This window comes from Cupressus sempervirens, chromosome 3, assembly GCF_028749045.1.
Source record: "Cupressus sempervirens isolate cs-2001-9-10 chromosome 3, ASM2874904v1, whole genome shotgun sequence".
Classification (NCBI taxonomy): domain Eukaryota; kingdom Viridiplantae; phylum Streptophyta; class Pinopsida; order Cupressales; family Cupressaceae; genus Cupressus; species Cupressus sempervirens.
The window spans coordinates 194452-338630 of NC_143120.1; the positions used below are offsets into that span (position 1 = coordinate 194452).

General features: G+C 36.3%; 1 protein-coding gene across 1 annotated transcript; it reads right to left on the minus strand.

Moving 5' to 3' along the window:
• Positions 1-44744: 44744 nt before the first annotated feature.
• On the minus strand, positions 44745-104978 carry EMB3119 (Ribose 5-phosphate isomerase, type A protein). Its single transcript, XM_089817962.1, has 2 exons — positions 104307-104978; positions 44745-45391 (listed from the first exon to the last, which is right to left on the minus strand). The coding sequence occupies exons 1-2, from the start codon at positions 104883-104885 to the stop codon at positions 45110-45112; spliced, it is 861 nt and encodes a 286-aa protein (XP_089674088.1). The 5' UTR covers positions 104886-104978; the 3' UTR covers positions 44745-45109.
• Positions 104979-144179: the final 39201 nt, after the last annotated feature.

A 144179-nucleotide genomic window follows, 5' to 3' on the forward strand; every position in this document is an offset into this window, starting at 1 on the left:
CTTTGTCCTTGCCTCACCCATCCTACCTAGCTAAAATCACCCTCCTATTGCGAGTAATCAAGTGAGCCCAACATGCTTTCAAACATACACTTACTTGGCCTTTTGAATAAACTAGATAGTTGCACTATCTCCTTCATCATGCTTTAAGATAGAATTTTAATAATTATTAGTTAATACAATGTTATTAAAAAAATAATAAAGTTATATTAAAACTAATACTAAACTATAAAACAAGAAAATAATATTTAGTATGATATTTTAAATAATTAAAAAAATAATAAAATTTCAATGAGTAAAGAAATTAATAAAATTAAATACAAGAGACAATATTGTAGAAAGTATGTTAACTTTCTAAATATAATTTAATAATAAATTAAATAAACACAATAAGTAAATAAATAATATAACATAGAATAATATAAATTAACCAAATCTAATAAAAAGTCAAGAGATGTTTAACAAATAGACATGACTCCTTAAAATTAAAATATAAAAGAGAGGAGACTTTATTTTAGAGAGGAGGAAAAAAAGGAAGGGAAGAGGTAAGGTGTTCAAAAAGGGAAAATGGAAGAGGAAAGTAATATGAAGAAAATAAGGAAGTGACTTTCTAAAATGGTATCAATGATATTGAAAGGATGCATACCTTTTGAAAGGGCCATATTTATGAATAGTTGTGACGCTTCAAAAATATTGTGATTATAAAGTATTGAGACTTTTCCAAATGATTTTAGTTATGAAGGGTTGTGACTTTTCAGAAGGATTATAACTATGAAGTGTTGTGACTTTTCAAAGGGTTTGTATTATGAAAGGGTGCAACTCTTGAAAAAGAAGAAGGTAAGAAAGATATATGTATGAATTATATTTGTTTAATTATGTTTATGAATTTATTTATGAACCATACTTGTGGATAATATTGTGTTAGCTCATGGAGTTAACACCATGGATATTAATGAAACTCAAAGCATGGAGCATGTGAGATATTTAAGATCTCCTTTGTCTACCATGGCCAAGAATTAATGTTACTCGTAGCCTGGAGCATGCGAGATATTTAAGATCTCTATTGTCTGCCATGGCCAAGAATCAATTTTACTCGTAGCATGGAGCATGCAATATATTTAAGATCTCCATTGTCCACCATGGCCGACTTTTGATATCGTAGCATGGAGAATGTAAGATATTTAAGATCTCCATAGTTTTCCATGGCTGATAATAGACCTACCAAAATATTATGAAGTTGTCAACATATGCATATGTGAGTAACCTTGGATAGAGGATGCCCATCCAAGAAGAATCTTAAGGAGTGCACTCTTGGGAAGATGACAAGGTAGCTATGAGCTAGGAACCCTGACTTGTAGACATCCTTAAGATTGGGGTTAAAGTAGAGGGTAGAGTAATATAGTTATTTTTATCATTATTGTGATTTTAACATTTATTTTGTAGGCATTACTTGTCCCTAACTAACCCTATTAGTGGGAACATTATAGTCCCATATCACACATTAAACGCTTGCTCCTTATTTTTATAATTTCCTTCCACGTTTCACTTTCATTTCACTAGTATCATTTTCACTATTCTATTTTGTGTTTTGGTTTTGATTCCATTTCATTTCATTTCATTATATTTCATTTATGCATTTCATTTCATCATATTTCATTATTATCTATTATATTATTTTATTTTACATATCACTCCATTAGATTACATTTGATTTTATCATCACATTTCATTTCATTGATACTTTTCACTTCATTACATTACATTTGATTTTATCATCATATTTCATTTCATTGATACTTTTCATTTCATCACATTTCATTTTAGACATTTCCTTTACATACATTTCATTACATCCCATTTCATTTAAGATGTTTCATTTACATACAGTTCATTATATTTCATTACATTACAATTCATTTCCTCACATTTTGTCTCATTTCATTACATTCTATTTCATTTATACATTTCATTTCCTCACATTTCATCTCATTTCATTACATTCTATTTCTTTTATGCATTTTATTAACATTTCGTTCGCACATCTCATTAGTAAATTTCATTCATACATGTCATTTATCTACTTCATTTCTACATTCATTATCCACATATCATGTCACTCCATTAAGCATCTATACACTACATTCATCATCCACATCACATCGACATCTACAAATATCATATAAATTAAATCATAACATCAAATGCATCCATCTATAACATCAGATATATAAAGTCCATGATATCACAAGTGCACAAGTCCAAGCATCAAAAGGATCGAAGTCACATATCAAAAGATAGAGTCATCAACATCATCATCAAAAGGTCATCATCATACATGACATAAATGATAAGCCACTAAAATGCAATACAAAATGCTACACAAATCAACCTTGGGTCTCACCACCTGCACCATCCATATGTGTCCAATATGGAGGTCCCTACTTGATAGGGGTACTCCTCTCACCTCGAGGAACTTTCTCTATTGCATCTATCACCAGTGTCATAGGAATAACGGTAGCCATTTGACTCATGATAGCCCCATTTTTTCTCAACTGTGGTGGCACTAGAGGCCTCAGTGCCATGGAAACTATAAAATCCTATACTATACTTGTCAACTCACTCATCCATGCTTCCATGGAACTCATCTGAGCTTCTATTTCTAATGAGCCAACTGGTCTCTCTAGCGGTAGCTGCCTATGTGGTAGTAGATGTTATTGCCCCTATGGTTGTAAACCCTATGCACCTAGGATCGGGACCTATATCCAAGGCCTTTGTCACTTTATAAACTATACATCATCTTGTAATCTGGCCCTGGTCTTCTCTAACCTACTCTAGCCCATATCATCTGCTCATTGGCTAGATCCCACACCACATCTTATACCCCCTCTCATCATCACCTCACCTTGACCATAGACTTCTCTAGGTGTCTTAGCTCCAACATCTCTTGACCTCTGCAATGGGCCCTGTACAATGATCCTTTACTATGGAAACATTGTTGCCTTTCCTTGGTCTCCACATGTCCCCCATCACCTCTGGCTTTGGCTCTGACTTGACACCTATCCCTACCTCTCCCCCGATCACCCTCATCCCCTCTACTTGATTCCTCCTTAATGTCAAGTATCAACTCTACCAGATCTATGTATCTCAAGAATGGATGCTATCTGAACCATTGTGCATAATCCCCCTCCATCCCCACACCCACCTCTACATCCCTCAAATCCCATGTCAACGGTGTCTCAATCATCTATAGAAATTCCTCATGACATGCCTCATACTTTAATGTTAGTCCCCATACTGGCCTCTCTAACTACACTTGGGCATAGTGTGTTGATCCCTGTGGCATGCCCTGCCAACAACCAAACTGTCTTGCTACTCTTCTGAAGAAAAATATCTCTATCATGGAGGGAACCTGACCAAGAAAAAATTTTGGACAAAGTATACCATCTCATCATCATCCTTGATCCATGCCTCAGTAAACTTATATGGCCTCCATATGACCTCATCGAGGTCATCCAACATCTGTTGCCAATACTCTATCTTGCCCAGATGGGGTTGAACGGTCACACCTGAATAGGTATATATATGGTATCTCCTAAAGCCACTATCCTACACATATTATTTGAGTAATAGGAAGATGCTCCTAGGTCCATATCTACAACAAAACCACCTTGATTAGCAATGAAGCTGCATCTGAACACCTGATACAAATCATGATAGAGGTAGGCTAATATGCAACTCCCCCATGAAAATATTATGGCCTATCAATCATATCATGGATGATACAATCCCATCCCATAGGAAATCCACATCCTCACCTATCTAGCAACAAAAATCCACCTATCAATCCAACCTATTGTTAGTTGCTCTAAATGGGCCACTCTATAGTCTTCTTTTGATAGGATATCACGAAGGGTGACTCAAAGATGGGATCTTGACTTCTAAGGAAGAATGGTCTCATTTTTGTAGAGTGGCCCACTAAGGCATTTGAACACTTTTCGTATAGGCCCATAAGGTAGGGTTTAGCTATAAATGCCAATCTCTACCAGTATCATTGACGATTTTTGTTGAGAATGTTGATGATGTTCTTGTTTGTGGCCTCTGCTTGGCCATTGCCTTAGGGATAATAGATTGACGATGAATGATGTATAATGTGAAGCTTCTCACATAACTCGACAACTATTTGATTTTTAAAATACAAGGCCTTATCCATTAGGATGGAATGAGGTATGCCAAACTGACAAATAATATGGTTCAGTATGAATGAAGAGATTTTTTTTTCGATAGAGTCTGTGAGTGGTGTTTCTTTAACCCACTTGGCCAAATATTGAGTTGCAATGATGATTCATTTATGTCTGTCAAAGGAAGCTGGATATATTGCACCAATCAAATCAAAATCCCACCTATAGAAAGGCCATGGTGTGGCCAATAGGTTGAGTTCTTGTGCTAGTGCATGAATAAGATTGCCATGGATTTGAGACTTTTTACAAGTTTTTTTTAGAGTAATAATTAATTTACTAATTATTTATTCTATTTACTTAAGCTTACATAGGTAAATGCATTTCTTTTATTAGTTGTAGCCTAGGAGTTTGTTATAAGTTGTTGACAATACGGAAGTTTGTTCTCTCCTAATTCATACTTATCCTCTCACCTTGTTCGAGGACTTTCCACCTCATGTGGATGTATGCTTAGTTGTCACACATATCTCCTAGCGTCCTCTAGCTTGTTCTAGGAGATTCCTTGAGCTCTTTATATTTGAGCTCCCTCACTATATTTCATAACGCATTCTTATTGTAAATACATATTTTCTTTTGTTTGCATATTTTATCTCTCATGTCCATTTAGGGTTTTTCCCTTGCTCCACGCTCTTCTCCCCTTGGCTTCCCTTTGATAGGTTATTTGCATGCAGGTGATCTTGGGCATCTTCGGAGTTGGATTTCATCAACTCCAACAGTTTTTACATAGTCAAGAATCTTTTTCCATGGTTGGCTAGAAATAGCTCATTCTAAGAATTTTCTTCACTAATGTGAATCCATTGGAATGTGACCCACAAACACCCACATAAACATCTTGCAAGGAAACCCTAAACTCATCCTTTTCAAAACATCCAAATACAGTACCATCAAGACCTTTCCTATATAATGTATCAGCCACCAAAGTGTAATGTGAGGTCTATGGGATGAAGTTACATTTTAGGTTTTGTGAGAGGTTAGAAGGGATAGTTGTGTCATGGAGATAGGTGGTAATTGAGTCATGCCAAAGGGAGTCTGGGGTGTTTAAATGGAAAATAATGTGGGATTCAGGTTGAGTAAACATGAGTTGAACTACCTCTTCCACTAAGAACTCATATCACTCATGTTAATTTTGTAGCTAAAGCAAGGAGGCCAGAGTGGACATGGCATCCACTTCCCTATTCTTGTCTCCAGGAATTTGTTCAAAAGTAATACGAATGAAGGATACCTTAAGTGTATTAACCATATGCTTGTAAGGTAATAATTTCTCATCTTTGGTTTGAAACATGTCTGTAACTTGATTAATGACCAATTGAGAATCCCTATAGACTTCAAATGTTGTTAGCTTCCATTATAACGCCAGTTTGAGACCCAAAACTAAAGCTTCATATTCTACCATATTGTTTGTGCATGGGAAGAGAATTTCATAAGACTTGGGGATGGTGACACCCAAAGGCATGATGAACAATATGTCAGCACCTAAACCATGGTGTGTGTAGGAACCATCAAAGTAAAACTTCCCTGTGACCGATTCTGTCTAGAGAATGTGTGTGTCTGGAAAATCTACTAGGATAGGGTTTGAGCTTTCTATGGTTGCATCTACCAATTAATCAGCAATGGCTTGTCCTTTTATAGCTTTCCTATCAATGTACTCAATTTTGAACTCACTCAGGATCATTACCCATTTGGCCAATCTACCCGTTAATGTTGTCTTGCTGAGAAGATATTTGAGAGAGTCAATTTTTGATATGAGCTTAACTTTGTTTCTCAGAAGATAGTAACATAGCTTTTGTGAAGCAAAAACTACTATTAAGAAAGCTTTTTCAATAAAAGTGTAATTTAGCTCATAATTGACCAGTTTGTGACTAATGTAATAAATAGCTCTTTCTTTGCCTTGATCATTTTCTTGCACCAAAAGGGCTCTTATAGATTTTTCTCTCAAAGAGATATAGAGAAACAAAGGTTTGTGCACCATCAGAGGTACCAACATAGGCAGATTCATCAAGTAGTTCTTAAGAAGCTCAAAGGCCATATGAAATTGACCATCCCATTTGAAAATTGTATACTTGTGAAGGAGATTAGTGAAAGGCACACACTTTTCTACTAGCTAGGATATGAAGTGATGAACTAACTAAAGTCTCCCCTAGAGGGAGCATAGTTGGCTCAAGTTCCTAGGAGGTTGCATGCTAATAATGGCTTGTACCCTTTTGGGATCAACCTCGATTCCTTTGGCTGAGACAATGTACCCTAGGAGCTTTCCAAATTTCATGCCAAAAAAACATTTCTTAGGTTTTAGCCTAACTTTGGAGGCTTCTAAGTGGGTGAATATCTTATCTAAGATACGAAGGTGATCCTCTCAAGTATGAGATTTGGCAAGAAGGTCATCTACATAATCTTCCATAAAAGTGTGCATCATGTCATGGAAAATGGTGGTCATGACCAGCTGATAGGTAGCTCGTGCATTCTTGAGCCTAAAGGGCATGACATTCCAATAGAATGTGCCCCATGCACAAGTAAAGGTTGTATTTTCTTGGTCCTCTAGTGCTATTTTGATTTGGATATATCTTGAAAAACCATCCACAAGGGATAACATGAAATGTCCCAATGTTAAGTCCACAATTATGCCAATATTTGGAAGGGGTAAATCATCTTTTTGACACGCCTTATTGGCATCACAAAAGTCAATATAGATCCATATGTTTCCATGTTTCTTTGAAATAGGTATATTATTCATATCCATGATGCATAGGCCAATGGCCTAATGAAGTTGGTAATAAGCAATTTCTCCAATTCTATTTTGACCAATAAAGCTATGTGAGGATGCATTTTCCTAAGGTTTTGTTTAACGGGCTTGGCATCTAGAGAAATGTTGAGATGGCGAAGGACTAGATTAGGATCTAACCCTAGCATGTTAGTGTAGGACCATGCCAAATTTATTTTCCTTTCTTTGAAGAAGTGAATGAATTCACTTCTTTCTTCTGTAGTTAAGGACTATGCCAAATGAATTATCCTAGGTTCTTGCTTTTTTCCAATGTTAAATTTCTTTGTAGGTTCAATTAGAATAGATGACCTTTCTTCTAAATATCTAGGTAAGGTCTCAATCATCTCATCCGTGGGTGCCATAGTTGGGTTTTCACTATTGGATACATCATTTCTATTTGTTTCAATATTTTTCTCAAGACCAACCACTATGTGGTTCAGGTCATTAGTTTTTTGATGTGTTTGGCCCTTTCTTGTATGACTAAGATGACTAATATTAGACTCATCCATATATATTTCTTTTGTTCTTTGCAAACGAGATGATTCAACCATGTTAAGGTAAACAAAAATATGTTGATCAATGTCAAAATTTGGGATGTTTTGAGGTTCGGTTATGTCCCAACTGATTAGCTCGAGATGGACTAAGGATAGTGACTTGTATTATGGATGGAATTTAGCAAGGTTCAAAGACATGACCTCGTTTGATGACTCTATTAGGATTTAATCATAGATAGAAATAACAATTACATGTAAATATAAACAATATCATAAAACAATAGATCACACAAAAGAGAACATAAGACACCAAGATTTAATTTGGTTCACCCAAACCTTGGGTTGCATCCACCAAACAAGTCCACTATTATTACAATCCAATGATTACAACTTGATTACAATTTTTAATCCCTTACAGCTCAATATCGTAGCAAGAATCAATTTTTGCATCACACCTTATGACAAACCCCAAACCCTAAGCTCTTTTATATAAGTATTTTTACTGCTTTAGGATTATAGTTAATAATTGCATGCCGGCCCAAAATCTCAATAAAATAGGGCCAAAAAAATTATGAAGAATGTATAGTACTTCCCTAATTAGTCACCACAAATTAAAAGACTCATACGATGTATTAGTTAGATCTATAACATGTGCTTCTTCTAAAGTGTCTAGGAAAGTAGAGCTTACAAGTTGCTCATAATACTCATCTTCAACATGTATTGGAAAAAAGTATGGAAATAAGGTTTGAAACTAGAACCCACCATTAGGTTCATCATCCTCATGTGAGGCAATGCCAAGTATCTATTCAGTGATATCCTATAAACCATTTTGATGTGTATTGACTCTTTGTGGTGAAGTAGGGCCTGAATGAGAAGTGGATTCTTGTGTTGCAGAATAGTTGGGTGTTGGAATGTGAACAAAATCACATTATTTATCATGAATAGATTCTTCAGATAATGAGTCAAATTTCTACTTGGTGGAATCATCATCATCTTCATTATTAGGGGTGTATGTGGATGGTTCTCTTGTATGATGTAAATTAGGGAAGGATAGATTCACATTCTTAGTATAAGCTTCTTTTGGGTTATTGACATTTTTTTCTTTGGGTACCCACACCAAGGTCAAGGAGGAGGAATTTCCATGTTTGGAATGAGATCTAAAAATGGACTTTTCATTTTATTGTTCTAGATACCCTACCCCTATTTTTGATTTGTTGTATATGAACTGTATTGCTAGGGGTTCAACAATACCTGTTCCTTTCCCTAAGGGACTGTCACTTGTGTAACCCATCTTCTTTATTGGATCAAAACCTTTGCCAAAGAGGTGAGGGGAGATGTCAATATTTTGTATCTGCTCACTTGCTTCTTTTATGGAATTGGAAGATACACCACTTTCTTTGACAAAATAGTCATGATAAGGTCTAACAGTTGAAGATGGTTTTCCATGAGATCTTGGTGATAGTGGGGGATCAAACAATGAAACTGAATACTTGCCCATGCCTAACTTACACTTATGATTAAACTCTTTCATCAAGAAATCCATTTTCTCGTAATGTGACTATTTAGATTCTTTTGATGAGGATGGTGAAGGAGTGGAAGAACTAGAACAACCTACTTTCTCTTTGCCCTTAGTCGATGTGGATAAGCAGTTGTTGTCTTGGCCTATGGATGTTGAGGTGTCTACTGATGTAGATAACTAATGACACTTGTTGGAGCATTGATCTCTTCCCTATTGTGATGGACGAGGGAGTTACAATACTATGCATAGTTTTGATCCCCAAGTATGGTCACCTCTTGGCCCATATAAGGAAATTTTAGACATTCATGGTAGGTGGAGGGGACAGCTTGCATGTCATGAATCCAAGGTCTGCCTAACAAGATGTTGTATGTCAACTTCAAATCCAGGACTTAACAGATGATTTCTTTTACTACCAGGCCAACCCTTATTGGTAGAATGACCATGCCTTTAGAGGACCTCCTTGTCATCATAAGCTCTAATCATGATTTTCTTTTTGGGATCAACAAAATCCTCTGTGTACCCTAGGCCTCTTACCAAACTCAAAGTGTAAATATTTAGGCCTACTCCATCATCGACCAAAGCTCTTTTGACTCTATTTTAGTGAATGAAGACCTCAATGTGTAATGGAGAGTTTTGTAGATGTATGAAAGACATGTCATCTTGGGCTGAGAAGGATACACAATGGGGGGCGACAAGGTTACTTACCATATTTTGAAATCTATTAACATCAAGGTTATTCAGCACTAAAGCTTTGGTAAGGATCTCTTTATGTTCCAGTGATATTTACAGCAATTTTAAAGATGGAAATGTGGGTGGGAGTCTTCAGTAACTATTTGACTAAATTGTATTTGGGTATAGTGGAACTTGTGGTTGCATGATCTAAACTAGTTATTGGCCCTGGTAGAATGACTTTGGAGGCTTGACCTTGGGTAATAGCATTTAACTACTACTTCTTGTTATTTTTCTATAATCATGATGACATTCATTGCATTGTCGAACCCCAAGATCATATTTATCGTGTTATCATAATTATGGGCATAATTGGTGTTATTGTTGGAAGATTTGTTTTGGTTAGCTTTGGAGGATTTTCCCTTCTCATGGCTCATGAAATGGTTTTTGAAGGGCATGTGGTCATATTGTTACAAAGATTGTTTACTTTGATAGTTCCATTATTAATCAATATTTGTATGGCCCCTTTAAGAGCGTAAAAATTGTTCATCAAATGCCCCCTATTTCAATGGTAGGTGCAAAAGTGTTTGTCACTCCACCACTTAGGTTTAACCTGTGGTTTATAGGGTTTGGCTTTTGGTAGTACAATAAGTTCATCCACCAAGAGTGTTTGCAATGTGCTTTCATAAGTCACCCTAATGGGTGTGTATTCTTTGGGTATGTCGGAAGCTTGGTATCCCCTTGGGGGAGGAGCTTGATTGTAGGCTACTTGCTGATTGGAAGTTGAAGGAGTACCTATGTTTCATCGGTAGATAGATGAACATTGTCTTGTTCGGTTAGGTTTTGTCGAGTATTGACATTGGTATTATCGATGGTTGGATATTGTTGGTTTGGATGGGAATGAAGTTGTGGTTTAACATGGTTTGCTTTGACCACCCCATCATTGACTATGTTTTTGTTGTTATTTTCCACCACAATTTGTGTTTATCAGTTAACCAATCATATGAGTTATGTGTCTATGAGGGGTTATTCAAGAAACCTTTGCCATCTTTTGATAGCTTAATGATGTCATTATTTATTAGGGTGTCTTCTATTTTAGCGGCATTTTCTAAATAGTCTTGAAGTATTCAGGCCCTTGAAGTTGGAGGCAATAGTTCATAGGTTTCGAGAGGTTGTTGATGAATATATTTGTTTTCTTCTTGTCTAGGATGTCTTGGTGGTATTTAGTGAAAGTGTGTCTCTACCTTTGCAAGAAAACTTTAAAGGACTCTCTGGGGAGTTGCTTTGTGTTGCACAAATCTATCATAGTGACTTCTCTTTCAATATTATACAAATATTGTGCAATAAAAACTTAGGCAAGTTGATCAAATGACTTAATGTTGGAGGGTGGCTTGGAGAACCACTCCATGGCTTGTCCTCCTAAGCTTCTAGGAAACAACTGAATCAGGTAAGTCATGTCATGGACAAATTCTATACTCAAAGTATAGAATTGTCTGAGGTGATATTTGAGGATCAGATGTGACAAAATACTTATCATATTTTGGTAGTTGCACATTCTGTGGAAAGGGAGTGAAGAGAACACTTTTTTTGAAAAAGAGGGAACATAACTTCTCAAGGCTAAATTCAGCGGGTTGGATCTTCCCTCTTTTCATTCTTTCCATTTCTAATTGTAAATCTTGGAGTTTTTGTGTGACAATTTCCCAGGGTGATTCTTCTTCATCCCGCTTACGATTTTTTATGTCAAAGTCGAGTAGTAATTTCACACCTTGTTGTGCCAATGATAGTAGGTACCATTCTTAATGGCATTCAAGTATTTTCTCCATTATATCGACAAGCTCATGATTTTTTCAAAAATTCTCGATCTTATTTTCAAGACCCTTTTTCATCCCATACGTTAGACAAACCCATTTTGTTAAAGGGCTCTAGGTTCTATTTAGGCAAGGGTGATTCATTGGTAGTGGTATTTAATGAATAGTCAATGGGTGTAATAGGCTCAACGATGCTTTTAGATTTGATCCTCATTTTTCTATCCTAGCACTTACTCGTATGGGTGATCTTTTAGGCTCTTTTTGTTTCACTACTATATTGGTTTTAAATAGTGGCATGAGATGTGGATGAGACTCCCTTAACTCTTCTATATTTTAGCGGTAGGAGGATTGCTTCTAGACCAAATTTTGTTGGAATAGAAAGCTATGTTTCAGAAAAATAAGTGTTTGGTAATGTAGATAATGTTAAACTCAATTTTGCAAAGTCAGGTAGGGGATGGATGTGTGTGTCTATTCATTTCTGACTTGATCTACGAAGTTGAAGTAATGATAACTATTGGATAAGAGATCTAATATCGGGTTGGAACATGGCTTGCTTTAAAGGTGACGGTCAATTGTAGAAATCCTTAGTTTTGCAAAATTTTGACAAAGAAAAAGGGCATCCAAATCTATTGTTTGTTTATGAATATTGCAGGTGCAGATAGCCTTTTTTTTAATATTTTCCTCAAATGCATTGTAGAAATCTTTAAATGTGTTATTTTAGTGCTTGTATGTGCTAGTTTATGGGGTTCCATGCACTATTCTGCAAGATGTATATGTTGTTCAATTGTTCAAATGTGTTGCTTTTTCAGTAAAATGTGCTATTACAGGAGGCAAATACATCATAGATTAGGTCAAATGCATTGTTTCAAGTACTAGATGCGTTATTTCAACATATACAATAGTATTTGTATTGGTTTTTGTATCAGTTTGTAGTTGTATTTTCTCAAAAGGACTATGATCTGAAGTTTATTAATGTGTATTATAGAAAACACATTCAAACACAACTATCATAGAAATGATAATGAAATAAACCTACACACACCTAGAAAATGAAAAAAAATCGCTTCCTTACAAGGCTAGCTGAAGGTGGTGACTAAAGGGTTTTAGTGTTTGAATTTACCTCTTTGGTGATATAGAGCTTCCCACCAACGCTAAGGAGATTTAGTGCAATCTCTTGTGAGACTACTAGAGGAAGGCTATATTTTGAACATGATTGGCTTGCATTCGATTAGGAATGCAAGATGGAAGGCAATCCCTCTCACCGGCTCTACTAAAGAAAATCTCGAGAGGTAGCCTTTCTACAACTAAATAATCTACCTAGTAAAAAGAAGGAAAACTAGACAACGGAAGTAGGTTTGGGAGTTTGATCACTCTAAAAGAGTGAGAGCATATCCCTACTACTTTGATCTCCCAAACACAATAAACAAAGATTGTTCAATTACGAGCCTTTACCTATGGAAGACAAGAGGCTCTGAATTAATTCTATGTGTTTTTTCATTCCCAACTTGATTTCTACCAACCCTTATAGAAGGTTTGGCATTCTGATCAACTTAGTGAGTTGAGAACATAGGCCTACTTCTCAATGGATTAGCGAAATCAAACTTTCTACTTAAACTAGATTATGAATTTAGAAATGCCGCAATCTAATTGAAAAAGGTTTAGGCTTACCTAATTTGACGCTAGCAAAGGCTAGGTGCATTTTTTAGTGTCTACATTCCCTTCTCACAATTTTTTGTGACCTATGAGTTCCTGTTAACCCACAAGAGATTTGTAAACAACCAACAATTGGATTTGCAAGTTAGATATGATGATTTACAAATCTGACCAGATGTACTGTAGAAAATGGCATATGCATTATAGAAATGTGTAAATGCACTATAATAATAGTCAAATGTGTTATTTAAACATGCAAATGCATTGTAAAACAAAGCAGATGCATTATATAACACTTCAAATGCATTACAAAACACTTTAAATACATTAAAATACTTTGTGAAAGCATTAAAATAGTATTCAAAAGCTTTGAAACATCAAAGGGGTCTCAAATCCAGTGTTTGTGAGCTCAGGATTGTCTTCAAAAGTTCTTTTTTGTTGTTATGGGTCTTCCTGAACATTGTAAAACCTACAATAAGTCATATCTACACAAGAAACCAAAGAAATATACAAATATGAAAGAAAAATAGAAGATTAGAAAGAAAATTTAAAGAACAGAGAGGTTTTAAGACAAAGCCCCATGGTGGGCGCCAATTTGTACATGGTGGACTCGTTTATTCATGAAATCTTAGTGCATAATACAATTAAAGTAGCAATGAACTATTCTAAACCCAAGAAATCATTGTTAAACAAAGACTCCACAAGCATTCTGTGTTTCCCTAACTACATGTCATGCCCTGAAAGTAACCAGGTGAAACACTGAAATGAACAAGATGGAACACGACTAATTTTTTTTTGTTTGATTTAGTTTACTTCTTATTATTCTCGATTAATTTAGTAAGCCTAAATAGCCTCCATTAGACATATGTATGTTACAACTAGATTACCAATTAGTTAGACATTCTTCCTACATCCACTCAGGGTCACAAGAAATGATTTAGTTCAATAGGATATGTCGGATACTGATTTCTACTATTTTTGCTTATAGATGCATTCTTCTTCTTTTTTAAATAGGCTTTAGAGTTTGTGTTAGATCCTTTGGACTCAGTTTTTCCTTTGGGTTGTAATCGCATAAGTGGTTCATGTGCCACTACCTCGTACCTCCTTCTCATCTAACATGGCATGTTCCTAACATTAGTCATACTCACCTTTAACATGGTTCTCCTAACCTATACGTAGTTATTAACGTAATATGTCAATAAATATCCAATTTCGATACTTTATATGCTCTCATAGCTACCACCAATTCATCTATGTCCATTCACAAATTATTATTTATTGCCCTCGTTAATACTTTCAACTCACGAATGACTTATTACTAACTCGTTCCCATTTGTATCACTTATTTCCTAACCATACTATGTTAGCACACTACCAATACATGTTGAAGAACACTTGCTAACTAGCAATTTATGTGGATTATTAACTAATGAAAATTTGTTTGAACATTATCCCTTTAGCCACATACCTTATATCTTATAATGACTTTCTTAATTTATCCTATAGTCATACTACCCTATGACATTATTGAACTCTTATTATATTCTAATTCTACTAGTATTAGAATGGCCCTTTTTAATTATCCCATTAATACTAGAAGTTCCAATGCCTAGAGTCTAGCTATCCTTAGATCCTAACACTAGACTTGACCACATCAAAATTAGAACATGGACTCTACATGAGATTACAAATTCTAAGTCCACTATAATAATACCTTCCTTAATTTATGAGACTAAAAGTTTGCCACCCTTTACTACCCATTAGTTTCTATTTAATGCAAAGTCTTTCTTCTTTTTCCCACTAGAAGCTCACGTACCTTTTTCTCTTCTCCCAAAGTGGGGTGACATGAGTCACATCCCCCTAAAACATCAAGTCAAGTGGCAGCTTGTCTTTTTGGGAATTCGACCACGTCATTAACTTTTCTTTTTTACATGTTAAGATATTCCTTGTCCTTCCTTAACGTGAGGTGGTGGGTGGGGAATATCCTTAAAAACTTCTTCCACTTTTTACAAACATTAGGCGCCCATTTAAGTTGGGCACCGGCTACGGTGCAACATATTTGCACCGGCCGGATGCCTTGTCTATCGTGTCTGACATGTACATCGTTTCAACTTTCTGACATGTACAGTGTCAGATCTTTTACATCATTTTTATTATTATGATGTTTATATTATTTTGTTTTTGTAAATTGTAAACGTTTAAGTGAAGCAATCGAATCCAGAAGCAACATCATCATTAACGTTTAAGTGATTAGAATATATATATATATATATTATTTTAGATAAGTAAAAAGATTTTAGATATATATTTTTAATGCAAATTTTAAATGTTAAAAATATAGAAATAAGATTTAAAAACATTTATTTTAAATAAGTAAATTATCTATAACAAAATTTGAATTTGATTTTTTTATTTTTTTATATTTTAAATTTATTTTTAATTAATAGATAAGAGGTCGAAGCCACAAATTTTGAATATGTTAATATTCACGATTTTCACTTTTTTAATATTCATGTTATTTAATATGACTTTCACCTTTTTTATTAGCCATATTATTTAATATCATTTTCACCTTTTTTATTGCTCATGTTATTTAACATGACTTTCACCTTTTTTAATATTCGTATTATTTTTTAATACTCATGTTATTTTACATGGCTTAAATGAAATAGAATTAGAGGAGTGATCATTCTAAAAGAATTAGTGTTAAATGAATTAGAATTAGAGGAATGATCTTGTTAAAGGAATTAAAGGAGTGAACTGAATTGGAGGAGTGAGAGTCCTCATCTTAAATGAATTAGAAATCATGTTTGTGAGACACATTATACGTTAAAATTGTTTCAAAGTTATAGTGTTAGGTTATAGCGTTAGAAATATTAAAACTCTATTAAGTTCAACCACCCCTTTATTTACCAAAAAGGGTTAGCAGACATGTAGAGATAAAGATATGCAAGGCCTAAAAGATTGTCAAACGTAAACTTCACCACTTGTAAGTTTATTAAATTATGTTTATAATTTATTTTTTTGTTATGATGTTTGTATTGTTGTAAATTCTTAACGTTTAATATAATATTAAATTATTATTTTTTCAAAGAAGATTTTAGATATATTTTTAAAATATAATGATAGAATAAATTTTTTTGGAGAAGTAATTTTCATTTAGTGAAATTTAAGTATTATAATTAGAATGGAAGATACAGAAATTCAATTTAAATTATTGTTAATATATTATAAAACATAATGAAATAATTTTATATAATATTAAATTAATTAATTATAAATTTAATAAAATATATTTTAAAGTAGTATATAATATGAAAATAGTTATTTTATTTTAGATATTAAAATAGATTATTATTTTGATTTTTTTATTGTTGTAAGTTTTAAATTTTTGAAATATAGTAATTAAATAAATATAATTAAAATAGTTATAAGAAAAAAATATTATATTAATTAGAATGTGGATAGATTAAACTCAATGATAAGGTGGCTTTTAATTTTAAAATTTTAAAAACCAAGTAAAATATATCAATTAGTGAACGAAATATTAGAATAAATTTTTTAATATTATTGATATTTCAATCTCATAAAATGAAATTTTAGTAGCACACACTGTAATTTATCATGAAAATAAGATATAAGTAAAGAAATCCGAAATCTAAAGTGGAACATTCATGAAATAACTATAACATAATATAGTTAAATAAATGTGAAAAAAGTAAAAACTTTATGCTTGTGTTCGACGTGCAATAAATGCATATAGACAATAGGTCTAGAGTTTAAGAATAATAATTATAGTGATTGATACGCCCAACATACAATTAAAAAATTCATTTAATAAAATTCTAAATAAATTCATTTATAATGTTTTTAAAATAAAATTGAATAATAACATAACAAATTAACGTAGCTAATGGTCATGATCTAATATCTTAACATTATCATTATCTTCAAAATTAAAGATGATGATGCACAATTATAGTATAAAGATTTAAAAAATAATAATAATAAAAGAGTCACAAGTACATAAACATAGAATATATAATAAAATAAAATTAATTAATTAAATTTTATAAAATAAATGAAAGATTTTTAGAAATCTTAAATATATTAAAATATACTTATTGGTAAAGTATTTTTTATTTAATAATATATTAAAAATTATTAAATTTTATAATATATTGATAATAATGTGATTATAAATATAAGAAATTATTAGATTTTTTTTTGTCTCCCATTCTAATTAATATATTTAAATTTTGTGGTTTCGATCTTTTACCCATTAATTAAAAATAATAATAATAATAATAATAATAATAATAATTTTTAAAAAAATCAACTTTTGTTATAGATAAATTACTTATTTAAAATAAATATTTTTTTTATCTTATTTCTATATTTTTTAAATTTAAAATTTACATTAAAAATATATATCTAAAATCTTTTTACTTATCTAAAATTATATATATATATATATATATATATATATATATATATATTCTAATCACTTAAACGTTTACAATTTACAAAAACAAAATAATATAAACATCATAATAATAAAAATGATGTAAAAGATCTGACACTGTACATGTCAGAAAGTTGAAACGATGTACATGTCAGACACGATAGACAAGGCATCCGGCCGGTGCAAATATGTTGCACCGTAGCCGGTGCCTTTAAGTTGTTGACATAGTTGCTGCATCAAAGTCAAGGACAGCATCATTTCCCCTTTAAAAGAGTAGGTGTCATTTGACTTGCAGTTTGTTCTTTTTTTTTGGGTTTTGTTTTGTTTATTATTTTATTAGTAAATGTCTCTTCTAATTGCTAGGTCGACCCTTGCTTGGAACACTCCATCTTTAATATTTTTTTGACTTTTTAAGCTTGGAATGATAATGGCTCATAGCTTAGGTGTTTTCTTAGATTATTTTATTATGTGATGTTTTGCTTGTTACATAGGTATACGATTATTTTATTTAGAAGATACTTTAGTATATGTTCTGAATATTATATGGCTCTGTATTAGCAACTATTATTTCTACCTCTTCCATATAAAATCCAGAGAATGAATGACCACCTACAGCAAGTTCTTTTTGTACTCTTATGCATTCTATATCATTCACTAAATTCTCTTCTATTGTAATCTAGGATGCTCATGTGAAATTATTGCAAGGATAACTAGTAGATAATTATAAACTAAGTATAAGTTTAAAATTGTGATTCGTTTAGCATTCAAACATCAAACTTAATCCAATAGAGAACATTTCATGACAAGACTTTATATGAATTTATCTGGATCATCCCTATTTATGAATTGTGAAATTTAGAAACCACTCTCTCAAGGATCAACATTATCTTCTCATACAGATCTAGATTTAAATGTATAGTCACAATTGGTACACATTGGAACTAAAATGATAATAACAATCAACCAGGATAATCCTTCCCATGAATATTATCTCTTCTTATGATATCAATTTTGTTTGGAAAATCCTTCTATATACCACTCCAAACATTAAGTAATCTAAACTCTAGTAAGATGCTCCTATCCAGGGTAATAAAACAGCTAAACTATCACATTAGATTTCCCTTCCATGATATTCCATAAAGGTCATGAAATCTTCATATCAAAATATACACAATAGATATGCTTCTTACTACACATGGACTCTCACATCCTTTCCAAATGACAGTTAATTAAGGCCTTACAATACATGTAAACTCATTAACAGAATGGAGTTTGCTCATAATCTCTCAAAATAATCCAATAGAGTCCTATAAATAAAAGGTGAAAATAACGAACCATGGAGGCTCACCTCCCAACCTAGGCCTCAAAGAGGCCACCCATCGAGCTCGGGGAAGCAAGGTATAAATAGTTTCATGCTTCACATTCGCATGCCATGCATATGCACAATAAATTGACAAGATTACACAATATACTCTCAACACAACCCATCCCAAGGCTTTGCACAAAGATTCAACAAATGAAGCAAGAATCGGGTGAAGGCGGGCTCTCATCATGAGGAGAATTGCATAGATACACATCTTTTCAATATCAAAATGCCCTTTTGGGGCAATTCTTTTCAATATCAAATGCCCTTTCGGGGCAATGAACATCTTGCCTTATATATACCTCCTTATACCTCCCAAGATGCAAGTGAGCAAGATAATTTGCATTCCATAAACCATATACAACTGTCTCCACACAAGGGAGAATTCCTCAACTCCATGTGTGAGCCCAACTAACCCCTTCACCCCAAGCATCTCTTCCCTCCCAAGGGTGAGTGATGCCTCACACCCAATTCACAAGACATATAACATGAAACAACAAATTCAAGAGAGACTCACACAACACTACCCACATGCAACATACAACAAGATCCATTCACAAATACACCACAAGACGCCACAATCCCATCATGAAGTAAAAACACCATTACTAACCTACATGCAAAATGAAGAGACTTCATGGATCATGATACCAACCTTCCTCCAAGCAAGGCAATGGAAAAATTGTTGTAGAGCTCCCTCCTTCTTCCAACCCTATTAGTCTCTAAAGGTAGAGAGTTGCCAAGTGAGGTTCAATTTAGCCATGCCTCTATTTATAACCCTCTTATTTTCGGATTCAATGAAGAATGTCATTTTCATGAGGTCTCCTAGGTCCACTAGACACCATAGAGGTCTTTAATAACCCCCTAACCTATAGTACTAACATGGGTAAGGTTAATTTTAATCACAATTTACCTTAAAGTTACTTTATGACCCTTCTAAAGCTAGGTAATTCAAATTTCAAATTTTCTTTCCAAAGGTGATAACCTTGTCCTTTTCTAACTTAGGCAATAAACAAATTTCTCAATTGAAGCATATAACACGGAGCAAGGTGGCCACATGATCCATTGATGAATAGCATGTCATTCACATAACAAGCACAAGTGTCAAGTGACACACACATACATCACATGTTCACAAAATAAGCACATCACAATGAGGTTTACGAATCTTACAAAGATTCACCTTGGCAGAGTCATTAAACATGTGTCTATACCTTGTTTCCTCGTTAAGTTTCCATGGTTCAACTTTCCTACACACTCAACTTAAACATCAGTAACCCAATAAAATAATATAGGATACATACAAACACGTACAACATTGATCCAATACCTCATACTTCTGATTAACATATACAATTAATTATCATCTAATCATTTATGTTCTAAGTACTATCAGTAAAACATTGCAATATCATATTCCATTTAACTTTCATCTAAGTGCATATTCAAAACATTGCATTATCACTCTCATAAAATATTTAAAACATTGAAATATCGAATATGTGTATCAACAGTAATCCTTCTTACTATAAATCATTTTCAATCAGAGTATCATCACAACTCTTCCTCACATAACAATGAAACTCTAAAGTCATCTTTAGTGAATCGTAAAAACAATATAAAATGGATCTTAACATATATGTCCTAAGTGAAAATCACTAATGTGCAGACCGGTTAACTAGTAACTTTAGGTCGAGTTAAACATAGTAATGTTCCTAGCAATATCCCTTTATCACATTATGAGGGGTTTGTGTGATTTTCCAGGTTTAACTCCACAGACTGTCAAAATGTTTCAATCATTATGTCATAATAATTTAGAACCAATTTCAAACATATCCATATATTTGTTTATCATCATAACCTATGCTCATAGTTGTTCTTAGTAGGTTGAATGTTATTTTATCCTTCCTAACAGCCTAGTAGATCATCCGTAGTGTCTCAGGGTCAGGTTCCTGTCTTGAACATTTCAAATCTCATTTCCGTGCAGTCTTATCTTATTGACCTAATGTTATTGGATAGAGTATCAAAATCTACATTAGCCTTATAGGATCCCTTAAATCATTATTAGTAAAACAAAATGTCAATCATAACTCAATTATCTCCCAACCATATTCATTTCATCAAGATCTAGACTAGGGTGTTAGTGTGGGCCTTACACTACAACCACTAAGTTTTCTCTCAAACCAACATCTCAAGGACAGTCCTAGAATGGGAGTATGCTATGAATGCAAATCTATCAAAGTATATGCTAGATCTATATGAAAATGTAGACTATGTGAAGATAATAACACTAGAATGCTAGAAACATGTGCATATGTAAGCCTAAATGATATTAAATGACATGAAATGAATGCTAAAATAATATCCAAATGACATGAATTCACTATAATAACAATGCTAAAAGAGGTGATAACTCTAAATGTGCCTATAGTGCAGATGCCTAATTTTGCTCTTCAATTTCCCTCCTATTTATAAGATTTCAGAAGGGGGTTGGGGTAAGGATTGGAATTTTACTTTTGACTGGAGAGTAATGGTGAAACTATAAATATCTCATAAGGCATCAAGAGGAAGAGCCAACAGACTTAGTTTGTGAGGATAAAAGAGGATTTTTCAATTCTTTTAAATGTTAAAAAGGAGGATTTTCAGTTTTGAGAGGATAAGTGGATTTTATTGATTTATTAAATGTTCTATTTATTTTCAACTCTTGTCTTTTTCTTTTTCCTTTTTTTCTTTCATTTTATGATTTCATGAATTGTTTTTCCTCTTTTTTAAGTGATTTAAGTCATTTTTTATTTGATAGGTGATTTGATTGATTAATGACTTGATTTTACCATTGATTTGAAAGTCTATTGTTTTCCTTCATTATCTGATTTTGTCCTTGATTTGTGTTGTTTGATCAAAATTTATGTTGTTTTAGGTCTTTTCCAATTTTTAGGTGTCTACAAAGATTTTTTGAGATGCCCTAGGTGTTGGCATGTTCATTTGTGAAGTGGGTTATAGAGAAAAGCCAGTTTTAGAGCAAATTGTGATATTAGCCCTTATTAGGCCTAAACTAGGGCTCGCTAGTTGATGGGTAAGAAGGACAAATATAGATCCCATATTTTGAGGTGTTTTAGGGCTTAATTACTTATGAAATATTCCCAAATTTATTTGGTGGGTCCTTTTTAAGGTTTGTGTGTTTTAAGGGCAAGGCAATGAAATTGGGCTATAAGGAAGAGCCACAATTAGGGCTCCCAATGCAAGTTTGTTGTTTGAGGTTGGTAGAGTGCCCAAAATATTTTGTCTAGTCTTGAAATGTTCAAAAGAGATGGAAAGAAGTGTAAAGGAGTGTAGGAATTCTTGAAATCCTAGAGGGTGCAAGGGAGTAAGTTGTAAAGTGAAGTTTGGATGCCTTTTGGAGGCTTGTTGTGTACCTAGAAGGTAGAGGTAAGTTTGGAAGGTGAATGAGAGGGGATAGAAATAGCATTCACCACATCTCTAGCTAGTGGTAGGTCCTAAAGGACTTGGAGAAGTATTGGTAGGGCTTAGGAGAAGCTCAATGAAGGAATTGTGAGAGTATTTGGTATTTACACCCACTACTTGCATCATAAGTGGTATTAGAGCTCAGTTTGGAGCTTGAAGATTAGATTTCACACTTGATTAGTGTTCTACATCAAAGAAGGACAAGATGGTGACAAATGCAAAGTTGAAAAAGTAGTTACAAGAACAAAAGGATGAAAATAGACTTTTAAGGGAGAGACTTGAATAGTTGGAAAACAAGGTTGGGGTAGTAGAGAAGACTATAGAGGAGATTAAGGAAGATATCAATAAAGGGGAAGGAGAGATTGAAGAGAAAGAGGAACAATATGTGAATGATGAGTATGAAAAAATACCTACAAATTAGGCAACCTTCATAAAAGCCCTAGAATGCTTTGGTAGCAAATCAATTGGCACTCCTATTTTGGGGGGAATATGGATCCTGATGCCATAATGAATTGGACAAAAGCTCTTGGGAGTCACTTTGAATGCCATGGGATAATAGAGGGAAAGAAGGTGAAGTTAGCATGTATCAAGAATGAAGGGAGCAACCCTCACATGGTGGAACTTCATTCAAGAAGAAAGAGCAAGGGAAGGAAAGAACAAGATTACCTCATGGAAGGTAATGTCAAACATGATTAGAGACATTTACGTTCCTAAGGACTATGAAGTCCAACTACACATGAGAAGACAAAACTTGAGACAAAAGGAGCTAAATGTGAGCTCATATACTGAAGAATTATGTAGGTTGTGTATAAGGTCAAGTATGATAGAAACTAAGAGTGTGAAGGTGGTGTTGGCTCCTAATTTAACAAATTTGAAAATAACCAAGAAACCAGACCAATACATCTAAGGCTAGCAAATTCCTATGATGGATGCACTTGACTACTAATCTTGGGCCAACTATAAGGATATTTAACTCTCATTCTTCTTCAGGATCCATAAGACCTAGGTGGCTAGACCTTAGATTCTTTATATGGTACTAGTGTAAGGCATACAATTGAATCTAGATAATAGATAAAACCCCTTAATCTTCTATGTTTATGCAAGCATTCATGGACATGAAATAGCTAATAACAGAGCACATGAACTTGATAAACCAAGTGAAGGAAAACTCTTTCAATTCTTTAAACATAAAGGGAAAATATATTCAATTAATGATTGAATCATCAGCATAACCCAGGTATGCAGCAGCAAAAATATGTAACCTCTATGTTGACTAGTCCCTTATCCATTGGGAATCAACTAAACCTTAACACACACATGGACACCTAAAGTATACTTGTATATCCAGACATCTGATCTATCTATATGGCTTGCAAATAGAATCAATCTTCATAAAAACTCTCATACTTATGGTATTATACTCTTGGTGAAACCTGCAACCTTGTCGAGGTAAATAAGCATTTACTTGGCTCTTCGTTCCAATAGCAAATTTATCTAGACATTTAATCTTAAGGGATTGTAATTGAGTTTAAGCTCTTTGTTCTTAAACACAAAAAATTGCAAATAACAAAGGAAGGAGATGAGAATCAGAATGAAACTAAGAAAAATGAAGCCCTTGTATTAATTTCATTGAAACTAACACATCATCTGGATATCAAAATATAGAAAACAACACCAAGGAATGATTATGTAGTATAAAATACTTCAAAAGAAATAAATTGTTGTTGTTCATAACAAAGGAATACTGAGAATGGTATCACAACAATCAGGAAATTCTCCAACTCAGGAACCCATAGAGTGGTCACATAGTAATGAAAAATGCCAAGAACTAGGAAACCCCTAGAATGAGCAAAGAAGAAGAATTTATAGAGGAGAAGAAATTTATGAAATTGCCCTCTAAAACTGACATGTGTCCCACTAAAATATCTTTGTCCTGATGTTGTTGAAACTGAACTTCCTCCATCCACCTACAATTAAAACCATAAATGATGTAAAAAATATCTAAAATATCCCTCAAAATAATCAGCAAAATATCCTCTAAAGAAATATCAGATATACATCATAGAATGTGTTGGAGCTTCAAATTTGATTTTGGCTTATAATTTTTGCTTTTTCCATGAAATTCAACTGTAATGTTGGCAGAAACTTCATTTACAACCTTTTACCTTTAAAAACAATCAAATCATCGCTCATAACTGATGAAATCAAATTTTATGCAAATCTGACTATATATGATCCTATTTCCCTCTGAAAACATCAAATATGCACTTTATCACTGAGGATGCCCCGAAATCACAAAACCTCCTATAGCTGCTTCCAGCTAATACCCATGCAAAAACCAACTACAAAAATGGAAAATTCATCTCTTCCTAGTTCTGTTGGTATATTATAATTAACATTTTGGACAAAAATCATGCCCCTAAGATCAATTCAAAATTCTAGCCCTTGAGCCATCAACAATCATTAAAAATGAAAAATTTAAAATCTTACATAGCTGAACTATACAAAATCTTAAGTTATTTAAAACTTTCATCACTTGAAAATCATGCATTGAATATCCTTGAATTTTAATTTTTTATCTCTTTTCCATTTCTCCTTGCCACTGCATGACACTTGTCAAAATCTAGTTGGCCAATTGCTAGTGCAGAACCCACATCTTTCATGCATTTAAAATATTTAAATTTGAAATTTATGCATCATGAAATTGTAATATCATAGGCTTTATATTTCTTACTCTCAATCCCACGATATAGTCGTAACATCTCCACATGAATTTGTGACCCTTCCAATCCTACGATTCCCACTTATTTTGAGACATGGTAGCACATCAAAAATTATCTAGCGACCATATTACCTTGGAACAATATCAAAGAACCCAATTTGACCACTCATGATCTCCCAAAAAAGGTAAATTTTGTGACATCAGGACACCCTTAACTTCTCCCTCGATCTCTTGACATCCTCCATCTCTTCGGTTTGAGTCAAAAATTTGTTGACCTCGTCATCTAGCTGGCCGCGACGAGCCCCTCCAAGAAATGAGCTCAATGTCATATAAGACATGTGTCCATGAAGACACTTAACACTAGTGTCTCTTGGCTTCTAAACAGCCAAAGAAACTCTCGTGTCCCCCATGTGGGATTAAAAGGAAATGGCTCCCTCTCTGCCATATTGTGGCCTTGTTCCTCTATTGCTGAAAATTGCTACAAACCCACTAATGTCGTGAGCTTCTTCTTTTAAATGATGCCCTGTTGCATGCCATCATGGACCATAATTTGGAGGGAAAAATTGCAATGTTTGGAAAATAGTCATTCTAGCAAAGTTGACTACCCCCTATGCCATGAAGCTCCACATTTAACGTAATTTCCCCACTGTGGGTTGTCCTGCCTATGACCATTGTGGAGCTTCTTATTTTCCTCTTATTCCCTTGCAAATGGATTGTGACACCCCCTCCCCCCCCAACCCCCACCTACTATGAATGTTTCCTCTTCAATTGTGCCATGGACACCTTTGGCTGTAGCTTTCTGATTGAACATGGACCTTCTTGCTTTGGGCGTCATTTGCTATGAGATGTTCTACCCTTTCTCCCAATTGTGAGAGCTTCAGCTTCATTCATGTGCTGGACATGGATGGCCTCATTCAAATGTTGCAGTCATGGTCCTATTGCCTTCCACATTTTCTCCTACCGCCAAGGATGCTTTGGAACTCTTCACTTTGCATAGGATGCAACTCAAAACATGGGTGCTCTGTAATCAAAACAATGTCTCCCTCATTTTCTACGTGGGTTAAAATGATGAAACAATCCACTTCAACACAGAAAACTCATGACCATGCTGATGGAAAGAGATTCATAATAAAATGGAAAAAATTGATTGTATTATAATTTTCTTAAGTACGAATGGCAAACAAACAATCCATTCCTAGATTTTAACAATCTCCGCTTCCCCCCAAAATCCAATTGGCCTAGAGCATCAATAGTATTGATCTTTGTATCCTTGTATATTATTTATGCATAATCATTGGATGATGATTTAATAAAAATGATCGTAGTATGTTGTTGATCAGATGGAATCAGTTGGGCCCAAAGCGAGTCCGGCTAAAAAAAAATCATTTTTGAACAACTGACATGCAGACTAATCCATTGATCTTCTTGAACTGATTGAAATCAAATTTGACCACTAATTGATCATTAACAAGTCATTTACCCTATTCTTTGCAAACTGTGATTTGCTAATAGGAAGGCCTAAAAATCAACTTTAAAAAAACTGAACCAAACAAGTAACTGGGCACTGAAAGCTGATATTTTGATACTTTGTATTGCATTCTTGCACCCTACCAGATCTCATCGCATGATGACCACTCAATCAAAAGATATTGATGTTCAAAGTTGCCTAGTCGAAACTGCCTATAGATAAACTTATCCAAAAACTAGAAAGTGCTTGTGGTTTGAGCTTTGAAAACTAAGAAAACAAATACTTAAGGGCTTGAAAACTGGGGGAATTGTTCATTGCCATGAGGAGAATGTAATTTTGCGATTTAGGCTCATGATAAATAATGGGACACATTTGGAAAGCGTTCAAAGTAGGTTACTTAGAATTGCAAGACTGGAAAAATCAGTAGATAAGTGTTTTTTTGCAAATGAAATGGCCTTGGGAAAGTGTGCAGATAGATTCCTCAAGGTTTACAAACTGGCATATTGGAAGTATTTTCATAATAGAATGTAGTGGTACAAACCATTTGATCTCATCTATTATGAAATCAAAGTTATAACATCACAAATAGGGGTACTGACCAATCTGCATTTTATGACACCAGTAAAAAGTTATAAATTGCAATCAGAATCGCATTTGAAAACTAATCAAATGAATTCGTCATAAAATCAAATCTAAAACATAGAAATTGTGTGACCTCTAGAATGCAATGCAAAAGGAATTTCTTAGTATGGTCAACTGGGTCAAAGTTATAATCGATCAAACAGGGCCTCTCAGATTTCTAAGAAATATGCATTAGCATGACAGAGACAAGTAACCAACTTTGAGGGATTCAAAACCTAGTAAAAACATATCAAAACAACTCAAAAATTGAAATATAGGTTCACTGATATGCATACTAAACAATCCCAAAGCGGTGAGTCATGAAACATTACCGCGTACAAGATATTCAAATGCAAACTGAGCCTCCTATCGTTGTTTAACACCTGGACAAAAAATGCAGAATGAACACTGCTCAAAATGGAACTTTACAAAATGACTCAAAATATCAGTTAATCATCATAGCACACATAGACATGTTGAATGCAAGGTGTTAGAAACATAAAACACCTCTTAGGCTTTAAAACAATAGTTGGGTACACAAGCAAGAAAATGTGCATATAGGGCTCAAAGTGACTCCAAATTTGGAATGGTACTCAAAATGGGGAATGCAAATTTGAGTTCCATCCAAGTGGCTAGATATCTAACTGGCCTAAGATACAGTATTCAAGAAGATGTAAGCATTATGTGCCCCAATACAGTGGAAAAATGTTTTCAATTGGTTGTTAAGATTGAGGAGAAGATAAAGAGAAAACAAGAGAATTCAATTAGGGGCATAGGGGGAAGAAGTAATCAGCAAAGAGGCAAGGGAAACTTCACTAGAAATCAAGACAAGAGACAAGAAGATCATTGGCATAATGAACAGAGGAATGACAGAGGTAACAAGGGTGAAGGTTCTCACAGGGGTGGCCAAGGATTTAGAGGTCAGAGGAGACCATTTGGGATAGGCAGAGGATATGAAGGTGGACATGGAAGAGGAAATGGAGTCCTAAAGTGTTATTCTTGTGGACAACCATGTCATGCAATGGCTCAATGCCCACTCAAAACCACAAATGCCCCTAACAATGCTTGAGATACAAGGAACCAATTGCTCATGAATGATGAGGCTTGTAGTGGTAATAGTGTAACACAAGTTGGGAGTGTAGCACCAATATTTGATGGGGAGAACATGATGTTAAGAATGACTATGTTGAAGATTCCCTTGAAGTTAGAACCACTACAAAGGAAGTCTATATTCAAGACTCAAGGTAAGGCCTATGGTAAACTATGCAAAATCATAGTTGATTTTGGATCCACAAAGAATGTTGTATCTTTAGAAATGGTTGAGAAATGTGAACTCAAAAGATTACCTCATGTAGCCCCTCACAAGATCTCATGGTTGAATAAGAGCCAAAGTTTTACAATAGAAGAGCAAGCATGGGAAGATTTTTAACTAGGTGAATACAAAGAGAGTCCTATGTGAAATCATTCCTACGGATGCTTCCCATTTAATCCTAGGGAGGCCATGGAAATATGATGTGAAATCCCAACACAATGGGGAGAAGAAGACTTATTTGATAGAGAAGGGTGGCAGACAGTTTATAATGGATCCACTACCTAATCACATGGTGAAAGATAATGATGACAGTGTAGTTAGGCTAATTAGGGGTAAAGAATTCATGTAGATGACCAAGAAGGAAGATTTTTAGGGGTATGCCTTAATAGTAAAGCCAAAGAATGAGGTTAAGGACAAAGAGCCACTATCTACAGAGGTTGAAGACTTGTTACGACAATACCCCTCACTGGCTACAGAGGAACAACCAAAGGAATTACCATGGTCAAAAGCATATGCCATCAAATTGATTTGGTACTTGGTGCAACATTGCCAACCAAACCCACCTACAAACTCACACCCTAGCAAAATGAAGAAGTAGGCAATATTGGAGTTATTAAACAAAGGATTGGTGAGAAAGAGTTTGAGCCCATGTGAAATTTTTTTAGTTCTAGCACCTAAGAAAGATGGTAAATGGAGGCTATGTGTTGATTCAAGAGCAATCAATAAGATTACAATTAGGTATAGGTTCCCCATGCCTAGAATTGAAGATCTAATGAATTATCTAAGAGATTCATGTGTATATTCCAAGATTAATTTAAGATTGGGATATCACCAAATTAGAATCAGGCAGGGAGATGAATGGAAAATGACTTTCAAGATGAAGGACTATATGAGTGGCTAGTAATGTCATTTGGCTTGAGTAATGCTTCTAGCACCTTTATGAGATTGATGAATGAGGTATTAGTGCAATTCATTGGCAAATTTGTGATAGTCTATTTGGATGACATTTTGATCTTTAGCAGGAACAAAGAAGAGCACTTGAAGCATCTTGGAATGGTGATGAGGAAATTGCATGAAAAAAAGTTACACATCAACTTAGAAAAGTATGATTTTTTTTAATCTAAACTAATTTATCTTGGTTTTTTGATTTCAAAAGGTTGCCTAAAATGGATCCTAGTAAAGTACAAGCTATTTTGAATTGGCCTAGTCTTAAGGCATTGGGTGATGTAGGAGTTTCCATGGCTTAGCAACATTTTATAGGAAATTCATTAAGGGGTTCAGTGGGATAGTAGATCCCATACTTGACACCATCAAAGGAGGGGTAAAATGCAAATTCAAGTGGACTAAAATAGCATAAAGGAGTTTTCAATTTTTGAAGAGGAAGGTTGTAGAACTGCCCAACCTAATGTTACCTAGTTTTGATAAGGTATTCATTGTGGAGTGTGATGCTAGTAAAAATGTTATAGGGTAGTCCTAAGTTAGGAAAATCATCCCATTGCATTCTTTTCAGAGAAATTGAATGGGGCAAAGCAAAAATACTCAACTTATGATTTTGAACTATACTCCATGGTACAAACCTTGAAGAATGGAAGCATTATCGCATGCCAAAAGAATTTATAGTCTATACTGACAAGGATGCCCTCAGCTTCCTAAATAGACAAGACAAGCTCAATCACAGACATGTCAAATGGGTGGAACGAATGCAAGCCTTTAATTTTTCTATAAAGTACAAGAAGGGGACTACCAATAAGGTGACAGATGCTTTGAACGGAAGGGTTCTTGCAATCCAAAAATTCAAGTTGCAGAGTGTGGAATTAGATCATATCAAAGACCTTTATAAGGAAGACTCTGATTTTAGGGAGGCTTATAAGACTTGTTTGGATTATGCTAACACTTTCCACGGTGAGTTGTCTATTTATGTGTTGCAACATGCCTTATTGTTCAAAGGTAGCAGAGTATGCATCCCTAAGTCATCAATGAGGGAAAATATCATTAGAGAGAAGCACAATGGTGCACTTGGAGGTCATTTTGGGGCAAACAAGACACTAGAACAAGTGGCTAGATTCTTCTATTAGCTTGGAATGCAGAATGAGGTAAGGAGGTATGTTGAAAGTTTTTTAATTTATCAAAGGGCCAAAGGGACATTGTCAAATGCAAGGTTATATCAACCCTTACCCATACCTACAAAACCTTGGGACAGTTAAAGCATGGATTTTTTTCTTAGGTTACCTAAAACTACCAAGGGAGTAGACATGGTGTTTGTAGTAGTGAACAGGTTCACAAAGATGGCTCACTTCATCCCCTACAAAAGCAATCATGATGCCTCTCAAATTGAAAACCTTTTTGTCAAAGAAATAGTAAGAATTCATGGGCTACCAATGATTATAGTGACTAATAGAGACACAAAATTTGTTGGAAACTTCTAGAGAACATTGGCACACATCTAGCCTATTCATCAGCCTATCACCATCAGACAGGTGGAAAAACTGAGGTAGTGAATAGATCTTTGGGAAATTTACTTAGGTGTTTAACAAGGCAACATGGTTTGGTTTGGGATCAAGTGATCAATCAGGTAGAATATGAAATGTCCCTTTTCTGATTTTTTTTGGATATTTCCAACCTCTAATCAGATTTTCAAGATCAAACAACTAATATCACAAAGATCCACCAAATTTCTCAAGAAACCCTAAATCGGGTATGCCAGAAATTGTGCCAAAAGCTTCACAGCTTCACCTATTATTAATAAATCTGAAAGTGGAAATTTTTACAGAAATTTCAGCAGCATAACAGCCTACAAAATGACATTTCCAGATCCATATATCCTTTACACAACAGTTCTCAAATGTAGGACAAAAACTATGCTCATCGGGCTCCCGAAATTAACACAAAAATGCCCGGGAACACCACAAAAACACTAATAATCTATCTCAAAAGTTTAATCACGTCCCAATACATATATTCAGCTCTATTTTAACACCTTAAAGTCTGAAATACAGCAACAACCCAAACTGATATGAAATACTCAACTGGAAACACCAAACTCATACAAAAAACACACCCGAAAACCCACAAATTTGCACTGTTCAGCACAAAGGCAAACTCTGTATGAGCATGCACATGGAATGGCTTCAAACTCTCGTCCTTAGCCTTCTTGGAAACCTGCAAACTCCCGTTCTTGGGTCTCCCTGGAAACTTGCAAACTCCCGTTCTTGGGTCTCCTTCTCCACAGGTTTGGCAGCCTCTGAAGAATAACAAAAAATGAGCAAAAATCAAGTTCTAGAAATCAGCCCAAAATGCCTCCAAACCCCTTAAAAGAGGGCATAACTGTAACTCATGTCCAAGAGAGGTTAATGAAACATATTTTAATAATAATTTTCATTTATTAGTCCAACGGTTTCCAAAGATTAACCCCCTTTTTTCGAAACTTCACTTTCTTGGGCCTGCCTGCCTTAGCAAAGATTATTAATTTTTAATTATTTGAAAAGGGGACATGACAAGTCCTGCCCTCCCAAACATTGCTTGTCCTCAAGCAATGGCTGAATAATAAACCAATCAATCCACCTGGATCCCAAATGTAGTCATGAACTATACTACTACCAATTAACACAGGCTCCTGCAATATCCTCTACAATATGACCAAGAGGAATCCATAATCAAACTGACAATTATAGCTCAACCAAACTCCAAAATCACCACTACCATAGTCAAAAACCCATGAGACACAAACTCTTAGAACATCAAAACCCAAGTAAAGTGGACAAATCAAACTACCAACACAGTAAATACCATCAACGCATCCCATTGGCCTATACGGAATGTACAATCCAACTGTGCAACAATGGTGAACGCTCTCGAATGAAACTGTACCAAGTATGGATAATCCACACACTGTACAACTCCTGCAGTCAACACAACTCTTCAAATCACTGGCCACTATCTCATAACCATAACTCCCATGCACTGCTGATGGTGAAAAGAAATTACAAGATAAAGAGTAAGAAATGGAATCCAAACCAAATTTGCCTGCCATCAACTCCTCAAAACAAGGATCAAATGCTAACTGATGTACATACCCTGCAATATAATGTTGATTAAAAAAACCAACCTCAGTCAACAGCTCACCATGAACAAGTGATACAACCCACTGTGACTGATCACTAGCTAAGTTAGGAGATGTCATAGCCAAAGGAGTAGAATCAATAACAACACCCACTGAAGCATCACTCCCAAACTCCTGCTCTAAGTCACATATTATCAAGTTGTCAACTGCAGAACCTATCACCATGTCATGCCCATCACAACTCTCATCTTGAGGCATCAAATTGTCCCATAACTGATGATAAGCACTAGGAACCAAAGTACATCTCTGTATCATTATCTCATCAACATGGTCATCAAAGGTAAATTGATGAGCGTACCTCACAATGTAATGCCAATAGAATGCGCCAATCTCAGTTAGTGGCTCAAACTATAATCTAGATGAAACTAACTGCAATTGATCATTAACGATGTTGGAACTGACTACTACCTTCGAAGATATCACCAAGGGAGTAGTATTACTAGCAGGAACCATGCCAACTGTCGACTCACCAACATCACACATGATCTTTGATACATCTCTAGTCTCTATGCCATCAATACTAGAGACCACCACCATGTCAGGCATACAACAATCTGCTACAACACCCAACTCAACTGAACCTAACTCTAGTGGGAATGAACCTGATATGCCAATGTTAGTATCAAGAATGGATGCATCCCCATCTCCACTATCTCTGACAATCTCAGCCATGGACATCCTCGGATCACCAAACACCACAGCTTGTGACTATATAGAATCAGGTACAGATTGTAGTTGCTCTAACTCCATGGTCACCTTAGCCAAATGAAATTGTGACTCCTTGAAAGCCAACTGTGTACTCTCAAGAATCTCAGAAGTCACCTCAAGCTGCTCAGTAAGCTCACTCACCTCATCTTCCTTGGCCAACAATGCATCATATGCTGTACTGCCCCACTTCATAAGATAATCTCTATCGGCTACCAACTGCATATAATCCTGTCTCAGAATCTGGATAGCCTCCCATAAAGAGTGGAACTCTGTCAAGGAAAGATAACTGCCTCCCTGCTCATCACTAGTAGGAGAACCCCATCCATAAACTGCTAACAACTGACGAGCAGCATCGAAATGCTGGCAAGTGATAGCAATGTCTCGGTCACTAACTCTCAACTGATTAGACACATGATGGCAGTGGCTTGACTGTCTCCTACAAACCTCCTCTAATGCACTGTCTAAAGGAGTATCCTCAAAGTTACTAGTCTCTAGAGTATTACCATCCATATCCTGTGAATCAAATCTAAAACTCATATCAACATACAGAGTATCAAAAACATTAGCATTGTTGTCCAACTCCTCTATACCCAAGGAAACTAAGTCTTCAAACTGGATGTCATCAATGCCAATATGATCCTAGGACTCATCTATACACACTACCAAATATGAAATATCATCAACACATTCCAGCAAGTATGGTCGACTGGATATATGAACAAAACCCAACATCGGTGTATAAAAACTAATACCAACATCAGACAAGATACTGGCACAAGAAAAGACAACACCGTGTAATCTGCTAATCAAATCCATGATAGAACCCAAACAAACACTGCTACCAAAAAGTGTTAAAGATCTCCAGTCAACTGAATCCCAAATGCCAATATAACAATCTCGAGTCAATATCCGTAAACTAGAATCAACTGGTAACTCAAGCAAACTCCTCACCTGAGTAATATGACCAATATCAACTAACTCCACATACCTGTCATGATGAGATAATGAAGTCACAATACTATCTTTGTTCTCCTTTAGCTGGTTGGACAAATCATGTCAAGTACTACCAGCCTCAATCTCATGTGATGAAGCATCTAACTGTGCCTGGTACTCTTTCTCAGCAAAGTCATGAATGCTTAATGTCTGCTCATCTCTACCAAGTATCTCACCATCCTGCACAACAACATCCTCATAATCATCATCTGAACCCACTACATTGTAGTCACTGCCTGTTGTAGCTATACCATCCTGAATACCTGTGGCATCACCCTTTGACGGCCTGTAAACAATTGTCTCAATTTGAGTATCAAGTTGACCATTACTATCAATCTGTGTAATATCCTTTCCCACCACCTCCTGTGGCAGAGTAGAATCTGAGACCTCTACCTGGCTATCAGTTAGTTTCTCAAACTCCTCATGCAAGTTCTTGGGAATTGTGTCATCTGTCCTGTGAGAAAATTTGCCAAATAGAAATCCAGTCAACTTATCCACCTTAGCTGGGTCGGACAACATGTCATTCATTATACGGTGGTGCTCAACCAACTGTTCAGACATGTCATGGCTTATTTTCATAAGTTTATCTCGAATGTCTAAATAACCATCCTTTCTACTGTTTTGACTCTGGATATCAATTGTCCAAGATCGTGTCCTCTGAGACTCTGTACTATACCTGTCCATTCTGGATAAAGTAGAGTGTAACCCCAATAGGATATAACTTCTTCAAACACCAAGAACTAACATGCAAATGATTAGAAGTAGCATGAAACCATAGATTTTGACATGCAACTGATTAGAAGCAACATGCAACCACCAAATTCACCAAGAACTAACATGCAAATGATTAGAAGTAGCATGCAACCATAAATTTTGACATGTAGCTGATTAGAAGCAACATGCAATCATAAATTATGACATGCAAGATCTGGGTAGTTGTCAAAACTGACATGCAAGATCTGGGCAGTTGTCAAAACTGACATGCAAGATCTGGGTAGTTGTCAAAACTGACATGCAAACTTCTACAACCACCAAATTCACCAAGAACTAATATGAAAATGATTAGAAGTAGCATGCAACCATAAATTTTGACATGCAGCTGATTAGAAGCAACATGCAACCATAAATTATGACATGCAAGATTTGGGTAGTTGTCAAAACTGAAATGCAAGATTTGGGTAGTTGTCAAAACTGACATGGAAACTTCTACAAATCCTCAGGCTGGCAAGATCATGGCTCTGATACCACTGAAATGTCCCTTTTCTGATTTTTTTTTTGATATTTCCAACCTCTAATCAGATTTTCAAGATCAAACAACTAATATCACAAAGATCCACCAAATTTCTCAAGAATCCCCAAATCGGGTATGCCAGAAATTGTGCCAAAAGCTTCACAGCTTCACCTATTATTAATAAATCTGAAAGTGGAAATTTTTACAAAAATTTCAGCAGCATAACAGCCTACAAAATGACATTTCCAAATCCATATATCCTTTACACAACAGTTCTCAAATGTAGGACAAAAACTATGCTCATCGGGCTCCCGAAATTAACACAAAAATGCTCGGAAACACCACAAAAACACTAATAATCTATCTCAGAAGTTTAATCACGTCCCAATACATATATTCAGCTCTATTTTAACACCTTAAAGTCTGAAATACAGCAGCAACCCAAACTGATATGAAATACTCAACTGGAAACACCAAACTCATACAAAAAACACACCCGAAAACCCACAAATTTGCATTGTTCAGCACAAAGAAAAACTTTGTATGAGCATGCACATGTAATGGCTTCAAACTCCCGTCCTTAGCCTTCTTGTAAACCTGCAAACTCCCATTCTTGGGTCTCCCTGGAAACCTGCAAACTCCCGTTCTTGGGTCTCCTTCTCCACAAGTTTGGCAGCCTCTGAAGAATAACAAAGAATGAGCAAAAATCAAGTTCTGAAAATCAGCCCAAAATGCCTCCAAACCCCTTAAAAGAGGGCATAATTGTAACTCATGTCCAAGAGAGGTTAATGAAACATATTTTAATAATAATTTTCATTTATTAGTCCAACGGTTTCCAAAGATTAACCCCCTTTTTCTGAAACTTCACTTTCTTGGGCCTGCCTGCCTTAGCAAAGATTATTAATTTTTAATTATTTGAAAAGGGGACATGACAGAATATGCCTACAATGACTCAGTTAACAGATCCATAGGTTCAACGTATGTTCGCATCCTTGTGGAGATGGATGCCTCCAAGGGGCTCCTAGCAATGTTGATGTTGGCTTCTCCAAATGGTTCTTGGATTCAAGTTCTTGATTGTGAGGGTATTCCTTTCAAATGTAGGAAATGTCATAAGACCGGCCATCTCGCTCTGTGATGCTCCTTTGAGAAGTTTAGATCGAAGAAATCGCCTTCTTGGAGGTTGGGGGTTTCGGATGATCAGTATACAGTTTAGAAAGTATCCACAAATGTGGATGGGTTAGATAGCTCTTCTCATATTGATTTCACTTTGGTTGAGGATTTTGTTGTTGTTTCCGATGATTCGAAGGTTGCCCCTACAACGGATTTGAATCAGAATGTTTTTTTCGACCCATTGTCTGCAATTGTTTCTGTTGATTCAATTGTTGTCCCTTTGGTTGCTTTGGGTCAGAATGTTGATGTTGTCCCTTTTTTTGCTACTGACTCTGTCCAAAACATTGTTGTTGGTTCTCCTGTTGCAGGGGTTTTGTGGGTTAGTGGGGATGGGCAGAAGGTTGCTAGGAAGGTGGAGGATGGTTGGACATCACTTAGAGGGGAAAAAAAAGAAAAATCCTTCAAACCTTCATTTGATATGTCTTTATGTTCTCAAAAGACTGGACCAAAATGTAAATCTTGATGGTTTGTAGCTTCTTGGGTTATGTGCCCTCTTGTTGGGAACTTTGGTGTGTCCCTGTTGTTTGTCAAGTGGTTTTCCATAGTTGTTTTAAGATCCTCATTGTTATATCTTTCTTGTCATTTGTAAAAGGTTTCGAGTCCTTTCAAAACCTATTTTTACTTGATTAAAACAAATCCATAGGGAGAACACCTTTTGAGGTAATCTATGGGTTTCACCCAAGGGGACCCATGGAACTAAGGGATTTACATGAAATGAAGGCAAGAAGTGTCATAGGGGAGACACTTGTAGAGTTAATGAAGACAATGCATGACCAAGTGAAGGATTATCTAGAGAAGTTAGTGGCAAAATATAAGGACAGAGCATATCAAAAGAAGGAGATTCATTTCAAGTTTGGGGACCTAGTCATGGCATTCCTCAACAAAGATAGGTTACCTGAAGGACCAAGTAGTAAACTCCAAATGAAGAGAATTGGTCCATGCAAAATTTTGCACAAATATGGCAACAATGCATATGAGCTTGAATTACTACAAGGGATAGGTATCTCGCCTATCTTCAATGTGGCAAACCTTACATTATTCAAAGGGGACAGTAGCAGCATGAGTCAAGATAGTGAGAACAAGGCAAATTTTGAGATAGAATGGGTGAAGGACTTACCATCCAACAAACCACTGCAATTGGAGTGCATACTAGACACCAAAATAGTCAAGAAGACAAGAAACAAAACCTACAAGGAGTACCTAGTGAAATGGAAAGGCCTACCAGAGGAAAAAGCAATATGGATGACAGAGGAAGACATTGTGAAACATGGCACCACTCTCTAGCACCTGGCAACTCAAGGGACTTGAGTTCTTCAACTACGGGAGTATGGTGCAAGGGCCCAATGTCCTAACCAGTCAAGTCAAACAACAATTTTGATGTGTTAGTATGGTAATAAGTGTCTAAGATTGATATAAATCAATATGTTAGGTTTCAAGCATTTTAGTGTTCATTTAAGCAATTTTGATCATGTTTGTAATACGACCTATGTTCAAGGTCTGGGTTAGTCAACATTGGGATTTGACCAAAAATATGCATTTTCATGTTTGTAATGAGTATATTGTTATTTAGTATGCATTTGAATCCATTTGAGGGTATTTAGAGGTTAGAGGCATTAAAAATGAAAATGTTGTCAAAAATGTTGTCAAGCAACAATTTTTGCTACTAAGCAATTTTGCAACTTTTTGAGAATTTTTGTAAGGCCAACAATCATGGTTATTGAATGATCGATCAAACATGTAAGAAGCTGAAAGGTCCAATGATATGACCTATATCTTGATGTATTCCAACCAAGAAAAGAGTTGTTGAGTTGAGGAGTTGAAGTAATAAAGTAATTTCAAGTTTTTGGTGGGAAATTTTGTGCAGGACAAGTATAGTTTTGACATCTAATTGTATTTGGTAACAATTTGTACATTTTTCAGTGTAGATAGTTTCCTTTTGGCTTATACGAGATGTGCTAAATCATTTGGTCATTGTAAATAAATTTGCATAAAATTTTGGATTTATTTTTGTTCACTAGTTACCCTAACATGTAACTAGGGTTTGAAGCAAAATGGACTCTCCCTCCTAAACCTCACAGTGGAAAATCCTGAAACTTGGTATGCATAAGGGGTCTAGGATGGAGTTCAAGCTATTAAAGTTTATTTTCTTACTACCCACCAACTTGGAGTCCTTTTGAGGTCATTAGGGTAAGCATCTTCATGTGCTTAGCGAATAGACAGTCAAAGAAAGTGTTGTAGAGATCAGTAGGAGAGGTATGGATGCTTGAGACCGTTGGAGTTCGAGATGTTTTAGGTGCAAGGTAGTGAAATAGGGCTACAAGGAAGAGCCCCAATTAGGTCTCCCAATGCAAGTTTGTTGTTTGAGGTTGGTAGAGTCCCCAAAATCTTTTGTTTGGTCTTGAAATCTTGGAAAGAGATGGAAAGTAGTGTAAAGGAGTGTAGGAATGCTTGAGATCTTGGAGGGTGCAAGGGAGTAAGGTGTAAAGTGAAGTTTGGATGCCTTTTGGAGGCTTGTTGTGTACCTAGAAGGTAGAGGTGAGAGGGGATAGAAACATTATTCACCACATTTCTAGCTAGTGGTAGATCCTGAGGGACTTGGAGAAGTATTGGTAAGGCTTAGGAGAAGCTCAAGGAAGGAATTGTGAGAGTATTTGGTATTTACACCCACTACTTGCATCAATCTTCCTGCAAACTTCCCAAAGTACCAACCTATCATCTACAAAACAAGGCAACATAGGAGGAAAATCTTGAAAACTTCCAATGCAAATGTAAGTAAACCAAGGATATTGTATGAAGAGGCTTACATAAGTGCTGATGAGACTAGTTGCTTTAGGAGAAATTTGAAGTCCTACATCTCCTTGCAACTCTTTGGCTATGAGCATAGAAAAGGCATCATTCACCGTGTGAAAGTGTGCATTGCTTTTTTTCACTTGCAACTGGGGATAGTAATTATAGATTTGTGTAGCTACATTGTATTCCTCATATGGATTGAGGCCAAGCCATGATTTCATACTAGAAATTGCATACATAACATATGAAGACATGTAGAATCCCTGATTCATATTGAATTCAGGCAACTGACAATGAAGGGCATCACTAATCACTTCTCCCCAGTCAACGAATTGTTTTCCAGTGGTGATGGTACTGATGTACAAAAACATCCAATCTTGAAAGTCTTTAGTTGTCTCATTTCTCACTATTCTACTAAGAATAATGATCATATCAGAAATGTCCTCATTAAAAAGGTTTCTACGCAATGCTCTTGGTAACTGCGACTGTCCTCTTCTAGGTTGATCCAGCCAACTCTTTGCAATAACATTCAAACATGCCTTCCTATTTCAATAAAAATACCCTTGAGCACCTTCTTTAGATATTTGTGTGAATTCTTTTCTTACTAGCAACCTAAATGTGATGGAGATAGAAACCGAATCCAACCTCGCCACAACATTACCTCCTAAAGTCTTAATGTCTCTAGAATTTTGATCATATGCCTTGATAGATTCCAAAACTCATTTGGTACACTGAACTACGAGCGGATGTCCTCTTACATTAGCTAACCCACTGTCCAATGTTCATTGTGGCAAAGGTGATCTATCCTCTTTGCTCATTGCCTACCAAAAATTTGCAATGTTAATGTGTCCCATTTTGGTATCTGATATCTCAGAAAGTGTGCTTGTCAATATTACTAGGGTTCCTTGCCTTGGAATTTGTACCTCATAATATTGTTTATAACTCCTTGTCCTAGTGAGATGTCGAATGCGACTTCAATGTTCCCTATGCTTCAAATTCTTTAATCTATCCCCTTTAGATAATCATAAAACACTATCAAAGTCCCTATTGTTTGTAGAAGCCCCCGTATTTACTTGAGACATTCTATCAATAGTTTGAGTGTCGATGAATTATTGGTGCCATCAAACTTTTACTTGAATGGATATATTAGGATGACATGTAGCATAGGAAGGCGAAAGTTGACAAAGGACTTCACAAAAAACCATTTTAACACCTGCAGTTGTGTCTATCTTGCCAAGTGCACACATATTCTGCGAATATTGAGATCACATCTTGATATGGAATTTCATCAAATAGTTAATGGATCTTGCCATTATATTATGTTCACGTCAAATGGGCATTTGATCATACATATTAGGCCCATTCGTATATGCATATACATAAGCATTTTGTCAAATAGATGTCATGTTAGCATCTTGTGTCTGATTCCATACATTACTTACATCTAAATTAAGTCTCCCTTATCGTCTGCATTGGATGGTAGCATCAGAATGACTTTCAGCATGCTCTGTACCTTCAAACTCTGTCTGGTGGCTCACATAGCTCTGTTGATACTACACGATGTATGCTCCTTGATCAACGATTTCATGCTAAGAATGGTGACAGAGGATGTAATTTGGAATATGAGGCAACATATTAGGTGACAACTTCTACAAATCTGGATGTCGCGGGTTGCAAGAATGAAGGCCCTTGTTCAAACAGTGCACACACCTTGTCTATGCATGTTTTATGTGTCTGTTTGGAATCTTTGAGATTGGTGAGTCAAAACTCATAACCGCGAGTTGGGGTGGTCGAGCACTCAGTCAACACATTATGGACTCCTGCTTTGGCCCGCGGCTCATTCCTTTGAATGCTTCCAGCAACACTTTATATGAAACGATATTTCTCAAGGTATTCAGTCAAACGGTTTACGTGCCTTGTCTATGTTTTCACGTTGAGCATTTGTGGTGTTCATCTTTACACCTGCCACCTGAATTGCTTGAAATCATTATGTCAAACAGTCGCGTGCCTTGCCTGTCATCTTTAAATGCGGTTACCCTCCACGGATCAAGGATTATATGTGCAACTTGCGATTAATACAACTCGCTCTTTGATACGAACTGCTCATCTTGGAGTACTATCAAATAGCTTAGATGCTTGTTAATGATTCCAAATTTCAAATTGAAACCCACGGACATTTTGTCAATTAGTTTACTTGTATTATGCTTTACCAACGCTTCCTAGCTTCGATTTGGTTGAATGATTGTCCTCGTGTCCTCCATACTTATACCCATGAGATGGCCAGCGCTTTCAAGCGTTCGGTCAAACAATTGGAACATTGTCTATGCTTCCCAGTTTTGCATGTGTCCAGTGTGGTATTTTTGCATATGTCCATTGTGGTATTTTATCAAACATGTCATAAACATTCTGAACACCGTCTCAACAAACATGTTTTCTGCATGCCGCACCACTACTGCATTTTATGACATCTCATGAGAAGTTTCCTTAGCGGCAAGAATGTTTGATTCAAGATGACAATCTGCAACTATGAACACAACTTTCACATTTGGCATACAGATTTGGGATTCAGGTTTAGATTAGGGAAGAAACTTTTAGATGAAGTTCAGATCCAAACTCAAACCTCTTAACTTTAATCTTTGAAAAGGTTTTAGTACGTGGAAAGAGAGTGGTTTTAGTACGTAGTGAGAGAGGAGTTTGAGTTCGTAGTGAAAGCACTTCCTTGTACATAATGAGAGAATGGGAGCATTAGTACATGAGAAGTCGGAATTTTAAGTACCTAGTTCACATCTCAAATTTGCTCTCACTTAAAAATTACCTTGGTTTTAACCCCTTGAGTAACTATCATGGTAACAATAATAAGGGTACTTGTTGATGGTCCACCCTTATGAACCCATTCTTCCCCATTAAACAAACTTCTTAACAAAGTTGATCATTCAGAAATTTGCTAGTGTCATTGAATAAGTTTCATCAAATGAATCTGATCAAGTCCTTGTCATTGTCTTTTATATTTGCCTTCAATGGCTAATTATATAAGAATTAAATAATTGTTTTGATACTCTGTTCATCACTTCTTATTCTTTTTTTCTTTGGGGGATATCCGAGCGGTTTAGTTGCTGTAAGGTTTAAGACTTATGCTTGAGAAAAATAAGTGTAGGTGGGCCTCTTTCAAGTATAATATGGTAAAATATGTTAGATAATAAACTTACTGAACATCCAACTTTCTAAAATATAATTCATAATTTGACAATCAAAAGATATTAATTTACATTTACATTTCAATTTTAAGTAATTAAATGAATTGAAATTGCTTAGCAAAACTTTGGAAACAATTCTACTAAAGATATTCTATAGGTCATCCAAACAATGAATATAATTCTTTAATTTTATTTATCTTAATCAATTAATCATTAAATATAAATGTTAGATTATTTTTTATTAACTCATAACGTTTTAGCTTAATCTATTAAAAAATGTTTTTTTTTATTGTGCAAAATTTCTTAAGGCTAAATTTTTTTTAAAGATCTAAAAACTTTGAATTTTATAATTCCATACATAATTTGATTAAGAAAGTTCATGCTTTTGTTTTTCTTTGTTCTACACTAGTTTTTTTCTTTATTCTACACTTGTTTGCATCTTGACAATCCACACAATATTGGACAATCAAAGTAACCACTTCAAATACTTTGAAAACAAGTTTTTACTTTTCTCTTCCCATCACAATTCTTGCATTCCAAAAACATGTTTGTGTTTGGATTGTGAATGTTCTCAACAAGTGCATGTATTTTATTATAATTTGTATAATAGCAATCAATATATAAGTTAAATATTTTATTATCGTCAATGCCAGTTTTCATGTTCATGTATTGTTTTGATTTTTACATTTACTATTTTATAAACTTTGCAAAACTCAACTTTTAAATTACAAATGATACATTTAAATTTTTTTTAAATATATTTGAAATTTAAAATCTATTCATTATTCGTTACATTATAATTTTTAAAAACACATAAGTTTACAATCAAATCAAATTATCTTATAATATAATCATATTATTTTCCTTCGTTTATTAAGTTAATGTATACTTTTTTTCTATATTAGTGTGTCTAAAAATCTAAAAATTTCATTAGAATAACTAATCCTTAAATACTAACAGAATGAAAATCAATTATTCTATTCTTTTTCATTTCCTTAGTTCAGTTTTTTTAAACAAAATCTTCCATTTTGTGAAGAAAATTCTGATTATCTACTTACGGAAGGCAGCGACTCCAGCTCAACAGAGCTCTTATTCTATATGTTGTGTGGTTGTATCTGGCGTTAACAGGTCAATCTTACGATGCAATGGCTAACATGGCTGTTTTTACTGGCTCACTTTTCCCTTTTCCCCTTACAAGTTGAACTTCAAATGGTTTGTTCGAGCTTGTCCCTTCATGTTTAACATTCTACAGAACTCTCCTCAGCCGAAGTCGAATTATATCAAGGGACAAGCTTCTGAAGTTCAACTTGAGGGGGGAAAGAGGATCCAATACAAAGAGCCAGGCATCTAAACCTCCAAATGAAGTTAATTATGCAATATTCAAGTTCAAATCAAGCAGTTTCAACATAATTACTGGAATTAAAATCTGAAGAGAATTTATATTGCTGAGCTTGGTGGAAATAGTGTTGTTAATGTGGAGGAAGAGAGTCACCATCTAGAGAATATGATTGATTATGCAGGGGAGAAGATCCGATGTTGCTTCTGGTCCTTTTGTGGATTGTATCATGAACAACTGTCTCAACTTTTTGTTTTGCTCTTAAAGCCTCTTATGAGCTATTCCTTCTACTCTATTATTTAAGCTCATTGTAATCTTTTTTTTAAAAGTGATGCTTAAGAGCTTAAATGTTTGCATAGGCAGAACTTTTGTGCAAATATCATCTGTGATTTGATTCTGCTTCAAGACTGTTGGCAGAACTTTCCTTAGTGGTATCTCTTCTGGTTTGTTAGGTTAGGATTCACTTAGCTCTCTCCTACTCTTGTTTAGTCTGTTCTGTCGGCTCTTTTATCTATGTTCAGGCTGATCTGTTTTGCCCATTTCATTGTGTTACTTGGAGCTTAATGTAGCTATTTGTAATATTATTCTTTTGTCCAATTAAAAATATATAGGTCTTCAGAAAAAGACAATAAATCAACCTTAAACAATAGATCCAAGCATTGACTCAAAATGTAAATACCTTTACACTCCAGAAATCAGATTCATAGTTGTTGTGGAGCATTATTTCTTCAGATATGGTTATATTGAGGATTGATACACTCAAACAAACAAGTTTCATTTAGAATCCACTTTAAAAAATCTACATTGGTAGTGATGTAAACTCGGTGCCCAATTCAATCTAGGCTCCATGAAAACACCAAACCTGGCAACAAAGGAAATTACATCATAGAAGCTTTTTAAGAAGACAACTTAAATCTCGATAATCTGCCATCAACCAGCATTGCATCTGTTATTGTGATTGACAATAGAGATGCATCAATTGCCTGTGAAGTTAGAAGCTGGTAAAATACCTTCTGTTTCTCTGTCACTTTGATTTGACTGAGACACCATCAGATCCAGCAATTATGACAGCTGTAGCCATGTCGAGAAAAAGACCGTGCTCCACAACACCCTCAAATCCTAAAATTGCACGGCTGGCAGCTCTGGCATCCTTAATTGGGTTCTCAAAATACAAATCTACAATATAATTTGAATTATCTGTCACATAAGGCTTTTCACCATCCATACGCAACTTAGCCTGGCAACCCTCTGCATCAAAAAGTTCCTGGAGCCGCTGAGCATTGTACTTCCAGCAGAAGGGCACCACCTGTACAATCACATTGTGTATTAGGCACTTGATATAGATTAATAACTAAATTGAGTTTTGTGAAAAAAATCTTCAAACATGAAGAAAAAACATACATTAGAGGGAAAAAAAATCCTCTGGTTTCCTATCAGACTAGGCTGTTTAAAGTAAAGTCAGTCTGATGGCTTGCACACGAGGTGGTATTCCTCTATTTAAAATAGCTCACCCAGCTATTGTAAGACAGCAATTATTATGCAAACTGACATTACACAGTTAACCACAATTAGGATAGAAATAGAATGAGTGTTTCAGTTAGATTTGAACATCCAAATCCTGTATAAACTATTAATGTTGTACAATCAGTGTGAAGTAAAATTGTAATGACCCATTTCACTAAGCCAATGCATGAGACCCGTGTGCTTCTCAATGAGCAAAGGATGATTGCTAGAGAAGTATATATTGGTGAGGATTGGTTTTATTCTTTTGTCCCTTGTATTCTTAGGAGTTTTGGAGTACTTCCTATTACTTAGGGGCATTTAAGTGTAACCCGGGTGCGCACACCCAGGTCAAAAACCTGAAGCACCCAGTGTGGGTGCGTCATGCACCCGAGTACCCCCGCTGGCCGAAAATGCGCCACCACACCTCGGCCACACTGGTCGAGCGAACGGGTGGTTCGCGGGTGCTCAGGTGCGGGGGTGCTCCCAAGGTGCTTGCGGGGTGCTCCTAGGGTGCTCGTGGGGTGCGGCCGGCTGAATGGCCCAAAAAGTTTTAAAAATAAGAACTTTTTCTTTTCTTTTTTTATTTGTTTTTATGCATACTTAAAGAGCACTTGGGATGATTTCATTCTCATTATTGACATTTTGTCATTTTGTTGATTGTACTCACTTTGATATGGCTACGATACATTATTTCATTTCACTGTTTCATGCTACTCGGCTCATTGTCATCGTGAGCATCTTTATGATATATCATATATTATATTTATATTTGAACAATGAATTTTGAATCTTGCCTCTTGAACTAAGTTAATTTGTTAAATGGTCATTGGTAATGGTTATGAAGTTTCAACTTTCAAGTTTGAACTTATGGTTTGTGAAAAGCATTTCAATTTTTTCTATTCAACTATATTTGGTATGTTATATAATATATTGAAGTATCATTTCATAATTAGCATTTTCAGTCATATATATATATATATAACACACACACACACACACACAATGCAACCACCCCCCCCTGCACCCCCACCATCCCCAAATTGAGGCCCTTTTTTTTCCTGCACCCGAAACTCAACCCAACATCCCCCCGCACCACCGCACCCCCGCGCCGGGGTAACACTGGCATTTACTAAGTCCTAGAGGGTATTTTAATGAGTGTTGAACCATTAGTCTCCTTGTGTGGAGTTCATCCTGAGGAGAACTGATTCCTCAACATTTTTCATGCCCTATTCGTGCCCTTGGGAAAACTTACTCATATTTCTAGGGATTTCTTAAGGACTAGATCGACAAAACTATGTCATGCACCCTGTCATTGGATACAGTTGTCAGTTGTTTATAATGCTTTATATCAAGTCTTTCTGGCAAGTACTTCTCAAGCACGGTTGATATTCTTATAAGAAGTCAAAGTTATTACACTGATGCCATGCTATGGGGGACTTTTATTAAGTGACTTATGTCATATCAAATTAAAAAGTTTTTTATATTACACATTAAGGATGCACGCTAGGTTTTTTGAAACTAGCCAATGAGTAAATAAAAGCCAACCAACATTGACAGGATTATTCTATGCTTATTCCACATTTTTGAGACGAGATAGTTACATCAGACAGAACTCATCTACTGATCTCATCCAGACACCAGAGGATAAAACCCATTTGGATTCTTGTTAGCAATCTCATCCAGAGTTGTGTCAAGCTGAAAAATTCTCTTCTTTTGGTACACTAGTTTTTGGGGCATCTAGAGCAGAAGTACTCAGTACCATCAGTTCAAATTTCAGAAATATCTTCCACCAGATGGCTGAGCTCTAATTGGTTTCATATTACTATATTGATACAAATCAAACAGGCTTATTATTGGTTCCATATTACTATATTGATGTAATCCAACAGGTTTTTTTATTACTATTTGTCCATTGACATACTCCAACAGATATTATCAATAAAGTACAGCTCTAGGGTTTGTTATGTAACACTGTAATGCAATGTTCCTTTCTTTCTGGTATCATTCTGATTCTAAAATTAAAAAATAATTGGCATTACAGAAATTGGGTTACTGATTCCTCAACATTGATGGCACTTCTAGAGCATGCTTTTTTAGAGATTTCTCAAGTAATCTAATTGTTCCAGCCATGAGGAAACTGAAGGGAGCAAATTGCCAAATAAAGAAGCAGAGGTGCATTGACTTTTTCTTGGGCTTCACAGGGCAATCAATATGGTTTAATCTTACTTTAAAAGGGAACTCAATAGTGACATTTAGCACCATCAGAAACCACGGCTTTGTAAACTGGAAGGTAAATAATAATTTTTGGGTTAGTGTGGCCTCTTCTGAAAAAGTTTAAATTCCTTCATTGCTTGTAATTATTTCAAAGATGTGAGTGAGGGAAGCAGATTTTCCTGTCAATTATACCATAGATCATGAAGAGATATTACTATTAGTCAATTCTAAAGCCTCAAGAAGGGTAATATAAGAATCTAAAATCAAAATCTCTGAGCTGGTGTGAAGGCATATATTTCAGTGTGATCATTTTATGGCCGTCTTGGTCAGGAAGTGGGGTGAAGAAAATATCATGTTGTAGTTTTTTTTCAAGACATGGTTTTCTTATTGGAATAGATAATTTTAGGATAAAATTTAAATCTGATTTTCCGCAACCCCTTTAGCCTAAGCGTCATGCCCCCACCACGAAAGATCTATCCATACCTTAGGAAAAATCATGAACTCTTGAGGCAAGACAGTTTTTCCAGAAGAGCAATCAGACAACATTATTGATAGACAGTGGTTTGGTTGATAGTGAACACTAGACAGTAACGGGATTGATGATAAACAGCCATTAGAATACAAACAATGCAACAATCTTAATTTAAGAAGGCTACTAAGTGTTTAGTTAAGAGGTGCAATTATCAGAAAATCAAACATGATCACTAGCAATTGACAAGGGACATCAATGAGGAGACTCGACCCCTAATGAAAGGATGACCATTCCCCCAAAGGTGCGCATCTTGACGAGAATGATGAGATATAAAGCCAGTATGGGAAAAGAGCCATTAAAGAACAGCAAGAGAGATTCTGATAGATACAGCAATCAATAGAAGAAGCTGGTTGAGATTTATTATATCAAACAATTAATAGCATTAACAGCTACAATATTGGTAAACGTTTGGCCTGTGCACTTAAAGTTCATAATTATGATAATTCCCTTAAATATATGCTGAATAATTAAAATGTGTTTGGCTTATACATTAGAAGTTCGTAATTATGATTGAATCTCACGTGTGTGTCTGGATTTGTGTGTGTGTCAAATGTAAAATACAAATTTGTGGAAATAAAGCAATCATATAGGGAAGGTGAGGAGGCCTAAAGAAGAGGAGCAAATGTAAGAACGATATCTACATGGCTGCTCTTGGGGTTAGATAGGTAGATTACAAGGCTCCCTATTGTGATCTCCTCTCCCAACTCTACTATAATTGACTATTGACTTAAAGGGAGGATGCATCAATAGGAAAAGAAGATACAAGCACCCCACTTAGTAGACCACACCAAGCGAATGTCCAGTGTGTCTGCCACTGGGGCCAAGAGGGTGAATGTCTGCTCTTAGGTTTAGTGCAGGGATGGTTTCTGATGGACCTATCATGCTTCCTTCTCCAAGCCCTAATGTGTTTGAATGCTAGGCAATAATATAAATATAGTTTATTTGTAATGTCCCCTTTCTGTAATGAGAATTCAATCATGTAACATTTTGTTATTAATAATTTAAATTCACATTTCTGAATGCGGATTTAATAACAATAAAATTAAAATATAGAAATAAATGAATAAATAAAGCTATAATATAATTTTATTTAGGAATGCTGAGAATACAAACAGCAATTGTTTGGTAAGGATCAATGATAAGCATAACCTATACATGATGACTTCTTGAGGACTGCAATATGGTCTGGATTGACTCCTTACATGGAAGGAAAACAGTGCCTCAGTTTATAAAGTTGACTAAGACTTGAAAAGATATCTTCATTAAGTACTTATCCCTGCCAAATATGGGATACAGATACTGTATCGGATACAAATATGGCCATTTTCTTTAATGCCCACAATATGGATACGGCTGGATACAACATCAATAAAAAACACATACATGTATATTTAACACAATTTTCTAAGTTATTAGAGGAGATTTTCGTTACTTCAAAAGCAATATAGACACATAAATGCCACATAGGTAATTATAAAATAATTTAACACTTCACAATATGCAAAAATAGTAGTCACATTTGAAAACAGCCCCAAAAAAAGGGTCAGTAAAATAGAAACACATTTCATCTGGATTTCACATTTGGTGTAGGTTTTCTTTATACCAATTCTCTTTTTTATAAATTCAGTAATGAAGTAAAATTTTGGAAGATTAACATCAATTTTTAAAAAACCATCAAATCAAATAGTATATGGCATAGTTGGAAAACTTGCCAAAGCCAAAAACTCGCCAAGGTCGGAAAAACAAATTCCGGGAAAACTCGGCCAGTTTTCAGCAAAAACTCGCAACTTAAAAAATTGCTTTAATTTAATTAGAAATGCATTTTTTTGCAAAATTTAAATGAGAAGATACATCCAATGATTTAATAAATGAGAACACAAACCAAACAAGCTTAGTCTAGATATATTTAAATACAAAGTGGGTACAAAATCGCATTCTCCTAAGGAATAGTGATGGCTGGAAGCAAAATAGTAAGTAATTTATGTAAAACTCAAAGTAAACACATCATTCAACTACATCTTCCTCTTCTCACTTCTAATAAAAACTAAGGGAGAGGCAGAACTAGACGGTCAAATCTTAGAAGTTTGCACTGACCATAATTGCATTCTTGCTCGGTATCTCAGTTTGTGGCTTGTCCTCAATCCAAGATATAGCTCTGCCTTAAGCTTCTCCTGGCACTAAAAGTGACTACTCATTCAACTCAATGTCATCCAGTGTGAAACCAAATCCACACCTTCCTCCATAGCCTACCTCTTCAAATCATTGATGTCATCCTCTTCAAAAACTCCGCTCCAAACCCATTGCAAATGTGCTTCACTTCAAATCAATCGAAATCAGTTTTCGAGTGTTTGGAAGACTTTTCCCCTCTCAGCAAAATAAAAGTGAAGAAATGAGAAATGAAACTGATTTGGGCCATTTTTTGCCTTTAACTTCTGTTATAAAACTACGACCACATTTTTAACAAAAACTCAGCAAGTAATCGACAAGTTGTTGCCAAAAACTTGCAGAGTTTTTGGCAACAGTAAAAGTCATAAAAACTCGCTAGGCTAGAAAACTCGGCCAGTTTTTGCAACACGAAGAGTACTCTGACAATAGTCTATCTATGGTATATGGCACCATTGAAAAATCAAGTTTTTTTTAGCAACACATGGGTACAATATTTGACATGTATCCAGGCTGTAGTGGATAGATTTCCAAATTGGATATAGAGAGAGAGAGATGTAGCTTATATGACTTATGCTCTAACATAGCTACACAACATGAATGGGGAAGACACATTCAGCATCCACAATGGAATATGTGGTGATAAAGCAATCAATGAAAGCTTTGATAAAGAAGCAAGGAAGACGGCAGAAGTAATATTGATTACAAATATAAAGCAGCAGTTAGCACTTTAATCAAACATATCCAATCGATAACAATTAGATATGAAAGCACAAGCAGTGACATTAAAAGAGTACATATCTTGACCAAGACATACTAATTATTCAAATAGAAGAATGACAGAAATTGAAATTAGTCAAACAGCGACTAAAATTAATTAGGTCAGAGATATCATGCCTTCTAAGAAGAACCAATGCAAGTATTGAAAGTTTAATTCTACAAAACAATGACTAAAGATTATAAAGGTTAGTGGTGTGAAGAGATACATGTTCTACAATGCTCTTGAAAGCTATCATCTAATTTTATAAAACCAAATCAATGTTGCAAGATCACAGTTGAGGTTATCGATATGAGAATAAAACCAAATGTACGGCAAATAGTATTACCACAGCGCTTACATAATGTCGTGCATGATGAAATAAGATGCATGCCAAAGATATCAGCTTCAAGAAGGATTAAGAACAGTGAGCATTCTGAGAAGAAAGTTAAACAATATTATGACCATTATACACTGTTTTGAAGGTTGCATAAGGTCAAGAGTTACTATTATGATGTTGATGACTTGGCAAAAGTAAAGGGAGTGAGTCATCATGGTAATCGATTTTGGGGAGTCATCAATAAGGGCCAGCTATCATCACCAACTATGAAACAACAATAATCATTGTCTTACAAATATCGGTGTTAGTGTTAGCTGCAAGAGATGTTAACTAACGGATTAACATGTTATCAATTATCTTCTTCAAGTGGTGCAAAACATAAGACACATCTCATGTGAGACAACTCCTATCATGAACAAAGATATAAAAGGTCATTCACATTGATCCTTCAAGAAGCATGGGGACAATCATAGTATTTAACATATTCATTACTGATTACAAAAAAAAGATAAGAAGGGAGAATTGGATTAATTATATCAGGCATTCGTGAAAGGAAAAGAATATGTTATATTTGAGGAATGGATTAAAAATATATTAGAGACACTTCCGAGACATTGCTGGCAAGCATGTATACTGATTTACAGAATTCAAGGTCTGATAAGGATAAGGGATTCTATAATCTAATAGGTATTATATACATATACTGCCTTAGAAGGGTGGGTTGGTTTGTGTAGGGAGAGGCAGAGTAATTCCATCCCAAATTAGGTGACTCCAAAATGGTGGTAGTAACGAACATTCACAAAACCCTTGGGCCTACTTGCGGAGGTAGGTAGCTTCAAACACCCTATGATAGTAAATCCCCATCCTCCATTAGGGTTAGGAAAGAAGTAAGAGGTCTAAATAAAACAATCATGGACTGTATCACAAACAAATTGATCTTACCTGTCTTATCTCTGAAGTTGACTCTAGTCTGATGTTTACATCTCAAATTTGAAATTTCTTGCATTCTCTTTTCATCTTGATGATGGATCACAGAGTGTGATCCAAAACGTTCATGCTAAAAATTACTACGGAGTCATATCCACAAACTATTATTGGTATTTATAATTTAAGGCATAATATTACATATTAATGTAAAATGATGCATGTTATCAAGCAGTCCCTAATAGCAGTCAATGCATTATTTATTAATTACTAATAATTAAATGGGCCAATGTAACCCTAATGATTGGAATGTACATTATATATCATTGTTTCTGGTTGCAGGATTTAAGTCAAGGTTTTACCTTGTTTAAAAAAAATGTTTTATAAGGGAAAGATAAATACACCTCTAACTATATCTCATCACTTATAGCATTTATGATTTTGGGGCAAATTATTGGGTAAATCCAGACAAGAACTACACTAAGATATGCTCAGTATATGGAGTTAGTATGAACTGCTATTGAAATTTAAGCTTTCTTCTTTTTTAATGTTTAATAGAAAAGAAGAGGGCCTTACGTCCCTCATTTACATATTAAAAGAGCAAGATTACTGCCAAGCAATTCAAAATTCAAACATCGAATTTCTAAACAATCATTGTGTTCTACTATACTGGGCAACCATAATTTACAGTCAGATTTGAACCAATTATTTGCTATTCAAACTTATGTACTTACCTCTGAATTTCAAATTACTTAGGTGTACTGGTATAAGTATTTTATTATACATCACTTATATCAATCATTAGATAGAAGAGAATAATAATGTGGTTAACCTCACAAATTTGTAATTGAGGAAAAGCTTCAGGAGCCTCTTTACAGTTACCCAGACAAATGAGCACCTAATTGCAACCATGTACAAGAAACATAAGGAAACCTATCCAGATACACATCAATGCTATAATAGGACTCTTTATACATTCCCAATATCCATGCTAATCTGAAACAATGTTCATTATTTTGGGATTCATAACGACCAAATAACCATGACAATTGCCATCAGGAATAAAGTTTCCTTCCACAGTAAACTACAGTAATAGGAATGATACGAAAACTCTTTGTTAAAATATCTCTCTTCTCCCTTTCCTTTTGAGCTTATTTACTTGTGTTATGAATTCAACTACTAGTTTGCAGTGGTATTTTGGTGTGAATTCATACTTGCAAAAACAAAAATGGCTGGCGTATGAAACATCGGGCTATTATAACAGTTCACCCTCTAAGCAATCTATTACACAACCTTCACATTTGCAACCTGGTTTCATGTCAAGTAAAGAAGCTTCAAACTCGATAACATTGTCAATAAACTATCTAAACTAAATTGCAAATTGCAAATAACAAAAAGGTTTCCTTGAAATGCACCATTTCAGTTTAAATTTTAAATACGGCTGGAGGGTCAATTTGATGCACTAAAGAATATCAATGACTTAAAACATGCAGGACCCCTAGAAACAAATGAAGTCAATAACTGCCATCAATGCAAAGGAAAGAAAAAGCTTAACAATGGCTGCTGAAATGTAATGTCCCCTATTTAGACATTACATAATTTACCCTAAAATTTCCAACTAGGGTTTGGATTGTTCTTGGAAACTGAAATTTAACTTAGCCTCTTGATAAATAAACATATAATCAAATTGAAAATCAGATAGTAAATGTGAAATTCATTTGAGGCTCTATTTGATGACTCATCCACATTGTGAAGCCCATGGAGATCATACAAGCAGTCTTGACTCTTGAGTCTATCCATTAATTTACCGGCATGATAGTACATTGGATATTCGGCCTCCTAAGGGGAACAGAAGCACATCCGCCATATTGGCCTCAATTGGGCACTTAAGTATATCTGCCATAATGGCCTCCTAAGGGGTGTGAAAATATTTTTGTCATTGGGCCTCCTATTGAACTTGAATGGATCACTTGGCTATATATATATATATATATATAGCCACACAAGGAATAATGGAATGATGGATTGGATGGTCTCTAAGAAATCACTTTGTCTACACTATTATGCACATGCAGAATAATAACAAGTGTGATACGAATATGTAACAGCAGCAATATAGTATTTCTTAATAATGACTCAGCCAAGACATACTGGATTTTATCTTGGACCACACTTCTTAGAAAGATATCTAGGCTACCAAATCTGAATTTGAAGGCTCTTTTGAATGCTTATCATTGTAATTCTTTCCTGCCTCCCATTTCAAATTGTTGGTCTAACTAAATATTCCAAATTGCCCCTTTAAGCTTACTTAGGATAATGCAGTGCATAGTAGTTTTCATATGAGACACCTAGTGTCTGCACATAGATTTGTACATGGCATAGGACAAATTCCACTTTAGGTGATGATAGTTGTTATCACATTCCACTTTATATGCTGCAGGTTTATTAATGGCAGTGGTGCAAAGGCCCCTGATGAGCCCTCGAGCCAAGCATTCGAGAAGGAAAAGGAAGGCCCCTATCCATAGATTCACCTTTAATGTACATATCACATTATCATCCTCTACATGTTGCACAATCTTCATTGCATAATGGCGGATGATACACCTTTTGGTGGACATGTGATTGCCCCTTGTATGGGTGATAACATATCTACTCCTTATCATTGTCTCTTATTGCCTTGCCTATATAAACAGGCCTATTATGTACATTTTCATGATGCTCATTATCAATAATATCATTCTTGCACCTTAATGTAGTTGTCTTGCCATTCTCTTGTGGAAGTTATCTTGGCCTTTCATTTGGAGCTCTCAAAGTGTGAAGACTCTTTCTAAAGAATAGAAATTATAGCTTTGATTCAATTGTGGGTGTAGAATAAGGTTATTTGGCCATCACCATTGTGTAGTCTATTTGGAGATAGTTTTGATGCAATTTGGGGTTTGGTATTTTGTATCTTTCTATTACAGGTCAATATTTGAGCTTCTTGATGAAAATCACAAGTTGGCATTATATTAAGTTACTCCAAAAATCCCTAAATCAACTTTTGTTTCTTCCAAATCAGAGACAAGAGGCCAAATCTAGAACCATTTGAATTTTCAACATGCAGCAGTGGCAAATCAAACAAAAACAATTGGAGGTGATTTCCAAACAGCAATATTCGGTCATCCAGACTCCTTTTTCAAGCATTGTTTTTTGTTTTGGGGTAGAATTTCGTGCTCTACACAATGGTTCAAGTGGTTTCTCATCTTCATACCTGAATATTTCTGAAAATTGCAATTGGAAATCCTATTTTCCACAACTTCCAAGGTCTTGTTTGGGCTCATACAAACACCTTTTCTGATGCAGTTTGTTTTGAAAGTGCATAATTTGTTTTTGTATTTTACAAAGGTGCTATCAGACTAAAGCAACAGTGATCAGAAATAGTCCTTCCAGCATTTGGTTTAGTTTTGCAATTGTAACGCATTGACCTTAGTTTGATCTTTTGCATATTAATCTAAATATGTTATAGCCTAATTTTTGGATGTAAGCATTTGTGATCTCAATTTAATTTGAGAAGTGTATCATTTTTTAGACATGTTGGAGAAAGGGAACTATAAGCAATGGAGTGAGCTCAATCCCTCTTATCTTAGTATCATCTATTGGGAAATTCTTACAATCGATTGCCCTATTTATATAATGAAGTCCTTTGTGATGGGTATTATGTTATTTGGAAAATGTTTCAAGCTACACCATATTTGAGAACGTTGATGACTTTTGCAGAGTCAATTTGCCACTTTGAGGATCCTCTTGCTTGTTGGAATTATATTCGAGAGCTATATGAAGATCATGATTCTTCACTATCTCTTGATGCTCCTCTTTCCAATGTGCCTCTTCATTCATCAAAGAAAATAATCCATGGTTGTGATCCTTTGGAGGAGATTGCAAATGCTCCAAAGGTACCTAGTTTTTCAGTTGAGATCACACAATCATCCCTTGTTGGTGATTCCAATGAGTCATTACAAGAGGCATCTACTTGTCTTCCAGGTATTTTACCTAGGGATGACAGCTTAACAAACATTACAGGTTAGTTTGTGGAATCTCACATTTCAGATTTGGGGGACATTTGAGGGGATTCTCTTCTCTTTAATGATAACTTCATCACAATTGGAGATACTTCACATTCTTTGAACATTGATATGCATGAATATCCTCCCTTCACCTGAAATGTCACATTGCTTGGTTCATGTTGATCATGGTTATGTGATGGATTCTTTGAGCTTGGAGACTCCCATTCAGTTTTTAGATGCATCATTCATATTTGATGATAGTTATGGCAATGATTTTGTCACTTCATCTTTGTCTTTGGAGCTTGTTCAAAATTAATTTTCATTGGCTCCTTGCTTGTCACTTTTTATTATGAATGAGCATGTTCCTGAATGCTTCGTGGCATTTTCATCATCCAAGGACATGGCAACACATGGATAGAATTCAAAGACAAAATCATTGTACTACATTTAAATTTCACTTCCTAATTCCTATCCAAAATCGGAAGCAATCTTGCATTTGTACTTGATCTATCTTCTTCCCAAGGGGAGAAATGCTTTTTGTAGGCATTAGACTATGTTTTGTCTTCAAACACTCACAATATTGCAAGATGTTATCCATTATGGAGGGGGTGGTGGACTAGTTGTCTCCTTATTTCCTTCCCATCAAGGATTATTGCTGGTATATACATGATGTATGTAGTACTTGGGGGGTCTAGAGTTTGTCATCCATCCATGCATCTTGTTGTTTCATCTCTCTTTTTGGAAAGTGAGGTTTTCTTCCTTTCTCCACTTTGTGAGAGATTGCATTTCTTGCATTACACTTGCATATTGTACATAGGTACCTAACATGGCCTAGTAGTCAGGACTCATCTTGCATTCTAAGTATAAGTGTATTCCTTGAAATTGTGCTAAAGGGGGTGTTGGTGTAATTAAATATTCTTGATTACACTTTACTTAAGCTTACTTAGGACAATGCATTGTGTATTAGTTTACATAAGGCACCTAGGAGTTTGCACTTATATTAGTGCATGGTGTAGGAGAAATTCCACTTTAGGTAGCGATAGGTGTTATCACATTCTAATTTATGTGTGAGATCCACCTTTAGTGCACATATCATATTATCATCCTCTACATGTTGCGCATCTTCATTTCATAATAGGGGATGTGTTACATCCCAATTTTTGACCTAATTTAAAATATAGACATTGAGGTTCACATGAAGTTAGTTGACAGTCTAATTCGTTATAATCTTGCAAAATGGTAAGATGGTTAGTCGTTATAATTTCAAGTGAAGATAACATGCTAGGTGATTATTTATCACGAATTCATGGAATTGCAAAGGCAGCTAGCCGTTATAATTATTTATAACTTGTTACGATAATATGATTTAACTGCGGAGAATTTCCTTGCAGGAAACATGTCGAAGGGTTGGAAGCATTGTCAGAAAAGAATTAGGCACAAGAGCATCACCATCACTGGGTAGATGGGTTGAGGACCTAACGACTTGAAACAGGATACATCTGTGAGACCCGCATGAACTATTTAAATAGATAATTTGAGAAGCATAAACTAAGAGTTAAATATAAAACATACCTCAAGGATTTTTAATGATCTTTAACCTTATTATTATAATAAATATTTATATATGTATATATAAATATAAAAATGAAATGGCACCATTATATTATACTAACTTAATATAATGATGTCACCCCATTGATATACTTACATGAACATATGCAAGTATATATTATAATAATAATGTTCCAGATATAATAACGTTCGAATTATTATAATATTCGAACTATAATCTTCCATTTTAATATTCCTTGCTTTTAATCGATTTAACACTTGGCGTTTTTAATTGCCAAGATATTCTTTATGTTTCAGAAGCCAAAGAGTCTCCTTAGACCTTTTTATATCCTGAGCCGGGTGGAGAAAAGGAAAGAACTCTCATACCCGATTTACATTTTCATGGCAACCGATTGCCTTCCTCTCAATTCCGACCCTCTCTCCCTTTTATTTCCAACTCTCTTGCTTGAGTCGATAACCTGCAACTTCAATTGGAAAATCACTGCTGCCATAGCAATCCAAGTTTTATTCTATTATCTTGTTTTTAGAATACGTGATTCATATAAACTTTGGTTATTGGTGCCTAAAGAACGATTATGTGAGGCTGAATCATAGCGGCCGGCTAGGCACATACTACCTTGTTCCTTTTAATGGGAGGAAAGAGGAGAAGGCGGATATCATATTCAAACACCCGATTTCATATTTTTTCTTGTGCTAATTCTCTACTGTTATCATTCCACATTTTCTTTCCCACAAATTCGTACCTTTCAGACTTTTCGTTGGAGATTCGTGAGTACTTTTGGTGGAAACCGAGTTAGATATTGCAAGTAAAGTGTGACAAAATAGCTGGGTGCTAACAAGACAATACCTTCAACTTGTTCAGGTTATGTGAAATAGCCGAACACAATTATTTTCAATTTGAAATCCCTTTTTTCTTAAAAACATCAAATTTCATAGTAGCAAGTTTCAGCATTTATCATGATGATATCTTGTTTGATTTTTACATATTGAACTTTTTTTAATTTAGCCTTGTTCATGGCAAGTGATAGCCAAGTAACCATAGTATGGTTTCATAAATCATTATGCCAAGGGATATTAGAATTACACAATCATTTCTGCAATCATTAAAGAATATAATCTCTCAAATCACAGGTTGTAAAAGCTGGAACTACATAATCAATCACGTTCCAAGCATAGCTGTATACTTATTAACATTTCTTACTGGTTTCCGATTTCCATGACAGCTAACCTGTAGTTATAATTATCGGGTAGAATCCTCTTAAGAAAGAGTTATTGAAGATGCAATAAAATCATGATTTAAATATACAATTTGGAAAAATGAATCAATGATATTTCTGCTAGTTCTAAAGAATATCTTTTTCAAATCACAGATTGTGATAAGCTGGAAAATATATATATTTTATAATTTAGTTGAGGATCAACAAACAGAGCCGATTGCTCAGAGATCCGAGCACCTAGGATTCACCGGCTATATAGCCATGGAAAGGGTGAAGAGGTGAGATGGAGTCTGCAATGACTTAGAAAATAAAAGTCGGATATGATACATTAAATCTAGAATAATATCATTTAATAGCTCATGCATGATCCTGTTAATAGTATCCTCCTACTGTCAAGTCAAATGGTGTGATTAAATACCAGTATGCTCAGTAGGTGACATATATTCCAAGTCCAATTCCAGGTAGGGAGGGCCTTTCTCGTTAGAGATTGTGTAGGAAATAAGTTAAGGTCCGAGGTTGGGTGGTAAAGCCACTAACAATGTTTCACCTCTCCCAAAGCTATCGGAAGTAGAACAGACAAAGATAAGTTATACATTCAATCGTTTGTCGGAAAACAGGTATTATCACTTTTTATGATGTATATGCAAGAAGGTAATATTAACTAAGTAATTTCATCGTTACAATTATTTTACACTTAGATGCGAGAGATAGATTTATGGATTGTCTTTCATTTATATGAATAATAAATACGTACATATCATCTAAGCTTATGTTATTGTCACAATTAAGGAATCGGAAGGAAAAGAATGATACAGTGGTATCTGAAGCCCTAATTGATTCCGTGGTATCCGAAGCCCTAATTGATACAATGGTATCTGATGCCCTAAATGATCCAGTGGTACTCGAAGTCCTAATTGGTTCAATGATATCTGATGCTCTAAATGATCCAATGGTAATTGAAGCCCTAAGTGATACAGTGGTATCTAAAACCCTAAATGATCCAATGATAATCGATGCCCTAATTGATACAGTGATTTGTGATGCCCTAATTTTATATAGTGGTAATTAATAGTATTTGTCATTTAATTTTGATATAGCGGTATTGAATAATAGTCGTTATATGTTTTTGTTATAGTGGTATTTGTTGTCTAATCCGAGTGGTTGCAAAAGCATCCTACAATGATTTCTTGACTCAAATTCCATGGTATGTGGATTTTACTTTTTATAGTAAATTCATTGATGGTGTTTTAAGTTTTTAGTTAAGAAATTTTGTTTAACTGATTCTAACTGTCAATCTCTTTCATATGAACGAAACTGATTTAACTGTCTTCCTATGAAAATGAAGTAATCACTATATTTCATTGAGTATGTTAGTTGTTAATTAAGACCCGGGAAAACTGGTCGTTGCAGGATGATCCACCTTTTGGTGGACATGTGATTCCACCTTCTTTGGTTGATAACTTATCTAATCCTTATCGTTGTTTATGATTGTCCTGCCTAAATAAGCAGACCTATTATGTACATTTTCATGATGTCCATTACTGATAATATCATTCATGCATCTTAATGCAATTGTCTTGCATTCTCTTGTGGAAGATATCTTGGTCTTTTGTTTGATCCTGGGAGTGTTACAAAATCGCCTAAAACCCTAACACAAATGAATTCATTTATGTACATTATTAGTGAAAGGGACACCATTTTTAGTAGAATTGAGTAGCCAATTTTCATGGTTTCCTTTCAGAATCATATAATATTTCCCTAAATTGATCTCCCTTGGATCTTCCTCAAATGAAACTTCTCCCTTCTATATCTTCCAATGTGAGGGAGAAATTACAGCCCTTCATCATGTCTACACCCTGGCAAGAGTCATGATCTTTCACAATTATAACCCTTTAAAAGAGTTGCAACCCTTCATCATTCCTAGCCTTTAAGAGATTCACAATCTTTCATTACTAAAACCCCTTTGAAAGAGTCACTACCCTTTATTATTTCTACCTTTTGAAAAAGTCACCACCCTTCATAATTATTGCCTTTTGAAGGACTCACTTGAATTCTTCTCTAATAATTCTTTCTTGATCAGCACCTTCCCTTTCCTCCTCTTTCTCCTTCACTTTTCATATGAAGTTTTCTTATCTCTTTTATATCTCATGTTTAACTGAGTCACAACTTTTCATCTCATGCCTTTCCATCATTCATTAATCTCAACTATATTAGTTATTTATGTGTTTTCTAATAATTATAGTTTAAATTTTCTTTTTATTCTTTTTATATTACAATTTTAATATTGTTTATTAAAACCCATTTCAAAAAAAGAGACATTATTATTCATCTTTCCCAAAATTGTGTCCTAAAAAAATGTCAATTATATCCAAGTCTTTCGATTTGAGGGTCCCTAAACTAATCCTTAAAATCTCTTTGTGATATTTAGCTTAAGTTGTGCAACTCTAATATTATCTCATATATCTTCGTCTTCAATTCAATTGTGAGATATCTCAACCAATGATCGAAAATTTGCAAGACTTGTAATGCTAAGAGAAGTTTACTCTCACCCTTCGTTTCTCATCACTTAAAAATTTAAAATATTAAATTGACCCAACATAATGCACAATATCATAGATATTTATATGCTTTCAAAAAGAACTTAACATCTATCAAGATGAAGATTAGAAGCATGACAACCTCAAATGCAATAAACTCATATAATTTTGGTTCGTTCAAGTTATTCTCATACTCTACATCCACCAAAAACAGAACCAAACACAAAGCATACATATAAAACATGAAGCATACCCATAAATATATGCACACATCAAGCATACACGATAAAACATGTATTTATGTCCTTCCTATTGGCTAGAATGCATTTACACATTCGTTGTTATCCTACAAGATGGCAAGATCAAATATTCAATACCATTAGTAATGCCCCCTATTGCAACATTACTTGATTTACCCTAAAATTCCCAATCGTAATTTGAACTGTTCTTGGAAATTAAAATTTTACTTAAGTTCTTGAAAAATAAACATACAGTCAAGTAACATATTATAATAATCCAAAAGTATATGTGAGGTTCCTTAGAGGCTTTATTAAATAACTCGTCCACATTATGAAACTCAAGAGATATCATACAAGGCACCTTGAGCCTATCCATTGGTATTCAATTCCCTACACAAGATATAAAGTACATCTGGCATTCAGTTCCCTATAAAGCATGGAAATACATCCACAATATTGGCCTCAATTGGGGTAAAAGTATATTTGCCATATCCACATCCTTGTTGATGCGAGTTTGTATCACTTACATAACATATTAGCAATTGGATATTCAATACAGAGTATCAAACATACAATTCCTCTCTTGAAAAGTTATTGCTCATGGGACATGAGTATAACTCCAATGTTCCTTACACTGTTGGATACTCCCTCAGTTTTATCGATGTGATTTGCTGGTAATCACGTAGGCGGCCTTACGCTATTCATTCAAGGATGACTTGGACTTTGGTGGAATGAAGGTGATGGTGGCTTGGTTTGTAAAATGTGCGAGTGGCAGATAATGTTGATGGTAGTGATGATGGAGGGTGTGTCTGCCGATGATGATGTTGATGGGAAAGTGATGGTCGTGGAAGGTGATTGGATGTATTCTAATACTCGACCTACTCTAACTTCTTTCTCTCTAAACTTCAACTACCCACCTATTCACTGTTCTGCTCCTACTCCTATGAATGGAAGGTTAGCAAATGGACAGGGATCGAACCTAATGAGAGCTGACCAGTGGCCTCACTTCCATAGGTGCAATGATTCGAAGGAATAATAAACTAGTTTACCACACAAAGCTTCCCAACCAACTGCTAGGATGCTAGTGGCCTAGTATTGATCTCTATCAAACATCTACCAATGCTACCATACAACTATCCATCTACTTCACTCCCATTTAGCAACTTGAAATGAAACTAACTTTAACAACTTCAAAGGAAATCTAACTAAGTGGGAGTAGAAAACATGCAATAATACCCAATGTTCTTAATCAACATACAAATCGCAACAATGAAAAAGAGAGCAATTTTGGTATTATCTTCGCAACAATTTCTCCAACCCTTTACAAATGAGAGCAAATGGCCTTATATAGGGGCCAGAAGTACAACAGACGGTGGAGATCAAAACAAGATCAACAATCCAAATTGGATCCTCAAAACCCTAATTAGGGTTGCCACCCCATCGGCCAATGAGAAGCTGCCACCTCATCAATGGACCAATGAAAAAAGTGCAAAAAGTGGCAACTAATGAGAAGGAACCAAAATGGTGGCCAATCAAAAATAGACACTTGTCCTATTCTAGAAGAAAGGGAAATTGCCACTTGGGCTTACATCAAATGATCTTCTAATATAAATATTCCCTTTTCTTTCATTTTCTTAGCTAAGGCAATGAACTTAGGTAGCCTTTCATTAAATTCTCCCATAGAAGGACAGGGTGTGTGCTTTGCCCTGAGTTCCGCTGACTTCGCCACGCCACTTGTTGCTTGTAGTATCTTTTCGTGGTCCTTCTCATATTCCTTTGCAAATCCAATAAAAGCGTTGGGAGAGGAAAGGGTGCCCAAATGCTTCTTCTTGATAGCAACCTTTCCCAACTCATCCAACCTCGATCCAAAATCTGTTTCATTGACATCCTCTTCTCTGATATCCTCAAAATCAAGTGCCACTCCAACATCACTCATCATGGTTGAAATAGAAGTGTCGACGCTTGGACTGTGTCGTGCAATCTTATTATGTATCTCTTCAAGTGTTCTAAATCTGGTAGTCAATGCAACAAACCAAGATTCAACTATACTCAGTCCTCTCTCATCAACCAACCTGGCCCTTTGCAAATGTGCCTCTGGTAGCCCAATGAACGCCTGTAACCTAGGAATAGCCAAATCTTTGATGGGAAGGAAACCTTTCCACTCCTCTTTGAATAACTTGAACTTGTCTCTAACAGCCACTAATGACTGGAATGTCGAGATGAAGGAAGGCAAGAAATTTCGCCCATCTTGGATTGCATAATGGATCCAATCCCTAACTTCATGTAGTTGAGCTGATATCTCTCCTAAATTGCTCCCTCTGTCTTGAGGAAGGGCTGCCTGGTGCAGTTGTTGGATGGGCTGGCTATCTCTCCAATATTTGTTCTCAGCCTCCAACTTTACTATCCTTTCATTTGCCTTCCTTAACCTTTCTCTAATTGATGCTATACCTTGTTGAACCTCCTCACACTCCATATCATCTGTATTCCTTCCCAAGTTATGTTCTACTATCTCGTATTCTTGGGCCGCAATCTCATTCACTACCTTGTTGACTATTGGAATAGCAATCGAAACCTTTCGGTGATCATCATTGTCGCTACTGATTACCCTTGCCACCGTTCTTGCCATTTGTTTTTGGTTCTCGCTATCACCCTTTTCCATTAACCCTTGGATGTCCTCAGTTGTATGGGTTGTTACCACCTCGCCTCTTGGCATAAGCATTTGTCTTAACCATAGTGGTCCAGTGCATCTCCCCAAATTTGGATTTGGTTCAACTAATAAAGCATCACCAACAGCCTCGGGTTCCTGACTTATTGCCTCGATGTCAATTGGTCCATCTTCTTCTCTGCTATTTTCTTCCAAATCATTTCCTTGTTGGTTCTCCGAGAGAAGGGAGTATTCGGTGCTTTCACTATAGCCACTCGATTCCGAATCGGAGCTCACCTCCACCGCGGCCCCTTTATCATTTGAATTGACCTCTTGGCCTCTAGCCTCAATTATACTCTCTCTTGATGGCGCTGCATGCTATCTCTTGGCTAGAGGCTCTAGATGTTCTTTGCCCTTCTCTATCTCCAAAATCTTCTTCTTTCCATTTCTAATCATTTCTTGTTGCCGGCTATTTCTTTCATTCCCTGTGTCCCACTGATTCTGCTTGTCTTTCTTTTGGCTTCATCATCTCATAGGTAAGGGGAATCCTTTGCCTTTGTAGCTTTATTAGTCCTTCATTATACCACGATTCGGTATGTAAATCCACTACCCTTGTAACTGCTTCCAAGGAAGGATCCTGATGGTCATCCCAATCCATTGGATTCAATTTTGTTCCTTCTACTGTATCATAGTCTTTTCTCAACACATTTCCATCATCCTCCAGTTGATTCGGAATATCAAAGCCTCTCCATCTAATAGCCCTCGTCATGTTCACCGTCAGCCTTGAGAAAGCTAGCTTTCTCAAATGAAAGTCATCTTTGGCGTTGGCCCAAAAGTCTTCTATGGTGGGAACATGCCCAAATTCGTTTCCATGAGATGCCTTGATAAGACCATTAAGGTCAAACCCTTGCCTTGCTCTGTACCATCCTAGATGATACCATTCCAATTCCTTTTATGCGGCTTCAAAGGAGGCCCGATTTGGGCAACTATCATTGCCAATTATGATTGAGAATGAAATGCCTGTTTTTTCTTCGTCTCTCAATATTGTATCATAGTGCTCAAGTTGTCTAGCCAATTCAAACAAAACTACCTTGTCGGGTGGGTACCTTGGAAGCCTCTTGAGACAAACTGTACTTCCTGCCACTCTAATGTATGTAAACTGTGGAAATTGGATGAACCAACTCCCAAACTTCTTAATTCTTGCTTCTGCTTCCGATGAAAGTCTCTTAGCAGGTGTCCCTTGTAATACCCTTACTGTCTTCATGGCGAAGGCATCGCAAAATATCTTGTAATCCTTATTATTGTGCAAATGGAGCTGCGGATATCATTCATGTACCAAATATTGCCCCGGTCCGCTACCAACTTCTCCTAAGGCCTTAAGTCCCGGACTCTTGTACAATCTAGCAATTAGGTAGAACAGATAGGAGCTCATGTAGAATTGCCTTTGGTTTTGCACGGTTCTGAGTTGCAATTCTAAATTCTAGCTTATGATCTTGGCCCAATTGAACCTTCTTTTCCCTTTCTCAATCTCATCAATGAAGAAGTACATCCAATTTTCAAATCTCATCCCTTGAGCTAGGCCCATGATCCGACTGAGCAGAACAACGAGATCACCATATTCTGGTTTGAAGTCTGCCACTGTAAGCCTCGATGATTTGTTAACTCCTTTTCTTCCCTCGCGTATCCAATTCTGCTTTAGATGCGTGTAATAGGCCCCTTGGTTATCTTGAAATGACTTAGTTGCTTGATCCATCATTACAATTGTCATGCCCTTATACTGGAGAATGTTAAATGTTTTTTCAATTGTTTGTTTGCCAATGCTGGCCAACACTCTCTTCCTGATGCAGGAGCATCCAGAGGTATAAGGGCAATCCTGTGTCACCCAAAAAAATATACTTAGACTTAGTTTCTGTTTCATGTGTTTTCATTTTTGGATACCCATTTGGGTCAAATAAAGGTTTCAACTCTCACAGTTCCACTATCAGTGTTTGTGTAAATCCCGAAAAAATAGGAGCATGTAATTGAGCCATCATTTTGGTGAACTAGGAGGTGTAAATTGGCTAGATGAATGTAATTGTAATTTAGAGCATTCCAGAAAAATAATCAGGTCAAAAGGCCCCACGGTTTGAAAGTTATTGCAGATTTTCGAGTTTTGGAGACCTCCTAAGAATGCTTCAAAGTCAGGTTAGGGGCATTAAATGACCTCGAAAAGGGCCGAAAAATGGGGGACGAGCGAAGCTGGTCCATAAGGCTATAGAGCGCTTCGAGAGCTTTCCGAAAATGTAAACGGTTCGTCAATCGGAGCTACGGTTCAAAAGTTATGCCTCCCGGAAGTTCGGTTTCCGTTTCTGGATTCTTCTAGATTTGCATCAACTTCTAATGCAGCTTCTGGAACCTTCTATTTGGTCGGTGGATGCCTACTAGCACTTTCTAGAAGTTACTCCTAGTCCTTAACCCTCTGGGGTCTATTTAAGGAGATTTCTGGCATTGTAAAAAGCAGTTCGGAGTGGAGTTTGAGAGGAGGTACTGAAAGGAGAAATTATCTCCAGATTTATGCTATTGTAAGCCCTTAGGGCATGTTTTGAAGTTTATTTTCTCTGTACTGTTTCTACTAGCTTATTTTCTCAGTTAATATAATTTCCCCTTTTCTGTTGTGTCCATTCTGTGCTTGGGTTGTGTCCCCATCAAGTGGTATCAGAGCAGGTTTTCCTGAATGTGTAAATGGAGCGCCGACTGTGAGGCAGTTTGCACCAGGACTGTGTGGTTGTGGGTTTCAGTTAAGAAGATGCCTCCACGAAGAGAGCGTGGTGGAAGGGCCAGAGCTATTTATCCTGAGGAGGTTAGAGCCCTCCAAAGGCAGGTACAAGCATTGCAGGAGGAGCTCCGTAGAGGAACAACTGTGGCCGCAGGTGATGAAAGTGAGGATGACAACGAAGAAGACGAAATTGGACCAGAAGGGGAATTTGACGGGGAAGTTCTAAATCATGCAGAGGAAAGGCTTTTTAGGGCCATTACTAAGTTTGGGAAAAGACCTACAATTGAAGTGGGTGTATTTTCAAGAAATCTGAAACCAGATGAGTTGATCGATTGGATCAATGAACTGGAAGAATACTTCGAGTATGACGATATCAGGGACCTAGATAGGGTTAAGTTTGCAAAGGCCAAACTGAAAGGCCATGCTAAAATCTGGTGGCAAGAGGTCCAATTGGAAAGAAACAGAAGAGGAAAGGAGAAGATCACAAGGTGGGATCGCATGGTGGACAAATTGAAGAAGCAGTTCATTCCTGTGGACTACAAGCTTGATTTGTTTAAGAAGATGCATGGGTTAAAGCAAGCAGGAAGATCAATCCAAGAATATACAGAGGAGTTTTACCGACTCTTGATTAGAGCAAGGCATGCAGAAGCAAATAAGGAGAAGGTTGCTCGTTATATCAGCGGGTTGCGACCTAGCATCCAGGAGGAATTAACTCTAGTAAAAATGACCAGCGTTGAAGAGGCATACTAGTTTGCCCTACGAGTTGAAGAGAAGCTGAATAAAAGGTTTGAAGGAAGACAAAAAGAGCGCGGCCAAGGAGGAAGGGGAAGCGGTAGGTCATCTGGAGGCCGCAATGAAATCCAAAAGAAAAATGAAGATGTGGGTACTAGTAGGAACCAGAGGAACGAGGGTTTCAACTGCTCCTGTGATCAAGACTTTGGAAATCAGAGAGGAAGAGGTAGAGGACGTGGACAAGGAAGAGGAGGCTTCCGTGGTACCTATTTCCATTGCAATGAAGAAGGTCATCGTGCCTTTGAATGCCCTCAACAACAAGGAAGGACAGATAGGAGAGCTGAGGGCCAAGCTAGGGTTGCTCATGTGGATGAGGATGCACAATCATCACATTCAGAGGATGCAGAAAGAGGAGAGACCTTGGTGAATGAAAGGGTCCTACTAAGTGGTGAGATTGAACCAAGACAAAGGAGGAGTTTGTTCCGTACCAGATGCAAGTGTGAGGATAAATGTTGTGACGTGATCATCGATGGTGGTAGCACTGATAACTTGGTATCAGAAGAGATGGTCTCTAAGCTGAAGCTCAAGAGGGAGAAACATCCCCAGCCCTATCGGATTGCTTGGGTAAAAGATGATCATAAGGTCCTGGTAAGTGAACAATGTTTAGTAAAATTCAAAATTGGGAGTTACCATGATGAAGTTCTCTGTGATGTTATTCCAATGAATGTTTGCCATCTATTGTTGGGTAGACCATGGCAGTTTGATAGGCATGCAATACATGATGGTCATGCAAACACATACTCTCTAACAAATGATGGAGTTCGCCACAAATTGAAGCCCATGAAAAAGGAAGGCGAAAAGGTATGTAGCAGTGCTAGGATTTGTCTTGTTGATGGAAGGAAGTTTTTAGATGGTATGAAACATCAACGTATGTGCTATGCTTTGATTCCTAGGAAAGATAAAGAAGGTAGTAGTGAAATACCACTTGAAGTTTCAAATTTATTAGGTGAGTTTGGAGATATTATCTCTGATAATGTTCCAGATGGATTGCCACCAGTAAGGCAAATCAGTCATTAGATAGATTTAATCCCAGGAGCTAGTTTGCCTAACAAGGCTGCTCACAGGATGACTCCTACTAAAACAGAGGAGCTAAACAGACAGGTTCAGGAGCTGTTGAGGAAGCGCTTGATTCGGGAGAGCCTAAGTCCATGTGCAGTACCTGCAATACTCACACCAAAGAAGGATGGAGAGTGGAGGATGTGTACAGATTCTCGAGCTATAAATAGGATAACCATCAAGTACCGGTTTCCTTTGCCAAGGATGGATGATCTTATGGACTGCTTGAGTGGAGCTCAATACTTCACAAAGATAGATCTGAAGAGTGGTTATCACCAGATACGGATTCGAGAAGGAGATGAGTGGAAAACAGCCTTCAAGACCAAGGAGGGTCTTTATGAGTGGTTAGTCATGCCCTTTGGATTGACAAACGCCCCAAGCACCTTCATGCGGCTCATGAATGAGGTACTTAAGAAGTTCTTGGAAAAATTTGTTATTGTTTATTTGGATGATATTTTAATTTTCAGCAAGACTTTGGAAGAACATTTATTGCATATTCGTAGTGTCCTTGAAAGGCTAAGGGAAGAGAAACTGTTAATTAATCTGAAGAAGTGTATCTTTGCAAAATGGGAGTTAGTCTATTTGGGGTTTGTTATATCAGCTGAAGGTCTCAAAATGGATCCAGAGAAGGTAAAAGCCATCTTGAATGGCCTACTCCAAGGTCTGCTACTAAGGTAAGATCATTTCATGGTCTGGTTAGTTTTTACAAAAAGTTTGTTAAGAATTTCAGTGGCATATGAGCACCCCTAATTGATACAATAAGAGGGGATAGAAAAGAGTTCAAGTGGACTGCAACAGCTGCGAGAAGTTTTGAATTGCTGAAGAAGAAGGTGACAGAACAGCCTGTGTTGGCACTTCCAGATTTTAGAAAAGTGTTCCAGGTGGATTGTGATGCTAGTGGCAGCGCTATTGGGGCTGTATTAAGCCAAGAAGGTAAGCATATTGCATATTTTAGTGAAAAATTGAATGATGCAAAGAAGAAGTATTTTGTTTATGATCAAGAGTTCTATGCAATAGTTCAAGCCTTAAAGAAATGGAGGCATTATTTATTGCCAAAGGAATTTTTTTCGTATACTGATCATCAGGCATTACAGTACCTAAATAGCCAAGGTAAATTGAATCAGAGGCATATGAAGTGGGTAGAGTTCTTGCAGAGCTATACATTTGTGTTGAAGCATAGAAGTGGAAAATCTAACAGGGTTGCAGATGCACTAAGTAGGAGACAGTTGTTGCTTACAGTAATGCAGGTTGAAGTAGTTGGGTTTGATGAACTCAAAAATTTGTACCCTAAGGATCTTGATTTTGCTGAAGCATGGAAAGCTTGTAAAGAGCCTGTTACTATAGATAGAACCAAGTGGTTAGACTATTTGATTCAGGATGGCACGTTGTTCAAGGGTAGTCAATTGTGCATTCCAAGGAGTTCCATGAGGGAAAATCTGATTAAGGAGAAACACAGTGGAGGGATGGCAGGACATTTTGGTCGAAATAAGACCATTGCCATTCTGAGAGAACATTATTTTTGGCCTCAAATGTCACAAGATGTGAAAAGGTTTGTACAGAGTTGTCAAGTTTGTCAAGTTGCTAAGGGATTTAGCCACAATACTGGACTATATCAACCATTGCCTGTTCCATCAAAGCCATGGGAGGACATAAGTATGGATTTTGTTCTTGGATTGCCGAGGACACAAAGGGGTAATGACTCAGTATTTGTCGTGGTTGATAGGTTCTCCAAAATGGCACATTTCATTCCATGCCACAAAACTCATGATGTTGTCCATATTGCAGACCTGTTCTTCAGAGAGGTGGTGAGACTACATGGTCTCCCAAGGAGTATAGTTTCTGACAGAGATACTAAATTTGTGGGGTATTTCTGGAGGACATTGTGGAAGAAGTTGAGAACAGACCTAAAATTCAGTTCCACGCATCACCCGCAGACTAATGGCCAAACAGAAGTGGTAAACAGAAGTTTGGGCAATTTGCTGAGATGTTTAGTTGGGGATAAGCCCAAGGGATGGGATTTGGTTCTACCACAGGCAGAGTTTGCTTATAATAACTCTGTAAATAGGAGTACTGGAAAATCACCATTCCAAGTTGTATATGGGAGTAGCCCAAGGACTGCACCAAAGCTGAGGAAGATAGAACAAGGGGAGAGGACAAGTGCTGAAGTTGAGGAATTTGCTGAACATATCAAGCGTCTACATGAGGAGGTTCAAGCACACATTACCAAGATGAATCAAGAGTATAAAGCTAGGGCTGATCAAAGGAGAAGACATAAGGAATTCCAAGTAGGAGATTTAGTCATGGTGCACTTATGAAAAGAAAGATTTCCAGCCGGTACTTACAACAAGCTAAAAATGAAGAAATTTGGCCCCTGCAAAATTCTGAAAAAACATGACTCAAGAAATGCATATGAGGTGGAGCTGCCAGATGGTATTCACATTTCTCCTATTTTCAACATTGCAGACTTAACAGAGTATCATGATGATGGTGCAGATGACGAGCCAATGTTAGAGCCATGTCCAATTCCTACTTCTAAGAAGGAGGAGATAGAAGACATTCTAGATCATCGTGTGGGTAGGAGTACCAGAAATAGGCAGTATGAAGAGTATTTGGTGAAGTGGAAAGGACGGCCGATCGAGGACTCAACTTGGATTTCAGCACTGAAGGTTTCCCATTTGGGATTTCCTCTATCATTCATAAAGTGACAGGGTCACTTTTCAATCTACCCTGGGTGTCTGATGCAGGAGCATCCAGAGGTATAAGGTCAATCCTATGTCACCCAAAAAAATATACTTAGACTTAGTTTCTGTTTCATGTGTTTTCATTTTTGGATACCCATTTGGGTCAAATAAAGGTTCCAACTCTCACAGTTCCACTATCAGTGTTCATGTAAATCCCGAAAAAAATAGGAGCATGTAATTGAGCCATCATTTTGGTGAACTAGGAGGTGTAAATTGGCTAGATGAATGTAATTGTAATTTAGAGCATTCCACTAAAAGAATCAGGTCAAAAGGCCCCACGGTTTGAAAGTTATTGCAGATTTTCGAGTTTTGGAGACCTCCTAAGAATGCTTCAAAGTCAGGTTAGGGACATTAAATGACCTTGAAAAGGGCCAAAAAATGGGGGACGAGCGAAGCTGGTCCATAGGGCTATAGAGCGCTTCGAGAGCTTTCCGAAAATGTAAACGGTTCGTCAATCGGAGCTACGGTTCAAAAGTTATGCCTCCCGGAAGTTCGGTTACCATTTCTGGATTCTTCTAGATTTGCGTCGACTTCTAACGCAGCTTCTAAAACCTTCTATTTGGTCGGTGGATGCCTACTAGCACTTTCTAGAATGTACTCCTAGTCCTTAACCCTCCGAGGTCTATTTAAGGAGATTTCTGGCATTGTAAAAGGCAGTTCGGAGTGGAGTTTGAGAGGAGGTACTGAAAGGAGAAATTATCTCCAGATTTATGCTATTGTAAGCCCTTAGGGCATGTTTTGAAGTTGATTTTTTCTGTACTGTTTGTACTAGCTTATTTTCTCAGTTAATATAATTTCCCCTTTTCTGTTGTGTCCATTCTGTGCTTGGGTTGTGTCCCCATCACTTCCCTTCATCAAAAATGATGGAATTACTGTTTAGATCAAATCTGGATGCACATTCCATAATCAATTCTGGGCAGAGCAATGTGGGAGGAAAGGCCGTTGCGTGTACAATTCCACTCTTGTAAATCCTTTTTGCCAAGGGGGATTGTCCTTCCTTCAGTCTGTCCCTCATCTGTATCATGTCCACTGTACAGATATTGGTGTCAGTTATTCTCTTCATTTTCGAGAAGAATGAAGTTTTGGGCATCATATCCTCTTTGTCTTTCTTAGTGTTCGCCTGCTTGGAATTCTTACTTGCACTATCATCCTCCATGCTTGTCGCCCTATTACGAGATGGTAGAGTGGTGGACCAAAAGGCAAAAAGAACCAAGCGGAGCAATCCTTAGACTAGAACGAAAGATGGATGTCAGCTTAAGCACTCCTTGCAACTCTAGATGATGAAAATTCACCTTAACCAATAAACTTACAACGACTTTTTGAAACCTAGGATATGACTTTCAAGTAGTTTAAATCCCTTTGCAAATAGAAATTTACACTCCTAAAACTATCCAACACTTGCCTTCTATGCAAAAATCAAACTTTCATATGTATCTCTTATCCCAACAAAATTGCCAAAATCTGGTATAAAAATGTAGTCCTAAGTAGGAAAAAATCAGACCTTCACCATGAATTGCTCAAAAATCAGAATCAGATCTGTCTCAATAAAATGCCAAGAATGGAAGATTTTGCCTTTGTCTCAAATCTGCCCATGCATGAAGTCTGAAATCTGCCCAAAATGCTACCTAGGGCACAAATCGCAACCCACAAATGGAGGAGAAAACCACCAAAATATGCAAAAATCTGCCCACAAGAAAAATCGCCAAGGTTTGAAAATGGAGAAATGCAAGCAAAAATTGCCCAAGCATGCAAAAAACTGCCTTCCACTAAATTCGCTCAAGTCTGGAAAAAATCTGCTCCTCCACAAAATTTGCCCACATGGAGAGGAAGAAATGATTTGTGAAAATGAGATGGGGAGGAGACTCCCTTTATAGCCAATTTTCTTTCTCCATAAAGCTGGCCTACATGGTCTAGGAGAAAACAAGAAACAAAAATTAAATTCAAGTTAAGGCCCACAATTAAATACTTAGCTCAAAAAAAATTAATTTTGCCAAAAGAAAATTGCACTTTTAAATTTACCAATTAGCTCCAATTGCAAAACGAAATTAAATGGCCTTGAGGGTGTTAAATATTTCCATTTAATGAGGGTTTAGTAATTAATACGTCATTAAATTTGGAGTTTGGCTAACCAAAAGCCATTTTTTCAATATTAAATTACTAAATTCATTAAAAACTTAAAAGTTTTCAAGGCAATTAATCCAATTAAAGCCCCAATTTTTTGCAATTTTCTACCAAATCGATTTTGCCAAGCTGAAAAATTAAAAAATTAAAATTGCATTTAGAACCAAAAATCGATTTTTTGCACTTTTCCTCAACAAAATTTTAAAAAAATTCACCAAAGAAAAATTTGAGATTTTCCAAAAACTTAAGTCTAATTAAAATTTCTCTTTTGAGAATTATCCAAATTTACAGAGTTAAAACCAAATTTTCAAAAGAAAATGTCTTAAGTACAAAATTCACAACTTTATCCTACCAAGTTGAAATTAACTTAGAAAATTATTTGGCCTAAGGATAAAATTGATAGCTCTGGAAAATCAAGTTAAGAAAACCGGGTGAAAATAAGCTAAGCCTCCCCATATCTGTCCTGAAAGTGCCAAGGCGTGACATTTTCAAAACTCAACAATTTTGGGCAATCCAAAAATTCGCCGAGGTGATTAAAAAAAAGGGGCTCCCCAAGATTTGGAGCGATGTGTGAAAACCTCACAACATCTGGCGACTCCAAAGGTGAAATGTTCTTGAACGTTTCAAGAATAAAACAACTTAGAACAAAAAATCTCAGGATGGTTTATCCGAAACCTACTTAAGGACAAGCACTCAACGAGGTAAAGAACTCTCAAGTTGAACATAAGCTCTTTGACCATAAGTTACTCACGTGTGTGCAAATGATTTATTCCCCGCTCGACAAGAACTCGATAATCTCTTAGATCCTTTGAACTTAGCTATTATAATATCCTTACTTCAAAAGCAACTTGGATAGAGCCCCGCTGCCAGTCAGGCGTCTATAGCCCCGACGGAGTTATCGCTGCGGCACCACAATCATGGTTCTACCTTTAGTGATTATCTTTATAGCACCAGTAGAGATGATTACACACCCTTGAACCAAATTTCAATTTTATTTTCACTTTGATACTGCTTTTTCTCTTTTCTCATGATATTTTCTCTTTTCTTTCTTTTCTTTTCAATCTTTTGTTTGGTTTGCAGGCGATGAAGCTTGCGGAGGGTTTGGAAGACCACAGTGGCACTGAAGCAGGTGTATGATTTTTACTAAGTCAATTTCTCTTTGAGACATTAAGAACTCAGAGCAATTAAGTGTGAGTAGAATGTTGTAACCATGTCAAAGATGGCTCAAGAACCTCTATCAAGTTAAACCCAAGTTTAGTATAAGTCCTACCATAGACCAACGACTAAGCACATCCTTTAACCTCTGAACCTTGTTAAATGTATTCAAGAAATGAAGAGGCATACTCTGTTTTGTCACCAAAAATGTAAAATCGACACACCTTGCCCACGAGTGACAACATGGACCCCCTTTTTGCGCTTGCAAAGGCCCAAAACCAAAACACTCTCTAACTAAGGAAGCTAAAAGATTTCAAGTCAAATGACCTGATGCAAATCAAACTCAAGCTCCCTCACAACATCTAAACTAAACAACTGAAGAAAACTACTCTAAACAACTGAAAGGGAAACTACTCTAAACCATTGGGCCAAATGGTCCAAGACAAACTCTAATCTAAAGAACTGAAAGCAAACTAAACTACTAACTGAAAGAAAACCTATTCTAACTATGTACAAAAGGGCTCCGGGTGGAGTCCTAGGCTTGGAAATAATGCTTGAGGAATTGTCCATTGACGGGCCATGGGACATCCTCGCCAGTGAGTGTCTTTAGTCTAAACGCATTATCTCTGATGATCTCGGATATCTAGAAGGGACCCTTCCATAGTTTGTCAAATTTGTCATGTTGTCCCTTCCTTTCATGGGCTTTGTCCCAATATAAGACCAAGTCTGAAATCCTAAAGGCCTTATTTTGTGCTCTCCTATCAAACCAACGTTTCACTACCCCTTGATGTTTTGCAAATTTATCTAGGGCTTCATCTCTTTTCTCATCCAATTGCATCAGTTGAGTCAACCTAGCTTGGATTCGGTCTTCATTCTCATCATAGTGCTCCTGTATGAACCTCAAAGTTGGAATTTTCAATTGGATCGGGAATACAAGATCTTGTCCATAAACCAAATGATAAGGTGTGTTTCTTATGGACTCTTTCACTCTAGTTCTATCCGCCCACAAGGCGTATCTCAATTGCGTGTGCCAATCAATTGGGTTCCTATCTAAGAGTTTTCCAATCACGGTCAAGAGGTTCTTATTTGTAGATTCTGCTAGGCCATTACCTTGGGGATAATATCCTAATGAAAATTTTAAAATAACCCCATGGTCAAATGCCCAAGTATGAAATTTCAAAGAAGTAAAAGCATAACCATTATCACATACAAAAGCAGAAGGACAACCAAACCTGGCGGTGATCATTTCCTCTAAGAACTTAATGACGATCTCAGCAGTACAATTCTTGAAAGCTTGGGCTTTTGACCACCAAGTACAGTAGTCAGTTGCAGTTAGAATATACCTGTGTTGTGCTGAGGAAGGTGGATTGATGGGACCAATGAAGTCAAGTCCCCACATTGCGAAAGGTCTCACCTCGATGATTGGCCGCAAAGGCATCGCTGGGTTTCTCTATCTCTTAGCGGCAGTTTGGCAAACATGACAAGTCTTCACATGCTCGTGAGTGTCTTTGAACAAAGTTGGCCAATAGTTTTCGGCTCTTAGTATCCAATGTGTTGTGGCCAAATCTAATCCATGTCTTGTTCCCCATTTGTCATGAAAATGTTCTAAAATGTTCCTTGCTTCTTCCTTTCCAACGCATCTCAAATATATTCCCTCATGATCCTCTTGTACAACACTACTCCTTGTAGCATGTATTTTCTGCTCTTAAATCTCAGTGCCCGTTTCTGCATTGGGTTCAAATGTGAAGGACATCGGTGATTTAAAAGATAGTTGATTATGTCTTGGTACCATTTATTGGGATGTACCTCCTCCAACTCATAAACTTGTTGTACAAGTCCAGGTCCTTCTGATGCCATGGTTTAAGCTAATTGTTGTCCTCTGACTAGTTTCATTGGTTGGATCTCTGTCATATTCCTAAATAATGGCGACCCACTTGCCTCTTCTTTCTCCAACTTCACTTTGCATTAACAAAAACTTTACTGCTATGTCTGGCACAATTGCGTGTACTTTGCTTCTCAAGATGTAATGCTTGAATTTCTTTACCGCTTTTACCAAGGCATAGGCTTGTTTCTCCACATTTGGGTAGTTCAATTCGGCCTCCCTGAAAGGTGCACTCATGAATGCAATCGGATGCTCTTCACCTTCCTTATTCTTTTGTGTTAGAATGGTCACACATGTGTGATCAGAGGCAAAAGAATATATGTTGAATGGCCTCTCGTAATCCGGGCTTACCAGGACTGGTGCATTGATAATAGCATGTTTTATTTCTCAAATGCCCTTTTCGCTGCTGGAGTCCAATCTGCTTTTGCATCCTTCTTCAACATGTCATTCATCGGTTTCACAATCTCAGCAAACGCAGATATGAACTTCCTTACGAAGTTGATCTTTCCAAAGAAAGATTTGAGCTCTCTCTTGCTACCTGGTACACCAAGTTTGGAAATTGCTTCCACCCTCTCTGGATCTATCATTATACCCTTTTCTGAAATAACATGTCCCAGAAGCTTCCCTTCGGTAACTCCAAACATACATTTCTTTGGATTCAAAGAGATCCCAAACCTTTTACATCTTGTGAAAACTTTCCTTAAGTCCATTATGTGATCGTCTCTGTTCTTTGAAAATACCGTTATGTCATCCATGTAAATGATAATGCATTTATCTTTTAAGTCCTTGAAGGCATAGTCCATAGCTCTTTGAAATGTTGCGCCGACATTAATCAAGCCAAAAGGCATCCTTCTATATGCGAATGTTCCCCATTTCGTGGTGAACGCCGTTTTCAATCTATCTTCTTCTTCAACTATCACTTGATTGTATCCAGAGTATCCATCCATAAATGACATCATTTTAGCTCCGTTTACAATTTGCAAAACCTCATCTAATGATGGCAATGGGTAATTGTCCTTTTCTGATGCTCTATTCAAGTTTCTGAAATCCACACAACCTTATTTCTCCGTTCTTCTTTCTGACTAGGACAAGATTGGCAACCAACGTTGAATGTCTCACCGGGAAGATGATTCGTGCATCGAGCAGCTTTTTCACTTCTTGATATATCAATGGTTCTAACAAAGGGTTGACCGGCCTTTGTCGCTGCCTGAATGGCTTACTCCCTTCCTTTAGTGGAATCGTGTGTGTAATGATGGTGGGGTCATATGTCTTCAAATCCTCATATCCCCAAGCAATCACATCAAGGAATTCCCTCATCAAATTCAATATATCTGCTTTCTCCTTAGGTTTACAAACTTTTCCAATGTGGACAATCTTGGGACAATCCTCTGTTCCCAAATTAACCTTTTCACACTCATCACCTCCTGTAGGTTGATACTGCGTTTTGTGGAATTGGTCCATGTCAAATATTCTTTCTAGCTCAATCATTCCTTTTGGAATAGTGTTGGTCTTTAGGCTCATAATTCCTTCGGTGTCAATCTCCACTTCTTCATCCACTTCGCCATCTATGATCTATGCTGTGAAGATATCTGAATTAGTCAAGAATTTAAGAATATGCCTATCATCTTCGAAAACTTGGAAATTCTTGACGTTGTCTGGTACTAATGGAACCGATGCCAATTCCACTCTAAACTTCTTCAAGCCATCCAATTTTATTGGTGCTAGAGAGCTTGCAATCTGCGCGAGGGCATTTGCCACCTGATTGTATGCTCTATAACTGAACTTGATGCTGAAGGCATCAAAGCTTTCTATCAGATCCCAGACTCGGTTCCTATAATTCTTCAACCTCTTGTCATGGCAAGCGAATTTTTGCTTTATCTATTCAATTATTAGATATGAGTCCCCTAGTACATGAAGTATTTTGGCACCTTTCTTAATAGCACACAACAAGCCTAGAATCAATGCTTCATGTTCTACCATGTTGTTGGTACATGGGAATTGCAATCTGTGTGCCTCCAAATAGGTTGCCCCTGTTGGGCTGACTAGCTCGAACCCGGCTTCGGCTCCCTGCTTGGTTTTGGAGCCATCGAACCTTAGAGTCCATACTCCGTTTCTTTCTAAATACTTTTCCTCTTGTAAATTCTTCAACCTATCTTATTCATCATTCTCTCATTTCTTCATCTGGCGGTGTAACTTGGTTCTTCGTTTCTCCCATCACGCTACTTTCAACTTCCTCAACTTGTTGAATATCAACTTTCTGTTTGCCATGTTGACTCTCATGTTTTAGGGCCCCTGGGATCCTCTTTTCCACTTGTTCTAATGCCACTGTACACAAAGAACAAGATAATTCCGAGTGGAATACATTGTGAATTCTGCACCAGTTGGGTAATAAGTCTCTTACTGGCGTTTGGTCACCCAACTCCATCCCTTGTTGCACAGTTCTAGTCACGAAATTCTTGAAGTTTTCAAACATGCCTTCGCCCTCATCGGACAAAGCATCTGGATCTAACTCAATCAAGATCTCGGTGGAATCCTTTCCTTCGCTCATGATGTTCATAGTCAATACTTCTACTTTCTTTGGTCTATAGGTGCTCATATTTGTCTCCACGAACAATATTTCATTTGGTTCATCCTTTTTTGTGATCGTCAATCTCAACCTCGGGGTACTGTCAATTCTAATTTGATTGGCTAGTCCCCTCCATTGGAGCCACATGTGAGAAAAGTTCGTTGTCATATATCCATTTAATCTTCTAGCCCAATCTCTACCTAGGATCAATCCATAAGTATCGGCCACATCTACCACGGAAATGTCTACCATGTGTTACATTCTTGGATCAGATGCCAACTGCATATGTATGTTATGTAGCTCACCCACTACTGGTACTTTTGTTTTATCCAATTGAGTAACTCTTCTGTTGGAGCCTAAAGGCGTAACTCCTAATCTTTTGCAAATGTTCAAAGGCATAACGTTACTTGATGCCCCTGAATCTATTAAGCAATTGTGAAGCAATTTCTCGAACATCCTTACTGATAGCAAAAATGGGGCTGGCTCATCTTTTCCTTGGTAATACACTACGGGTGTCTTATGTACTTGTTTTGGCTTCACTCCAAAATCTGTTGGCTAAGCAGCCTATTCTTTCTTCACTTTTTCTTTATTGTTTATTGAGTCTTGATGCCTTTGAGTTTGTTGTTCTATAGGTGTTGATCCTTGAGCCACGTAAATTGGTTGAGGTCCCGGCTGTCTGTTGAATTCATTGATGTCAACATATGCAATTTCCTGTGTAGAACTTCCTATTTCTCTAGATGGAATGTCTTGAGACGAATCTGTCATATTTTCCCCTGGAGCGTCCTGGATTACATGCACCAGATTAGGAGGAGACCTCCCTTGAATCTGAGTTGTTGCACCTTGAGTGCGGAATCCTTGTGATTTATTATCTTTCAAACTATCAAGGAACGTGTCTCTAATCTCTGCTACCTTCAATAATTCGAACAAAGGGAGACTGATTTTAACCTTCTTCATCTCCTCTATCACGCTTTGTCCTAATCTCTTCAACTCTTGATTGTTCACGACATTGTTTCCAATCCTTCCTTTACTTGTTTCTTGTGTTGACTAGAAATTTTGCATTCTTTGAGTACCTTGATTGTTTTGTTGTGTGTTTTGTTGAAAGCTCGGTTGTCCATTCCCACTTCCAAGGTTGCCTTGTCTATATTCAGGTGCATCCCTCGAAGGATTCGGTATATTATTCGCATCTGGGTGTGGAGGCGTATTGAAATTGTTTGGGGGTATGGAAGATGTGAAGGGTCCGTCATTTCTCTTGTTGTTCCTCTGATAAAACCTAGCATTGCTAATCGGTTGTTGAAATGTTTGGTTCCCTCCTGTTCCTTGAACTAAAACAGTATCTTCCAAAGGTGGGAAAGAAAAATCCAACCCATTGTCATACCCTTTCTAATCTACTACCTCATCAACTGGTCCATTTGCTGACTCAGGAGGAAATCTCCCTTGGGGTTCTTCATAAGCCTCAAATTCTGGTGGGAATGAAAACTCCTCGAAAGTCAGACATTGATCATATCCCAGGGAAGGGACAGTCTCATACCCTGTTGAGCTGATATCTCTCCTAAATTGCTCCCTCTGTCTTGAGGAAGGGCTGCCTGGTGCAGCTGTTGGATGGGCTGGCTATCTCTCCAATATTTGTTCTCAGCCTCCAACTTTAATATCCTTTCATTTGCCTTCCTTAACCTTTCTCTAATTGATGCTATACCTTGTTGAACCTCCTCACACTCCATATCATCTGTATTCCTTCCCAAGTTATGTTCTACTATCTCGTATTCTTGGGCCACAATCTCATTCACTAGCTTGTTGACTGTTGGAATAGCAATCGAAACCTTACGGTGATCATCATTGTCGCTCCTGATTACCCTTGCCACCGTTCTTGCCATTTGTTTTTGGTTCTCGCTATCACCCTTTTCCATTAACCCTTGGATGTCCTCAACTGTATGGGTTGTTACCACCTCGCCTCTTGGCATAAGCATTTGTCTTAACCATAGTGGTGCAATGCATCTCCCCAAATCTGGATTTGGTTCGACTAACAAAGCATCACCAACGGCCTCGGGTTCCTGACTTATTGCCTCGATGTTGATTGGTCCATCTTCTTCTTTGCTATTTTCTTCCATATCATTTCCTTGCTGGTTCTCCGAGAGAAGGGAGTATTCGGTGCTTTCACAATAGCCACTCAATTCCGAATCGGAGCTCACCTCCACCGCGGCCCCTTTATCATTTGAATTGACCTCTTGGCCTCTAGCCTCAATTATACTCTCTCTTGATGGCGCTGCATGCTGTCTCTTGGCTGGAGGCTCTGGATGTTCTTTGCCCTTCTCTACCTCCAAAATCTTCTTCTTGCCATTTCTAATCATTTCCTGTTGCCGGCTATTTCTTTCATTCCCTGTGTCCCACTAATTCTGCTTGTCTTTCTTTTGGCTTCATCATCTCATAAATACATCTACCGCCTCAGTTGGGTATGGAAGTATATCTGCCATAGTGGCCTCTTATGGCACTGGAAGTACGTCTTCCATATCGGCCTCAATTGGGCACAAAAGCATACTTACCTTAACAACCTTCTAAGGGACATCAGCCTCTTATTTAACTTGAAAGTACCACCCGGCTACTTGTTCTCCTTATATGTGCACCTCTCCCCTTCATAAAAGAATAGTAGATTAGCCGAAACCTCTAAGAAATCACTTCATCTACTCTATCGTGTATATAAAAAATTATAACAAGTGCAACAATGTACATATGACAGCAACAATATAACATTCCTTAATAATGACTCAGCCAAGACATGATGCATTATATCACAAACAGCACTATTTAGAGAAAATAGAGCCAATTTTGTACAAAGAATGATTAAGTGTGACAAAACCAAGTACCCTTGTCAATGAAGAAGGACTGATGAATCACCCACTGCAATATGATGAAGATCAAATACAAGACACCAGTTGAGAATACACTAGATACTCATCAATGGCAGATTGGTACATTCTAAGTCTTGACTGGGGTCATGTGCCAAGTCTCACAAGATACTTCCTAGACTACAAAGCATGGAAGGATTACATCAAGTATGTCAACGATGACAAAGTACAAAGAAGGAAGGCACTTTATATTAGTGCATGTACAACATAACTCACACGAGAATACAACATGATACAATAATGATGCAAAGCTAGAAAGTAATAATGATACCCAATAAAGGATATGCTATAAATGATCATTGATGTGCCGAGAAAACATAGGAGTAATTGACCTCCCTTGGTTGTCAATTAGGAGACGGGTCACTACAATAGTTATTAGATGGACAGAATTTTGTTACCAAATTGCATATTTATTTGTAATTTGTTTTTAATAATTTAGAAACACTTCATTACAAAAAACTTTATTAAAATAATTTTAATTTTTTTTAAAACTCTTTTTCCTTTCTTAGACTTTCCACTTCAGTGATTAAAATTGCCACAATTAGGCTATAGTAGCCTTACATCATTATGGAAAAGACCAAACTAAGGCCTATGCAATACAATTGTAAAAATAAGCCAATTATGGAAGTAAAAAATTTTATCAGTCACTATAAACTGATAGTATCACTATAAAATACAGAAGAAATTATGCACTTCCAAATAGAATGCACTTTAAAAGGTGTCTGTATGAATCAGCACCAAGACTCAAGCACTGAAATCAAGAAACTCCTGGACAATTGTGTAGAGCAGGAAATATTACTCCAAAACAAAATAAATTGTTCAAAAAGGGAGTTTGGATGACTGAAATATCGTTGTTTGAAAATCATTTGTATAATTGACACTTGAATCATTGTCGCAGCATCAAACTTTAAATGACTAAAGTTTTGGTCTCTGATGTCTGACTCAGATGAAACAAAAGTTGATCTTGGGTTTTCTTGACTAGCAAGCTCCAATTTTGCCTTAAAATAGAAAGGCACAAAGACAACCCCCCAAATTATGCACTCAAATCTCTCAAAAGGCTATCCAACTGCATTCTATGGGCTTTGATACCATTAAGATTTTGCTATGAAGATAGCCATTCAAGATCTAGAGGAAATCGAAAGAACAATGACAAAAGAGAAATAATATAAAACAGAAAAATTGTATTCTCACCAAGAATTTAACAGAAACAAAACAGTGGATTCAATAAATATTTCATGGGAGACCACTTGCTTATATAGACAAGGTGAGTACGACGGAGAGAATGAGACAATGACAATTTCCATTGTCTCATTACATGATAATCAAAAGATAACTTATCAACCACATAAGGTGAAACCACCTCCACGGGAGGTGAATCATCCTCCAATGTGTAACAAAGTATATCCAACATGTGCAACAAAGGTGGAAGGTGATAAAGTGATAAGAACACATAAAGGTGGATCATGCACTAAAGGTGGAAAAGACTATCCACTATAAGTGGATATGAATAAACAATAGCATAATAAGTTCACATAAATATAAATTGCTCAACTACTCCTATGTAATTCCCTAAATAAGTTAACGTAAAGTGTAATTAGGACTTAGATGACAATTAACGAAGATAAAATATCTTAATTACACCAACACTCTAGCTAAATAATCTAAAATTATGAATAAAGCATTGTGCAAGAAATAATGCTTGCTGATTCCCAAAGAAAAGTGTATAGTTCTGTAAAGGATGATTGTAAAGATTTCCTATCAAAGCTAGGGCATAGAAAGTGAATTATTCTGCTTGATTTTGTTGCTTGGTTTTAAATAGCTCATCCACTTATCATAGGCAAGTACATAACAAACAATTGTGAGAGGATGCAGTTAGAACAAAAACAATAGGTACAGAATCAGGATTTTAGAAAGATCCACAAATCTAATCCTGTATTATTATTGTACAATCAATGTAAGTACAAATGGGTTATAACTTACAAGCAATGATGATCATTGAATTCAACAATGCAGATACAAGAATGGGCTTCTGAGGTCTTTGAACATATTCTCTGCTTCCAAGACAACAACCTATGAGTTCATTTCAGAGGGTACACTTTGCACTACTACCACTGCACATACAATAAAGGAAAGTTATGCCAGTCCAAGCAACAACTCAATTCGTTGTACGAGACATTCTATGGAAGGGCACAAGCAATTTACTTCTTTCAGTACAAATTATATATGGTTCAAATTTTGTACCCAAGATTTTTGTGATCAAGCTAAGGAGTGAGCTATACATTGCTAGTTCAACTACTCTGTAAACCACACTCAAAATCTTCATTTCCTGATTGCGCTTGTGAAATTTAGAAGATATTTGCAAAGATTGGGAAGCATAAATGCCCTCCTACCTGATTAATGGTGGATCACTATCCCTCACCCTCAAATGGCCTTAGGTGACTCATATCTGAATGGTTGTGCTATGGCTCATCCCTAAATGTCCTTAAATGTACCATCACTTGAATGTCAACCTAAAGTAGGCCAAACCAACAAGAACTAAAGAGATACTCACACTATGATTTCCCACAAAATAGGGGGAACCTAATGAATTGATAATAACAACATAAAGAGAAGCGGGAAAGAAAACATGAACAAAACTAAGAAAGTACATAGGCCAACACATTCTAATAGGTAGAGGGCAACGTGCCTTGAAAGATGGAACCTTCTCTCACCTCCAGAAGAAAAGGTAGCTTACTACCAAGCTACCTTCACCAGCTTCAATTTGTCCACCTCAACAACAAATTTGGAGGTAACCATCTTTTCACAAAGAAGGGAATCATTGAGAAGCCCTTGACCAAGTCCAATTTCAGGTCAACCTCACTAATAGTGTCAATGACTACGGTGCTTTCTGGGTGGTCCTCTAGAACAAACAATGAAATTCTTGGTCCTCTAGAACAAACAATGAAATTCTTGGTCCTCTAGAAAAAACAATGAAATTCCTGCTCACATCACCCACTCCACCAACCAATTCAACGTGGAAATATTGACTATGTCCTTGAGTACACCAAAGATTCCATTAACATGCCTATTTTAGCCACCAAGAAGGGACCAATGGAATCTATGGCAAGGGCCAACATGAAACCACTTTCCATGTATTCCATGCCCTTGTCGACTACCAACTTAAAGCTTTGAGTTGTTGGAAAAGACACCAAAGAAATTCAGATTACAATTAATACTAGGACAAAAGCCTCAATTCGGAGCAGCCAGGTAGGATGCCACCCTACCTAAGCATAGCTAGTTGGATTGTTATCTAAGGCAACATTGTGGAAAACCAATGTCTATCATTCTACAAGAGAATTGTTCCAATGCAATACCCTGAACCTAAAGATCCATCAAAGGCAACACATGGACTTACACAGTGTTGGTAAACAGATTTGTCAGTGCAAGTGCTCCCTTACAAATGGCCTTGCATGGACAATGACAAATAAAGATACCAGGAAATGAATGTCTTTCATCATATCAATTGCATGGATTAGAAAGATAATATGATCACACCATTACAATAAAGATTACCATCTTAACATACAAGAACTAAGCAATAAAAACTAATGAACACACCTAAGACATACGATTAAATGCATTCAAATTATTTCTTTAAAGATTACAACTTCAAAGACAATTATGTACTTAGTGCAAACTCTAAAGAAAACTCTCCATAGCTTTCCCCTTTACAAAAGTTTCTCTTATGTTCACATTGCCAAGTCTCGTACTTATAAGCTTGCCAAAAATAACTACCTAGCTCCCCTTCCAAGTTAGTAATCAACGAAGTTAGAGTGTGGTAGTTATGTTTTTATATCCAACTCTGACTTTTACAAAGTAAAAGTCAAAATCTTTAACTTCTACAATAACTAGAGCCCACGAGATCTAACTTTAGCTACAATAAGTGACTAGAGACACTTTAACAAAGGATGATTAGAAACTTGTCACTTTCAACTTGACGCCATTTCACCATCTTGCTAGTCATCAACCTGATACACATATCCTTTGATTGTATTGAATAAATATTCTCAATGCCCATAATGTAAGTTGTGTCTATCATCATTGCCACCTTGTGTATCCTTCAATAATAATTTCTAACTTCTCACCTAGACAAGAGAATAAGCCACATTTAATTGTAAATGTCATTTTACTTTCCCTGATAAGGAGCCCATGTGACTTGAATTCCAGCTTTGTGCACCTTTTATAATCATATCATATTATTCCTAGAAGAATCACATCTTGAGGTATTTTGATAAATCTAGTGCCTTTTAATGCTTCAAGGGTTGCTATGAGTTTTAATGGAAATCGCTTCTGCCTATATTCTTTGATCATGTATGCCTTCTCCCTACACTTCATTCATTGTGATAATATCTGCATGCATGCCAACTCAAAACAGTCTATTATTTGGTCCATGATGGATGTCCATAACTCGTACCAAGGTGATTCTTTTGTGCAACTAATAAGCATGTTGGAAAAGGTGGTAAACTCGCTTTAGATCTATCGATTGTGCCTGCTTGAACTCTATAAAGTTCTTTTGCCAAATTCATTTTAGAGAGAGCATGTTTAATTATATAGGTGCATTATTCAAGATTCTAAATTTTCTTGACTCTACCATTGAATGCATATTGGCATGAATTAATTTCTTCGCCTTCGATGATTTTGGGGCACTATATAAGTTTCCAAATTTGCCAATACCATCAACCCACATCTTGATCGACTTCTTGAGAAACTTGCAAAACTTGATGAAAAACTTGCCTTCATTTATCACTACTTTTGAGAACTTTGGCAACCTATGATCATAACTGATTGTGCTGTGTCATAAGAAATGGATCGTTTAGAGGATAATGTTACCCACTCTTTTTATTATGATAACATCCACCATAATGAACATCTGTTATTAGCTAACTATGTAATACATATGTGGTTGAGGCATATGCAACCTTTCTTCACTAATCAAAACTTCAACTGTCTTACATTATTAAAATTGTTAATGTTTGGGAGCTTCTGTCAGATAACTTTATGGTTATTCATATAAATTATATATGAGATATAATATTATGTGAGATATAAGCTTATTATTTTATATATATATATTAAAGTTTTTATTATTAATTATCTATTTATTGAATAGACATGTCTATTCATTCACCCATGCTCAATATAAATGAGAGGATGTTGCATATGGAAAACATATCCTTATTACAGGCAATGCTTAGTACATTTGCAGCAACAATCCGAGAAACTTAACATGTTATCAGAGCCACGGTTGGAAATGCATACTGTTAAACATGGATACTATGTCCAAAACATTTAGGTTCAATACAAATGTATATAAAGCCAGACCCAAGCATAGTGAATGCCCTGTGGCGAGTGATGATCGCCGAGGTGTAGACTATTGCCATAGACATGGTGGAAATCGTGAGCAATTTGTCAGTGCTCAGTGACGAATTCATTGCACATAGGCTAGGCCTCATCCCGCTTACCTCGAAGCGCGCAATTGGTATGAAGTTTGCTCGTGACTACGACCAGTGCAATGGCGACGAGCATTATGTGCACTGCTCTGTTGAATTCAACCTCCATGTTAAATGTGACGGCAACCAGACCCTCGATGAAACCAGGACCACCGATGAAATGCAGGGAGAATCTGAAGTTTTAAACAGACGTGTGTGACTATTTCGAATATGTCAAAGAGAATGCTGCCTGATGGAAATCTCTAGCAAGCATGCCCAAACGATGTTGTGGACTATTTGACAAAATGCCTGGCTAAGTCACGCAACGTGAGATTTGTGAGAAACGCAAGTAGCTTTGCAGAAGGACTTCAATGTATAGAGGGTGGAAATTAAAAATCTCATGGTACCTGATGACTATGTAGAATGTTAAAAGTGTGCACCAAATGTATGACAAAGTTTCCAAACCCGATTAAGCCAGCGAAGTCATCAATGGTTGCGAAATAAATGTTAGAATTCTCCAATTTGTTCCCGTCCATCAATTTGTGCCATACTCAAGCAATATGCCCAAATCATATAATGCAGTCCCCCGCCCATTTGGTGCTTTTAGAGCATTTTTGACAACATAAAGATGTTTTAAATCTTGAGCCCACGTTGCTAGCGCACAACTCATAATACAAAGAGGAAATGCCTACTCATACAGAGAAGATAGATGTTACAAGGTTGAGAGTTGAGTAAGTAATAAATATTAAGAAAGTAATCATTAAAAGGGTGACATCGAGGTAAGTATTTATCCCTTTATTTCTTATGTGAAAATTGATTACTAAATATGGATGGGTTATTGATTAAATGAATAATAACTTCATAATCTTAGTTATTTATTTAAATGAAATAATATGTTAAAATATAGATAAAAGTATATATATAGAAGGTTGAATAAATGCATATATATTCAAAATATATTTTGTCTATGTTTCATTCAAATGATTTTATTATGAAAGATTATTTATTGAGTATAATAGTAGTCTCCTTCTTATGAGCTATATACCTTGATCTTTTCCTCTGAGAATGTTCTTGCAGGAAAAAGAGGGAGATTAAGATTCAGAGGGAGAAGACTGAGGAGCTATTTGATTAACCTTCAGTGAACCCGATCTTATTGATTAAGAGGGAGTAGACCATGCCGAGATGGTTTCTCTAATGATTAATAAGTTGTCACAGTCAAGAGGACTGTGACCATGTGACATTTATATGGGCCTATCCCCTGTGTACATCATGAGGAAGTAACGACTTCCAAATGATGTCACTTGTATTTGGGAGAAGTTGTTGTAAGGTGACGATCTTACAATCAACTTGTATTATGAGCTCTAATAAATTGAGTAAATGGTTAATGTCTTGTATCTCAACATTCTAGGAGGCCATTACTCTTAGAGTACTTAGTGAATATCTTGATATTCTAGGAGGCCAATACTCTTGATATCAAATGTGATATCTAAACGTTTTGAGTAAGTGATGAATATCATTGATATTCTAGGAGGCCAATACTCTTGATATCAAATGTGATATCTAAATGTTTTAAGTGGTGAATATCATTAATATTCTGGAAGGCCAATACTCTTGATATCAAATGTGGTATCTAAATGATTTTGGAGTACTTGGTGAATATCAGATGTCGATATTCTGGGAGACCAATTCTCTTGATATCAAATGTGATATCTAAACCTTGTTTTTGAGTACTTGATGAATATCGGATCTCGATATTCTGGGAGATCAAGACTCTTGATATCAAATGTGATATCTTACCGTAAGTTTGATTAATTGATGAATATCATATGTTGATATTCTAGAGATCAATACTCTTAATATCATATGCAATATTAATGGTGGAAAACTTCTGATATATTACCAATGGTGTAATATTTGTCTTGTGTTTATCCTCCCTTGCTACGAGGGAGTGTTAATGTTTGATAGCTTCTGTGGGATAACTTTATGGTTATTCGTATAAAATTATATATGAGATATAATATTATGTGAGATATAAGCTTATTACTATTATTATTATTATTATTATTATATAATATAATATAATAAAAAATTTATTATTAATTATCTATTTATTGAATAGACATGTCTATTCATTCACCCATGCTTAATAGAGGATGTTGCATATGGAAAACATATACCTTATTACAGGCAATGCTTAGTACATTTGCAGCAACGATCTGAGAAACTTTGCCAAAATAATATGTATTACACTCACAAATGGAGAACAACCAGACCATATGATCTTAACTACCAATGACATTTTTTTGTAACTGAAATATATATCCTCGTCAACCCATCTATGAGCATTCATATTTGACTGTTACATCCCAATTTTCGACCCGATTTAAAATGTTCATATAGCCGTTGAGGTTCACATGAAGTCAATTGACAGTTAAACTTGTTATAATCCTACGAAATGGTAAGATGGTTAGTCGTTATAATTTCATATGAAGATAACATGCTAGTTGATTATTTATCATGAATTCATGGAATTGAAAAGGCAGTTAGCCGTTATGATTATTTATGATTAATAACTTGTTAGGTAGTATGATTTAACTGTGGAGAATTTCCTTGTATGGAGCATGTCAAAGGGGTGGAAGCATTGTCAAAAAAGAATTGGGCACGGAGCATCACCATCACTGAGCAAATGGGTATGAATTGTGAATCACTATGATTGAGGACTTAGCGATTGCATAACAGGATACACACATTAAACACACATGAGCTATTAAATAAACATTAAAAACATTAATGGTTTAACTTAATTAAAGTACATACCTTTAAATGTTTTATGACTGACATTTCCATCATTTTAGTGTAACACATTTATGTACGTGCACATAGATATAGAACTAAAGGTGACACCATGGTATTATTTCTATACAAGATTCTCTCTATTACGTACATTTAAATATATGTACAAAAAGATAAAATAATATTCCAAATAAAGTATGTATTTAGAGATACATAATAAAAGCTATGACATTGGATAAAATATATAGTATGATGCCATCTTATAAATACATCTACGTGCAAGTAGATAAATATATTATAAATTATCCTTGATTTATAACCTTTAAGATCTTTTCCATATTTATTCAATTCTTTTCTAGAAACCAAAATATACACTTGGCATATTATATCAACATTTAAGAAGGCAAATCATTTCCTTAAAAGTTAAGGCTTCTTGGAAGCCTGGGAGATTATCGAATGCCTTTACATATATTTGGAAGCCAAGAGAAGGTGGAGAAAAATATATTGTCTTCCTACGATTTAGCTCCACATTTTTTTACCCACATTGTTACTTCTTGTTCTACCCTTGTTGAAGGTTAGAAATCAGATATATTCTGAATATTGCATGTGGATTGCGTCCATGAGGGAACCAGCTGTTAAACATCAAGCCAAGGCTCACGTCCAAGGAACCGACTATTTGAAAACAAGCCAAGGCTCACGTTTTCCATCCTTAGACCAGGTTATGTGGTCAGACTTTCATAATCAGATTGCTGTATGTTTTTCTTAAACTATTTTCGTATTTTTAGCAGGAAGGAATGTGTCATGAAAATTCCGTACATTCTTCTGAATTGATGTCGAATGGATATTTGATAGTCCACTCCCTCTATGTTGTTGAGTCAAGACCAAATGTGCATGATATGTCCATGCATCTTTGTTTTACTGAAGTATATCAGAATTGAACTATATTTCTTGCAAGCCATTAAGATCATTTCTCAAGTCATAAAGATTGTGATATGACATGCTGAAAAATGTAATACTCTTACACCAATTGAGGTTCAGCAAAAAGAGTAGGTTTACTCTGAGACTTAAACACATAGGACTCACCCGGTTGTATGGACAAGGAAGAGGTGAACAGGTGAGAGAGAGAAATCTGCAATAACATGAAACAGAACAGATGTGACATAACAATATATATTATTTTTAAAAAGAATCATTTAAAAGCACATGCATGTCCAATTCATTCTCTGTTGTCAAGTCAAGTGGTGTAATTAAGTATCAGAATGCTCAGTGGCTGACAAGGTGTTCCATGTCTATTCCAGGTAGGGAGGGTCTTTCTAGTTAAAGAAAGTGTGGAGATAAGTTTAAGGTCCATGGTTGGGAGGTTAAACCCCTATCAATGTTTCCCCTCTCCATGAGATGTCAGGACGTGTATCAGATAAAGATAAGTTGAGCATTCAAACATTTATTGGTAAAAGGTATTTTTACTTTTACGATATTTATACAAGTAGAAGATATGATGGATTAATTTATATTGTTGAATTTGGTTATTTCCTTTAATGAAAGCAACCTTTCTCATCAATGTAATTGGAAACCATTTAGATCAGTTGACCTTCCAACTGAATATGGAATATATATCTATAGGATTGTTATTTCAGTCTTTCATTTATAAGAATAATGATTAGCATATCTTCTAATCTTATGTTGATGCCACAGTTAGCAATATGAAGAAAAGAAATGAAAGAGAGGTATCTGACGCCCCAAATGATACAGTGGTATCTGATGCCCCAACTGATACAGTGGTATCTGAAGCCCTAATTGACACATTGGTATGTGATGCCCTAAATGATCCAATGATAATAAATGCCCTAATTGATACAGTGGTATGTGATGCCCTAAATGATCCAATGGTAATCGATGCCCTAATTGATATAGTGGTATTTGATGGTAATCGTCATTTGATTTGATAGTGGTATTGAATGGTAATCGTCATTTGATCCTAAGTGGTATTTGTGGACTAACCTGGGTGTTTGCAAAAGCGTCCCTAGATTGATTTCAGTTTCGAATTCCATGTTATGTAGATTTTAATTTTCATAGTAAATTCATTGATGGTGTTTTCAATTGTTAGTTATGAGATTTCCGTTTAACTGATTGTCACCGTAAATCTCATACACATGAACGTAACTGATATAATTGTCATCCTATGAAAAGGAAGTAATAATTGTATTCCTTTGATATGTTAGTTGTTAGTTAGGACTCGGGAAAAGTTTTTGTTACATTGACGATGCCTTCACAATTGACTCAGACAACAAATTTTCTTTCTTCGAGCATTCATGGAGGTGCATACACTATTTATAAGCTATTATATATACCTACATATATACCCATGCAATTCCAATTATGAATTGTTTCATTTAGCATCACTAGTAACCATCCATAATGTTGCAATAGTGGTGGATATGTAGTTTCAAAACAATGGATAATGGCACATCATTGAGGCATTGTGATAAACAATTCGGGTTATTTGTTCATGATACCACCCTCTGAATGCAATTTTGTATCCAAACTTTGATGCATTTATTGGCCTAGCATAAAGCTCCCATATATGTGTTCACTTGCTAGTTTCATTTGCTTCAAAGTGTTCAAACTTTTTCCCACAAACTGCTCTTCTACATATGACGCCATAGTAAAATGATGAGATGACACCACTCGCAATTTTCCATCATATTGATCATGTATCACTACTTTAGTTCTTTGAAAGACTCTGTTGAATGATCTATTTTCTCTTCATTTTCTTCCACATTTCTGCATATAGGTTAATCCAAACAATTGAGAGCATTAACTGTAATATCTGAAAAATATAACATTACAATTATTTTTAAATTGCATGAGACATTATCATCTTAGGGCACTCTATCACACACTTCAACTGTTTTATATATGCTGCACATTATCTTACATTGTTTGAGCTTTCATATTTAGCATGATAAGGAGGATGGCTGCAAAAGGTTTCTGAATTGGCTTTATAGTTATTGTGTGGTATTTGTTTGAAAGTTCTCAAAGTCTTTTAGCAAACTCATTTCTTTGAATCCTGCAATCATCACATTCCATCAGTAGACATCTCTTTGGAACGTTCTTTCAAATTGTCTAGCGGTTTATGTACTTGCTCGAACCTCCAAAAATACATCTCCAGCTATAATACCTGAGAAATCTCTTCTCTATCAGACCTTAAAGCATACCAGCTATAATTTATTCCATCTTTCCATGTTTTGCAACCATGGAGAATGTTGGCAAAGCTTTCTAGATTTGAATTTATAAATGTCCCTGCTATGATTGCATGGCGCACAAGCTAAGACAAGTCTGGCAGCTCACTACATCAGAAATGGCTCCAACATCTTACTTCCTATGTCCGCTGGCTTCCTTAGAGTGCATGCAGTCATAACATAAACTAAGAATTATATTTAAAAGATGTTTAGAGGATAATAAAGCCATTTTGAATAAGTATTTTTTCTCCGCAATCAGTCATGTGATACAGTGCTCTGAAAAACCACCCGCAGGCTTGTTTCTATTGAGAGGAGAATTTGTAACTTAGAGTACTATGTGTGTTGTCTCTAGTTTGACATTATGTCAAACAACTCATAAACCAATATACTGCTAGAATAGGTGGAGGCCTGCGTAGACATTCATGGTGATGTTGTGGCATACTATCGCACAAATCCCATACATGTCAAACTCCAATTTAAAGCCAAACTCGTTGCATCATTTACCAAAGAGAAGCGTGCATATGAAGAGTAGAGAGAGCCTTTGTATACAAAGTTTCTCAGCCAAAGCAACAAGTATCACAAAAGCCGAAGCTGGGATTCTACTCTTTGTTTGCAATTCCCATCTGTCTTAGATAGATAGCAGCCCCCTTACCTGTCTGTGATATCAAACAGAGTGCATGTGAATTTTAAAACCATCAAACTCCAATAGTTTGGAAAGCATGTTGGCATCTGATTTGGCATCAAAATTCCATTGAGCTCCACACATATTCTTTATCAGTTAGAAAATAATGTTGCTGGGATAAATTCAAAGGTGCTTGTGCACTGTTGTCACGTCTCCTTTTATAGACCAATGAGTTTTATTGCATCGTTAGCTCGTTTTGCCTTGGTCCCATGGGCAAACCAGGTTTCTATAAGATTACAGTAGTTTTTGGCCTAGGGAGCTTCATTTGCGGGCTAATCGGGGCTGTTTTAGTGGAGTTTCAGGACACTTACTATTTAAGTAAGTCAGCAGGCTCAGCATTCTTGGCATTTCAGAGCTGGACTAGGAGCGCGTTGTCAAGATCTTTCTAACAAGCTATCACACATGCATATCCAAGTCCATCTAATCAGAGATTTTAATGCCCAAAGATTTCATAGACTTATTAATAAAGTGTTTTATAACTTATGTTCATATTATTAATGTCACTTTATTATGCATGAGCAATTTAATTTCCTTATAGGGAAAATAGTATTATTTATAACAGGAAATTAAGGCACAGAAGGGGGAATGTGAAAGGTCACCAGGTTGAGCTTAAAAGGAAGAAGAACATGTTTCAGCATACTTAGTTTTATGATTTGGATTTCATTTTCTCTCTTGGGGAGTTATTTTCGAAAGTTTCAACTTTCAGCAGGTGAGAGGATGGAAACCCTCAAGCTTGGAGGGTGGGCAAAAACCTGTTGTCAATTAGAGACATCGTTACAGATGTTTCACATTGTATTCGAGGTTCATCTTTTCAGTTATCTAATCTCGTTGTAGGCACTATATATAAGATTGGATTTCTTGGTTATTTTGCTGAAAAACTTCATGAAACATTATTTTTTGAAAGTATATTTCTGCTGGAGATTTATTGCAATAATATTTTGAGACTTCTTTTTCTCTAGTTTGGGATTTTTCTGGTGAAATCTGAAAATCATTGCATGAATTTATTTATTTAAAATTTCTGAGATTCTGTTAAGGGTTTTGGGGCAAATATCCGGTTAGGGATATTACAGTGGTATCAGAGTACTGAATCTGCCATCTTGTTGGATAGATTGAGTATTTTACATTTGTGAACAAATTGGTAAAGACTATTACCATACATATTATTGTTTCAGGAGATCACTATTTTTTTATGTAATGGCAGTACTGTGAAGCTGGGTGTTTAATAGATGGTGCAAGGTTATATTGCAGGCCTTAGTATTAGGCAATAATAATTAAACGAATGAAAGCAAGCACTCATATTTGAATAATCAACCAATATTTTAAAAGCCCCGTCCAGGTTTATATAGATTGTGTTGACATGGTATTGGGCTGAGATTGTTGTCCAGCATTTAAGGTCACAGGAAGAGTTTTGTCAAAATTAATATCGAATTCCTTGGTTGATGTTTGAGCTTCAAATATTAAACTGAGCTTAACACCCGAAAGATATATTTCGGTTGATATTTTTATAGACTATAGTGCCAAGTGGAATGTCTAAGCAAGAACTATTACGGGCCCTTTCCTGTTTAAATTTATAATATATGTTTGTTAGCAAAGCATTCAATATATTATAGAGTCTTGAGTTATATGAAAAAAATAAGTGTACATTATATCGGCTTGGTGATATTTATATTAAGAATATCAGTTTTCCACAATCCATTAGAGTAATAATAATGTTTCCTGGTATCAATTGTGTAAAATAATTTTACATTGCTTGAGCCCGATAATAAAATATTAAGGGGTGATTTTTAAAATGTTTCAAGCATATGGAGAAAGTTGATTATCTGGTGGATTATTTAATCACCAAAATACTTTCAATATTGTGATATTGCTATCAGGATTTAATCACCAAAATACTTTCAATATTGTGGTTTCTCTACTTGATAATAGCAGCCAAAAGAGAAAAAAATCGTGATAAGCCATAGTTGGGCAGATGAAAATATTTGATGCATATTCGAAGTCCCTCGTGCCTGTGTATCTTCCTCCCTCCCTACAGCATGAGTCTTCTCTGTATGCTGTCATCAGTTTCCACACAAAGTTCAACAAATTTTAATTGTGCCTACATCTTTACTGGCTGTATATTGCACTCTGTAATGAGCACATGGTATTCCTGCTGCTGTCTGAGAGTCTGGTGCTGGAGTTGTAGCCATTTGTAGAAGAATGGCCAGAGCTGAGGATTTTCCACTTTAGTGCTCAGGAAGGGGCACACCTGCATTAGTCAGGCAGTCAGTATTCGACTGGAAGCCTCCAAATATCTCCTTAATCTCTGCCCAGAACCATTGAGAGTTGTCGGTGGCCAGCAAAGTCTATATGATCCTTATCATAAATCAAAGGAAGATCATTCCTTGGTCTCCACTATTATTCAACAGTGTGTTTGAACTGATGGTGTCAAGACATAAAGAAGCTATTGGGGATTCCCTATACAGCTACGCCAAATGGGAAATTTCTTGATTAGTATATAAAATTGGTATTGGGATGCCTATCATGAGTGCCTGTACAGAGTACATTACTACTGTGAAACACATCTAATATTATGTGGAACTGTTGAAATATTAAAACCACTGCATCTTTTTTCTTCTGGGTTGGATTGTGTAAATTTTTTTTTTAACATAAATGTTTCGGATCATACTACGTGATCCATCATCAGAATGCATGAGTCAAGGAAAAGTAAAATGCAGATTGCAGACCAAGGATTGAATAAAAAGAAAGGCGGGAGGAGGGGATAGGACTGCAAACCAAGGCTGAGAAAACCTCCAGTTTATGAAAATCCAAAAAGTCAAGAAATTTAAATCTCAAAAAGTTGAAAGCTGAAAATAAATTAAGTCAAACAAATTGAAAAAGAAATGAAGAGAACAAAATGAGAAGAAATATTAAAAAGTGGGGAACAAAAGAAAGATTCGAGAAAAACAACAAAGAAAAATAAGGAGAAATAAAAATTAATATATATATGCATATTAAAACCACTGCTGAAGTCTTCTTGGGCTACCCAGATTGTGCAAACATAGAATCCACAGGAGCATAGTTCTCTGAACTCAAAATCTCAACTTTTATATTGAACTTATCTCCGCCAACATATACAAACTTAAAGTCACTGGTCTCAAGTAAAATTGTGTGAAATTCAAATTACGGTTGCCAAAGCTTATATTCAAGCAGCGGGTTTACTTGTGTGCCAGTGTTTGATCTAATATCTATGCAGTCTAAATATTTATGTCATCTTGATGCTTGACAGCACAATGTCTGGTGATAAAGCAATGAGGTGAATTAAAAGTTTGAGATGAAAATTTTGATTCAGACTCTATACGGGATATTGAGACTTGTAAGCCAGAAGTCCATTCCAACACAGATTGTAAAGTGCAGGTGAAATCTAAATTGTCATCAGCAGTTGGAATTTTGGAAGTTCAAACAGTTTCATGTTGAAACATTCATTTCAAAACCTTTGTTAGTCAAGTCCCAAATTCTGGGGGGAAAATCCAGTTAGACTTCATCTGGGGTACCAATTGACAAAATTCTTGAGAAGGAAAGGTCGGTAAAAACTACAGAACGGGAAACAGAACCTTTCAGATAGCATGCAAAGGGTTAAACTAAACTCCAGCAGGGGCCTGATAGCAAACTTTGGTCCTTAATACATACATGTGAATTCTAATTCAGCTTTTCTTACAAATCTGCAATATTTGTGTTGCTTCCATATTTGGAGATTACTATTGTACGCATTGATCGCTATTACAAATAAAGTGTACATTCTTGTTTGCAAATTGATGACAAAATTTGGTGAGATAATAGACAGAATAGAGCAGTATAAGTGCAACACTTCGGACTATGGAAAAAATGCCTAATCTGGATAAAAATATGAAAAAGCTTTGCTCAAATGCAGAAACAGTTAGCTCATAACTGGCAGCAGAATAAAAGAAAAGAAGTAATCAGCATAGTGGACGAATATAACACACTCCCTCTACAGGTTCAGAGAGATTTACCCTTCATTGATTACATGGACTTTCATCCAAGCATTCTAAACAAGAATAATATAGCAAAGAAACAATACCATGAGATAGATCATGAAATTCTGGCACAGGGAATGAAGAGTTTCTAGTAGTCACAAATCAGCTTACAAGTGGTCTTGAAAAAGAAGAGCAACGAACTACTACTGATTTGCAGCCTTCTCATGATCACAGGAAAGATGTTAATAATGGCACAGGTCTATTGATTGGTAATATGGAAGTAGAGGTTTCTTGTGGGGTTTCCTACACTAGTGCTCTTGATGGTCATGTTGATAATGCATTGGAGAAGATTGTCCAATCAGCCAATGGTGAGAACTCAACATCGTTTGCAAGTGTTAATGTTGATTTTGTTTCAGACTTAAGGGTCTCTGCAATGGTATGGATTCTTCTTGTGGTGAATTTATTTTTGAACACAGTACTGCCCTTAATTCCTTTTCACAATTGAGTGTGATAGATGAAATTGATGATGTGGATATGTATGATAGAAACATTTTCTCCCACCTCATGTGCATTTGACTTATTTCATACACCTACTAGTTCACCTTATTTGAGAGTCAAATGAAGGTAACTGAAAATAAAATTGTTGCAGCTCTGTCACATTTTGATAACATCTATGATATATGAGATAGTTGAAAAGCAGTTTTGAAAGGAACAATTAGAGAGAAGACAAAACGGAATCAAAGGGGAGTTCTCACATTTGCATGTGATTGAGGAAGGGAAGAACACAACAAAATCAGATTATCTACATCTTTCAGATCGTGATCATCTTCTCAATCTCACAAAGATCTATTCTAAGGCATTAAGGAAGAAGGAAGAAGTAGACATCCTTTCTTGTGAGCTCATGAATACTAAGGACATCCTAGAGGCTGCCTTAGCTGCATTTCATGGGGTAGAAAATCAGGTTGTCGAGCTTAATCAGGAATATATGTATGATGAAACATTTTCTCCCACCTCATGTGCATTTGACTTATTTCATACACCTACTAGTTCACCTTATTTGAGAATCAAATGAAGGTAACTGAAAATAAAATTGTTGCACCTCTGTCACATTTTGATAACATATATGATATATGAGATAGTTGAAAAGCAGTTTTGGAAGGAACAATTAGAGAGAAGACAAAACGGAATCAAAGGGGAGTTCTCACATTTGCATGTGATTGAGGAAGGGAAGAAAACAATAAATCAGATTATCTACATCTTTCAGATAGTGATCATCTTCTCAATCTCACAAAGATCTATTCTAAGGCATTAAGGAAGAAGGAAGAAGTAGACATCCTTTCTTGTGAGCTCATGAATACCAAGGACATCCTAGAGGCTGCCTTAGCCGCATTTCATGGGGTAGAAAATCAGGTTGTTGAGCTTAATCAGGAATTAAATTTGGCACGTTCTACCTTAACTCAACATTCAAATGTGAGAGTTGAGGTGGTTGACAATGATTATAGCGAGAGGGTTGATCAGCATGGACATGTTTCATCCACATTCAATGGTCACATAGTATCACATTATGAGTCGTTGACTAAGGTTGAGGTTATGCATTGTGACTATACAGTGAGGATTCATCATCACTTTTTGTTTGATCCACACGTGAAGGATTTGATGATGCACAAGTGTGGATTGGCTCAGAGTTGGTATCATCCATCGTGGGATAGAGGTCATCCATCTTCAAAAGATGGGATCAAAGGCCACAAGTATCTGACTCAGGTGATTATGGGAGGTTACTTACAAGGGCACCAGTCAGATCTCCATTATAGCGATATTATCCAAGACGGTCATTGGTTATATATTGCAAGAGCTACTTTGTGATACTAGGGAGATCACACAGTGGGATCCATGTGGAGCATTCACGTGGGTTGTTACATATCAGGCAGTTAGGAAGAGTAATTTGTTGCATTCCTTTCTTGATGGAGGTTGGTATATTGTTGAGCTCTCACCACCTCTTGATATTAGAGGAGTATGTAGTTATAGCTGGAGTGGGGTACTTTGTTGGGTGGAAAGCATTTCCTCTTATGATAGCAGAGCATGGCAGGTTGTCCTAACTGTGTATATATGTAAGGCATTTTGGGATTTTAGCATTCAGTTGACAGGTGTCTTGGTTCATGGTGTGTTGTTTCACGACTCTAGGGTTATAGATGTTTACATTCATTGTACTGCATAAGTTGGACAAAGCATCAACTTTGAGGCAGATCTGGGATCCATGCATTTGGTTCCAGCTTACGAATGCAGATTGCTTGGGGACAAGCAATCTTTGGAAGTGAGGATTCTCATGTTCCCATTTCTAGGCCAATGAGTTTTATTATATCAATAGTCTGTTTTGCCTTGGCACCATGGGAAAACCAGGTTTTCTATAAGATCAAAGCAATTTTTGGCCTCCGCACGTTCAGTTGCAGGTTAATCAGGTTGTTTCCATGGGGTTTTCAAACACTAAATATTTTTAGTAAGTCAACGAGCTCAACATTTTTGGCATTTCAGAGTTGGACTACGAACACCTTGTCGAGACCTTCCCAGTGAGATATCACACATGCATATCTAAGTCCATTTAATCAGAGATTTTAACGCCCAAAGATTTCATAGACTTATTTATAAAGTGACTTGTAACTTAAGTTCAAGGTTGCACGGTGACAGGGGTACTTGGGGTACTTAGGGCAGTTACGATTATTTTTCATAGTAGGGAATGGGGGTACTTGGGTATGTCAAACTTTATTTTTAATTATACTTTTATATTTATAAAAAGTCTGAAATTATGAGTCATGACAATGGTTTTTCAAAACAAGAACCATGATAAAGTTTGCAAATGTAATGTATTGTTTTCAGTTTCAGATTCACAATATGTCTGTAATAATAATATATGATAAATCATTAGATGCATAACAGAGAAGGCAGACTTTAAACATGAACAAGAAGATCATAAATCATATGACAATGAAATATTGCAAATGATAAACTTCTGACATGAACAGTGATAAAGTTTATGATTAATCAATATTGTATCAATGTTTCAAACTGATTAGATATTTAATTAAGCTTGATAAACAACAAGCTGGTACGAAAACAAAAAACCGAAAAAAAAAACAGAAATCTTAATCAATGTCCTTAGCTATGATGCTCTCCACCGAGTCCCTGGTACTTAGAGTACGTGTATCCGGTACTTAGGTATGTGGGTACAAGTACTAAGGGTATGGGTACGAGTACCCATGCAACCTTTGCTTGAGTTCATATTATTGATGTCACTTTATTATGTATGAGCCATTTATTTTCCTTAGTGGAAAAAGTACTATTTTTAAAAGGAAATTATGAGACAAAAGAAGGAATGTGAAAGGACACCAAGTTGTGTTTAAAAGCAGGAGCTCATTCAACACACTTAGTAATGTGATTTGGATTTCATTTTCTCTCTTGGAGAGTTATTTTTGAAAGCTTCAACTTTCAACAGGTGAGGATGAAAGCCCTCAAGCTTAGATAGTGGGTGGAAACCCATTGTCAAATAAAGACATCGTGCAGGTGTTTCACATTGTATTTCAGATTCACCTTTTCTATTATCCAATCTTACAATAGTTATTGTCTCTACAATCAGATTTCTTCGTCATTTTGCTGAAGAACTTCAATAAAACATTATTTTTTTAAATATATTTCTACTCGAGATTTATTGCAAAAACATTTTGAGACTTCTTTTATCTGATTATTTAATGGAGTTTTTCTAGTGAAATCTGAAAATCGTTGCATGAATTTATTAGTTTAAAATTTCTGAGATTCTGCTGAGGGTTTTAAGGCAAACATCCAGTTAGGGATATTACAACTATTTGAAAGTCTTCATAAAATCTCCATGAGATGTTCCGCCAAATAATTCTTTTCAAACACAATTTGCCCAACTATCATTTTCAGCTCAATATCACCATAGATTTTCCAGCTCTGTCTTTTCTTGATAAATTATTTTCAGGTTTCCAATGGGAAGTTATTACAAAGTTGCGTATTCGGGGTTGGGTTGTGATCTTGAAATTCGCCGAGGTTAAGATTAGCCAACTTCTTAAAATAGATTAAGAGCTCAACTCTTAACTCTCAACTTATTAAGAGTTAAGGTTTTGACTATAAGTTGGGGCGTTGACCAAACAATGGGAAAAGTTGGGATCCCAACCCTTAACCTTTCCAAGAGTCAGGATTTTGACTTTTCAACTTTAAACAATTAAAACCCCCAACTATTAACCTCCTTTTGCAAGTTAGGATTCCAACTCTTAACTTTTAGAAGTTAAGGTTTAAAAATTTTAAAATTAAATTTTAAATTTTAAATAATTGAAAACTATCACTCCAACTTCTAAAGGGCATAACTTTTGACTCACAACTCCAATTTCATAAATTTGAAAAGCAGGATGAAGCTGAGAAGGAACGGGAGAGTTTGGAATCATAAAACTATGAAAAATTAGATAACTTTTTAACTATTCTAAAGCTTGAAATTTGATATTATTTTGCTCATTTTTAACTCAAATGATAAAATTTTGGAAATCTGACTCACGAAAACCATGGGAAATACATGCAATCACATAGAGGCAATGACTCCACATGTGACCTTACTTGACGAGATTTTAAAAATCAAAATTTTGGTCAGACTAAATACAAAGGCAACAACACACAGGAAGATTGTTGTTTGCACATATTATCTACTATACTAGGGTGAAATCCCTAGGACTGCAACTTTAGGTATCAGAAAAACCTTTCTCTCGTCGTCATTTTTCTCGGGCACTATATCCTAAGAGAAGCAGTTTGATAATCACTTACTGTAATCATCGTAGCTAGAGCAGGAGGTAAGTTTGCGGAATAAGACCTATCACATCCTCACTGACAGTACCAGCGTGACTCGCAGATCTGATTGGGTGGTTGCACAGAGATTCTAACACTGGTAGCCTGGAAAGGACCCTTCGTAGCAACTCCAGCTCATTACCGTCCTACACTGAGTAGATCGTTTTTAAAGTTTTGGCACTTAAATCTGCACATTAGGAAACTCAGTTTACTCTAAATCGGTGTATGCCAACAGCAATTGAATTGTTCTTTTCATGCATTGGACTGAAATGAGAGGATCGTTGAAAGCAAACCTACACAGTTAGCTGTAGGATCTCTAAATTTTTAATTGACTGAAAATATTATGAAAATTTCTTTTATTACTGGAATAGTGATGTGGTCAATGAATCTTGAATAGGATTGAGTGTCATGTAAGCCCCGTAAAACTAGAAAGTTATCTAACAATATCAGTGCTTAAGAAGTCGTTTTAATTTCCGTCCTAGCTCTTGCACAGGAAACTACTATAAATCCTGCTCTCTAAGGATATAACAGAACGATGCTATAAAAGATGGTGTTAGAAATACTGCATACCTCAACGGGCATGGCCAGCTTGCTGCCGCCGAGACCCTCCACCAACTTCGATTCGTCCACCACAACAACGAATTTGGAAGAGGCAGCTTCGACCATCTTTTCGCGGAGAAGGGCGCCACCGCGACCCTTGACCAGGTTCAGCTCCGGATCGACCTCGTCGGCACCGTCAATGGCCAGGTCGATCTTGGGATGATCGTCCAGTACTGACAGAGGAATTCCCAGCGAGGCTGCCTGCTCTGCTGTCCGCTTGGACGTGGGGATACCAACTATGTCCTTGAGTGCGCCAGACTTCATTAACTCGCCTATTTTGGCCACAACAAAGGCGGCAGTAGATCCCGTGCCGAGACCCAACACCATGCCGCTTTCCACGTATTCCACGGCCTTGTCAGCCGCTAGTTTCTTCAAGTCGTCCTGCGTAAGGACCTTGCTTGCTGCCATGGCTTTAACGCTTAGCCTCGGCCCACTTGCTGAAAAATAACACTTGGATTTGAATGCCCGAAACCCACTGTTATTATTGGAGATGCATTTTCCGGAGAGGGCAGGCGCGATGGAGAGAGCGTTAAATGCTGTTACGGCCATGGCAAAGGCGAGGAATCAAGTGAAGAAAGGAATGGAATATCGCCCCTATGAATATTGCGCTGAGTTGGAGGATAATTCCCTTCCATCCACAGTAGTGCTATCCCCAAACCCGACGATGGATTAGGTCCACGGTCCCAATCGTTCGGATCTGTCGATTGCTTTCGCATAAATTTTTATTTTAGATGAATCAATGAAACATTTTAATAAAATTCATTTGGCGAAAGTAGCAGCTTATGAGACCTTTAAGTTAGCACACATTCTAGTCATTCTAGTCTACCCGAACATTTGATTGTGTCATATTTTAATTTTAAAACTTAAAATGTTCTACGTTTGGAATAAATCTATAATGTTTGAACAGTGCAGTATAATTTTTTTAAGTATGATAGAGAGATATTATGTTTTATACTTTTCGGATAGATAATTTTTTAATACATAATATTATGTTTTATACTTACTAATATTGGTATATAATATTTATTTGAAATAGTATAGATTTAATTTAAAAATATAATTATACGACATTGCTTCCTATAAAACTTTAGATTATATATAATATTAAAATTGTATAAATTAATAATAATTAGTAAATATATTTATTTTTTATAATATTAATATAATTTAATAATTATTATTAAATATATTTATAATGTATAATATTAATGTTTTTGATATAAAAGCAATCAAAACTAGGGGACTGGCCCTTTACAACAATGGTGAAACAACCAACAAAAAATTAGTAGACAACCACACAGACCCTTAATAATTTACATCAAAAACATAAGAAATAGCATAATAGTAATAAAAAATACTAGAATTTCTACTCTTAATACCAACAAAGTTTAACAAGTCAACAAAAAGCATGTAGTTGGTCATCACATCGTACCACCTACAGCCCATAACCAAGTTCAACGGAAAAACAAAACCATCACCAAAGGATGGAGAGTAAAAACCAGTAGAGCACCAAAAAACACCAAGCACCAGGAGGCCACTAACTGGCATTTTTTTATTTCCTTTCCCAGACAAGAGAACTTTGGCCCGGTCTTCGGCGAGGTAGTTATAAAGTAGCTTTGGGTCCTCCTTCACAAGGCCCTCATCCTCTAACTTGTTAGCCAGAAGCTGGAGAGTAGTAGCAGCCACATGGGTCACTTTTAAAGTGAACTTTGAGAAGAGGGTGAAGCTCTCCTCCACCACATTGGACCTGTCCTTCAGCTCCTAGAGGTCCTTACGAGTAACAGCTTCATCCTTCATAGTACCTAACTTTAGAGCCTTGCTGCAATTTGCTAAAGAATTTCTTTTGTCCTGCACATCAAGATTGTTAGTGGGGGGCTTTAAATTTTCCAAACCATCTTTCCTTATTGGGGAGGATATAGTGTCAGGGGAGGCTTTATTCGGTTTGGGGTTATCCTAGTTGTCAGCAAAAGATAGGGTAATGGTGGCAGAAATATGGGTGGGGTCAGGGAGGGGTCCTTGGTGTTTGCCTCAAAATTTTAAGTGTCATCAGCAGTGTCATCCCATTTCTCCACCTCTTTATCAGTCTCATCTTTCCCCTTCTCTTGACCATCCCCCAAGATCTTATCACTCTCCTCAAAATTGGTATCTTCTTCCTCCTCTTGAGAGCGACTGGCCATTTGTTTGTATCTACCTTGGGTCTTCACTAGTCTTCCCGACCTTCTTCTGTTCCCACATATTCCCTCATTTGAATCTCCAATTTCCAACTCCACCCTATTATCAGTTTTAATTTTTTTATTGGCAATTAGCTCCAAGGCCAGGGTTTTATTTTTCCTACCCTTAATTGGGGTTTGGCTTGGTGAGGGTTGAGGAATAGGGGTACAGCTACCAAGTGCTCACAAACTCTAGACGAAGGGGGGCCCTAGAGGGGAGGAGATTATCAATGGCTATCACACGAGGCAGGCAAAGGGCCAAGTGGAACTGAAAAAGATGGAACATGAGGCCTTGGTATAAAATAGTGAAATTAGCCCCTTTCTTTTTTTTCTCCCTAACATCCTTCATAGTCTCTTCAAGGGTGTGCATCAAAAGAATGCAGATGAACTCCCCATTATGAAAATGTTTAAGCAAAGGGAAATGGTAAAAGTAATACACACTATGTTTTCCTTCCAAAGTCAGATACTTCATTATTACCAGACACACATTGTCTTAGGGCTCTGGAAGCTTACCCTCCTAAAACTACCACGATACCTGTCTAGGGCCTCATTGCCTCTAAAAAAACTAGACATGCTAGCTTCATCTGACACCTTCATAATCTTCTATCATTTCCTATCGATTATGTCTAAGCTCGTCGCCATAGCAATCGTCTCCTCATTTACCTTAAAGGTGATTCCATTTATTGTAACCTGCCTATCCTTCTAGCTACTAACAAATTGTTGCAAACAATTCTCATCATAGCCAGTTATGGCTTGCATGTAGGGGACAAACCCTCATTCCTTTAACATTATCCAAGTTGCCTACCTTTTGAAAAAATTATCCATCTTTGTGGGCTCCTATTTGTTAAGCTCCCCACTCATGGAAACTTTCTCCTCAATGATATCTCCTTCCACAATCTCAGTAATTCTCACTTGCATAAAGAGCGCCACCTAGAAAATCATAGAGGTGGCACTAAAAATGGTGTATCCAACATTTAAAATGTCTACTTCCTTATACTTCACGGGGATGCAAAATACAGACTACACTAGCCAATTTAAAACATCATTACAAAGAGTGCAAATAATCAGCATGTAATACCTTATTGATTTGGCCTTAGTAATAATGGGACCTTTTTCTATAATCATCCCATACCACCAAAAAATGATGGCACTATTTTTAAATTTGGGGTTATTGACTTCTTTCCCTTCTTTGTGCCCTTTCATGATCCAATCCACTTGGTTGATCCTTGCAAATTGTCTTGTCAAAATCAAGGCAATCCTAACTATCATAATAATAGCAAGGCCACTAAATTTACCCATTCTCTAAATTTGAATAGTCATCAAACATAGTTTAGAGGAGTCTTTTCCCTACTAATGAGGGAAATTTATATAGTTTGGTAACATTTTGGTACTCTTCCAACTTTTTATGTTCTCAAAATCAAAACCCAATCTTGCCAAAGTGTTTGCCTTCGCATTTCCTTCCCTGTAAGTGTGTTGTAAGTAATAATGATCAAGGGGTGTGAGGTATTGACAAATTTCCCTCAAGATGCAATGCAGTGCCCAACCAAGTTGAGCATGCCTTTGGACAGAGTCAATGATGAGTTTAGAGTCCACGTCTATGGTTAAACTTGTAACCTTCATCTCCACAGCAAACTTTAGACCCTAAAGTAAGGCAGTGGCCTCTGCCACGTTATTGGTTCTCTGGCCCGAATTCCTTGAGTAGGCAAATAGCACATCACCCTTTATGTTTTGAAGCACACCACTAACTATCGACAATCCCTTATGCGTTACACCATCAAAGTTGAGTTTGACAGTGGACATTGTGGGAGGGATCCACTAGGTACTTTTTCTAGCTAACATTTTTGAGTTGTCAAATTTCTAGAAGTTGGGGAGAATATTTCATCTTCCAGCAATATCCTACTCCTTCCTACTCAAGGCTTCCTATGGCACTCTATACTTAGCCACCATAATATTCTTTGTAATGAGTTTTTCCAATTTCTCTCCCACAACCTTCTCTCCCCTTTCCTCCTCTCAAAAGACCCACTTATTTCTATCCTTTTGGATGCCCCAACAAACATGTGTGGGGAGGAGATTCCAAAGGATTCTAAGACAAGGGTGGTAGAAGGGGCAACTCCAGCTCTCCATGAATTGTTCCATGCCTCTGTTCATGACCCAAACCAATGGGAATTTATTCCAAATGTAGAACCAAACATTTAAAGTATAGGGGCATTCAAGAAAGGGGTGCACAATGCTTTCCTCTTCCTCCTTGCAAAGGTAGCATCTATTGGTAATCAATAAACCTCTCATTCTTAGGTTGTCAGTGGTTAGGATCTTGTCGTGCATGATCGTCCACTAGAAGAAATTAACTTTTGGTAGCAACTGACAATTCCAAATCTTGCTCTAGTTGATTGAAGTTTGATCTTTTTCAAAAATAAGTTGGTAGGCAAAATTAACCGAGAACCGATCATTAGTCCTCCTATCCCAAACCATCTCATTGAGCTGGGTACGCAAGGGAAGTATATGGCGATTGATCATTTCCTCCAATTCTTTAACTAGAGGGTTCTTTCTATTGGGAATATTTGCATAGGATAAACATTTCCATTTCCTTTGGTCATCAACATAGTCCTCCACCTTCACCCCCACCATTCTTTTTAAGGGTTCCTAGAGGCTGTTGAGTTCGTTGTAGATCAGTGGTTTCCCCCTAACCAGTTGTCCTCTCATAATATTATTTTATTTCCATTCGTAACCAGCCATCTCACTCCTTTCCTCAGAAGAGACCTATGTTTGAGGATGTTGATCCATACTTAGAGACACTAGGGAGATCATTATTGAGGAGATTGTATCTAAAATGGGTGTTAGCCAAGTATTTATCCCTCATGATTCTTCCCAAACGGTCTTGTTTTCCACCAATCTCCACCCCACTTTAGTGAGTAGTGCTTTATTCATATCATCAATTCCTCTTATTCCCAAGCCCCCTTTATTCTTAGGTTTACAAACAGTCTCCCAAATGACAAGGTTCCATTTGTTTCTTTCCTCCGTGCCAAACCAAAGGTAATTCCTTTATAGTCTTTCAAGTTTTTCTACCATACTCTGATTAATCTTGAATATGGAAAGAAAGTAGATAGGTATTCCCTATAGAGCCGCCACTAGGAGTTGAAGTTTTCCTGCATTGCTAAGTAATTTACCCTTCCACACAACAAGTTTTTTTTGCATTCCTTCAAGAATAATGTTCCAATATGTGCTAGAGACATCCTTGGTAGTCAAGGGAAGACCAAGGTAGGTGTCCTAGAGGTTCTTCGATTGGCATTCCAAAATATTTGTAACCTTAACCTACAAAATCTTAGGAGTATTAAAAAAATAGACATTACTTTTTACCAGGTTAATCTACTGACCTGAACAATTCTAATAATTGGTGAGTAGGATCCTCCAAGCTCTAGCTTCCTGGATAGAGCACTTGCCGAAAAGGAAAGCGACATCCATGAATTGTTGTATAGCCTTAGGCATTAGTGTAGTAGCTAGTTAGATACCTTTTAAGTTGCCCGACTCAGCCAATCTGCAAACTGACCTTCCTAACACTTCAACCACCATAATGAAAAGGTAAGGGGATAGAGGTTCACCCTGTTTCAGGCCTCTACTAGCATCAAAGTTTTCGTAGGGGGTCCCGTTGAGTAGCACCTCAAACTGTGTGGTTTCCACCATAGTCTTTATGACATTCACATTGTCCTTTCTGAACCCTACCTGTTCCAATACTTTATAAAGGAAGGTCCAATTGACTCTATCATAGGCCTTTGAGATATCAAGTTTAAGGGCCATACCTGGTCTTCGACTTTTCTCCATGGTGTGGATGATCTCATGGGTGGTAATCACAACGTCCAAAATTTTATGACCCAGGACAAAACCCTTTTGAGGGCTCTCGATAACCATATCTATAAAGGGTTTTATCCTATTGACCAAGACCTTGGAGAAAACTTTATATATGGTATTGCAAAGGTTGATCAGCCTAAAGTCCCTTATAGTTCTAGGTGTTTGAATCTTAGGCATGAGAACTATAAAGGTTTTATTGATCCTTCTTAGCATTTTTCTAGTTCTAATCACGTCCCTAGTGGCCCAAATTAGTTCATTTTTAATCACTTCCTAAAAGTGTTGGAAGAAGGTTGGCGGGAAGCCATCCGAGCCTGGAGCCTTGAAAGCTTTCATAAATAACACAACATTCTTCACCTCCTCTTCTGAGACTTTCTCCTTTAGCTTATCATTTTCCTCATTCCCCAACACTGTTGGGATGTTATTGAGCATACTTATCCTAAATAAATTGTAGCTCCTCTTGTCCTCCTTTTTATAGGCATTCATGAAGAACTCAACCGCATGTCTTCCCATTTCCTCTTGCTCCTTTCAAGACCTTCCTCCTTCCTTTTCTAGGGAGGTAATGGTGTTTCATTTTTTGTGTTTTGAAGTAGATCTATGGAAAAAGGAGGTATTCCTATCTCCTTCAAATAGCCAAGAAATACAATATCTTTGCTTCCAAAAGACCTCCTCCTTCCAAATAGTTTCCTTCCACTTCTTCCTGCAACTCTCCTCCTCTAGGGTGGTAGCCTTAGTGTCATCCCTCACTGCCATGGTAGCTTGTAGCCTTTTAAGCTCCTCTATATCCCTTTTGATCTTAAACACATCCCCAAAGGATCTCTTTGCCCATTCCTTAACATTCATCCTTGCATTATCTAGTTTCTGGGTCAACTGGAACATAACAATACCATCCACTCTAATATTCCACTATTCTTCCACTTCATTTCTAAAGTTTGGATGGGATTGCCACATAATTTTATGCCTAAATATCTTAGGCCCACTCACAAGTCCATTCTCCCAATTGAACATAATTGGGGAATAGTCAAAAATAGTTCTTGAAATATTAACTAGGGAGGAGGGGATGATGTGACACCAATCCCCTGAAACTGAGATTTGATCCAACTTGACTTGGATCAAATCCTAACCCTTGCTATTATTGGTCCAAGTAAAGGGGTTACCATGCAGGTCAACATTCTGGAGAACATAGGTGTTAATGAAATCCAAGAGATCTTGAATGTTTTCTAAGAAGTCATTGTTCCCCTTAAGCTTTTTCAATGGGTATGGGGGTGTTAAAGTCCCCCATACACATAATAATTCTATCCTTCATACTTCCCATCATTCTTCCAACCCTTTCCCAGGCTTTACTTCTTCCAACCTAGGTATTTGGGGCATATATGTTCACTAGATTCCACACCATTTTGTCATTGTTGAACTCTGTAATCAAGAAGTTGTTTTCTTTATGGACCTCCCTACTCATCAAGACACTTAGGTTCCACATTGTTGCAATGCCTTGTGAGGCCCCTTCCACTTCCAAATGAAATAAAGTAGTACTAGACCATAACTTATCAACTAGTTTAGTGAAATTTTGGTCAATCATCTTAGTTTCCTGAACGAGAAGACAATCAACATTTTCAGCTAGAATACATTGCCTAAGAGCATACTGTTTCTGGGAGTTATTCAACCCCCTGATATTTTAGAAAAGGAATTTCATTTCTTACCTTTCTTGATTTTTTCTTCCATTAGCCACCTCCCTTTTTGCTTGCTTCATTTAAGCCGTTATGTTGTTAGGATGACAAACTGTATTCAATACCCCACATCTGGTTTCTTGCCACCCCTAGTTTCTGTTAGGGAATTCCCACTTTCCCGTATCACTCTTCTTCTTTTTTTCTTTTCTTTTTTTTTTGCGGGGGGCGCTAAGAGAGCCATCCTTGCCTTGGCCTCTTCATTACTTCTCATGACTTTGGTCACAACTTCCTTAGGAGTCACCAATTTGAGCCTTTTCAGGGTAAAAATCCCTTAGTGGGCTAACATTTTAGGTTCACCTTTGTTGGAACCACCATAGCAGGGATTCCTTGACTAGAGTCACCAATACTATGGTTTGTTTCCTAGTCAAAGAGCTAGGGACCCCAAAGGCTTCTTGGCCAAGATCTCTTGACCCTCAATAGCAACATTGCCTATAATTTCTTGTCCCATGGGGGCACCACCAAGGGTCTCGATTTCACCTTCCTCCAAAGTCTAGGTAGTAGTATTCCCTCCCACCACTGGGGATTTTAGGAGGTCATCTATCTCCTTCCTAAATGGGTATTCCTCCATATCCCTCCCTTTCTTTGCTTCAACACTAATCAACAGAGCCGACTGGTGAGCTTCCTCCTCCTTATCTATCTTTTTATTTTCCTTTATAATATGGCCTTTAGGGTTATCCTCCTTTCTTTCAACTACTACCCCTGTGGGAGTAGTAGAATATTCGCCCAACATAGTAGTGGACTTAACAATGCCTAGCAAGTGCACCTTCTTCTTGTCCTTCAAAGAAAGAGTATTGCAAGTCATCATCACATGGCCAAAACACCCACATTTTTTACAATAGAAGCCAATGTTCTCATATTCTATCGATAGGACCCTTTTCCCCCACTTAGTAGACAATGTGACTATGGTCAGGAGTGCCCTATTAATGGTAACATTCACACAAAATCTAGAAAAGACAAGTCTAGATTATGTAGTGTTACCTAGTTCGTAGCAACAAAATGTCCAAAAGTGTTCCTAATTCATCTCAGGATCTTTTCATCCCTAAACTCCAGCTGTAATCCTAGGAAATGAACCCATACTGGGGCCAAGATTTGGAGCTCTAGGCCATTTATCTAGGGCCACATAGTGCTTACCATAATACCAGGTCCCAGAAAGGATAGTCACCAGGTCCTCAGAAGTTGTGAAGCGAAAGCAGAAGAGGCCACTAGGCATGGTCGAGATGCATGCACTACCCTTCACAGACCATTTTTGTGCCACCCACTTCCCGATCATCTCAATCATTAGTCGAAAGGAAATAATTCTACCCACAACACAATGTTTAAGGGAGGCATCAATGTTTTACACAACACTATCTAGGAAGGAGATTTATGGTTTGGTAACTCCCTAGGTGACTTTGGGATCATCAAGCTTGTGGTTCCCCTCCTTTCCCCCAACGAGAACATTTTTCCACCCTCCTTTGTGATGAGGGAGAAATAGTGGACCCATCCTCATTTTGAGTAGAGTAAACTTGAGAAACTAACAAAGGGGGCTCATAACTACTGACCTAACCAAATGCATTACCTGACAAAGAAGGGGAATCTCCTTTATGTAGCTCCAGTACCATGTGCAGGTTTGTGTACACCAAAGCCTCCAACAGGCCTAGGCCATCGAGGGTCGTGACAATTCAAAATTCAAATTTTGATGTGAGTGGGAGAGTTGTAGAGTTGTTGACAATATATGATTTGGTTGAATGTTGGCCTTTACTTGTATAATAGTAATGTTTTTTATTAAGGAAAAAAAAATTAATGGGGCCCTAAAACCCTTGCACAACATAAGATAAGAATAAAAAGAATGCTTAAAGTATCAATCTAGCTAAAAGTAACAAACTTAAATAGCCCCCCCACGGATAAAAGAAAAAACTTGAAAAAAACCAAGGGATCAGGACAAAAAACTAGGAGAGGCCAAAACGCCAGGAAGGTTACTCAGGTGATTTCTTCGAGTATTTTTGCAACACAAATTTATAGGTCAGACATTCTTCCAGCCACCTCCTTCATGTCAGACAAATCTTTATCAAGTTCCTAGATATCCTTCTTCTTTTTGTTGGATTTGGTTCTCTTCCTTGAACTATCCTCAGGAGACCTATCCTTGGCATTGTTGGGAGAAAGATCATCCTCTTTGTTGGCCCTGTGTTCTTCAACTTTATTAATGAGAACCTTTATGTTCACATTATCCTCTTTAAGAATGTTGTAGCTTTGCTCAATAATATTATGCATAGAGCTCTCCATGGTTTGGAACCTGCTCTTCACTTCCTCCACTCTGTTATCTATTTCTTTTGCCTCCTTAGTTTTCATGTTCTACAAGCTATAATTCTCCCTCTCCAAACAGTTCACTCTATATTTGAGCTCTTGAATCTCATGGAAAATCCATTTGGTGGTGTGATAGCTATCCACCACATTGTTTTTAGCATTGTTGAGCACATCCATTTGAGGATTTTCCTTAGTAGTGTTACTTAAAATTACAAGGGTCAGTTCAATTAGCTCTTCCATTTGGATTTCACCCTCTTTATTCTCCTTGACCATAGTTATTTAATCAAGTCTCTATTGATCCCCATCCTGGCAGAAGTGGTATCAAAATTCCTCCACACCACATTCCTATCTTTGCTCATGATCATGCATTTGCAATGGCTGGATCTGAATTCCTTATAATCTTGCTCATGCTCTTCATTGTCACCCTGATTTTCATCCCCCTCAACACTGTCCTTCTCTACCCCCTATTTTTCCTCCTTAGATTTGCTAGCTTTCCCTTTTTTCCCACCCTTGAAGGTTTTAACCTCACATTCCTTCTCTTTGTTGGCCGACATTTTAATGGTAATGTTTCTCTTACCACACGTCCTCTTAATGTCCTCCCCTTCTCTGAGATAGGTCTCCTCTTCCCCTTCAGCATTGTCACCCTCCATGTCCATGCCCTCTACCCTTTCATTGTAGTCCTTATTGGAAGAGATGTCAAAACCCTATTTAGGTTTGGTAATTACTTTTTCTCCTTTCTCTCCATTTTAATACTTATTTTTCTAGTATTATACTATGGGGATGCTTCCTCCTCCATGTTTGAGTGCATCTCTTGGTTGTCCTCAGTATCTAAAGGCATATAGTCCTCTCCTAACTCATCTGAATCCTCTCTGCCCTTCTTCCCTACATTCCTATTCTTAATTTGTTTCCCCATAGACCTAGCCTTAAAAAATTTGTAGATTAACAACAAGAGCCCCTCATGGAAGGTTCGATTACTAGAGTGCTTCTACTTATAGTCATTAATATTTGTAGTAATAGATGAGTAAATGTAGAAAGGAATAGATATCTTCACCCCATACCTGAAATGGTTGAGAAGCACAAAATGGTGGGTGCAAAGGTGGTCAAATCTTGTGTGGAGGGAAATGTACTTGATAAAAACCCTCAACACAAACCTCCATAGTCGCTTAATGGTTCTCAACACGTAGTAAGTACTTTTCTTCACTGCAAACTTCTTTTCCTCCAAATCCTTAGTGAATTCAACCATAGCTTGCCTTGAAATTTTTCTATGTCTATAGAATTCCTTCCCCATTATGGGAATACCAATCATTGTAGAGATAACATCCTCTGTCACCATGAAATCCACTCCATCAATCTTAACAATCCCCTCATTCTAGCTCTTTACCATGTTCCATGTAATAGAGGGTTTCCACCCGTGGAGTCATTCAATGAAATTTGTGACTTTGCCTTTTTCCAAAATGCTCCACACCTTAGAGCATTTGTGTCACTTCTGAGCTTTGTCCTCAAGTTCCCTCTCTTATCTTCACCCACCATTGTTTCTTCCTCTCTACAAGCTTTTTTCTTGGTATTGATAATCTTCAAAGCCGGATTATCATTGGAACTAGTCATTTTTTTGAAACTTCTTTTCAAATTGTGTACTTTACGCCCAAAATTGTTCCTCAAAGTGAGATGATGGATATTATTGATGTGAAAAGTATAATTGCTTTTGTACTTACACATCATATTTTTGCACATTCCCCATAACTCATAAACAATCATCATGAACAATTTATGTTTCCTAATCTACCCAAGATCTTTTCCTTTTCAATCAGCTCATTAATATTTGGCAAAAAATTATGCCCGTCCATCCACTTTGCCACTTCATTGTTCTTGATTGCCAAGTTGGCCAACTTTTTAGCCACTTGATTGGCTTCCCTATACTCGTGAGCCACATAAGTTTTATCAAAAGTCTTAAGGTGTTGAATGCATTCTTCAATGATATTCATAATCATCTACATAGGCTCATTCTTCTCATTAAGGCAGTCTACAATATTCTTTGAGTCTCCTTCTAGCCAAAGATTTTTGACTCCCATGTTCTAAGCCAATTTGATTATTTGATGAGCCACTATCACCTCCGCATAATGATTAGTTTGTATTCCCAGATGAGCAGATAGAATGGCAATCCCTTTACCATATGCATTTATGATGATGCCTCCCACCCCTACCTTTCTCGGGTTGCCTTTGGCCACCCCATCAAAATTTTCTTTAAGTCATCCCTTAGGCGGAAGAGTACATCTACAATCTTTCCTCTTATTATTATTATGCTAAGAAAAGGGCTAGGACCTTTAATAATAGAGTAGTTTTCAAATAGAGCATTAAGGATTTTGTGGAAGACAACTTTAGCATTTGTTTCTTTCTCCCTAAAATTTTTGTTGTACCACTCTTTCCACACTCCCCAAAAAACATGGGGCAAAGTCTATTTCCACAAGTCCTTGATCCCATCCCCAGATAACCCATGGTGCCATTGTTCAAAGAGATCTATAGTGTTGGAAGGAAAGCACTAGGTATATTGAAAAAAGACAGGAAATGAGACCAAATATCTCTGGTGAAGTGGCAGTGGATAAAGATATGATCAACACTCTCACTATGATTTTTGTACAGAATGCATTTGGTGGGCATCATATTCCCCTTTTTGGTGAGGTTGTCCACCATTAAAATATGATTTTGGAGCATAATCCAGAAAAAAATGGTTAATTTTGGGAATAAGACTCAGATGTCAGGCTTTGGCACAAACTGGGGCATTTCCATTGTGTTGCATGGTCTCGTAGCCAGAGTCTATGGTATAGTTTCCATTTTAGTCTTCCCCATATAATGGCATCCTTGTTGTGGGATAAAGGTATATGCTTGACCATGTCCATCAATGGCTTGAGATCTAAGGATATCTTGATTAGATCAATCCACTCATTATGGGACCTGTAGTCACTTACTTGCTCCCATATCTTTCCATTCAAGAGTTAGCCCATCTATTAAATGACTCTATGTTCCATAGAGACCCTTGTCTAAGCCATTCATCATGCCAAAAATTTATGTTTTCTCCATTTCCCAATTTCCATTTAGCTTTCTCAAAAGCTATACTTTTCATCCTCATAATGCCATTCTAGATGTTAGAACCCCTAGGGTCAAGATCCCTACTAATGAATTGTCTAAATTAAAGTTAGCAACATACTTGTCCTTCAAAATATCTCTCCATTCCCCAGTGGTGTTGAAAATCCTCATTTTACAAAAAATCCTCATTTTAAGGGTTTTAAAGGCAATAACATTGAATCCTTCACCAATGGTTTCAAACTTCACTTCCAACCTCCTCCTCTAAGTTATGAACCCTCACTAGTACATTTTGACCCATTTTTTGATGAAACTTGTCAAATTTTCTACCCATGCTGGTCAAATTTTCAACCAATATCTTTGTGGCTATTTGTGTCATCAAAATTTTGACAAATTCTTGTATTTGTCAGAATTTTGACAAAACATTTGGTCAAGATAGGTTTCCTTTGGTGTGAGGACTATTGGTCACAATTTTGATGAATATTGGTCCAAAGTTTCACTGAATGTCAATCATATAATTGGTCAAAATTTTGACCAAGCTTGATTGAAATGGCCACCAAACATTGGTCAAAAGTTTGACCAATGTTAGGTCTTCATCAACTAGCATGCTAAATCCACAACCAAACCATTGGTTGAAATGTAGACTAAAATTTGGTTGAAAGTTTGACCAATTTTGGTCTTTGATCGACCAACATTCCAAACTCACAACCAATGCATTGGTCAAAACTTTGACCAAACTTTGGTGGAAATGTCGACCAAGTTTGGTCAAAATTTTGACCAATATGATTAGCTAAAAAAAAAAGTGGGTATGGCACCACCTTGAGATGAGATTTTACATACCTATATTGATGGCACTACAAGTGGCTATAGATGGATGAGGTTCTGATGTTGTTTACATATACAAGTCCAAATGTGATTATACCTTGATCATTTTCATCTCATACCCTTGCAAATCAAGCCACTTCAACTAAGGAACATAATCCCCACTATTAAACACGCCCACAATGCACAAAAGACTCCTCAATTACCTTGGAAATAATCTCCTCTGAGACATGATCATCTTGAAGTTCAAGAAGGAGAATAACCTCTTCATGTTAACACTATTCTATAGCTAAGCTTGCTCAAACAGATAAGCGACTCCTTTGTGAAGTTGTTGGGATCTCTTGGGAGAAAAAAACTGGACTCTCTTGGGAGAGAGAAGCTCAAGAACACAAATCCTTCAAGAAATTCTCTAGAATGGACCATATGTAGCCCAAGTAAAAATTGATAATTGTACCCCAAATGATTCCCTTGTGAAAGTCGATCTGTGATGTTGAGCCCTCCATTGTCACCTTAAGTAAACTAATTCAACTCAAGGATTCAACAAGAAACTTGGAATCAATTCAAGGAATCAGTCATACTCAAAGATCAAATTGAGTTCTCTAAATTTTTAAGTCACTCCCAAAACCATGCTCATGAGTTTACTAACACTTTTCTTTGTTCCCATCTCTCCAAGCACCAATACCCTCCTAGGCCACCTAGTACAGTGCCTCTATTATGCCAAAAATCCAACTAGGCTTCACACCTCAATCATAACACCTAAGATCATCTCAAAATGGTACATTTTCCATGTTACAACTTCCTATTCACTTCTATCCACTCATCTTCAACCCTTTCTCTTCTATAGCCTTTCTAAGCCTACCTAATAGCATTTCCAACACTAAAATCAGTAATTCTCTCCCCAAACCCCCAAACAACCTATCAAGGTTTTTACACTTTCAAATACCATTTTCAAAGTTACTAAATTCATATCATTCTTGGAATTTCATGACCTAACTAGTGAACACTTCCTTCACCCCCTAACCCTTCAACTAAGCTTAATTAGCCCTTGCCCAAAGAAGCAACTTAATCATCCACTAATCTCCAGGACTCCACAACCCAAAACAATCTTGACCAAGGATTAGAATATGGGTTAAAAATGAGTAGGGGACAAGAAGAAATCAAAAAATGTCATTAGAGGAAAAAAAAGCATCAAAAAATATGATTAGGGGAAAAGAAGGCATTAAGTTTTTCACAATTTTGTAAACTATCATATCTGTTGCTATGCAAAGTTTTATTCATTCAAATATAAAATGACAAAGTTACTTTGAAATTATATAATGTTGCCCCACCACAATTGCAAATATTTCAACAAACCCATTCATTACATCTCCAAACTTGGTCTTGCTTGCCTTAAACTTGCTAGTTCCTGCAATATCTTTTGTATGTCTAGTAAAGTACCTAAAGAAATAGAATATGGTGAATATATGAAATGCATGAAAGTGGAAAAGACAAATAATTTATAATAGAATAGTTTAAGGTACTTTTACTCACCTTATCAAAAAGACAATTAATACAAAAACTAGAATAGTGAGTCCAACCTTGCCAATAAATGTGGCAACACCATTCAGGCAAACCTATTGTAACAAGAACCATTTTTGTGTGTTCAAAATTTGAGCATGAAACTAATAACAATGAATAGACATAATGGATAATTTGATAATTCGGGAAGGGTCTAAGACAAAATTTGTAGTGGAGTTTCTTCCCCATTATCCTCTGATATACTCACCATTAAAATACCCCACTCAGTATTCTATCCTACTCTAGTAACCTATGATAAGCTAGTAAAATATGTCAACTGATTAAACACAATCAAAAAGCATAACAATATTTCTTTAAGATAAATACTTACCAATATTGTTCCATAGCCATTTGCCACATTACATCCAAACATCAAAAATGGATTTTTTTGATCTTTGTGAACCTACAGCCAAAATAGGAAGTTAAGCTAATGACAATATCCTAGCAATTGGCATCAAAAACTTATAAGATATCTATCACCTCGAAAAAATGCCATTGACATAGCATAAGAGAGATTTGCATACAAATTTGCTTTCCCAAGTCATGTTGGATTCATCAATTGACAAGGAATGTCCTTCAATTAGAATGCCATCTACAAGGACCTGAAAAGAAATGATAAATGTCTAAGAAAGAAATAATTCATTTTTGAAATTGACTAATAAAAGCATGTATAGTATAATAATGTTAGGTAGTTTACATATATACCTGATCACCAATATTTAAAGGTAGAACATCACCAACAAGAAGATCAAAAATAGAAACTTTAAATCTTCTCCCCCTTAGACAACTTGAACATGTAATGCAAAATACTATAAAATCAAAGCAACTGATAGTAGAAGAAAAAGAGAGAGAGAAAAAAACTTGTCTATTGGTGAAATACAAGGTTGAGGAAAATAGAAACAAGATATATACATGTAGTTGAATGTTCCTTTTTTCTTCATTCAGATTTTGAAGTTGTAGAGACTGTCGGTAGTCACTAATTGTTGCAAAAAAAAAAAAAACAAGGCACATAATAGTTTGTAAAATACTCTTCCTTCATAATGGTGGTGGTAGGGAATCCCTTGATGACCCATCAATTCATGAAGCCATCAAAGTCAAAGGACATTTTTGGGAAATTTTCTATGTTACATTGGCCCAAAATATGCAATGTGATCATTTGAACATGCATATATTTTTTGATACCTCATTCCAATTTGATTCATAATGGTAGATAATTCTTAGTACGAACAAGGAAGAATGTTTGATGGTGGTAAAAATAATTCACCTATCAGCCTACAACAACAAATATGAATTGTTAATATAATGAATAGCAATGGTATGTTAACATTGAAGATGACAAAAATGGTATACCTTAGCATACGTGACATTGCTGCATTGGATAAACCATTCATAACTTTTAAGTTCACCAACAACACTATAGTAGAGAGAAGAGTTATTTGGGAACCTTGATATAGGGGCTTGTGTTCCGTCTCAAGTATAGGTATATCAAGACCATTGTCATCATTATTATTAGATGCATTGTCAAAATATATAGTCCACTAATATAACTAAGAGGCGGGTGGGGGGGTGCAAGGTGAATTAGTTATACAACTATCATAGCAATCATTAACTTTAAACACACTTAACCAGATGAGTAATTTTAATTGAAACCATAACAAGATACTCATACACAATTAACACTAGATATGTTAACTAGAGAAACCCTTGATCAAAGGGAAAACCATGGTGGGGATGGTACCCACAAGATGATGTACTAATATAAATATTTCTTGTTAGAGGATAAACCCTATTAGGAGTTTGTTATAACATTCAATACATATGAGTCCTTGTTAGGAGACTTTGAATCCTTGTTAGGAGATTCCAACCCTATTAGGAGTTGTGCCAACCCTGTTAGGAGTTGTGGAAGACAACTAGACCCATTGCCCAAATAGCTTCAAGGTTAAGATCAAAGAACCCACTGTCCAAATGATTTATGTATTGTTCCTTGCAAAACAATAGAACTAAAATGTACTTCCTTCCTATGTCTCTATCCTAGTAATTGGACTTATACTCCTTTAGATCTTGTAATCGGATCTCATACTGCATATCCAATGATCCCTTGAATCACTTATACACATTCAGCAAGCATTCTGCTCCTTCTTGCACTACGCATTAATACTTCATATTCCACTTGATCCTATTCCTTGAGATATATTACAAATAAGGAAAAAAACTTTCCTTTATATCATATCTTCATAATAATTCTTTGAGTCAGCCTTGAGGATTTCCCAATTAATTAAAATAAGATAATTAATTAATTCATAATTGCAGTAGTACTATTGGGTCATAGTCTATACAAAACTTCACACGTGTGAAACCACATCTTGTGCACATGTTGGCATCATCATATGACTATCCTTTATCACCATGTGACTACACATCTCTACATTACATCTCATGTGAAAGATAGTGATAGATCATCAAAACTTTCTTTTCCAATGCTCTAGTTTTGCACTACTTCTAGTAAATCAAGTGTAACTTTTGTACACCATTGACTTAGACTTAGTCCTCTTAACCATGTCATCAAGACAACCTCAAGAACATGTCCTCAACTATGCATAATCTAATACTTCCTCAACTTCTACACATCATAAGATTGCTAAGTGTTATTCTTCCAGTCTTTATAGAATTACTACTATGTTGATATCAATGACAAATGCAATCATGAATGCAACATATCAATACTATTAAATGCTTAGGATTCTTCCCCAATGTAGTATCATCAACATTCATGCCAAAAATCTCCCCTTTGGAATTGATGGCAACATAGATGAAAAACATCTAAGTTCCAAGAATACCAAATTGTACTATGTTGTTGTTGCTACTGTCATCTTCTCAAATCCTCTTCATCAATCTGAAATCTTCTGGCTGTTGTCATGAGTTGTTTATGGTAAAAAACTTCCAACATTTTAATTGGCTATATATCTTTCCCATAGAGATATCCTTTTGTGTACTAACTTATTCTTCTGCACACTTACATATTCTTCTGTGCACTTACATGAATCTTTCTAAATCTCCCTAAAGAGATAATACTCCCCTATTGACAACTAAACTGGTGCTTCTCTCATATTTTCTCTCCCCATTGTCTAGGAGATGTTTTATATGTACACATTCTTCTCCCCCATTGACATTAATGTCAAAGGTATCAATATAATTACACAATTATACTTCTTTCAATCAACTCAAATGTCCAAAGACACCATTTAATATAAAATACCAAAATAACTAGACTCCTTGATGACTTAGTATATACCAAATACCCCCCCATATAGGAAGCATTAGCATTCAATTCAGTCTAATCATAGTGCTATGTACCACTAGACTGATGCACTCCTTACATCATCTACTCTAAATTAGGTAAGGGCATAACCCATAACATACCTCTTAGGTTCTCAAAAGTATCTTTAGGCAAAGGCTTCATAAAGATATTTGCAATCTGATCTTTAGTACTTACATACTCCAACCTTATTTCCTTTTCAACAACCTTCTCTCTCAAAAAATTATATTTTATGGATATGCACTTTGTCTTAGAATGCAATATTGGATTCTTAGACATAATTATTGTACTTGTGTTATTGCGGTAAATGATAACGGGTTTTGTAAACTCAATCTCAATATCATTCAACATTTGTTTCATCTGCATAACTTGATTATAGTTATTTGCTGTTGTAACATACTCTGCCTTAGTTGTACTCTATGATATATAATCTTGTTTCTTGCTCAACCAAGAAACCAATCTTCCTCCAAGAAATAATGCTCCACCATTGGTGCTCTTTTTGCCATCTATATTGCCTATCCAATCTGCATCAGTATATGCACACAAAGTGAAGTCACTTGATCTATCATACCAAATTCCATAATTAGATGTACCCTTCAAATATTTGAATATCCTGTTCACTGCTGCATAATGATACTCTTTAGGATTATCTTGAAATCTTACTATAATCCAAACTACATTTTCTATATCTGGTCCAAGGTGAGTCAAATATTGCAATCCTCCAATTATAGATCTATACTTCTTCTACTCAATTGTAGGTGTTTCATCTTTACTAGATGACTTGTGACTAGTTATCATGGGTGTACCAATAGGTTTGCAACTTTCTAAACCAAATCTTTTCAACAAGTCTTTCAAATACTTGGTTTGTGAAATAAATATCCCATCTCTGCTCTATGAAATCTGCAATCCTAGAAAAAACTTTATTTCTCCTATCATGCTCATTTCAAATTCATTTTTCATCTCTTCATCAAACTTATCACTTTATTTATTATTTCCTTCAAATATTATGTCTTCCACAAATATTATAATGATAAATAAACCATCATCAATTTTCCTCAAATACAAATTACCATTTGTTGTACCTTTGATAAATCCAAGCTTAGTGATGAGCATCTAAAAGGCCATTATTTTGAGAACTTTTTATCTTGTTTTAAACAATTATCTTGCAAAAAATAGTTTATGACTGTATGGTTTAAGCAAAAGAACTTATGTTTTATGAATATTCTATCTATATGTTTAAGACATGAAGATTAAAGTATGGATTGATCAATTATGTTGTGTTTGCTTAAATCTATGGGTTTTAATGGTTTAATGAAGGATATTACATGCTGATAAATATTTTCTTATCTATGCTATATTTGGGTAGGTTCCTTCCTGCAGCCGTAGGATTTGCAAGAGTGATAATTTGAACAATATACCTTTTCTAATATTGATGATGAAATGAATGCATGTGTGTAGAAGTTGTTGTGTTTAATGCTCTATAGGTGTTGCTGCGTGTATTGAAGATAATGTTTCAACACTAAAGTCAAAGTCAACTAGATGATTGATGAATCACCGTATAAGTAGGTCATGGTGCAAATTCTATTATGGTGGCACATAAAGATAGCTTCCTTAACCTGCTATATTTTTGGGGGAGTTAAAATGCAGTTATAAGTATTTTTGTTGTAGACTTTATGATCTATAATTGATCCTCATTAATGGAGTGATCATAGGAGTAGGAAGTTGTTGAAGTTTTCCTTTAAATAATTTCTACTACAACCTTGAAAAGGGATGGTTGATTTTGATCTTTTCCAAGTTTTGACTAGAAGGAAATAGAGTAGAATCTTGTTTTCAAATGTAATTTATTATTATGAATAAATAGAATACAGAGTTCAAATTTCCACCTTCAGACTTGGTTATTTTTTGTTCACTCATCCAAGGGGGCCCACTTGGTGAGTAAACAACTTTGTTAGAATAGATTTCCTTTCAAAGTAGACTTCTGTTGTTCCTGCAACCATTGATAATATAATCATTGAACTGTTCTTGTAGCATAGGTGTTTAAGTAGATTTACTATTCACAACATTACTCTAAAGCTTTAATGAAAATGTTTTTTAGTTCTTAGCTTAGTTTCCTTCAGCACTGCTTTCCTATTGTAGTTATAATGACTTAAAGAGGAATTAGAGCATATACTTTGTAACCACCCTCTCAAAATTATGCTCCCGAGTTCACAAATAAAATGAAGTCAGTATGTTATTCTTAGGAAAATACATGATTTTGTTTAGTCATGGAGTCAATGTAGAAGGATGTCTAATCCTTTATTACTAAGGTATTTAGTTGATCGACCATTTTTGGCACCGCTATCAGGGAAGGTGTCAATATAATTCAACCCTAAAGTCATTATGTTAGATTAGATTTTGCATTTTTGGATGTACAGAAGAAGAGACCCCTTTGGGAGATTTCTTCCTTGTAATATTTAGGAAGACATTTTTAATCCTGAACCCGAAGAACCTCACAGCAAGAATGAAGAAGTGCCTTTTGAAAATCCATTCACTACTTCTCAAGAACGAAAACCCTCATCCTTTGATGAATCCTTGCATCTAAATGATCTCTTTGTTGAACTTGAATACCAAGATAATTCACTTTCTCTTGTCATATATCAAGCACCATTAATAGTACCTCCTCTAGGAATGGTTCAACTTCAACCAACTTTTTCCTTTCCTATCCCTCCTCAGCAGGGTAACCAAAATTTGTAAAAATATAACTATTGCTACGCTTCTCAAGTTTTATGGCTTGATCACTAAACACACTAAAACCTTTCTCTTTGAGTTTGACATACTATGTAGAAGCTATGACTATACAATTGATGCCCACAAATTGAAGTTGTTTCCTTCTACCCTCAAATAAGCTGCTCTGAGATGGTTCATGGGTTTGGGTGCCAATGTTTTAATAGATTGGCCTGCAATGAGCAATCTGTTTCTCACAAAGAATAAGGAATATTGCAGGGCTTGAGATTTAAAGGGAGATGACATTTTCAAAATGTCCCAAAAAGATGATGAAACATTGGAAGACTATGTTTCTCAATTTATGTTTGTTAAAAGTTGTAATCTTTCCTTGGTGTGTTTATAAACCAAGGTTAGATCTCCTTTCTTTATTGTTGTAATATATTAGGATATAAGCGAAGGTATCCTAATATATTTCTTTTTTGTCCTTTTTCCACTAGATCTTATTTTGTCATTTAGTGGAATATGTGAGGACAAATATTTATTGTAATTTGTAATTTAGATTATTCCTCCTTAAGAGGAATCTCACACTTGGCCTCACACACTTATGAATGGTGGCATTCATAGACATGGGAGTTACATTCTAACTCCTCTCTCTCATCTCTATTTAAGAGATGACCCTCCTCTCTCATTTCTAACGAGGTTTCTTCCTCTTCTCAATTATTGTATGAGCAATTGCTCTCTTGATCTCTCTCTCTCTTTCTCTCTTCCTTCTTAGGATTTTCATGCCTCATTCATAATGTCACAAGGGGTTTTCTTTGCTTTCCCCTTTCCAAATATCTTGTCTCATGGTTTTGGATCTTGAAGCTTTCTCTCTCCTATCTTAAGGTAATATCTTTTCATGCATTAACTCGCTTAGATTCTTTCTTGGTATTGCTTATTTACATATTTATTTTTCCATTTCTAACAATGTTTAACCTGCAACGTAACACACAACATCAATTGAATGAGGAGTCAAAGATACATCTTTTTTTGGAGAGGTGTAAATGGAGGAAGCATTGAAGCTCTAGACCTTATGGCAGGAGGGGACATTACTCAAAAGACTTGGATTGAGATACAAAGTATATGCTTGAACTATTCCAGAGCTACTGTGAAGAAAGGTAGGGGACTTAGAGACCTACCACATAAGTCCAATGGCAGTTCAAAGGTATCCAAGATGGAGTTACCTAATTTTCTCTCAGACTTCAAGCAAGACATCATTAATGATGTAGCCATTTAGCTAGACACCATGCAAGCCAAAAGTAAGAAAGATGAATCTGATGCCATGTTGATAGAATACTGTCCACATTGTAGAGAAAAGAAAAAACACTATAGACGTAAGTCTGTTGCAAGTATGGAGCCACAATCAATGTCAATCAAATTCAAAGCCATTAATGAAAATGAAGGGGTACTCTATGTCAAAAAGGGCTATGGAATCAAAGACAAGGTATTCCTCAAGATCCTCTTCAAATTTATCATAATAATAATCAATGAAAAAAATTTCAAAATACTATTTTTAGTATAAATCATAGTTGGCAACAACCCCAGCAGGGTCAGCAACAATCCCAATAGAGTTGGCAACAACCTCAACAAGGTTGGCAACAATCCTAGCAGGATTGGAAGCAACCTCAGTAGGTTTGGAAACAACCTTAGTAGGGTTGGTAGCAACCTCAACAGGTCAACAACAACCTTAGAATTGGAATCCCTAATCTAGTCAACCAACAATATTGCCACCAACTCAGAAGCAAGCTCTAACGCCTCCTCTTGTAGCCACTAATACTCCTTCCAAGCAGACCCAACTACCAGTCCAACCTTACCTAGATCTAAACAATACTAAATAGTTGACTCAACAACAAAGCTATGTCATCTCATTGAATGATATTCATTTAAGATCAAGAACCACTCTTCCTGCACCCCAAGAACCTATAATAAGTGAAGTCGAGGATCCTTTGATTAAGCATATAGATGAATCAAATCAACATACCTCTCTTGTAGCCAAAGAACCTAAATTTCCCCATAGGTTGATAGAAAAAGGCCAGTCCAAGGAGAACCATGTAGTCATTGATTTGCTTAATCAACTGAAGCAGATGATAGTAAAAATACCATTGTTGGATGCTATTAAAGAAGTCATGCCTATACTAAAACTATAAAGGAAGCATGTAGTAAGCAGCCAGGAAGGAAGAGAAAAGATGCAAAAACCATTCATGTCCTAGGATAATTTTCTAACTTAATGCTAGAGAAATTAGCTGTACTCAAATACTCTAACCCTGGGACTCCTGTAGTTATAGTTATTGTTCATGGCATCCAAGTTCAAAATATTTTGGTTGACCTAGAAGCATCTATTAATGTCATGAAGAAAGAGGTATTATCTCAATTACATATTGTTGGCCTCAAAGAAACATCCACCATCCTTCAACTTGTCGATAGTTCCACCATTAAACCAAATGGGATGATAGAAGATGTTATAGTCACCCTAAATTCCTAAGAGTATCTAGTTGATTTTGTTGTTTTCTCCCCAAAAACTAATATGGGAGGATATCCTTTAATCCTAGGAAGGCCATGGTTAGCCACTAAAGATGCTTATGTAGCTTGTTGATCTAGGAAGATGACAATATCCAATAGAGTTCATATCAAGAACCTGACTTTATATTCCCCTACTCAAACTAGATGACCAAGTAGTTTGGCTAGACTTGGGTGATGATGATCCAAAAGCCAATTCCATCCATCACTTGATGATGATAGAAAGAGAATCATTCATAGCTGATCGAGAAAAAGATGAAATAATTTCATCCATTATTATGAATGAATATGGAAAACAATCTTCAATGTGTCCTCAAGCTAAATGTATTTTAGAAACCATTGTACGACCTTTAAAGTCATTCAATCATTCAAAAGCTTCATAGTTCTTTCATTATTACCTCATGAAATGGATTCTTCTGATATTTTGCAATTATTCATGGTAGGTAAGGTTATTAAAATGGAAATTCATCTAGGTAAGGAACTGAATGTAAACAATGCCTTATCACACTCCCAACAAGAAGCTACGTTGCAGTTATCATAGGAAAATTAGAATGCATTTTCTTGGGATTACATGGACATGAAAGGATTAGATCCTATGCTCTATACTCACAAGATTTATATTAGTCCTGACTTCAAACTTGTTAGACAACATTAGAGGAGAGCTAATCTAGTCTTAAAAGATATTGTTAAGAATGAATTGCATAAACTATCAAGTGTTGGTTTTATATACCCCATCTCTGATAGTCAGTGGGTTTCACCCTTGGTCATAGTACCCAAGAAGGGAGGAAAATGGTGAGTTTGTGTAGATTATAGGGAGCTTAATTCAACCACTAAGAAGGACCATTTTCCATTACCATTTATAGACCAAGTCTTTGACAATCTAGTTGGTAAAAAATATTTTTCTTTTCTAGATGGTTTCAGTGATTACTATCAAATTCAAATAGCCCTAGAAGATCAAGAGAAAATGAATTTTACCTACCCATGGGGAACATTTTCCTATTCAATATTATCTTTTGGCTTGTCCAATGCCCCAACCACATTCCAACGAGTTGTTATCAATATTTTTTCAGATATTTTTATTGATTATATGGAGATCTATATGGATGATTTTACTATTTAAGTTGTTACTTTTGAAGAAGCAAAAGAAAATTTAGAAAGAATACTTCAAAGATGTCAAGACTATAACCTATCTTTAAAAAGTGAGAAATTTTTTGTGATGATGGAGTAAGGGGTAGTCCCAAGCCATTTCATTTCATCAAAACTCATCCAAGTAGATCCAGCAAAGTTTGAAGTTATCAGTATCTTTCTGACACCAGAGAGGCAAAAGGATGTATGAAGTTTTTTGGAACATGCTGGATATTATAGAAGATTTATTTAAAACTTCAGTCAACTTGCAATACCTCTCTACAACCTACTCAAAAAAGGACTTTGAATTTGTTTGGGATTCTAACTGTGTAGCATCCTTCTTGCAACTTAAGGAAGTTCTTATTACAACACCTATTTTGAGAGAACCCAATTGGGGCTTACCTTTTCACATTCATATGGATGCCTCAGACTATTCTATCGATGCTATGCTAGGATAGAAAGTAGACTCTGTTGAACATGCCATTTATTTCATCAGTAAGAATTTTCAAGTTGTAGAATTTAATTACACAGTCACTAAAAGGAATTACTTGCAATCATTTATGCTCTCAATAAATTCAAGCATTACATCACTAGATATAAGATATTTGTTCACACTGACCATTCTACTATAAAATATTTCGTGAACAAACTTGTAATTTCAAGAAGATTGGCTCGATGGTTATTGCTCATGCAAGAATTTGACATCACCATAGTTGATTAACCTAGTAGGGCCAATGTGGTAGCCAACTTTCTCTCTTGGTTGCATCTCCCTAATGATCTTGCAACCATTGATGATCATTTTCTAGATGAGCACCTTTTTCTATTAGGCATACACAAAACCCTTGGTATGCATATATTGCTAATTACCTCACCTTAGGAAAAATGCCAATATATTTTTCTGCCCAATCCATAAAACTACTAGCAAAGAAGACCTTTACTTATTCTTGGATTACTAGGTTTATGTTCTATACTTGTCCTAATCAAGTCATGTGTAGGTGTCTAAGAGAAGATGAAACATATGATATCTTGAAGGCCTATCATGATGAACCCTATGGAGGTCACTTTGTAGCCAAAAGAACAACCTTCAAAATCTTAACAATTGGGTATTATTGGCCAAGCCTGCACAAGGATGTAGCTAGATATACAAAGAAATGTGACAAGTGTCAATGAATGGAAAGACCCACTAAGTCAAATGAAATGCCCTTACAACCTCAAGTAGTTGTCACACCCTTTAACAAATGGGGGATTGACTTTGTAGGACCCATTGAGCCTACTTCATAAGGCAAATCCTATATTCTAGTGTGCACTAATTATGTTACCAAATGGGTGGAGGCTAGACTAGTGAAACACCCAAGGGATGTCAATGTGGCAATTTTTTTGTATGAATCCATCTTCAAACAGTTTGGTGTTCCTAGGCAATTGACATCTGATCAAGGGACTCAATTTACATTAAATTTGATAACTGCTCTTATGAAGGAGTATACTATTAGGCATGGAAAATCATCACCTTATCATCTTGAGGTTAATGGTCAAGTTGAAGTGACTAATAGGGAGCTAGAATTTATTCTCACCAAGACTATAGTACTTCATAGGAAGGACTGGGTAACACACCTTCTTGAAGCTCTCTGGGCTTACAGAACTACCTAGAAGTCCACAATTGGTTTTTCTCCATTTGAACTTGTTTATGGTAAGTCATTCATAATGCCTATTAAGTTCAAATATAAAACATTGAAGACTGCCTTGGAGCTCAGGATAGAACTCAATATTGCCCAACATGCTAAAATCTTGAGTTTAAACAATCTTGATGAATGACATAAATCTGCAATAAATAATATTGAGCTCATTCAACACCAAAGGAAATAGTGGCATGATAAGTTTATCAAATAGAAAATGTTAGCTATAGGGGATTGGGCACTCCTTTAACTCAAGATAATAACATAATCTAGGAAAGTTCCAAACACACTGGTTAGGACCCTATGGGATTGTTGTCATATCTAAATGATGTAGTTTAGTTATCTATCATCGATCCTGTGTGCTTCAAACTCCTTGTCAATGGGCATCACCTCAAGCTTTACCATAAACCAACCAGCCATGAAGAGTTCCTACAACAATTCTAGCACAATGAGGATATTGTTGTTCCTGTAGCTACTGAGTTTGGGTCTTCTACCCTAACTTCTACTAGTTCATGACTCTGATCAAGACATTCATAATAAATACTTCTTTTTGAAGTACTTTCTTCACATCCATTCCACTTCCACTTTTCTCTCTTCCATCTTACTATTCCATCCCATCACTTTGTCAATTTTGGTGATCATTTTAGAACATCTTTCCTGCAACAGTTGCTAGGTACCTTCCACATAACTCTACATGCATTTTATTTTTATTCATGCTTTGTTAAGGTTTGGTATTATTTATGTTTATTCACTCTTGCTTATCCTGACCTAGTGGGACCCATGCATTCATTTAGTTGGGGGGAGGGAAATATTTAAATGGATGTTTGTTTGTTCTTTTTAAAAGAAATTTTCAAATTGCATGTACCTTCAAAGTTCATTGAGATGACTGGAGATAAGTACATATTTAATATTACATGATGGTAACTTATCCTTCTGTGATTGCATCATTATACAATTAAGGACATTAAAAGTGGTTATTTAACTCTTAATGTTGTTATGCAACATGTTTGGGTAGCAAACCTATACACACATGAAAATCATGAAATTTGATGCCAAGGGATATTATGAGATATGGTGCATTTAACTTCTCAAGTACATGCTATTTTTTTGAAAAACTAGAGACATCGTTGTAAGCCTTGATTTGCTAAGCTCTGAACGTCAGATTTTTTTTTTGCAATTCAGCATGGGTGGAGGTATACAAAGGAATGATCCTATTGATCACTGGATTCTCTTGGGAGATGCAGCCACTTGTGAAATGTTTAGGAGAAGTGGATGGCTAGATTATTGCCTACGTTTGAGTGAATTTAATAAAGAAATAACCCTTCAATTTATGAACACCTTAAGAGATGGATTTGCAGTAGTTAAAGGACTGAGAATCAAGTTCTCAAAGGAAGTAATAACCAAAGTCATTGGGTTGCCCCAGGAGGGCAAAAACAGGGAGAAAGAGTTTGACTTGAAGATGGTTACGACACAATTTAGCATACACCAAGGCCTGCCATTGGACATTGATAAGAAACAAGGAACTTTGAGGCTATCCTTGCCAATGGATTTTATTCAACTTGCTGTGTTTATCATTCGATATTACACATGTGAGGGACACTACAAATATTTGCATGCTTTGCATTTCAAGTAGTTGGCTCACTTATGGCATGATTACAGATAGGTAGACATTCCCAGCTTCTTGTTCAATATTATTAAGAAACAAACATCTCTAGTATAGTTAGGTAGTAATCAATCAGTCTCTCATCATGGTCTGATAAAGTTAATTGTAGAAAGAGAGAATAAACAAGAAATTGGGTCATGGGAGGAATCTTACAGTTAAAAGAAGTATGACCTAAGATGGTCAGCCCTAGAGGCCAGGGGGTAGGATGAAGGGAAAGAATGTCCACAAGATTCTGTAAAGTTGTCCCTAGAGCTAAAAATACTCTTGAAGCCTCTCCTTCTAGTCTTAAGCCAACTAAGAAATTGATTTATAAGGCTAAACACTCCATTGTTAGCAAGAAGAAAAGCAAAAAGCTAGAAACTACTAGTGCCCCTAAAGCCCCATCATCTATTACAAGTAGGTCCTCCTCTGAGAAGGAAAAAGTTAGAACCTTGGAACCTAAAGTAGAAAGGCTAGGAAAATTAGATGAGGAGAGTAATCCTAATGAATCCTTGCACTCTCAAGAGAAGGAAGACCTATAAAAACCTCCTAAAGTGCTTGTGGTAGAAATGCCTATAAGCAGGTGGAAATGAAAGAGTTTCCCATGCCTATCAACACCACCCACAAGGGAAAGTGCAAGACTCTCTGAGGGTAGGGTTTCAAAGGCCTTTGTTCCCATAATTACTCCTGAAGTGTCTAAAAGTGAAAAACAACCCTCTACGAGGGGAAAACTACCACAAACTAGAGCTAGTGAAAATGAGGGAAAAACTCAGAATCTGCCACCTGAAGCAGAGTGTAGTGTTAATTATGTGCTTATCGATAGTGATAAGGAATTTGAGGAGATTGAAAATGTCTAAGGAATTTGAAGAAAACCCTGCTATGCAAGACATTAGTGAAAATTTTGTAGAACTCCCTTAAGAGAATTATCTAGAATTTAGACCTGAAATTGTTCAAGAGGTATTGGAAAAACTGGATCAAGAAGGGTTGGATACATTAGCTACAGTAGCCACAGAATCTAGTAAGGAGGAAAAAGAGGAAACAATTGTTGTCACAAGAAAAAGTGGGTGCTCCACACTACAGAATACCAAAAAAACTCATCAATTGGAGCCTAACTGGATAGACCTCTTTCATCATGAGCCATTGCCACCACCAAATTTATCCACACCTTTGTCTACAGGAGTTAATTTGTTTCAACAACTATTATGGGAAAGAGCTCAATAGAATCCGGAGAAAAATAAATTAAAGCGTGTTATTGATGAGTAGAGCTTCTAGTTGAAGCAAAGTGTAGATTAGAATGAAGTTTTGAAGAGGCAAATTGAGGAGATTATAGGATTGATTCCTAAGTTAATGGAATGTAGGTCACCATCACCAGTATATGCCATATTTCTTAAAGAACAATTTGCAAATTATAAGTTAACTAGAATTGTAGAAGGTCTTAACCCCTCTGTCTCTACCCAACATGAATTTTAAGATGCATTTTGATATGTTCCTATTGGTAAACAGATTGTTCTTTTTTATTCTAACTCTTAAATGCCCAAACTATGAACAATATTCAATTACAAACAGTTGAAAAGTTTCTTTTTGAAAAGGCTAACTTGTCTCTGAATTAATAGGTACAACTCCTTATTATGGATTTTTAATGAATTATGTTTTGTTCTTAAAACTTATATGGGGGTGTGTACTTGACCCGAGAATAGGAGAGGTAAAACCGAGCTAGGCCTAAATAGGGTCTAACTCAGGCAAGAAGTGATTTCTAAAGAATTGATTAAGTTCGTGAACACACACATCTTATGAACTCACAAAGCTTAATAACTTGAAATGGCATAAAAAATAATACTAAACTAATTTAGCTAGAATCTAAGCTATAGACAAAGAAAGATTAACTGAAGGGAAAAACATCTAATGAGATTTCTCTTTGAACATTTCATGAATAATTAACAGAATTGGAATAAAAAATAATTGATACAAAATACCATTCAATTGACTCTGCAACATCAAGTACTTCACACCCAAAAATTAGCTAACCTTTTATTAATCTTTCAATTTCATACATATAGGATTATGAGATGACTGTTACCATAGAAGTTCAATTGGTTCATCTCCTCAAAAGAATAACAAATGGCAAGAAACTAGTTTTTTTATTACAATGATTACATCAGAAAATGAAAGAAGTGGAATATGAATCACTTCGCCTTCTTTCCCTTTTAAAATTTTTCCCTATATGCCTTAGCAACAACAATGATTGGGATTAGCTCTTCATGCCTAGGTATGTGTATGTTGGTGTATCTCAAGAGCCACTTAGAATTATCTCTAGCCAAATCCTTCACAACATTCAATTGATCTTGCAATTCCTCTGTGGCTATGTGTATACATCCACTGAGTTTCTGGAGTTTCGCAACTCTATTTTGATTACTAGAGGATATATCCATCAGACTATCTATGAATTTGGATAAATTCTCTTGCATGACAGTTATTCCAATGAGTCCTTTCCCTTGGCCACTAGTCTTCAAATCTGTATGCAATCCCCTCATGAGCTCAAAACCTCTATCTTGGTCCTTCTTTACTTTCTCCTCTATTTCCTTAAGTCCTTTCTCTACTAATAGGATCATTTTTTATTTGAACTGCATGCTCTAAAGCCATTCAAACAAAGGTTCATCTCCCTTGGGCAAGATCTTTGCCTCGACAACTTCCTTTGCCTTCATTTGAATAATCATCTTCAAAAGAGAGATACAATCATCATTCTTCACTCTTTCTCTAGCCAAAGTATTTATATTTTTTGAGATTTTATCCTTCTCTACTTCTAATCTTAGGATGACATTACCAATTTTCTCTATAATGGAGACTCCCTCCAATTTGAGCTTCCTAGTCCACTCTTTACCAATTTGGTCAAAGTGCCTATCTTCCTGAAGTTGAGAGATAAGGGCTTGAAGTTTGACAGTAGTAGGATTACTTGTTACTAACATTCTAGAGATACTTGCCAATGAAGTGACCAATTGTCTAATAAATTTGTTTAACTCTTCTATCTCCACCTTCATCCTAACCTTTGATAACTTGAGGCTCTCCAATTGTCCTTAAATTACTTCACTGGTTGGCTTCCACAAGCCAACCTTGGTGTTGTCTCTGGCCTCTCCAAGATCCACTGAGTGTAGAGTGAAATCATTTGCGGTCATATCTTCCATCCATCCATCCTTGGTGGGCTTCGCAATCTCCATTGTTAGGTGCCCAGTTTTAGGATCTTGTCCAAGGATAGACAAGGTCTTTTGCTTCTTAACCTTACGCAAAGTAGATCCAGAACAAATTGCAAGAGATAAGGTATCCTTATTGGAAGTGCCTTCATCCTTCCTCTTTCTCTTCTTCTCCAAAGTGTCCTCCAACTAGGAATCTATGCCTATCACCTTGGAGGCTATCCCAAGTGAGTCTATGCTAAACATCTTCTTCTTGATTAGAGTGATTGCCATCGCAATCAAAGATAAGGAGTTCTATGGGGCTTGAGAAATGAGCTTGGAAGAGCTTTGGCCTTTCTCCGCCTCTAAGGTTTTCTTAGCTGCCTCATCAAATTTAGTAGATTCACTGCTACTGCTCCTTCCATCTCCCAAATCCACTATCTACACTAGGGAGCTACTTGTTTATAGAAGTGTAGCACTTACTTGCGAAACTAGGCTCTAATGAGGTGAGGGAACTGAGGTGACATGAGGAGAGGGAACAGGGGTAATGGCACTATCTTTTGAATCCTTTGTCTTCTTCTTCTCAACATCAATTTGGGTTCCAATAACTAGGAGGGAGCCATCCTGACAAGTCTTAGCCATAGGGATGTTCTTGTCTAGAGGTTGGTCACCTCTCCCTAATGGTTGAGCTGGCCCTTAAGTGATGGCCAAGGTTACACCTGTTTTGCCACCTTGAGAGGAGGAAGGAGCAACAGCTACTAGAGAAGCTTGAGCTAATGTACTTTTACTTCTACTTCTCCTTGTAGTAGTCCATTCGACCCACTTTCTAGTTCTTTTGATGATTCAGGCCATCATGATGTCTAAATCCTCCTTAGCATCTTTGTAGGGCTCCAAACTAATAGGAGTGCCTCTTAACTTAGTCAGATATGTATTACTATACATATGTTTCCCATCATCCTCCAATCCTTCAACATCAAGATTAATATTATATGTTTTTATTTGCTCCACTGTAAGCCTGGCTAAAGCACAATCTCGACTTTCAAATTCATCTTTATAATCTACCTGATAATCTTCAATAGTGGTAATGTGTTTGATCACACTCCCAATCTGCAACACTTCTCTAGCATATCTATTCATATCAAGCACAGGCCTCAAGACCTCATAGATCTCCAATTTGTACCTTATCTCGAACACATTAAGCATATTCTTTGCATCAGACCAGGACTCACAACTAAAAGCTCCTACTTTCATAGGGAAATCATATCCCTTCTTCTTCAAGCTCTCGCTCAGCGTGTTCACTTGGATTGCCTGCCTCAAGATCTCAATCAACACAATCATGTCACTTGGATATCTGGGCAACTTCAAAGGAAATCCATCGAAAGCTGCAAGGAGCAAATATGAGAAAGGTGAGAATCGGATAAAATAGCTTTCGAACTGGCTAATAGCCACAATTACCTCTAGGTTGAATCTCCTCTCTGGGCATCCCTAAACCTCCTTGCATATTCTCATAGTGAATGCATCATTTACTTTGACATACTTTGCATAAGTATTTTGAAGTTGCAAACATGGATATAACTCATAACACTTCACATCATTGGGAAAATTTTCCATCCTTGGGAGGCCTGCTCATAACTATAGAGAAGCTAGCATGTAAATAAGAAAGGAAGACATATAGAAGGTGTTGTAGAACTTCTTAGCACTAAGAGCATTGGAAAAAATTTCACTTACCTCATGAGTCCAGGCAATATATTGAGTATCTAAACATATAACTTGTACCAAAAAGATGTTAGAAATGCTTTAGAATAATTGAGAGGGGGGGTGAATCAGTTATTCAAGGTCCAAATGTCCTATTCAAACTTTTCACTAAGGATAGTGAGCCCATTCAACTATTCATTCATCCAAGCTTTAACTTTTCTATCCAACAAGTTACTGTAAATCAACATGTAAGCATAACACATAAGAAATCAACACATAACACAGTGATTTACGTTGAAACCCAATTCAGAAAAAACCACCAGTAACATGCTACTCAATTTTCACTCTTTTGAATTGATGCCTTGTGAAAGGCCTACCCTGTTAAAGGCTTACACTACACTGTTAAATGTGACCTTGTTAGAGGATTTAACCACCTTGTTAGAAGTAGGTTTGGTTAGAGGACTTTAGAACATTCACTTGGAATGCCACCCTGTTAAAGGATTTACAAATGGCTATGAAACCAACCTAAGTCCATAGGATTTTCATATCTAATACAATTGATAGAGAGTATTAGAAAATCTTTGACCTGACTACAACATACAACTTAACTTGCAGATCTTAGATCACTTCTCAACTCATACCATTTTCTGGCCTTCAATCACTACAACTCTGACAGCTTGCCCTCCTTTCAAACTTAGTCTCCTTGAGTCTCTATGCTCAATGTACCAGTGCAATCATCTTTTCATAACCACTTTTAGAAGTAGAGCCTCTGTGCTCTTCCTTCTTCTAGATGTCTTCTCCTGGACACCCTTCTAACCACTTCACAATTTGGCTCTTTTGTAGTAGTAGCATTTGCTTCTTGGTTTGTGACTCCTTAAATAGAAGTCTTGGAGTTCTCTTCCTGCTTGATTCTTCCATCTTTTAATTTCAATTCGTATGGATTAGGTAGGATTCATTGCATCTAACCCATATTTTATTTCCTTAAGAAACTTCTTGAATAATCCTTTTTGAATTCACCCAAAAATGATTTACATAGAATTTTGTGCCACTAGCTCATCATCCTTGTCTTCCAACTAGTTCACAAAATTCAAGGTAACCACTTTGTCGACTTAGATTTGGTGAATCTTTGTCATTTGAAATAATGCAGTAGCTTGACACTATTGAAATACTGGTGCTTGGCACATACTGTGTTACTCGGCATCAACTGTGTTTTTCTTAATGCTTGGCACCTGAAGATCACTTGGCACCAACTAAGATTTTCTAATACTTGGTACTTGAACTTCACTTAGCACCTGAAGATCACTTGGCACACACTGGAATTTCTTGTTTCTCGGCTCCAAATGAGAATTTTCTTGGCTTCAACTAACTTGCTCGACACCCACTAATGATCTTAGTTTAAGCTTTGTAGTCAACCTTGTTCCTTCAATGTTTTTAGGTGTGATCAACCTCTATATCTTTGAGTATGTTATCAATACATTATTTAACCATTTTCTTAACTGATCCTTGCACTTCATTACAACATCATAACTCAACCTTTTCCCTTAGGTGCTCTTGTTACATCTTGTTGATCAAATCCTCTTCATCAATCAACTATGTGATAGTACTTGGATCTTATAAGAAAATATCATTCCTACAAATAGAAGGTTTGACATCAATGAAAAAATAATGATTGAAAACATCCTTTTAATAGCAATCTTCCTTCTTTACAACAATCTCTCTCTTTAATCTTCAACAATGAGCTTTTCAATCAGATTTCCAACAATTTCCCTCTTTGGCATTGATGGTAAAGTAAACTGATCAACCATCAGACTAAACTATTTAACCAAATGTTAACTAGGTTAGAACAATAAGTCAAATGCTAAAAAGCAATTGTATTACCATTAGTTTTCACATCTCCATCTACTATCTTGATTGCTTCATTTCTGCTTCTCCCTCTTAGATGTTGTATCCTTGTTCTTTGTTTTTCTCCCTCTATATTGCTCATCTTCTGCTATTCTGATCAATCATTTGATTATTTCTATCAACTTCTCCCTCTATCTTCATTTAATCAATTTCTCACAATTTCTCCCTCTTTGACAACAATTCCAAAGACATATTAGCATCTTGATATGCAAGTGTAGCTTTCACTAGTTCATTCAATTTCTTCCTCTGTCACCTTGCTTGTGACTAATTTGAAACTTCAGCACTTCTACTACTTTAGGCATGAATCCTAAAGTAAACATCCTCTACATCAATGTGTAAAATCTTTTACTATCAACTCATTTGATGCATGGCATTCTTGCTTCTACTTCAAGTATCCTTGGCTAGGGGTATCACCCCTAACTTACCTCTACAATACTCAAACGCATCTTTAGGTAGTGATTTTATGAAGATGTCAACAATCTATTCCTTTAAGCTAACATATTCCATCTTCACTTGTTTGTCCTCCACCAACTCTCTTACATAGTGATACTTGATTGCAATATGCTTATTTTTAGCATGCATTATAGGGTTCTTTGATATGTTGATAGCACTTGTATTATCACAATAAAGTATCATAGGCTCATTTACATCTTCCTTCATACCTTGTGGAAAATGTTTGATCCATTCAACATTGGTGCAATTTATAGTAGCTACAACATATTTAGCTTCAACAGTGGACTGTGAGGTACAACTTTGCTTTTTGCTAGTCCATGTAATCAACCTTTTTCTCAAGAAAAGTGCTCCTCCATTGGTGCTTTCTCTATCATCAATGTTACCTCCCCAATTTGCATTAGTGTAGGCTTTCAGTTCAAATTTTTCAATCCTCTTGTAGTACAAACCAAAGTCATTAGTTCCTTTTAGGTACCTCAGTATTCTCTTTATTGCCATTAAGTGATTTTCTCTTGGATTTGCAAAAAATCTTGCCACTATTCCAACAACTAATGCAATTTTTGGTCTACTATGTACAACATATTGTAGCTTTCCAATCGTTGATCTATACAATGTTTGATTCACTTCAACAGACTCATCATTCTTGGATAGCTTATGTCTTGTTGCCGTTGGTGTGCTAATTGGTTTTGAATCTTCTAATCCAAATTTTTTGAGTATTTCCTTGATGTATTTGGATTGGGTCACAAACATCCATGTTTTAATTGATGTACTTGTAATCTAACAAATTTTTTTATTTCCCCAAACATTGACATCTCAAATTCATGCTTCATTTGATCAACAAAATCTTTGCATAGAACATCTTTTCCTCCAAATATTATATCATCAACAAAGATTTCTAATATGAAAATGTCTTTTCCATTTTCAGCTTTGATGTACAAGTTGTTGTTGTCATCTGTTCTCTCAAATCCTATCTTCACAAGATATTTGTGCAATCTTTCATACCATGCTCTAGGTGCTTATTTCAATCCATAAAGTGCTTTGTGCAGTTTGTAGACCATGTCCTTGTTCTTACCATCTAAAAATCCCTCTGGTTGTTCTATGTAGACTTCCTCTTCTAGTATACCATTTAGAAAAGTAGACTTAACATCCATTTGGTAGACTTTGAAACCTTTATATGCAACATATGCAAGTAATGTTCTTACTCCTTCCATTCTTGCAACAAGGGCAAATTTCCCCCCATAATCTAGTCCTTCTTCTTGTGCATAGCCTTTGCAAACTAGTCTGGCTTTGTTTCTAGTTATCTCACCATTCTCATCAAGTTTGTTTCTAAACACCCATTTGGTACCAATTACATTCTTATCAGTTGGTCTAGGAACTAGGGTCCATGTTTTGTTCTTCTCAATCTGATCTATCTCCTCTTCCATGGCTTTATACCAGTCATCATCTTGTAGTGCATCTTTCACTATTTTAGGTTCAACCTTGCTTAGCAGGCATGATTCATTCCTTAGTCTATTCCTTGTCATTGGTATGGCATCCTTCTCACCAATGATTTGATCTGCAAGCTGATGTCTTCTCACATACTTGGCTAATCTTGGTTCTGTCCTTCTTTCCATTTTTGATCCTTTAGCTTCAGAGTCATTTTGTTCTTCTTTATCTGACACTTCATCATTCTTTTCATCTGTACTATTTTTAGAATAAGAATGTGCATTTTCTACATTCTGCAGCTTGGCTTCTAAATGTAGCTCGACATTCACTAACTGTGACTCGGTAGATACTGAAATTTATTGTTGATTCCCAACTTGATTTGCAGTGTTGTCTTCAATCGTCATTTCTTCATAAAACTATACAGAGGATCTATAATCCTCTAATTGCTTGGACTTATCAACTTGGACTTCTGCATGCTCATCAAAATTTACATTTGCACTCTCCACAATCTTGTGAGTGTTAGTATTTAAACACTTATATGCTTTGCTTCTAGTGGAATGTCCAAGGAATATGCCTTCATCACTTTTTGCATCAAACTTTTCATTTCTACTATCTTTAAGAATATAGCATTTACAACCAAATACTTTGAAATGTTTAACATTAGGTGAGTAACCATACCATAATTCAAAAGGTGTCGCATTTGTACCTTTCTTGACTTGGACTCTGTTCAGTGTGTAGACTGCAGTACTTATAGCTTCTCTCTAGTACTTTAGTGCAACATTTTTCTCCATCATCAAGGTTCTAACACAATCAATCACTAACCTCTTCCTTCTTTCAGCAATACCATTCTAAGATGGGGTCCTTGGTGCTAATGTTTTCCTTTTGATGCCTTTGTCATTGCAAAATATTTCAGACTCTTTTGATGTAAACTCACCTCCTCTGTCTGACCTTAGGCATTTCAGGTTCTTTCTTGTTTCCTTCTCAACTCTGGCCAAATACCACTTAAACATTTGAAAGGCATTATATTTTTTCTTTAAAAACATAGTAGTCATCATCCTAGAATAATCATCTACAAATAACATTATGTATCTGTCTCTTAGGTAGCTTTGCACTTCTATTGAACCACATAAGTTTGTATGGAATAGCTTCAGTACTTCTTTGGAAGTGTATGTTTTACTTTTGAAACTAGACTTAGTCATCTTCCCTAGTTGACATTGTTTACACATTGTATTTTTAGGTTTCTTCAATTTGGGCAACCCTCTGACCTTGTTCTTTTTGCTAATGCTGATCAAATTATCAAAATTAACATGACACAACCTTTTATGCCACAACCACACATCATCAAATCTAACAACAAGATATGTTTCATCTTCCATATCTAGTTAAAATATATTACTCCTAGTTTTTTCACCTTTTCTTATTAGATTTCCATCAATGTCATAGATCTTGACAGTTTTATTTCCAAATTCAACTTTGCAACCTACATTGCCTAACTGTGATACACTCAACAAGTTGTAGTTCAATCCTTCAATATAGTATGCATTATCACATGAAATTTTCTCTGTGAGTTTAATAGAGCCTTTTTCTTTGATTTGACATGGAGCATCATTACCAAATCTAACACTATTTCCATCATATTGAGTAAAGGTAATGAACTTAATTTTATCTCCTATCATGTGATGTGAGAATCCACTATCTATGATCCACTTGTCATTCTTGTTCACACAGGTAACCAATGATATTGTTTCATATTCATCTTTATCTGATTCATCCTTCATGGCCACATAGACTACTTCATCATCATTCTCATCAGAATCTTCTTCAACAATGTAGCATCTCATGCCTTTTTCTTTGTAGTCTTTGCTATCATCTTCTCTCTTGTACCTGTTCTTGTTTCCTTCTTTGTAGTTTTCTTCTGTGTGCATCTTGCAGCAATATGACCTATTTTATTGAAATTGAAACATATGATAGGGAGCTTACCCTTGAATTTACCTTTTCCTCTATGGAATCTCCTAGCCAGTAGTGCTTCTAACTATTCCACATCTTCTTCATCTGCACTGCTATCACTGGATACATGTTTTCCCTTTCTTCTTTTCTTGCTTGGTGTCTCTTCCTCATTGTCTTTTATTGTCATCTTGCCCTTGAAAGTACATTCAATGTTCTCAAGTCTGTAGCTATCAAAATTGGACAACTCAAATGTAGTAAGTCTTCCCACTATTCCTTTAAAGGTTAGGGTGTTTCCTTGTACACACCTTAGCTCTTGAATGGCTAAAAATCTAATAGCATAGAAAGGGAGCAGAGTTCTTAAGTATTTGTTGATGACAATTTCTTCTTCCAATTGACCACCTAGACTTCTTATTGCACTAACCACTTCTTTTATCCTTGCAGCATCTTGAGCAACATTTTCACCTTCCTCCATTTTCATGTCATCAAACATTCCTCTTATGCTTTCTCTTTTTGCTCTCTGGACATTTTGATCTCCTCCATAGGTATTTGATAAGGCTTTCCACATCTTGAAAGCAGTGTCACAATATTTGATGTCATCATATTCTGCATAATTGAGTGCAGAGGCAATTTCCAGCATTGCTTGATTGTGTTCCTTCCTTTTGCTCAAATCATCTGGAGTAAGAGGTCCTGCTTGATTTACATGCTCTATTCCAATTGAGGTTTGTGCATAG

Excerpts from the sequence above, each read along its gene's own strand:
- EMB3119 (XM_089817962.1), bottom strand. The coding sequence starts at position 104,885 with ATGGCCGTAACAGCATTTAACGCTCTCTCCATCGCGCCTGCCCTCTCC. Across the intron at positions 45,392-104,306 it reads AGCTGGCCATGCCCGTTGAG|GTGGTGCCCTTCTGCTGGAA; the intron begins GTATGCAGTATT and ends GTGATTGTACAG.